The sequence below is a fragment of the Schistocerca piceifrons genome, chromosome 2 (genome assembly GCF_021461385.2).
Source record: "Schistocerca piceifrons isolate TAMUIC-IGC-003096 chromosome 2, iqSchPice1.1, whole genome shotgun sequence".
NCBI classification, from domain to species: Eukaryota; Metazoa; Arthropoda; class Insecta; order Orthoptera; family Acrididae; genus Schistocerca; species Schistocerca piceifrons.
In genome coordinates, this window is record NC_060139.1 from 1,119,734,121 (window position 1) to 1,119,878,299 (window position 144,179).

Here is a 144,179-nt window from a genome sequence, read left to right on the forward strand (position 1 = left end):
AACACAAACATACACACAAAATTCTAGCTTTCGCAACCAATGGTTGCCTCGTCAGGAAAGAGGGAAGGAGAAGGAAAGACAAAAGGATATGGGTTTTAAGGGAGAGGGTAAGGAGTCATTCAAATCCCGGGAGCGGAAAGACTTACCTTAGGGGGAAAAAAGGACAGGTATACACTCGCACACACACACATATCCATCCACACATACACAGTGTCTGTGTATGTGTGGATGGATATGTGTGTGTGTGCGAGTGTATACCTGTCCTTTTTTCCCCCTAAGGTAAGTCTTTCCGCTCCCGGGATTGGAATGACTCCTTACCCTCTCCCTTAAAACCCATATCCTTTTGTCTTTCCTTCTCCTTCCCTCTTTCCTGACGAGGCAACCATTGGTTGCGAAAGCTAGAATTTTGTGTGTATGTTTGTGTTTGTTTGTGTGTCTATCGACCTGCCAGCGCTTTTGTTTGACATGATATATATATATTCTTCCGCGTTTGCTGTTGTCTCACTCTAGTTTCGTAGTTTATTAGGAAGACAGGTTTTAAATGAGATAGCAGGAAACACGTAGGAATACATGGCAAAATGTTTACATTCGTATTATTCTTATGGTGAAGAGAATACTGCATGTGATTCACAATTCATAAAAGTTGCTATTAACAACCATCTCTTGTCACAGGTAGGACAAAAATTCAGAACGTAGACTTGGCCATATTGACAAACATCCCAAACAGTCTTCCAGTTGGATTTTCATAGTACATTGAAAGGCTGCAACATTCAGAGATGAAAAATACGGAATTTGTATTTACTTCGTTGGATAAAGTATGAAAATGCAGTGGTCGAAACTTGGGGCAGAGAAAAAAGCTCGTCTTCCAACCCCACCCCCGTTTTTTTTTAGTTTGCTTACTGACGCATAGGTTTTGGCGCCAGTATTTATCTTTGTGCCTGCAAAGCATGCCTGTGTAGTGCTACATATATTCGACGGCAGAAGTTAGTTGTGGCGGCACCTACCAACATTTTTCAGAACTTCCGCTTACTTTGCACTTGATTCTAAGCCACAGGCGGTGTTTTGGATTACAAAAACCGGAAAAAAGTGCAGCTTAGATTCGAGTAAATACGGTATTACACAATTATGTCTTTTGTGAATCTCGGGAAGCATACTTGCCAACCACTTAGTGGTTTTACAAAGCTTTTGGGAATATATATTACCATCTGTAGATGTACCTGGTATCTTGTGATAGTACACTGTACCAGATGCATAAAAATTGCTACAACAAACAATTTTTGTTTGTTGTCAGATCACTACTATCGTCACTTGTGTAGTTGGAAAAAAAAATTGCCTCATTTTCACAGTGGAAAATAGCAGCTCACAAAAGGGCTCTAGGAGAAATACACTACCACTACAGTTTTTGTCCTAAACCACAAAAATAAAATTACAAAAATAAATAAATAAACAAACTGATCACATGTCCAATATAACATCAAAAAATTTGACTTTGCAAAGGGATTAAAGCGTTAATGCTTAAAGACTGCCCAAGCATTGTTACTTTACAGTAAGAATGTTTGTCAGCATGGAAAGTTACCACACAATTGGCAAACGCTACAGCGACATCATATGAACATTCCAGAGCTTTTGCAGTAACAAAATGTTAAAAATCGGCACTACAGAGATTGCTCAGAGCCAACAACAACTGACGACTGCTAACTTCAAATTATAGCTGACAGGTAGTACCTTGGGAACTTACTGTAACTGCACTGTGACTTTTTTTGCAGATAATGGGGAGAGCTGTGTTGACACACATGGTACACGACCATCTCGACACATTCAGTGGGGTCTCTAGGTGTCCATTATGTACTACAGTACAAACCCCCGGGGAATGTAGTGCACAAAGAATCGTGGTGTACATGGAAACCGGTGGATGGAAAGCGACATTCTTTTTGAGAAGCACTAGTGAGAAAATTTAGAGAAATGGCTGTTGATGCTGACTGCAGAACAATCTACTGCGACTAATGTACATTCCATGTAAGGGCCATGAACACAAGTTTAGAGAGATTAGGGCTCATTCAGAGGCATATAGATAAGTCATTTTGCCCTCACTCTGTTTGTGGTGCAACAGGAAAGGAAATTACTAGTGGTGATACAGGGTGTCCTCCAACGGAACTTGGATCAGTGGTATTGTATTCCTTTCACAATATGTGAAGCATTTCTTTGATACCTAATGATCCTTGTAGAAGGGTGCAGAAATGGCCAGGTACCAATGCATGTCTCAAGTGTGAAGACCCACAGATTCAGCACATAGTTGAGTCAGTCTGGTTTTGGTCTGGTGTCACCTATGGATATCAAATGCCTCTAATAACTAGTAAGTATAATTTGAGAGCTGTGCAGTATCAGAACTGAATCCTCCAGCCTACTGTCTAGCCAACATAATGTCAAAATTTCAGCAGTGGGTCTCTCGACAAATAGTGCACTATGGCATAGGTCCTGTTCTTAGCATGCATTTATTGTAATTTCCTGCTTAATGCAAAGTCCTAAGCAATTGGAAAAAAGCACAGTAATTCCTGTATATAAGAAGAGTAAAACAATGGACCCACAACATTACAAACCAATATCCTTAACATTGGTTTGCTGCAGAATTCTTGAATGTATTTTCACTTTGATTTCCACGAGACAGAAAAGCTTCTGTTCACAAATCAGCACAGATTTAGAAATCATCGTTCGTGTGAAACTCGACTTGCCCCTTTCTCACAATATATCCTGCAAATCACGGATGAAGGGAACAGGCAGATTCCACATTGTTATTTCCAGAAAATGTTTGCCACAGTGCGCCACTGCAGACTGTTGATGAAGGTCTGAAATTACAGATTAGGTTTCAAGATATGTGAATGGCTCAAGATGACTTCTTGTGTAGTAGAAGCCAGAATGTCGTCCTTGATGGTGAGTGTTCATCAGAGGCAGGGGTATTGGGGTTATTCTCAGGAGTGCCCCGGGGAAGTATGATAGGACCACTCTCATTCTCTATACAAGGTGTTACAAAAAGGTACGGCCAAACTTTCAGGAAACATTCCTCACACACAAATAAAGAAAATACGTTATGTGGACATGTGTCCGGAAATGCTTAATTTCCATGTTAGAGCTCATTTTAGTTTCGTCAGTATGTACTGTACTTCCTCGATTCACCACCAGTTGGCCCAATTGAAGGAAGGTAATGTTGACTTCGGTGCTTGTGTTGACATGCGACTCATTCCTCTACAGTAATAGCATCAAGCACATCAATACGTAGCATCAACAGGTTAGTGTTCATCAGGAACGTGGTTTTGCAGCCAGTGCAATGTTTACAAATGCAGAGTTGGCAGATGCCCATTTGATGTATGGATTAGCACGGGGCAATAGCCATGGCGCGGTATGTTTGTATCGAGACAAATTTCCAGAACGAAGGTGTCCCGACAGGAAGACGTTCGAAGAAATTGATCAGCGTCTTAGGGAGCACGGAACATTCCAGCCTATGACTAAGCGACTGAGGAAGACCTAGAATGACGAGGACACCTGCAATGGACGAGGCAATTCTTCGTGCAGTTGACGATAACCCTAATGTCAGCGTCAGAGAAGTTGCTGCTGTACAAGGTAACGTTGACCACATCACTGTATGGAGAGTGCTATGGGAGAACCAGTTGTTTCCGTACCATGTACAGCGTGTGCAGGCACTATCAGCAGCTGATTGGCCTCCACGGGTACACTTCTGCGAATGGTTCTCCAACATTGTGTCAATCCTCATTTCAGTGCAAATGTTCTCTTTACGGATGAGGCTTCATTCCAACGTGATCAAATTGTAAATTTTCACAGTCAACATGAGTGGGCTGACGAGAATCCGCACGCAATTGTGCAATCCCGTCATCAACACATATTTTCTGTGAACGTTTGGGCAGGCATTGTTGGTGATGTCTTGATTGGGCCCCATGTTCTTCCACCTACGCTCTATGGAGCATGTTATCATGATTTCATACCTGTGCTGCTAGAACATGTGCCTTTACAAGTACAACACAACATGTGGTTCATGCACGATGGAGCTCCTGCACATTTCAGTCGAAGTGTTCGTACGCTTCTCAACAACAGATTCGGTGACCGATGGATTGGTAGAGGCAGACCAATTCCACGGCCTCCACACTCTCCCGACCTCAACCCTCTTGACTTTCATTTATGGGGGCATTTGAATGCTCTTGTCTACGCAACCCCGGTACCAAATGTAGAGACTCTTCGTGCTCATATTGTGGACGGCTGTGATACAATACGCCATTCTCCAGGGCTGCATCAGCGCATCAGGGATTCCATGCGACGGAGGGTGGATGCATGTATCCTCGCTAACGGAGGACATTTTGAACATTTCCTGTAACAAAGTGTTTGAAGTCATGCTGGTACATCTGTTGCTGTGTGTTTCCATTCCATGATTAATGTGATTTGAAGAAAAGTAATAAAATAAGCTCTAACATGGAAAGTAAGCGTTTTCGGACACATGTACACATAACATATTTTCTTTCTTTGTGTGTGAGGAATGTTTCCTGAAAGTTTGGCCGTACCTTTTTGTAACATCCTGTATAGACTGGTGGTCCAAAACATTATGACCTGCTTAATAGCTTGTTTGTCCATCTTTGGGACAAAATACATCACTGATTCTGCGTATCAGGGATCAGACAGCTTGTTGTTAGGTTTGAGGAGGTATGAAGCATTAGATGTCTACACACAGGTCTTGTAATTCACGTAAATAACATATCACTGATTTGCATACGTGGTAATGATGCTCGATAGCGATCCAGATGGGTTCTTTAGGTTTACATCAGGCAAATTTGGCCACCAAGACATCAACGTGACGTCACTATAATGCTTTTCAAACCTCTGTAGCATGATTCTGGCTCTGAGACACAGACATTTACGCTGCTGAAAGATGACATCGCTGTCGGGGAAGACATCAAGCATGAAGGGACATAGGTGATTCACAGCTATCGGCATGTCTTCGATTACTACATGCAAGTGCAGGAGAATGTCTCCCAAGCATAATGCTGCTCCCACCAGCCGGCTTCCGTGGTGTGCTGCACATTTGGAGCTGCCATTCACCTCGATGATGGTTTTTGTGGAGACACCTATCAACCTAGTGTAGCAAAAATGGGATTCACCCAAAGAGCCAACATTTCCATTGATTGATGGTTTAATCCGAATGGTCCTGTGCCCACTGCAATCACAACTGATGATGTTGTTGGGTAGACATGTGAACATGTAGGAGTGGTCTGCTGCGGAGCTCAATGTTCCAGAATTTACAATGAACAGTGTGCTATGGAACACTTGTGCGTGCACCAGCATTGTGCTCTTTCAGCAGAGTTGCTACAAATCACCATCTATTCTACATTGCAGCCAGACATGCCTCCAAACCCCAAGTACTGTGAAGAGTCGTGGATGTCTAACCATTTAGCACCTAGTGATAGATAGCACATGAACATTTGACCAGCATTGCCGCTTTTGAGATGTGTGTCACAGGCTCAGCATAATAATAATCTGCCGTTTATCAAAATAACTTATCTCAACTGATTTCCCCATTTGCAGCCCATATTTCCCTAAAGTGAGCCCCCATCTGTGTCTGCTCTATTTACATTATTTTGTTACCGCATCACATGCCCGCAATGCCACCAGGCAGCATCCAACTCGCAGTGGGCAGTGGTCATAATGTTTTGGCTAATAAGTGTACATTAAGGATCTGACAGCCAATGTGGCCAGCACTATGAGGCTGTTTGCTGATGACGCTATTGTGTATTAGCAAATGTCGCCATTGAGTGACTATAGGAGGATATAAGATGACTTAGACAAAATTTGTGATTGGTGAGATGAATGGAAGCTTGCTGTATATATAAAAAAATGTAGGTTAATGGAGATGAGAAGGAAAAAAAAATCCCATGATGTTTGAAAACAGCATCAGTAGTATGCTGCTTGACAGTCATGTCAATTAAATACCTAGGCATAATGTTGCAAAGCAGTAAGACATGAAACAAGCAAAATTGGTTGTAGGGAAGGCAAATGGCCAAATTGGTTTATTGCAAGAATTTTAGGAAAGTGTAGCTTATCTGTAAAGGACACAACACTAGTGTGACCCATTCTTTAGCATCGCTTGAGTGTTTGGGATCTGCATGACATTGGATTAAAGGAAGACATTGAACCAATTCAGAGATTTATCACCAGTAAGTTTGACCAGCACATAAGTATTTTAGAGATGGTTCATGAACTCAAATAGGAACCCCTGGAGGGAAGATGATATTCTTTTCACAAAACACTATTAAACTATTTAGGTACCTCGTACTTGAAGCTGACTGCAGGACGATCCTACAGCCACCAATTTACAATTCATGTAAAGGCCACAAAGACAAGAGAAATTAGGGCTTGTACAGAGGCATAGAGACTATCATTTTTCCTAGCACTATTTGTCAGTGGAACAGGACAAGAAATTACTAAGGTGGCTTGTGGGGTATGTACGTAATTTTAATCAGCATGATAGATACATTTTTGTACATGTTTACTTTCAAGGAACTTTGTTGTGCTGTTCTTTTTTAATAAAAACAAATACGAAGCTCGTGCTTATTCACTCCATTCCTGGCTGATGAAAGTATCTAATGTAATTATCATCTTTCTCATGTTCCCAGTACCTCGGAAACTCTCTGTCAATTGTATTTCTTTTTATTTGGCATTTATGGTGTGGACATCTTGGAATTCACGAGCATCTATTCTGTTATCAGAAACATTACATTCTCTTCAGACCATTCTGCTGCTCAAAGATCTTGAGTTGAAGACAAAAATTCACTGATGAAACACCAGAATTTAGCTCTCTCTCCCCTGCTCTCACCAATGCAGAGACGATGGAGACTTCGTTTGACAGTTCATCGAAAGACTGGTAATGGGCAGAACATGAGTGAACACCTGTGAATGCTAAGCAAATGCAACAGAATGGTGTCTGCTTGTGCTCAGCTACTGTTCAGAGCCACAGAGAATTCTTGTTCATTTGTGTCCGCTCCAGTGAAAAATGAGTTTCAGACTTGCAGTCCAGTCTTTTAAGTTTAGCAGGCAGATGGATCAGTCATGTTTTGGGCCAGTATGGTATACAGATGTCTGACACATCTCATTTCTAATGAGGCTATTTGAGGGCTGTGCAATATGATGATAGGATCCTCGAATCTACTGTCCTGTCATATAGTCGACGTTTGGATGATCATTGGTTGTGTTTCAAGATGACAATGCACAAGTACACCATGGGATACGAATGATGGAGGAAATCAAAGTCAAAATGAGGGCAGCTCAGTCTGTATTATTGTAAAATATTAGGAGAGAGAGAGTCACGGACATGATATGCGAGTTGAGATGGTAATCACAAAAAGAAATACATTTTTGCTGTGGCAAGATCTTTTCACAAAATTCCAGTCTTCAACTTCATCCTCCAAATGCAAAAACATTTTCATTTTCATAGCACTCACCTTCATAGGGAAAAATGATCGTTATAATAAAACACAACAAATCAGAGATCACACAGAGCAATTTAAGTGTTACTTTTCCCCACACACTGCTCAAGAGTGGAACGGTAGAGAAACAGTATGAAAGTGGTTTGATAAATCCTCTGTCAGGCACTGAGCTGTGAAATGCAGAGTAGTCATATAGATGCAGACATTTCATATCCCATAAGCACGGTGGTTGTGGTGGTCTAGTGGGTAGCGCACTAGACTCCAATCAGGAGGTCCTGGGCTCGATTCCCCATAAAACATAAAAGGTGGGGATTTTTCCTTGTTCCAGTGACTGCAGGATGGCCCCAGGTGACGCCAACCTGCTATCAGATGACTCCTGGGGATATTTCCCAGGGGTAAAAGGAAGCTGGGGTGATAGGCCATAACCCTCTCCCTCCTAGTGCCACGGTGAACAAAGGCTGCACCCTACCTGCTGTCAGGACAACAGCCCAGTCACTGCCTGCCATCATAGACCTTACTTTAACTTTTATGTTGTATGCGTCTGAACAATTACTTTAACACAGAACAAATACGGAAATGAACAAGACCAGAATAATTAACATATTCTGTTGGATTTTCTGTTGCGACTATATCATAAATTAAACAACAACAGAAAGACATCTTCAATCAATTTTCTAAAATTCATGACATAAAAGTATTGTATAAATCATTAAAACTCTACTGTACTCTATCGAAATTGTAATACTCCTGGGTAGATGCCAACATTAGCATGCAGCTAGAGCCAGTGTGGACATGGTTTTTAGGCTGCTGTCCACATCCGACTAGATGAATAGCAGACTGGTATGCACACTCCACATCAGTTACATGATCCTCAAACATTTTGAAAACATTCTCACACGTTCACACACGATAATATTAGATACATACAGATACAGGGTACATAACTTTCATCCTGGTGTGGGTTGGAAGGGAGGGAGGGGGGTGGGGAGGTGGCATGGAAAGGGCATCTGGCCACAATTTACCACTAATACTGCCAAATCCACATTAACATGCTGAGACTGTGATAGCAGGGGATAAAGACTAAGAAAAAGAAAAAGTAAAATGTATCAAAGTTGTGAGGTAAAAGTCTGTGCCCACTGCCAGAAGAAAATTCACTCCAGATTTAATGTTGCAACAGTGCATATGGAGTACATGAAATGATCACATTTACAGATCAATACTGCAAATGCTTCTCAGCTAGCATGTATCGACCCGTGCCAAAACACACACATTAGTATGTGGTGTAGCCCTCACTTGTGACAATGCAGGCACTGACTATGGCATTCAGTCGATAGTACAGATGGCAAAAACTGTCCTGAGATAAATTATGTCATGTAAGAGTTGTTGGTTGACAAGTTGCACGAGTCACTTCTCATCCCATGTTCCCACATGTGCTTGGTTGGAGACAAACTCGTAGAACATGCTGGCCCGGGAAGTCACTGCTCGTCTTTCGGAGAACACTGAGTGTCATGGGCAGCGTGTGGGTCAGCACTATACTGTTGGAACAGCACATTACCTTCCAGTTGCAAGAATACAAAAACAACGGGTGTAACATCATTCTGCATGTACCAAGTGCAGAAACACCACAGATGAATGAGAGTTGTAGTTTATCGCACCCCAGACCATAAGGCCTGGGGTGGGGCCACTGTATCTTGGACGAATGCACTCTACAAGAGAGTGCTCACCAGATTTATGTCATTTGCTGATACGACCATCACTTGTGTGCGAGCAGAATCTGCTTTCATCACTTACGACCATGGCGTGCCATGCCATCCTCAAAGAGATTTTCTGATGGCACCACTCGAGCCATGCATGTCAGTGCTGAGGCACGATTGGAAGACGGGATAGATGTGTGCACGTCCGTAACGCAACTGGCAATAACTGCTGCGCAACAGTTTGTGTTGACACATCTGGGGCTCACAAGACCTTTTATCTGTGCTGTGGTAGCCGTACGATCTGCACCTGCTGCCCTTTCAGTACAACAATCCTAGTGAGCATCTGTGCTGTGTGGATGTCCAGAATGTCGACTACGTGTGTGAGAATGTTCACGTGACTACTGATACTAGCAACGTTGCATAACTGACGCAGCATGTCCAACTTGTGTGGCAATTCCCCCGAAAGGACCATCCTGCCACTCGGGAGCCCACAATTTGACCCTTTTTTAAACTCACTCATTGGCTATAAGAATCACGAGTGTGCCTTCCTGGCATGGTTGCCTGCTTGCTTCACATGTCTACATCACACTGGCTGTGAGCATTTCCTATGAAAGGGTAGACACATATAGCACTCTGATAGCTATGCCATTACACTATCTGTTGGTGGATGACACTGAAACCATTGCCAGTACATCTACTATTCCCAGGTGACATGTGTTGTCATCAGAACAAAATTGACATTGTATTTCCAGGTGTACAATATAAGCTGTATCAGCAGAAACATGTGACTAAAAAGATGCTAGCCTTACATTATTCTTGCACATTATCATTATCTTTGATGTTAATATGACAAGAAACATGAAAAATGCAATATCGAAGGTGAAGTTCATGGGAGAGATCTATGAACCGTTCAAAGTAAAGACAGGAGTGAGGCATGAGGATGGCCATCACCTACTCTATTTAACTCAGTTTTGGAGAAAATAATCAGGACATGGGACAAAAGAGACAGATGGGTGAAGACTGAACCGTCGCCCTCCAAGTGCCGTGCCAAACAAAGACTGCACGCTACGTGTAGTCAAATCATGTCACACACTACACCATGGCTTGCGGAATATATATGCACATGTAGATAAAATGTCTGGCCTTTGCTGATGATATAGCCATCATAACAAATAACAGAAAAGAAGACAAAAAAGCTCTACAAACTCTTTATCAAATCTCAGTCAAAATGGGACTACAAATCTCACATGAAAAAAACTTGTACATTGACATAATGTAAAGAGACAGACACCCACTGGTAACAAAGTATGGAAAGATATCACATGAAGAAAGTTTCCAGTGCCTGGAAGAGATTACACAGAAAATGGGACTGAACTCAACATCCAATGAAAAAAGAATCACAAAACTACATAAAGTATTCAGACTTATATGGAACAATTATAACAAGTTTTTCCATCAATGCCAAATTAAGACACTGTAGTACAGTAGTTACCATAGGCCTTGTACACCTCAGAACAACAGCAATGAAGGGAAGAATAAAAATCAAAGAGATGGAAAAACAGAAGGAAAGACCTACAGGCCAGTTCAGAGACAGGGGATCTGGATAAACATATTGACAAAAGAACTGTACAAATACAAACAGAGGATTAAAAACAACACCAGGTAAAGAAGGACAAATTTCTAGAGACACATACAAATTATGCACAAAAACAGACTTACCAAGAATATTTTTAATATAGTTATGACTAATAAAGTGAAAACCAACTGGGTATAGGAAACCATGGAGGACCTCAAGAAACTAAAAATCTCCACAGAAGACATCACAGACAGGAAAAAATACAGAGTAAAAAACTTGGAAACAGAAATTTCAGCAGATATTGAAAGAGAAGGAAACGGGGAAGAACGGTACAGAAGAGAGGAAGAAGAATCACAATGAATATATGAGAAGTTTTTGAAAGACAAATGAAAGAGACAGAAAAAAAGCCTTCAAAATTGATGGTGCTTTACTGCTCTACTTTAGGGGGTATTAGTCAACAATAATTCAATATAATAATAATAATAATAACAATAACAATAACAATAATAATAATGACACTGTCTCTGTCTCAAGAAACTGATCTTCGAAGATCAGCTGAAGTTATCTCCCATGTCTTACTCTGCCTCTGTCCATGTGAATAACAGTAAAATTTAGGCTTATTTGGGAAAACAGCATCAAAGAAATTGTTTATTACAAATGGAACAACAGTATTATAGATTACACATGACAAAGATTTATTGTCACAAATTGATGTTATCACCATTCTTGATAAATCCTGTTAATACAGTACAATAAAAAATAACAACACCCGATAAATCTCTGTACACACGCCACATTACCACAAGTGAAAACTACATGGAGTGGAAACAGAGGGAGATACTACGACGCAAAATTGTTTCCATCTTATGACCTTTTTGTTGTTGCTGTGGTAGTCTGAAGATTGGTTTGCTGCAGCTCTCAATACTAATCTATCCTGTGCAAGCCTCATCACCTCCACCTCTACATATCTATTACAACACCCACCCATTTAAACCTCCTAGTAATTGTGAAGTCTTGATCTATATCTACAGTTTTTATACCCCTTCCCTTCCAACACACACACACACACACACACACACACACACACACACACACACACTAGCCACCAAGGAAGAGCCTACAGCTTTGATTCAACCCCCCCCCCCCCCCCAGTCATACCCTCATACCTCCCTAACTATGCTTTGTTCATTACTCCATCTTCCACAATCGTAACAAATTCCTCCATCATCCATGAGATATATACATCCTAAACACCAATCCTGTAAAACTGTTGTCAACCTTTCTGCCACAACTCTTAGCCCTGCAGAAGTCTTGGTACTTTCTAAAGGCCTCACCTTTAGCCCAAAACCTAAATTCAAGTGTGCTGGACTTGTAAAGGACCTTCTTTCCTTACCTAATCTCTGCAATGGAAATTTCTTCAATGTGCATTAGGGAGGTATGAGGGTATGACTGGAAGGGGGGGGGGGGGGGGTGTTGAATCAAAGCTGTAGGCTCTTCCTTGGTGGCTAGTGTGTGTGTGTTGGAAGGGAAGGGGTATAAAAACTATAGAAATAGATCAAGACTATGCTCCAGACTGAATGCTGAAAGGCATAATCAGTCTTAAATGATGATGATGATGATGCATCCCACTAATAACAGCCAACAAAAACCTCACATAGAACCTTGCTTAAAACAGTTCCAGCCTCCCTCCCACCCTGAACCTCCCATTCCAGCCAGTCATCTCTTGGTTATCTTTCAGGAATTCGTCACTTCTAACCCGGCCTTACTTTCCTTTCCTAAATCCTCCCTAATGAGACCAACATCACTCCTATGTAACACACAGCTACCCATATCCTGAAAATCAATCCGTGCCTTATCATCTTTCCCACAGATAAAAGCTTCATCACAGTGTTAATGAATCATAGTGACTATGTGGCTGAGAGTCTTCACCAACTTTCTAACACCTCTGCATACAAACCTTACAACCATGATCACATCCTAGAATTCCAAGACTCCAGCAGCTCTCCAAGACCTTAAGTCCATCCCATAACCTGACTCCTGGATCAATCTCCCTCCTCACACCACTCCTTCCTTTTTACCTATTCGCCAAACTACACAAACCCAACTACACAGGTCTCTCCACTTGTCCAACTGTGGCTGGGTACAATCCTCCTACTGAACATCACTTGCAAACCATTGTCTGTAACCTCCCATCCTACAATGAAGACAATGCTCACTTCCTTCACCGCCTTTCTGCAGTTCCTATTTTGCTACCACATGACTCCTTGCTGGTTACTATGGATGCAACATCATTTTACAACATCCCCCATGCCCATGGCCTCACTTTCCAAACATCCTCCTGATACCAAACCCACCACCTCTTTCCTAATCCCCTTACCCTATCACGTCCTGAACCACAATTATTTCACTTTTGAAGACCAAGCCATGGGGTGAAATGCCTAAAGCTTGCACCACAAGTATGAAGTGCTATTGATTTGCGGCTTTGACAGAATGGATTGGTAGTCAGGGACTCATTATTGTTACCCAACCAACAGATTCTAAACTCCATACACCCCAACATCAAATTCACTATGGAGACTGAAACGGAGGGTAAATTACCTTTCCTTGACGTCTTGGTCATGAAAAGGGCTGACGGCACCCTAGGTCATGGGGTGTATTGGAAGGCTACGCACACTGATCTGTATTTGCATGCAGACAGCTGCCACCACCCTTCACAGAGGAATGGGGTACTTAAAACTCTAGTACATAGGGCGCGCACTATCTCTGACGCAGAGAGTCTACCCCAGGAATTGGAACATCTGAGAACTGTATTTCGAAAAAATGGGTACTCAGAGTGGCAGATTCAACGTGCTCTCCGCCCAACCACTGCAGCACAACCTGTTGAGATGTATGAAGTCACGAGGGAGGAGGTAGGCACTGCATTTATTCCATACACAGGCGCACTCTCGGGGAAAATCGCCCGCATTCTGAAGAAACACCGGGTCAGAATTGTGTTTTGTCCTCCAAATAAAACTCGTGCACTGGTGGGGAGCGCCAAAGATGACCTCGGTTTGAGGAAGGCCGGCGTGTACCAGATTCCGTGTCAATGTGGCAAGTCGTATATTGGTCAGACGATGCGTACCGTCGAGGATCGATGCCGTGAACACCAGAGGCACACTCGACTGATGTATCCGAGCAAGTCGGCGGTCGCTGAACATTGTTTGTCGGAAAATCACGCCATGGAGTATGACCGCACGAGGATTCTGGTACAGACGTCGAGATACTGGGACAGCGTTGTTATAGAGGCCATCGAAATTCGCACCAATGACGACCTCATAAACCGTGACTGTGGCTATAATCTTAGCAAGGCTTGGGAACCAGCCATCGGGTTAATCAAGAGTAAATCGAGCAGACGTATAGTTGTGACGACCACGGCGGACAGAGCCATCACACCGACGTCATCTCAGACGCCGTCGCAATCTGTTCCACCGCGCGACCGTGGCGCTGGGCGCGGACGGCGGAGGGAGCGCGCCGCGGGCGGAGGGTATTTAAATCGGCCGCCGCCGCGACCGAACTCAGTTCCCTCTGAGCAGCCATAGCGTACGGATCTCCGTGCCGGCACGTTCACAGGAGCTCAGTCCGTCAGTTCACCTGATGATGGCGACGTGTTTGATCGCCGAAATATTGTGCCCGTTGGACACTATAGAACGGCAGCATACCCGTGGATATTTTGATTATCAAATACGCCGGGAGAAACTCAAGAATCACATCATACACCTTTACGGGGAGGAGATGTATCGCAGCATGAAGAAATTTGAAAAGTTGCGCCACCGTAGATGTCGTTTGCTAAGTACTCTTGCCTTTCTAAAGAGATGTCGTTCCGAGAATGTTGTTCCAAATTTTGCTAAGGTTATGCATCACATCGATTCTGCAGCAGCCAGCCTCGCATTGGTACGTGAGAGAGTGCAATTCACCCGCCGGAGCCTTGAGTTTATCTCACAGGAATTACTCAAACTACATTTGCAACTGGCTAGTAAGTTCACTTCTTGTTCCTGGGATTGGATTGATGGTGTCAGGTGATTCCGCCCATAAGAAGGCTACAGGACGTCAAACAGCTAAGTTCTCACGTCTCCTTGACAAACCATCCCTGCAGGTTCCGTGCAAGTCTGTCATCAATTTGAGTGGCATGGTGTTGAGTGATGATGCGGTCTCAGTTTTGCAGAAAGGTCTCAACTTCGCTCCCACCCCCAAGTTCACTCCGGTCGCAGAAATTGTTAGTGCTGTTGAACAGGTTGCAGCTCGACTTCCGCCAGAATCAGCCGAGGAAACACGTCGTGAAACTTGTCGTGCGTTGACGAAATCCAAGCCGATGAAGTCAAATATCAGCAGTAAAGAGAGGGCGGCCATTCGTGATCTGAGGGAGCGCTCTGAAATTGTTGTCTTACCGGCTGACAAAGGCAATCTACAGTTGTTGTCTCCCATAAGGACTACACTGATAAGATGCAGAGCCTGCAAAATGACGACTCCTACCGGAAGATCTGCGTTGACCCTACAAAGAAGGTGGAGAACAAGACGAGGGCGCTTCCCAAGGACGCAGATTTACCGGAGGGTGACGCTAAGAAATTGTTACCCCAAGGTCCGGTACCGCCTAGACTATATGGACTCCCGAAGGTTCACAAAGAGGGGGTACCATTACGTCCCATTGTCAGCAACATCAGGGCACCTACATATTTGTTGGCCAAATACCTGACGGGAATATTAAGTCCTTATGTGGGTAAATGCCCTCATCACATCCGTAATTCCGTGGATTTTGTTAAACGCCTTGATAGCTTCAGGTTGGATGAGTCAGATATCATGGTGAGTTTTGACGTCGTTTCCTTGTTTACGAGGGTACCCCTGCGAGAGTCACTAGAATTGATTAGTCAGAAGTTTGACGAGAAGACCACTGAACTTTTTAGGTATGTCTTGACTTCCATGTATTTTCTTTTTAATGGAGAATACTACAAACAAGCGGAGGGAGTCGCCATGGGTAGCCCACTCTCACCGGTGGTAGCGAATTTGTACATGGAGAACTTCGAGGAGGAAGCCCTGTCGTCATCCGTATGGAAACCTACTTGCTTTTTCCGTTACGTGGACGACACGTTCGTCATCTGGCCACATGGTATGGATAAACTCCTTGACTTCCTTACACATCTAAACTCCATACACCCCAACATCAAATTCACTATGGAGACTGAAACGGAGGGTAAATTACCTTTCCTTGACGTCTTGCTCAAGAAGAGGGCTGATGGCACCCTAGGTCATGGGGTGTATCGGAAGGCTACGCACACTGATCTGTATTTGCATGCAGACAGTTGCCACCACCCTTCACAGAGGAATGGGGTACTTAAAACTCTAGTACATAGGGCGCGCACTATCTCTGACGCAGAGAGTCTACCCCAGGAATTGGAACATCTGAGAACTGTATTTCGAAAAAATGGGTACTCAGAGTGGCAGATTCAACGTGCTCTCCGCCCAACCACTGCAGCACAACCTGTTGAGATGGATGAAGTCACGAGGGAGGAGGTAGGCACTGCACTTATTCCATACACAGGCGCACTCTCGGGGAAAATCGCCCGCATTCTGAAGAAACACCGGGTCGGAACTGTGTTTTGTCCTCCAAATAAAACTCGTGCACTGGTGGGGAGCGCCAAAGATGACCTCGGTTTGAGGAAGGCCGGCGTGTACCAGATTCCGTGTCAATGTGGCAAGTCGTATATTGGTCAGACGATGCGTACCGTCGAGGATCGATGCCGTGAATACCAGAGGCACACTCGACTGATGTATCCGAGCAAGTCGGCGGTCGCTGAACATTGTTTGTCGGAAAATCACGCCATGGAGTATGACCGCACGAGGATTCTGGTACGGACGTCGAGATACTGGGACAGCGTTGTTAGAGAGGCCATCGAAATTCGCACCAATGACGACCTCATAAACCGTGACTGTGGCTATAATCTTAGCAAGGCTTGGGAACCAGCGATCGGGTTAATCAAGAGTAAATCGAGCAGACGTATAGTTGTGACGACCACGGCGGACAGAGCCATCACACCGACGTCATCTCAGACGCCGTCGCAATCTGTTCCACCGCGCGACCGTGGCGCTGGGCGCGGACGGCGGAGGGAGCGCGCCGCGGGCGGAGGGTATTTAAATCGGACGCCGCCGCGACTGAACCCAGTTCCCTCTGAGCAGCCATAGCGTACGGATCTCCGTGCCGGCACGTACACAGGAGTTCAGTCCGTCAGTTCACCTGATGATGGCGACGTGTTTGATCGCCGAAATATTGTGCCCGTTGGACACTATAGAACGGCAGCATACCCGTGGATATTTTGATTATCAAATACGCCGGGAGAAACTCAAGAATCACATCATACACCTTTACGGGGAGGAGATGTATCGCAGCATGAAGAAATTTGAAAAGTTGCGCCACCGTAGATGTCGTTTGCTAAGTACTCTTGCCTTTCTAAAGAGATGTCGTTCCGAGAATGTTGTTCCAAATTTTGCTAAGGTTATGCATCACATCGATTCTGCAGCAGCTAAGAGAATCAAGAAACGAGCCAGCCTCGCATTGGTACGTGAGAGAGTGCAATTCACCCGCCGGAGCCTTGAGTTTATCTCACAGGAATTACTCAAACTACATTTGCAACTGGCTAGTAAGTTCACTTCTTGTTCCTGGGATTGGATTGATGGTGTCAGGTGATTCCGCCCATAAGAAGGCTACAGGACGTCAAACAGCTATGTTCTCACGTCTCCTTGACAAACCATCCCTGCAGGTTCCGTGCAAGTCTGTCATCAATTTGAGTGGCATGGTGTTGAGTGATGATGCGGTCTCAGTTTTGCAGAAAGGTCTCAACTTCGCTCCCACCCCCAAGTTCACTCCGGTCGCAGAAATTGTTAGTGCTGTTGAACAGGTTGCAGCTCGACTTCCGCCAGAATCAGCCGAGGAAACACGTCGTGAAACTTGTCGTGCGTTGACGAAATCCAAGCCGATGAAGTTAAATATCAGCAGTAAAGAGAGGGCGGCCATTCGTGATCTGAGGGAGCGCTCTGAAATTGTTGTCTTACCGGCTGACAAAGGCAATCTACAGTTGTTGTCTCCCATAAGGACTACACTGATAAGATGCAGAGCCTGCAAAATGACGACTCCTACCGGAAGATCTGCGTTGACCCTACAAAGAAGGTGGAGAACAAGACGAGGGCGCTTCTCAAGGACGCAGATTTACCGGAGGGTGACGCTAAGAAATTGTTACCCCAAGGTCCGGTACCGCCTAGACTATATGGACTCCCGAAGGTTCACAAAGAGGGGGTACCATTACGTCCCATTGTCAGCAACATCAGGGCACCTACATATTTGTTGGCCAAATACCAGACGGGAATATTAAGTCCTTATGTGGGTAAATGCCCTCATCACATCCGTAATTCCGTGGATTTTGTTAAACGCCTTGATAGCTTCAGGTTGGATGAGTCAGATATCATAGTGAGTTTTGACGTCGTTTCCTTGTTTACGAGGGTACCCCTGCGAGAGTCACTAGAATTGATTAGTCAGAAGTTTGACGAGAAGACCACTGAACTTTTTAGGCTGTCTTGACTTCCATGTATTTTCTTTTTAATGGAGAATACTACAAACAAGCGGAGGGAGTCGCCATGGGTAGCCCACTCTCACCGGTGGTAGCGAATTTGTACATGGAGAACTTCGAGGAGGAAGCCCTGTCGTCATCCGTATGGAAACCTACTTGCTTTTTCCGTTACGTGGACGACACGTTCGTCATCTGGCCACATGGTATGGATAAACTCCTTGACTTCCTTACACATCTAAACTCCATACACCCCAACATCAAATTCACTATGGAGACTGAAACGGAGGGTAAATTACCTTTCCTTGACGTCTTGCTCAAGAAAAGGGCTGACGGCACCCTAGGTCATGGGGTGTATCGGAAGGTTACGCACACTGATCTGTATTTGCATGCAGACAGCTGCCACCACCCTTCACAGAGGAATGGGGTACTTAAAACTCTAGTACATAGGGCGCGCACTATCTCTGACGCAGAGAGTCTACCCCAGGAATTGGAACATCTGAGAACTGTATTTCGAAAAAATGGGTACTCAGAGTGGCAGATTCAACGTGCTCTCCGCCCAACCACTGCAGCACAACCTGTTGAGATGGATGAAGTCACGAGGGAGGAGGTAGGCACTGCACTTATTCCATACACAGGCGCACTCTCGGGGAAAATCGCCCGCATTCTGAAGAAACACCGGGTCGGAACTGTGTTTTGTCCTCCAAATAAAACTCGTGCACTGGTGGGGAGCGCCAAAGATGACCTCGGTTTGAGGAAGGCCGGCGTGTACCAGATTCCGTGTCAATGTGGCAAGTCGTATATTGGTCAGACGATGCGTACCGTCGAGGATCGATGCCGTGAACACCAGAGGCACACTCGACTGATGTATCCGAGCAAGTCGGCGGTCGCTGAACATTGTTTGTCGGAAAATCACGCCATGGAGTATGACCGCACGAGGATTCTGGTACAGACGTCGAGATACTGGGACAGCGTTGTTAGAGAGGCCATCGAAATTCGCACCAATGACGACCTCATAAACCGTGACTGTGGCTATAATCTTAGCAAGGCTTGGGAACCAGCGATCGGGTTAATCAAGAGTAAATCGAGCAGACGTATAGTTGTGACGACCACGGCGGACAGAGCCATCACACCGACGTCATCTCAGACGCCGTCGCAATCTGTTCCACCGCGCGACCGTGGCGCTGGGCGCGGACGGCGGAGGGAGCGCGCCGCGGGCGGAGGGTATTTAAATCGGCCGCCGCCGCGACCGAACCCAGTTCCCTCTGAGCAGCCATAGCGTACGGATCGCCGTGCCGGCACGTTCACAGGAGCTCAGTCCGTCAGTTCACCTGATGATGGCGACGTGTTTGATCGCCGAAATATTGTGCCCGTTGGACACTATAGACCGGCAGCATACCCGTGAATATTTTGATTACTTATAAAAATATTAAGACTTAGACTATAATCAAATACAGAGAGAGAAAATATTCTAACTAAAGAGATATAGCAGCCATAGGCAGAAACAAATAAAAAAACTGATACTAATCTTAGCTTAGAGCACCAAAAGTTTCTTCATGTGGAAAACGTAAAAAGAGAAATGAGACTGTTCAAGAATTAAGGATGAAAATTCAGGATCTTGAGTCAAGGAAGATGGATGGTTAAATGAATGAAAAAACTAGACTGGACATGATGAAATTCAGTTGCGAAGGAGCAGCAGATGATGTAATTTTAAATGCTGAGAAATAAGATCTCTTCAAGAGGAGCCACCAAAAGGTCAAATAAGTGAAGAACAAGCTGAAAATACCGGTAAATGGGCTAAAATGGCGGCAAATAGATAAAGGAAACAGAAAGAAAGTGCTGAAGAACAGGCAACCTAACAACAACAGCAACAACAACAATAATAATAATAACAGCACATTTTGACACGTTCCATATCCTTGTGATTGACTCCTAACTGGATCTACGGAACAAGAAATAAATAAATAAATTGTAGCAATATATAATAGCAGTCCCACAACATCTGGAGGAAGATTTTCCACTAACAGAGCAATAAATTCATGAAGCCATCAAATCATTCCAAAACTTCAAAGCAACAAATGAAGACTCCACTACAGCAAAATTATTGAAATAGTGAGAACACACAAATGATCTAAAACTGCTGTTTGAGAACATTTGGAAAGCTGAAGAGATTATGGAAAGCATTAATCCACAGCTATGAGAAAATGTCAACAATTGCAGAGATGCCTCACTTCTGCCAGTGGTACACAAAATATTATCAAAAATTCTCTGGACAGAGTTGTAGAAACTTTAGACAAATAACTGGGAGAATCTCAAGGAGCTCTAGAAAGGGAAGCCCCTGCACAGAACAGATGTTTATTAGAAAATCGATAATTCTCCACAGACTGTTAATCACCAAAACTATAATAGTATCATGTATTGGTTTCAAGAAAACATTTGATTTGGTAGGCAGAGAAATTATAGGTAAAATCATCAAAGAATTTTGTGTTAAAGCAAACATAACCCTCAAAACACTAGCAAATAGGATGACTGAAGCTAAATTTATGGGAGAAGTATCTCAACCATTTGAAATAAAAACTGGTGTTAGACAAGGGGACAGTTTATCACCTTTACTGTAACACTGCATTCTAGAAAAAATAGAAAGTATCTGGAATTTGGAGAAAAAAATCACAAAATTGAACCAATAATTTTAGGACGAAAAACAAATGGAATTAAGGTAAACTGCCTGGCTTCTGCAGATGATTCTGATATATTTTCAAAAAATCTGACAGACAGTTATTGAAAGAAATCTTTTGGAAGAAATAGCAAAGAGAGCTGGTCCCAAAATTTCAGCCGAAAAACCAACATTGATGACAATTTCAAGCAATGCATCAACATTCTTAGAAAAACAAAAACGTAAAATAGCATTAGTAAGTAAATTTAAATATGTTGGACAAACTGTGCAACAAAATGGACTAGAAGAATTAACAGTAGATGCAAGAGTCAGCAAACTGGAGAGAGCAAATCGTTTGACAAAGGATATTTACAACAAGAAATGTACAACTAAAAAACAAAACTAAAACACTATCCCACAGTGGTATGACCAGGATGTTTATATGGATGAGGATGCCTAATGATGAACTATAAGCTGGACAGAACAGAGGTTCCTCAAAGGAGCATTATTAGAAAATAATGGTTGCAATACAAGCTACAGATGGCTGGAAAATGAGAAGTAATGAGGAGATCTACAAAAATTTTGAGAAAATATCAGAAGTAATGGCTAAAAGAAGATTAATCTTTTTTTAGAGACCTCTACTGAATGAGTAGTTCTGGAAGAAGGAATCAATGATAGCATGGATTGCAGAAATAAGAAAGAAACAACATCAAACAATCAGAAATAATAGAAAGAAACCTTTTTACAGATAAAATACTGAATTTAAAAGGATCATCACCTCTCCAAGATCAAAATTAATTTCATCCCTCTCAATAAGACCGTGAAAACTGGAAATAAAATTCATAAATATGATATTGCGAAGCTCAAAATCAATCAAAACATATTGGAACAATGCCACCAGTAACTGACAGTTGAATCCCATAAATGGGCAGACATTGCCTCCATGATCCAACAAGCAGCTAATACTACAATCCTGACAGCTAAAAAGAGGAATCATACATGGTGGAATGAGGTTTGTGGTGAGGTGGTGGCCCAAACAGCAAGTGCATGGAAAAAGTGGAACTCTACCAGGAGACCTGATGATTTTGATGTATTCCATGAAGTTCGAAAATATGCAGCCAGAACTCCATGAAGGGCTAAGCAATTGCATGAGAAACAGCAGTTAGAACAGATCGATCAACGTTTCCAGATAAACAATGTCAGAGACTTCTATCAGACGTTCAAATCGAATTTGAAAGGATACCGACCCCCTAGTTTTTGTTTTAGAGGCGAAAATGAAAAGCTCAGTGTTGTGTACATAGTTCCGCGTATTCAGCGCGTACACAAATTTCCCACTAGAGTGCGCCCCGCTAGGCACAACAACGCAGGCGCAGTGCTCGTCCATCTCCGCACGACGAGATGGCGCTGCCATAGAGACGGACCAAATTCTGCTTCCACTAATCCACGTATTAATATGTAACGCAGCCAATGAGATTGCTGCTAACATAGAACACTTTCTCCTCACGCATCACACTTGCGCAGTGATACATGAATGTGCGAGGTATTATAATGAGTGTAAAGACCTTCGATCAGTCAGTCTGCATTTGTCTGCACCAGTTTGCATTAGTCTGTACCAGTCTGCATTAGTCTGTACCAGTCTGTACGAGTTTTACAATTGTCTATACCAGTCCATAGTCAAGATTCAGTCTGCACCTAATAAGATTACCATATTCCTGTACATAGCCATGAAGATAAATGTATAGACACTTTTGTCAAGTATCCGAGATATATGTGAGAATAAGATTAAGGTACCAATACCAAAGGAACTTCAGATTGTCAATTGTAAATAGCATCCAGAACCAAGTTAAGTAATTTTTATATTTGTTATTATTTTAATAAATGTGTGTGAAAATTAATCAAGTTCTGTTTAAAGTTGGTCACTGTCAATCTGCAACTCTAAGCATGCAAGTGGCATTTCTATCGTCTGACCTAATGGCAGAAGATAAACACGCCATGATAAGACCACGAGACATATTGCTGACACTCGCTTACTTCATTATAGCAACAAGTCAAATAATCTGATGGTGTGTGTACCGTAGGTCTTACAGTATGCACACCACACTCGGCCTGACCAACAAAGAAAACTGCAAGATCATGTCTTGTTACTTTGAAAACCTACTTAATTGTGATGAACCGAAAGAAAGATTCCCTGTATGTGCCCCAATCCACAAACTACCCCTCATCTCCATCTAGTGAAGAGGAGACCAAAGAGATCATCAACAACTTTAAGAATAATAAGGCAGCTGGAGAGGATTCAATAGTGGTGGAACTACTGAAGCTGGCAAATAATGAAACTCTAGATATACTAGTCCAACTTTTTGAGGAGATCTGGAGAGCTGGGATGATACCAACTGAATGGCAGTCAGCTTTAATCCATTGTCTACACAAAAAAGGTGATAAATAGAATGTCAATAACTATAGGGGTACCTCATTAGTATCTGTTCCATATAAGATTCTCTCCAAAGTGATACAGAATAGAATAGAAGATTATTGTAACCAACTGATTGGGGACTATCAAGCTGGTTTCCGAAAGGGCAATTCTTGCACAGAACAGATCTTTAACCTGAAGAACATCATCAGGTACAAAAAAAATGGAAGAAATAACTATGTGGTCATGTTTGTTGATTTTCAGAAAGTATATGACTCCATCGACTGACAGGCATTAATGAATATTTTGGAAAAGTTTGGGGTGGATAATACATCAAGAAAGCTGATCAAACAAACTCTTACTAACACAGTGTCAAAAATTAAATTTATGGGTGAGGTATCTGAACCCTTTACAATCAGAACGGACATATGATGAGGAGATGGACTATCCCTCTCCTTTTCAATTGTGTCTTGGAAAAGGTCATTCGAGAGTGGAGAAAGTTATTAGCCCAAGAAGAAACAAATGAAGAGTGGTTCAAACTTGGTCCTAAGAACAAAGGGGTGTGCATTGACTGCTTAGATTTTGCGGCTGACCTGGCCATTTTTGCTAACAACATAGAGTCAGCAGTCAACAAGATAAATAGGCTGTCAGAAATTGCTGAAAAAAGTTAGACTCCAGATCTCTATTCAAAAGACAAAATATATGACGAACATCTGTGACGGACCTGAATGGATGATAACCAACCTGGGAAAAAATCGGATGAGTTAAGAATTTCAGGTATCTCAGTGAAGTCATCCACCAAGAGAATGGATTAAAAGAAGAAGCAACTGTCGGGATGAGGAAGTTAGACCAAGCATACCAACTGACAAAGAATACTTACAACAAAAAGTCTATGAGTATATGGGCCAAGTTACAACATTATAATACAGTTGTAAAACCTGAGGGCATCCAAAACTTTGACCACGAATAGACAAGGTCAAGCTGAGCGGCTGGAAAAGCGTGAGTGTAGGATATTAAGGAAAATCCTAAGGTAATAGATGGGCCGATGGACAATGGCGAATGAGAGCAAATGAGGACTCGTGCAGCAAGACAGAACCTATCACAGCATCAATTACGAAGAAATGATTGTTATTTTATGGTCATCTCATGAAAATGGATGGTGATTGACTAACAAAAAGAATACGGAGTTTCATCCTATCTAAGAAAACGAGGCTGAGATGGTTCAAAGAATGTGAAAAAGATCTTAAGCAGATTGGTATCTCAGAGAGAAATTCCTGAAAGGAACAAATTTAGAAGATTGGTGACCAACTACCAAGGTTTTAACATGGCATCAACATCCGAAAGACAGTGAGGACCATTATCTGAAGAGCATAAAAAGGCACTTCTTGGAGGGGCTCAGAAGATACTGGCAGGAAGTCAAAGCTGGAGCAAGAACAAGACCTGGACACTAGAGTGAAGTCGGCTATTACCACGCAGTCCGTAGAGACTCACTTCGATATAAAAAATAAATAAATAAATAAAAATAAAAGGCTTTCGATGCAGAAGAAATAGGGGATTGAGAACAACACGAATAGAATAAAGGGGGAAAAACATGAGTAGGAGATGGACGAGTACTGGAAAAACAGGAGACGACAAGGGAAGAAGAAGAAGTGAAGTTATTACGTGACGAGAGATGGTTATTGGATTTGATTTGATTCAGTTTTCGTTACATACACCAAAAAAATGAGATGATTCTCGAGGGTGTGGAACATGTCAGAATGTATAACACAAAACATTTTAATATAATGAATACTACCCTGATCATTTGTCACGAGATTGTCAAAATAGGTGAATACAATACAGTAAACTGGAAAAGCTAATATTTACAGAATTAATACGCTGTCAGAATAAAACATTGTTATGCACTATTAATAAATTTATCATACACAAAATACCTAATATTGACTGTTGCAACCAAGTGCTGTCAAAACTTAAATCTAACATATTTTTACTTACGCTGGCCTAACAGTCTCTGTTAGGATATTCATCTATAGAGTAGAAGGCATTGCCTATCAAAAAGTCATTCAAACTCTGTTTAAACTGTGCTTTATCTGAAACCAAGTTTTTAATGGTTGCTGGTAATTTATTGAAAATGTGTGTTCCTGAATATTGGACCCCCTTTTGGACCAACATAAGTGATTTTAGGTCTTTATGTAGATTGTTCTTATTCCTAGTATTGATAATATGTATTGAGCTATTTGTTGGAAATATAGATATATAACTTGCAACAAATTTCATTAAGGAGTAAGTATACTGAGAAGCAATGGTTGGAATTCAAAGTTCCTGGAATAGGTTCTACACGATGTTCTTCAAAGACTGGTCCCAGATACTCCATTGCACCATTCACCGAACCTGATAACCCCGAGCTGTCAGTAACAAAAATTAAGTCTTGCTTAAGAGATTTACAACACTACATGCACTTGTTACCAAAGTCTCATGTACTTTTAGAGCTATCTGTTCCACTTCCTTTTTGGCCCCACTTATCTCTGTCTTCACTATATCCCATACAGTTCTTATTTTGTTGCCCGATACAATTATCTTTTTCTCTTAACAAAGCTACTTCGATTTCTGGATTACTTGCTTCAATATTTTGCAGTATTCTTTGTAATGCATTACAATGCTAATATCAGAAATGTTCCTAGATAGTAGATACAGTCTCCTTTTTGCCCCACATGATATCTTTATTCCTTGTGTAATCCATGGTTTATCTTTTGACTTCTGTGTGATTTGAGTTACCTTTAGAGGAAAACAATTTTCGAATGAGGAGGTAACTTTATTAATAAATGCTTTGTATTTTCCATTTGAGTCAGGTAAACATCTCTCCAGTTCATGTCTTTGAGGAATTTCCTGAATTCCTCAATTTCTGGCTTATTTATTATCCTCCTGTACTCAGATTTAATATTTTTTTGTCCTGACAAGTTTCAACATTTAACACAAGATGCTGCACGTCGTGATCAGATAGTCCATTTACTATTGGTTTTGTGATATGACTTTTTTCCCCTAGATTTGTTCATAAAGATATTATCAATAGCAGTCTCAGAGCATTTACATATCCTAGCTGCAAAGTTCACAGTAAGAACTAAATTGAATGATAGTGTTAAAAACACCAGCAACCACTATTTCCTCTTCTTTTTTTTTTTTTTTTTTTTTTTTTTTTTTTTTTTTTTTTTTTTTTTTTTTTTTACAGAAGCCATTCCTTTCGCTTTGTGAAATGAAGCACTGCCTAGTTCCAAATCACAGGACTACTATGACAAGGTGAAATGTTCTCAGAGTGCTACATGTGTGATAGTAAATGTAATCAGCACTATAGTTGTTTTCTGAGTAGTTATGCTGTGTGTGTTTCATTCAATCAGATGAAATGGAATAAAGTCATCAATTTATTTATTTGGGCTCTTTATCACCAAGATACATTCAATGTTGGTTGAGGTTCATCTTTTGAATTCACTCCAGTGTAGATTGTCAAAATTTTATCAGTTGTCAAAGTACTTGTAACACAGTTTCCGAATTTACTGCCATCCAGGAAAGTCTCGCACTCAAATTATTCTCAGAGACTTAGAGCTGGCTGAAACCCAGAGTAGAAATCTCTGACATATTTAGTGATTAATGGAATATATATCGGAAAGGCAGGTTAGACACTGTAGGAGAGGGAGTGTCCATTGTCTCTATTGAGGTCAAAGCTGATTGTGACAGTGAAGTTATCTGGTTGCGTATAACAAGTCTACGTGAAATCACGTTAATTAATGGACGTTTTAATCAGCCACCCGGTTCTGCTATGACAGTTTTGGAGCCATTCAAAGAAAGTCTACAGACAGTAGCACGTAAATACCTAGATCTTGCAATACTAGTTGGAGGTGAATTTAGCCTACTGAGTATAGATGGTAGCCTATGGCTTCATTGCAGGGGGTGCAGTCAATCTTGTGAAGCACTTTTGAATGTGGTTTTCGAAAATTGTCTTGAGCACCTAGTTTGGCATGCCACATGCAATGGAAATATCTTAGGCCTTGTAGTTACAAACAGGCCAGATATCATCAATGACTTCAGCATAGAGATGGGGATTAATAATCATGATAACATCATAACAACTAAGGTTACAAAAATTAATAAATCAGTCAAGAAGGCTAGGAAAATGTTCATGCCAGAAAGAGCAGATACGCAGATGTTAGCATCTCACTTAGACAGAACTGACATCGCTTAGTTCCATTAAGATGGACGTAGAGAGATTATGGTCAAAGCTTAAACAGATCGTGAATTGCACTCTCAACAAGTCTGTACCTAGTAAACGAATTAAGGATGCAAAAGAGCCACTGTGGTTTAACAATGAAATTCGGAAAATACTGAGGAAGGAAAAGCTACTGCACTCTTGGTTCAAAAGAGAATGCCAAATGGCAACAAGGAAAGGTTACTACCACTGTCATACCTCAGCAAAAGATCTGGCTGAGAAGCAGGGGAAATTATTGTCCTATGTAAAATCACTAAGTGAGTCAAAGGTTTCCATCAAGTCACTTGACCAGTCTGGTGTGGCAGTAGGAGATAAATGTTTTAAATTTTGCATTTAAGAAATCATTCATGCAAGAGAATCATATAAACATACCATCATTTAACAATAGCACAAAGACACCTAACAACAATCACCACAAGAGGCCAGCGCTAGCACAAGTTGTTCACATGATATTCGTTGGACTGTTACCTGTAAACACGTGCCATGTCAGTGCTCTTGGAAGAGAGCTGTGGCAGTGACACGGCTCTGTTGCTGTTCCTGTGTAGTGATCTGCAAAGACGAGGGGGGGAGGGGGGGTCGGGTCAAGATTCAAGCAGTGATTAAGTACTTCATAAAGAAAGGTATGAAAGCGAAGGATATTCATGCCGATTTCCAGAATACACCAGGGGACTCTGCTCCTTTGTCTTCAACTGTTGCCAAGTGGGTAAATGAATTTAAATTTGGTCAGGAGAGCTTAGATGATGATCATCCATGAATAGGTCAGCCAAGATGTGTCACTACTCTAGAAATCATTGCAAAAGTGCGCATAATGATCAAGGACGATCACCAATTTAGAGTGCATGAAATTGCTCTCGCTTGACAGATGTCATCTGAAAGGTATTCACAAGATGGGTGCCGCAACTCTTGACACTGGGTCAAAAACGCATGAGAATGGACATATCACAACAATGTTTGGCCTGTTTTAGGAGAAACAAACAAGATCTTTTGTGCTGGTTTGTGACCACGAGGAAACTTTGGTTTACTACTATACCCCAGAGACAAAGCAACAATCAAAGCAGTGGAAACATGCTGAATCTCTGCCGCCAAACTCCTTCAGCGGGGAAGGACATGGCATCAGTGTTCTGGGATGCACCACCAAATTCCTTCAGCGGGGAAGATCATGGCATCAGTGTTCTGGGATGAGAAGGGGATTCTGTTTGTACATTATCTCCCCACTGGGCAAACAATTAGTGGAGAATACTATGCTAACCTTCTGGACAAATTGCAACAAAAGATATGCAAAAAAGTCCAGGTTTAATAAGGAAGAACGTCATCTAGCATCAAGCCAATGCACGCTCGCACGCATGTGCCAACGCCATGGTAAACTTACACAAACTAAGGTATGAAATGTTGCCACACGTGCCTCTTCCATAAACTGAAAATTTTTCTTTGTGGATGAAGATTCACTTAAATGAAGAATTGATAGCCTGAGTTGACAACTATTTTGTAGGCCTGGAGGAAAATCATTGTCGAGATGGGATCAAGGTATTGGAACACTGTTGGACCAAGTGAATTAATCTACAAGCAGGGTACATTGAAAAACAAAAAAGTTTCAGTGACATAAGTACTTTTTTTCTATTCTGTTTCAAGAACTTTTCAAACCACCCTCGTAAGCATCCCTGACACCTGAAATAATTAAAAACAAATAAGTCGCCAGTTGCAGATGGAATCTCAATTTGGTTTTACAAAGAGTGCTATATGGCACTGGACCCTTACTTAGCTTGTATTTATTGTGAATCTCTCACCCAGCAGCAAGACCTAAGCAACGGGAAAAAAATACAGAGGCGTCTCCTGTATATACGAAGGGCGAAAGAACAGACCCGCGAAATTACAGACCAATACCCGTAACATCAGTTTGCTGCAGAATTCTTGAACATATTCTGGGTTTGAATCTAATCAGTTTCATAGAGACCAATAAGTTTATGTCCACAAATCAGAACAAAGCATCGCTCATGGGCAACTCAGCATGCTCTTTTGTCATACGACGTCTGTTCAAAAAATTCCAGAACTTTGTCCACAAAATTTTCTATGCTTATATTTTAGTTACTATGGATTGTCTCCTTTGAAATACTCTCCTCCACAATTGATACACTGCTCCCAATATCATTTCCACTTCCAGGAGCAGTCTTGACACACCTCTTGCTGGGTCGCATAAAGTGCCGTCTGCGAATTTTCTTTTATCTCATCTACCATTGCAAAACTTCATCCTTTTCAACTTTGGAAATAAAAAGAAGTCTGCAGGGGTCATACTATTCTCGCAAGGAACATCTCATTCTCATTTGTGAGATCCAAAAAGTTTTTTTCGTCTTGACTCATGAGCCGTGGAATGAACTTGGCGGCAACACAATGCATTCCAAGATGCTGTGTCATTTCATAACATGATCCAATTGAAATGTTACATTCTTGTACAATCTCTCGGACAGTGAATCTTCGACTGGCACACACAATTTCGTTGACGTTCCTGACACAAGCGTCATCAGGGGACATCTAATAGCGTCCTGAACAAGGATCATTTTGACTTTTGTAAAGCCATTTTTAAAACGTGTGAATAATACGTAACACCGAGTATGGCTTAAGCACTCATCGCTATAGGCTCCCTGCATCATTTGGTGTGTCTCTGTAAAGGTTTTCTTGAGTTTCACACAAAATTTAATGCAGATGCATTGCTCCTCTAACTTTGCCATCACAAAATTCACAAACCCAGATTCCATATTTCTGGATTTCCGAGAAGCATTTGACATAGTGCCTCACTGCAGACTCTTAACAAAGGTAAAAGCACATGGAATAGGTTCCCAGACATGTGAGTGACTCAAAGACTTCTGAAGTAATAGAACCCACTACATTATCCTGACGGTGAGTGTCCATCAGTGACTAGAGTATCATTAGGATCGTTCCAGAGATGCGTGATAGGAGCGCTATTACTCATATTTTCTATGTGCATAACTGATCTGATGGACGAAGTGGACAGTAATCTGTGGTTGTTTGCTGATGATGTTGTGGTGTATGGAAGGTGTCATCGTTGAGTGATTTAGGAGGATAAAAGATGACTTGGACAAAGTTCCCAGTTGGTGTGATAAATGACAGCTAACCCTAAATGTAGAAAAATATAAGTTACTGCAGATGAGTTGGAAAAACTAATCCATAATGCCAGAATCCAGCATTAGTAGTGTCATGAATGAAGAAGTCACATTGTTTCAATATCGGGACATAATATTGCAATGTGATATGAAATGGAACAAACTTGTGAGGGTCATGGTAGGGAAGGCGAATAATCATCTTTCGTTTGTTGGGTGGATTTTACAACAGTGTGGCTCAGCTGTGATGGACATCACATATAGGGTGCTAGTGTGATCTCTTCTTGAGTACAGTTTGAGTGTCTGGGATCCGCAAGGGGTCGAATTAAAGCAGACTTTGAGGTAATTCAGAGGCAGGATACTAGATTTGTTAACAGTAGGTTGAAACCACAACATACAAGTATTATGGAGATGTTTCTGGAACTCAAATGGGAATCCCTGGAGGGATTTTGAGGAACACTGTGCTGACTGCAGAACAATTCTGCTTGCACCAACATACATTACGCATAAGGACCACGAAGATAAGAGACGACAAATTAGGACTCATAGAGAGGCATATAGACATTCACTTTTTCCTCACTCGATTGGCAGATGGAACGGGAAAGGAACTGACTACAGTCGAATTAAAATTACTTGATAGTTGGCACTTCAAACGCCAATAAGAGTAGTCAGCGTCACACTTGAACTGTCTGCTGTTGCCAAACTCCACCAAAATTGGCCAGTCACTTCCAATTCCTGGTTCAGCATTCTTTCTTGATGTATTTGTATCCCGAATTACAAGCCCGACACTTTTATTATGTATTTCATGATACATGATAACTACACCAAAAACAACACACTTTAACAATGCTAATGAAAGACACACATTTCATTCATAACACTAACCAAACACTACCGAATAACTCAGCACAAGGTGTAATTCAGTATCATACATATAGTTATCATATTCACAGAGATCATCTTACATTAGATAAGCTTTTCACTACACTGCGTGAAACTGAAATTTTTAAGGTTACAATTCATAGTTGCAACTGGGTCACTATATTCACATATATAAATACTTCATGCAGTGCTGTGGCATAGCACAATGGTTGGCAGATTAATCTAATGTGTAGCATGTCATAGGTTTGAATCTCATCAATGTAGCAAAATTTTTATTTCTAATCTAACCAAAAGAGTGTGATTATTATTTTCATTCAATTAATTGGTTTAAATGTATTTTTTTATTTTTAATACTTTGCTGCATCATTTTTCATCATTGTTTAGACTGTTCTATTTTGTCTTATTTGTCTTCCTGTCTTTATTTCTTCATTTGGAATCTGCCTCAGTCATCTATAATCCACGAACAAGTGCCCACACGGGCTGTTCACTGGTTTCTAACATGTCAGCATGTGCAGCTAGTGTAAGGATAGTTACAGGTAACAAATGACATGGAGAAATTTCAATTTGCTTTCAGCCCTGAAATTGAGTTCTTGTTGTCTTGAGTTTACCCTTAAGGGTTAGCTTTAATCGCCATGAACAAAGCGATCATGATATTAGTACTGCTGCAGACTGTTGACCACAATTTTCTCGGCTGGGTTAGGACACAAGTTTACAGTCAGGGATACAAAACGGGTCGTCTGCCCCAGTTCAGTCACTGGTCACTTTAAATCAATAGTCGACAGAGTATCCAACATTTCTGACATACCTTGCACCAGCCACTAGAAAAATTGCTCTGTCTTAAACATTTAACATAAGTTGTGAAGTGAACCGCTTGTTTGTTGTCACCTGTAACCAAACGGTAGCTGGTAGCCAATGTGGCAACATGGTTGCAGCAAGTGATTGATGTCAACTATCAAGTAATTTTATTCAGACTATTGTAGTGAGACAGGGTACCTTCTGCCATGCACCATATGGTGGCTAGTGGAGTATGTATGTAGATGTGGAATCAGTGTTTCCTTCTCATCCCATCTGGAAAGTCTCCCCTGATCTGCGGTTCTGGGTAACTTTCTCAAAATCTACCCTTTTTCCTAGACCTATCCTTCACCCCTCTTCCTTCCACTTCAACCCTTCTGCCTGAAGAATGAGCTACTCGCTCTGAAAGCTTGCTTAATTATAATCTTCTTTTATGTGTGTGTTCTGCTGCCACTTAGCAAGTAGATTGTTTATCTATCCAATTCAATTATCATGTAATCAAAAGCTGCATTTAATACACCAAGTCTCTTTTACCAATAATTTTTAATATGTCCTACAGAATGTACTGTCTATCCTGAACTTTTTTGAGATTACTGTTTTGTTGTACTTTTCTACAGGCATCATCTTACTTATTAGGAGTCAGTTCCTTCATGTTGTTGTTGTTGTGGTCTTCAGTCCTGAGACTGGTTTGATGCAGCTCTCCATGCTACTCTATCCTGTGCAAGCTTCTTCATCTCCCAGTACCTACTGCAACCTACATCCTTCTGAATCTGCTTAGTGTATTCATCTCTTGGTCTCCCTCTACGATTTTTACCCTCCATGCTGCCCTCCAATGGTAAATTTGTGATCCCTTGATGCCTCAAAACATGTCCTAGCAACCGATCTCTTCTTCTAGTCAAGTTGTAGAGCTGCATGTCCTCGGGAAAAATTACGGCTGTGAAACCCTTGCTTTCAGCCGTTCGCAGTACCAGCACAGCAAGGCCATTTTGGTTAATGTTACAAGGCCAGATCAGTCAATCATCCAGACTGTTGCCCCTGCAACTACTGAAAAGGCTGCTGCCCCTCTTCAGGAACCACATGTTTGTCTGGCCTCTCAGCAGATACCCCTCCGTTGTGGTTGCACCTACGGTACGACCATCTGTATCGCTGAGGCACGCAAGCCTCCCCACCAATGGCAAGGTCCATGGTTCATGGGGGGAGTTCCTTCGTAGTCAACAGTTAAGGAATGGGTGGCTGAATTGATATGTGGCATATGTCTCTGTAAGATGACTCATGAACAACTTCCTAGAATTACAATCAAATATGAAAATGCTGAGAAAGAACACAGTGTGATATTGCAAGATCAGTAATTAAAAAGATGTGCAAAACAGTTGATGCCGTGGCCGTACCAGAAAGCGAGTGGCATGTCTGTTGAAGCCTGACTACAACCTAATGTGAAAAACAATTTGGGACAATCTGACACACAATTGATTCTATGCACCAATCTGTTCCCTTGGAAGAGAGACGACCGAAATGAAATAGCAGTCGCACAAAAATAGCCAAGGTGACTTCATCGGAGAGAAAGAGTGGTCATTGTTTTCTAGGATGCAAAAGGGATTTGTATTTTAGATTAGCTTGCAAGACTGAAACAATACCTCACAAATACTATGCAAGTATTCTGACTCAACTGGATGAAAAAATATGGAGCCAAGACCCAGAGGGGAAAAAAAAAGTTTATCGTCAGTGAAATGCATATGGTCATAAAGGCACTTTCACAATAGGAAAACTGGGAGTTTCAAGTGTGAAGTCTTCAAATATCTATTTTATTCTCCAATTTTTTCACATTCTGACTTTAGCTTCTTCTTCTTTTCTTTTTGTATGAATGATTCATTGAAGACTACATGCGTCACAGCTCAAAACCGTTTTGTGAGTCAACAACTGGATATGTTTTCACTGCTCTGTCTCTTGTAACTCCGTTGGACATGGAGGTAGCAAATGAGGATGCAGGATGTCCATGACATACTGCTGTGCTGTCAGAGTGACCTAAAGTCATATCCAATGCTGCCCCACATGCCCTGTCCCTATGTCGTTGTCATACTCACTGACAACTGTCATCGCGGGTCTTGGAGAATGTGACTCACTGCTGATCACATGACAGGTGCAGGTGTGAAAGGGTTACAATGTGCTCGGCGTACATTACAGCAATTCTCCCATGGGCTCGTCAGACACGGTCAACCGGAAGCTTGCTGACAAGCATGCTGCCCTTACGTTCCCAAGCAGTCCAACATGGGGACACTACCACATCTGAATGTCTCACAAATCTGCATATTGCATAATTCAATCAGCCTGGCAAATGGAGACACACAATTAGGCCCCTTCAAATTTTGTTACGCACTGATAATGCTGACTCACAGAAGTACAGGGCATCTGTGTCCTTCACAGGGATCACTCAACATCTTACACTCTTCACATCTCTTATAGCTCCTACCATTCATGGTAACAATCCGAGACACAAACAAAGCTAATGCAATCTGGTGGCCTTTGTATCCATTTCAGAGAGTTGCAACTCTCATAATTTACCACTGGTATGCACACTCGTGAAACTATGTTGCTTTAGGGAGCTTCCCTTTTTTTTCTTCAAGCAGTTTAGTTCTTTGAATCCATTTTTCTTGTAGCTCAGAATAATTATTTTATTGTGTAGCAAACTTACAGACTAGCATTCTGGTCTGAGCTGTCAGAGTTGGCGGTCATGTGTGTGTGAGGTGTGTTTGCTTGTGTGAATGAATGGTGTGTATTTCTATTTCTTTTTCTGATAAAGGTTGTGGCCAAAAGCTTATGTGTAAGTGTCTTAACTGTGCCTGTCTGCATTTTAACGTGCCATCTTTATGGTAATTAGCACTCTATCGTTTCCTACACTACTGATATTCCAACCTGGAGTTTCCATTGTTTGAACTTACGGTCTACTGTTTTATGTTGCAGTGCACTTCTACAAGTGTAATACACAAATGTTGCCTTAGGAAAGAGTCACAACAACATCCATGTCTACCGTTTGCTATTTTTTACGAAATAGCATGTCACACTCGAAATTTAACTTAGCCAATGAAATAAGTGTTCTGCAACATATTAAATTTGAAATGTTGTCTATGATTTTGAAGAGTGTAAGTTAAATTGATATCTGAGAATTTGTTGTTTTTGTGGCATTATCTGGAAAATGGCCTCTCTTGCAGCTCCAAGCATAAATGTCAAGTGAAGAAGAATAATTAGCACAGCACACTGGAACCAAGTAGGGATCCGGTTTACTGCTCGGCCACTAAATTAGCATATCGTGAGTGCACCTGAAGAGACGCTGTACACACTTGCATATACTACACACACAAGTACAAGCATCGATCAAGCTACTGTGAAACTGCACTCTGTGTGACTCATCACTACATCAGAATACTGTAAATGTGGTGATTCCAATTTCTTAAGGTCTCTTCCTGTTTGTTTTCATCAGTTGGATCTTATTTTTCAAGTATGTGGGAATCCAATGAGCTGCCTGTTTGGATACATTCTTTCTGTATGTCCCACAAGTTGGATTCTTTGGAGACACATTGTAACAAGAGTTTTTAGGAATTTGCCTGGAGATTTCACACTGGGTTCTGTGTGATGTATTCCATCTTTTATTCTTGGACCTAAGATTTTTACTACAATTTTACATTCTTCTAATTCAGTTTGCTGTTTTCATGTCTTGTGTTGGACAAAGAGTCTCTCTCATGCATAAAGAAATTCTAATTTGATCACTGTTGTACAATGTTAGATTTTAGAGTTCCAGGAAAAATACTTTTAGTTAACTGAGAGACAGTTTGTATTTTCTGAAGTCTGGATTCTATGGCCTTCTTTTCATTATGATGTTCAGTGGTCTTTTTCACCTAACTATTTAAACTCTTTAAGACCGAATACTATGTCATTTCCTATATAAGTTCACCCAGTGCCATTTTGGTATCAGCCAAGAATTTTTTCTCCAGGTGAAATTAGTAGTCCAATTTTCCTAGCTTGCTCCCTTAATATTTCAAATTGCTTTAGCACATCAGTGATGTTTTTGTCAATTAGTATTATGTCATCGGTATAGGTTACACAATATAATTCTATCTTTAAGTTTACGTTCTAGTCAGTGTAATAGTGCACCTCCTCTTCTCCATTATTTTACAATTTTCTTAGGGGTATAGTTGAATAGCAATGTGATATGCCATCCCATTTTCATATTCTTATGTCTGTCTTAAATTACACTGCTTGAAAAAAAGTGAGACACTCAGAAGGTGGGGAGAAAACAAATTGAAACATAGCGAATTTAGAGGGTATGTGATGTTATTTCAGTGATAACAAAACAGCATAGTGAACGCATTATTGTGGCCAAGATGGATACGAAGCCCACACCTACTACAGTAGTACAAGTTTATATGCCAACTAGCTCTGCAGATGAGGAAGAAATTGAAGAAATGTATGATGAAATAAAAGAAATTATTCAGATTGTGAAGGGAGACGAAAATTTAATAGTCATGGGTGACTGGAATTCGAGTGTAGGAAAAGGGAGAGAAGGAAACACAGTAGGTGAATATGGATTGGGGGACAGAAATGAAAGAGGAAACCGCCTGGTAGAATTTTGCACAGAGCACAACATAATCATAACTAACACTTGGTTTAAGAATCATGAAAGAAGGTTGTATACATGGAAGAACCCTGGAGATACTAAAAGGTATCAGATAGATTATATAATGGTAAGACAGAGATTTAGGAACCAGGTTTTAAATTGTAAGACATTTCCAGGGGCAGATGTGGACTCTGACCACAATCTATTGGTTATGACCTGTAGATTAAAACTGAAGAAACTGCAAAAAGGTGGGAATTTAAGGAGATGGGACCTGGATAAACTAAAAGAACCAGAGGTTGTACAGAGATTCAGGGAGAGCATAAGGGAGCAATTGACAGGAATTGGGGAAATAAATACAGTAGAAGAAGAATGGGTAGCTTTGAGGGATGAAGTAGTGAAGGCAGCAGAGGATCAAGTAGGTAAAAAGACGAGGGCTAGTAGAAATCCTTGGGTAACACAAGAAATATTGAATTTAATTGATGAAAGGAGAAAATATAAAAATGCAGTAAGTGAAACAGGCAAAAAGGAATACAAACGTCTCAAAAATGAGATCGACAGGAAGTGCAAAATGGCTAAGCAGAGATGGCTAGAGGACAAATGTAAGGATGTAGAGGCCTATCTCACTAGGGGTAAGATAGATACCGCCTACAGGAAAATTAAAGAGACCTTTGGAGATAAGAGAACGACTTGTATGAATATCAAGAGCTCAGACGGAAACCCAGTTCTAAGCAAAGAAGGGAAAGCAGAAAGGTGGAAGGAGTATATAGAGGGTCTATACAAGGGCGATGTACTTGAGGACAATATTATGGAAATGGGAGAGGATGTAGATGAAGATGAAATGGGAGATACGATACTGCGTGAAGAGTTTGACAGAGCACTGAAAGACCTGAGTCGAAACAAGGCCCCAGGAGTAGACAATATTCCATTGTAACTACTGACGGCCGTGGGAGAGCCAGTCCTGACAAAACTCTACCATCTGGTGAGCAAGATGTATGAAACAGGCGAAATACCCTCAGACTTCAAGAAGAATATAATAATTCCAATCCCAAAGAAAGCAGGTGTTGACAGATGTGAAAATTACCGAACTATCAGCTTAATAAGTCACAGCTGCAAAATACTAACACGAATTCTTTACAGACGAATGGAAAAACTAGTAGAAGCCAACCTCGGGGAAGATCAGTTTGGATTCCGTAGAAACACTGGAACACGTGAGGCAATACTGACCTTACGACTTATCTTAGAAGAAAGATTAAGGAAAGGCAAACCTACGTTTCTAGCATTTGTAGACTTAGAGAAAGCTTTTGACAATGTTGACTGGAATACTCTCTTTCAAATTCTAAAGGTGGCAGGGGTAAAATACAGGGAGCGAAAGGCTATTTACAATTTGTACAGAAGCCAGATGGCAGTTATAAGAGTCGAGGGACATGAAAGGGAAGCAGTGGTTGGGAAGGGAGTAAGACAGGGTTGTAGCCTCTCCCCGATGTTGTTCAATCTGTATATTGAGCAAGCAGTAAAGGAAACAAAAGAAAAATTCGGAGTAGGTATTAAAATTCATGGAGAAGAAATAAAAACTTTGAGGTTCGCCGATGACATTGTAATTCTGTCAGAGACAGCAAAGGACTTGGAAGAGCAGTTGTATGGAATGGACAGTGTCTTGAAAGGAGGATATAAGATGAACATCAACAAAAGCAAAACAAGGATAATGGAATGTAGTCTAATTAAGTCGGGTGATGCTGAGGGAATTAGATTAGGAAATGAGGCGCTTAAAGTAGTAAAGGAGTTTTGCTATTTGGGGAGCAAAATAACTGATGATGGTCGAAGTAGAGAGGATATAAAATGTAGGCTGGCAATGGCAAGGAAAGCGTTTCTGAAGAAGAGAAATTTGTTAACATCCAGTATTGATTTAAGTGTCAGGAAGTCATTTCTGAAAGTATTCGTATGGAGTGTAGCCATGTATGGAAGTGAAACATGGACGATAAATAGTTTGGACAAGAAGAGAATAGAAGCTTTCGAAATGTGGTGCTACAGAAGAATGCTGAAGATTAGATGGGTAGATCACGTAACTAATGAGGAAGTATTGAATAGGATTGGGGAGAAGAGAAGTTTGTGGCACAACTTGACCAGAAGAAGGGATCGGTTGGTAGGACATGTTCTGAGGCATCAAGGGATCACCAATTTAGTATTGGAGGGCAGCGTGGAGGGTAAAAATCGTAGAGGGAGACCAAGAGATGAATACACTAAGCAGATTCAGAAGGATGTAGGTTGCAGTAGGTACTGGGAGATGAAAAAGCTTGCACAGGATAGAGTAGCATGGAGAGCTGCATCAAACCAGTCTCAGGACTGAAGACCACAACAACAACAACAACAAAACAGAGTCAAATTTACACAGAGCTTATCAGTTTGAGCCCACTTATCAATACAGCAATGCACCCTGTCTGGCCTGGACAGTGCGGGAGGATGTCGTAAAGCTGCTGCATACCCTCCTGAGAAAGGTGATCCACAACTGTTGTAACTGGACATTGCAATCATGGATACAGGCAGTGGGATGGAGTTGACGTCCATGTTGGTCCCATAATGTTCTATCGGGGACAGATATGGGGATTTTGCTGGCCACAGGAGTATATCAACATCACGCAGACAATTTAAAGAGACACATACTACATGTGGACAAGCACTGGCCTGTTGAAAAATAGCACCACAATACTATTACACACTGCTGTACCATCAGAGTTCCCTCGGCCATTACAAGCCGTGACCTGAAGTCATACCCAATGGCTCCCCACACCATGGGACTCCTTTGTGACCCCCCCCCCCCAAAATGTGGAAGAATGGGACCTCTCCCCATCTCCCCGGGTCACTGTCAAACTTCTCCACGATAGTCATTTGGAGCAGTGCAGGACTGGGACTCATTAGTGAACATAATGTGATGCCATTCATTAGCAGTCCGTACTTCTCGATCATGGTACCACTTCACATGCAGTCATTTGCTTGGGTGTTAATGGCAGCCTATGCGCAGGACGGCAATTCCATAGTCTGGCTGCTCCTAGCTGCATGACACAGCATGTTGCAAGGAGTCTGTTACAGTGAACTCCTGTTTATCCGAAATGATTGGGACGGTGGCCGGTTCTGATAACGAAAATTTCAGATAAATCAAAGTCCCCCTGTTTTCATATGTGAACACTCCAAATTGCGTCAATATTGTGAAATACGATCGTAACACGTGCGTAGGGTATGTAAAACGTTACTGATACGGTTGCAATTAACCCTGCACTTTTTTACTGAAAAAATGGTGTTGACGTGTTAAAAAGGCACCAAACTGTGATTGAAAACTCAAAGTTTTTAAATGCTGTATAACAAAGCTCGTTTATTTTGCATTCTTACAGAAAAAGTCTCCCTTATTTGGCAGCAGGAAAAAAACAGGAGTTTTAATTTTATTACCTACTCTTTTTAATAAAAAATAAACTACTGAACAAAATTATGAAACAAATCTAGAGATTACTCAAAGGAACAAAAAGTCTGTCTAGAGGAACTTTCAAGAAAAGTAAAAAAAAAAAACTTTTTAAGTTATGGACATAGAAGTTCTAGGATGCTTCATTAGAGTTTATTTTTTGGTAACGAAGTCACAAATTTTTTTTTTGTTTTTGTTTTTTTGCTTGAGAAACTATTGCTGCAACAATACATCTCCAATGTTGAAATCAAACTATTTCAGGATAAATCGTCTCCTTCTGTTGGCTGATGTACTCCAGGGCAGTTTGGATCACTTTGTAACAGAATGTGTGAGGAATATTTTTCTCTGATTCATCATCAGAAACATAGTCTTCTGACGCTTTATGATCAGTCACAATTTGGACGATTTTATCCTCAGTCACATGAAAAAATGCCATTTTCCATCCACTCTTCAATGTCTCCGAAGTGTGTGTCTTTACAACCAGCTTCTCCAGTAAATTCACCAAAATTATGTCAGCTTGAGTTTCGGTGTTGCCTCCTCCTTCCCACCACTTAGGTTGCCTTACGATCTAAGAGTTTTTTCCAAGACCTAACAAGAGGAAGTGGAGGAATTAGACTCCAAGCTTCAGCAATCAATGAATGACACTTAAAACATCGATTTTTTAAGAGCTTCCACAAAATCATCTGCAGCATCAATCACGTCTATTAAGTATTCCAGCATCTTGCGTCTGTAATGTTTTTCCATCGCCTCAAGAATACCTTGGTCCATCGGTTGACATAGAGATGTGACATTTTGTGGGAGAAATACAACTTTGATATCCCCATCTTGCAGATCACCTGGGTGAGAAGGAGCATTGTCCACAAGAAGTAGCGCTTTTCAAGGAAGTCCATTTCCTGCCATGTAATTTACTACAGCTGGAACAAACTCTGCCTGGAACCACTCTCTGAAGATGGCACTGTTCATACATGCCTTAAGACTGATTCGTGTACCTCAGTGGCAAAGCTGGTTGGTTGGTGTCTAAATGCTCTTGGTGTTTTGGATTTGCCAATTAAAGTAAGACACAGTTTATGATTGCCAGTGGCATTACTGCAAGCAAGGACAGTAAATATATCTTTGATTTTTTTGGATCCGGAAGCCATTTCTTCTTCTTTAGAGGCAAGGGTTTTCGTTAGCAGGATTTTGTAATTCAACCCAGTTTCATCACATTTGTAAAGTTGATTGCCAGTATAACATCCTTTGTCAATGATTGTGTGCAGTTTCTTCTTAAAATCAGCATAGCAGCTTCATCCCCAGATAATGATTTGGCACTGATGGCAATTTCATGGATGCCATGCCGCTTCTTGAAACGATCCTGCCGGCCATTACTTCCGAGGAATTCTTGCTCCTTTCCTTCAATCAGCTCATCAGCTCATTTTGACAAAGTAGAGGACCTGAAACTGACACACCTTTGGCTCTTATTTATTCGTGCCACAAAAATAATGCCTCTTCTAACTGAGGATGTGCACCTTTTCTCATTGTTTTTCAAGATTTCACTGCGCTGCCCAATGTTTGGATGGAACAAAATTTTTCAATTCCTGATCGATTTGTCTTCCGATCAGTAATTGTACTCCTACTCTGCAGCCACTTCTGTGGGTGGCTCACCAGCATCAATTCTCTGCAAAGAGTGAAGCTCATTTTCCAACAAGATCACATTCGTTTTATGTTTCATGCCCATAGTCACGTTCAGTGTTCTTTTTACAGACACTCGACTGAGTCCTTTATGGTTTTTGGCCCCTTTTATCTCTGGACACTTTAAGGCACATAGTGGGAGCACAAAACCTCAAATCAGAAACACACAAATGCACAACTTGACAACACTCGAGATGCACTAGACAAACTTTTGACTTTTGAAACCAGGCTGTGGCAGCCATCAAATGAAAGCATTCAATACATCTATGCCATTTCCTCTGTTCTACCCAAGCCCATGTGGCAACACAACAGGGTGTTGTACGTTCACTGTTAAACACTCAGCTTTGATGTACCGACAACAAGTGGAAAGTGTTAGGCGGCGCACTCTAATTGTCGGTTTCGACAGGGCTATGTTGCGCTGCATAGAACAATACTGTATGTACTGTACTTACAAGGAGTTCCAATAGATGGCAGTGGCATGAAACCATGCAATACGAATAAGAAACACACTAGAGCTTCAACCAACACACGCACGAATTGACGATACTTGGACTTTTGACATGCACCAGTGCACTGATTAGCAGTAGATTGCCAAAAAACACCAGCAAATACTTGGCTCCAGGTGCACGCAAATTAAAACTTGTCAAGTGTCAATCTAACTAGCCAAAAGTGTAGCTGCACGAGAGTTTACTGTACTTGTTCTCAGATGGCAATCACAGACATGAACAGGTTACAATGTACTCAGTACACTACACAGTGATGCTCCCTTGTAGTGGTCTGATGTAGTCAACTGGAACATTGATGATGAGTATGCCCTTACTTTCCAACATCAGGCCACTGTCAGATCCAAATACTCCAAAAATACAGATGTTGCAAGGTTTAACCAGGCGACCAAATGGACATCCACAATGAGGTTTCTTTCAAACTCTCATCAGATAATGCTGTCTCACACCAGTATGCAGCACCTTCATATCCTCCAGAGTGATGATTCAACATCTGACGCTATTCGCATCCCTTATATACCACACAATGCTTGCTAAACAGCAATAAAAACAAAGAACACTAATGCATAATGAAGGAAAAGACAGCCTGTTACTTACCATAAAGAAGATACCTTAGGCTGCAGATGGGCAGAATTAAAAGACACTTACATAAAGCTTTCAGCCACAGCCTTCATCAGTAAGTAGTAATCTGTCTTTTCCAACATTGTTGATATTCCTACTGGAGTTTCCATTGTTTCAAGGACACTGATGCTTTTCTGTGAGTGTTTCCTTTATGATGTTTTCTGCATTTTAGCTTTTTTTTAAAAAAGAAAAAAAAAAGAAAGAAAGAAAGAAAGAAAGAAAAAAAGATTTGTTGCTGGAAAACTTCTGAAGTCCAATAAAGGAGTTACAACAGCCATATATGGTTATCTGGTGGACCTTGCAGAACCAAATTCTAGGGCTGAAATGTACTGTTGACCAATGGGCATTAATCAGAATGAATACTAAATAAAAAATTAAATCCAATTTTACACAAAAAACACAGGTTCTATCACTGTTGTTTTTCATTCTATTTTGCTCTTATGTTTGCTATGACTTGTTAAGCAGAAATTTTCTTTCTATCTATAGAGTTACATTTGCTGTGATGTATCTTACCTGCATGTTGTTTCTTCTTTCTTCTCACTGCTGCCCCAATCATGGCAAGCAAGTCATCCTCACTGCATTTGCTTTGTATTGCATCTCTGAAACAAAAGTTAAAACACCCGTTAAACAGTACCAGGCAATTACCACACAGTGAAATGTTGGTACACTAAAAAGGAAGAAAAACTTTGCAAATATCTTCAACAGTAATCTTGTAGTCTGCAGTAGGCAACAGCAGGATAACAAACCCACTGGACAAAATGGGAAAGTCATGATAGAAGTTACTTTTATTTTTATAAATAAACAGGTATCTTACACAAATGCTCAAGAGTATACATAAGATCTCGGGCTGAAGAGGTGGAGCAGAAAGTGACATTAGTTTTGTTGAAGAGGGAGTAGTGGAACACAGCACAATTTCTTGCAAAATGAAGCCAAATTTATTGATAAACTGTTAATTAATTGCCAAGCTCACTAATGTGACCATTTTACAACAGGTACTTACTGCTTGGAGTATATGTGAATTTTCAGGCTTGCCTGATAGATCTGTTGCAAAAACACTTTGGGTTCCCCACCAGATAACATTATGCAAGTCCCTCCCTCAATATTTCAGTGACACAACGTTTTGGCATCTTCAGGTGGTGGTGATTTCCACCATCACTGCTGCAAGATGCAACTGGCAATTTCCACGTGACAGCTTTGAAATTTATCATGTGGATGACTATGACCATCATATTTAGAATTCGGAGGATTTCATAGAATACCTGAAGATGCTTAAACTAGAACTTTCAGATCTTTTAGTTAGCTCAAATGTTATATCATTACTTACAAAAGTGCCCCTGCAGCCCTCATTAGAGGTTATTAGCAGCAAGTTTGAGAAAGAAATTGTGGTGCTGTTTAAACATGTGCATACCTCATCCTATTTCTTATGTAACACCAACTACTTTGATCAAGTGGACAGTGTTCCCATGGGAGATCCTCTATTTCCCTTAGTAAATATCCAACATTCCTCCTTCTGGCAGAATGCTGAAGAGACATTTGTGGTGTGGCCCACATAATACAGACACTACCTATGTTCCTGCAGCATTTGCACTCGCTCCATCTGAATATTCAGTTCACTGTGGAAGTACAAAAAGATAGCAGCTTACCATTCCTGGATGTCACGGTTAGAAGAAAAGCTGACAGAACACTGGGGCATAGTCTCTACTGAAAACTGATACACGCAGAGTTATATTTGCGGTCCAAAAGTTGCCGTCACCCTGCACAATGTGGTAGTGTCTTACAGTCCCTGGCACATAGAGCACACGTGATCTCAGATACCGACAGTCTGCCTGGTGAACTGTAACACCTAAGAACAGTGTTCCAGCAGAATGTTTATTCTTGTAAACAGATTTGAAATGTGTTCTGAGCAAAGCAAGTTCAGTGTAGGGATGTAAATGAAGATACTTAGACAAGCACTGCAAATGGCTTTTTTGCCATATTTCAGTGGCATGTTTTCAAAAATAGGAAGAATCGCTAAGAGAAACAGAATCAAGTGTGTTTTTCGTCTACCAGCAAAACTAAGGAATTGTTTGTGTTCAGTTAAAGACAATCTTGACCTTAGAAAACACAGATCATATATAAGATCTGATGCCATTATGGGAAATCTTATATAGGGCAGACACCTCACATTGTGCAAGAACACTGCGTTCAACAGCGCTGACAAAAATGCCACCCAGTAAATTAGTGGTAGCAGAGCACTGCCTGAATACAGGGCACCACACGTTTCCCAAGAGGACTGAAATTTTATCCTCAGCATCATCACTCTAGGATTGTGTTTTTAAGAATGAGGCATGTATCCATACGATGGGCAATCTTACCAACAGGAATATGGAATTTTGACTAAGCACTGCCCAGAATCCAGCACTGACTGCCATGAAATTAAAACAGTAGAAACCAGATCCTCCGATGTATGACCTGATGCAGCACCTTGCAGAGAGTTAATTCAGCTTTTAACCACACGAGTGTCCAGAAGTGCAGTCATTGCCCACAACACATAAGCAGAAGGCTACTATGAATGGAATTTCCATCCAACTGGGAGTGCCTGTCCACACATTCGTACTCCTGCTTCTAGCCTGACAAATTTCAATTCTGCTGTGCGAATATCACCAGCCACATCTTGCAGCAGTGATGACAGGACCCACCACTACCTGAAGATGATGAACAGTTGTGTTGGTGAAATATTGTGAGGCTTGCACAAAATTATTCAGTGGCAAATCTGAGAAGATTTGTATACTTTATTTTTCTGTGATGGAGGTAATGTGCAGCAAAATGTGATAACTTTCTGCATTTGCCTTTTTGTACATTTCAAAATACCCCAAAAATTGGTGAGAAACACTGAACGTATGACGTAACCAGATGACATACCCCACAGCATGTGCAGCAGTTGGGGTTGAGTGTAAAGGAATGATTGAGCAGTGCAATACTTTCATTTGAGCAAACAGAGCAAATTTCGAAAACATTTTGTAAATATGATCTGTTGTAAATGTAGATGTTACAAAATTATTGTCCCTGCTGTAATCAAGCAAAAGCAGTTCTGATTTTGTGTTTTTTGCTTCTGTCCCTTCTCTTTTTGTTTACAGACATTAGTTAGTAAAGAAAACATAGGTCATTTAATGGTGATGATGCTATTCTGAAGTTTATACTCATCTACTTGTTATGCAATATGGTAGGTTTTCATTGTACTGTACTTTGCAAGAAATCAAGGAAACTGCAAGACCGGTAAATAAAATAATAAACTTCAATATAAATACATAATTGTTTAACACAATGAAAAAATACTGCCTGCCAGATGCAAGACTCAAATCCTGAACACCATCACTAAAGTCGCACACGTGTGTCCGTAGCCACAATGATATGAATACTTGACTTGGGTTGGGATGATCAAGTGTGACAGACCGAGAGGCTCAACCACTGCAAGCATGGCAAGGTACATCATCTGGTGACATTTGTCATTCGCTTTTGACACATTTCCCAACATTTGTATCGTATCCAACATTTGTGATCCCATGTGTCTTGTATTAAATTACTTGTCTCAGGGTCATCTACAGTGCTTTGGAGGTTTTTAAATGTTAATACGCATCACCCTGTCTGTGTGTGTGTGTGTTTATATATACGAAACAAATACTAACAAAGAGATAGAGGGCCTGACCAGTACTTACCTCAGCTCAGTACAGCCGATAGATACACAAAACAGAACAGAAAATTGACATATCCTAGCTTTCGGAACTTCGTTCCTTCATCAGGGAGGAGAGAGGGGAAAAAAGGGGAAGAAGGGAAAGTGGATTCAGTTATTCACAACCCAGGTTATGAAGCAACAGGGGAAAGGTAAACAGGGAGGGTAGCAAAGATGGAGGCATGGATGTCAGAGGGAAGCCAAAGATATTCTACTGTAATTACTGTGCCAGCTTCAAACCAAGGAGGATGAATACAGAAGTAAAGAGGCACATAGTATAAAGATAAACGCAACTATGTAGGATGAAAAGATGCATGAATGGCTAAAGAGGAAAGGGAAAGAGGAGAAGACTAAAGAGTAAATGGGAGTGAGGTTGGTTAACGTAGGTTCAGTCCAGGGGGATGGCGGGATGAAAGGATGTGTTGGAGTGCAAGTTCCCATCTCCGCAGTTCCGAGGTACTGGTGTTGGGCGGGAGAAGCCAAATGGCACATATGGTGTAGCAGGTTCCTAGGTCCCTAGAATTATGCTGCAGAGCATGCTCCGCTACTGGGTATTGGACATCTCCTAGGCGGACAGTTCGTCTGTGCCCATTCATGCGCTCAGCCAGTTTAGTTGTCGTCATACCAATGAAAAAGGCTGTGCAGTGCAGGCATGTCAGTTGATAAATGTCGTGTTGTCTCACATGTGGCCCTGCCTTGAGTTGTGTATGTTTTACCAGTAGCGGGGCTGGAGTAGTTGGTTGTGGGGGGATGCATGGGGCAGGTTTTGCATCGTGGTCGGTTACAGGGGTAGGAACGGCTGGGTAGAGAAGGTGGTCTGGGAATATTGTAGGGTTTGACAAGGATGTTACGGAGGTTAGGGGGTCGGCAAAAGGCAACTCTGGGTGGTGTGGGGAGAATATTGTCAAGGGATGATCTCATTTCAGGGCTTGACTTGAGAAATTCATATCCGTGGCGGAGTAATTAGTTGATGTATTCGAGGCCAGGATAATATTGGGTGACAAGGGGGATGCTTCTGTGTGGTCTGGGGGTAGTAACATTGTTGTTGGGTGGGGAGGAATGTATTGCTTTGGAGATCTGTTTGTGGACAAGGTCTGCAGGATAGTAGTGGGAGAGGAAAGCACTGATATATAATATAATACAGGGAAACATTCCAAATGGGAAAAATATATCTAAAAACAAAGATGATGTAACTTACCAAACGAAAGCGTTGGTATGTTGATAGATACACAAACAAACACACACACAAAATTCAAGCTTTCGCAACCCACAGTTGCTTCATCAGGAAAGAGGGAAGGAGAGGGAAAGACGAAAGGATGTGGGTTTTAAGGGAGAGGGTAAGGAGTCATTCCAATCCTGGGAGTGGAAAGATTTACCTTAGGGGGGAAAAAGGACAGGTATACACTCGCACACACACACACAGACACATATATCCATCCGCACATATACAGACACAAGCAGGGTATATGTGCGGATGGATATGTGTGTGTGTGTGTGTGTGTGTGTGTGTGTGTGTGTGTGTGTGTGTGTGTGTGGCATACTGATCTGAACTATGCAGCCTTCAAATGGAAGTTTTTTTGATCACTCCTTATTTTGCTCCCTGCCACCTTGGCAATATGTACCGCAAATCATCAGACAGACGACCTTCCTGCATGCTTCGAGCATCCCCTGGTGCTGTTCCGAACCAATGCTAATCTTTGTAAGTGTGACGAGCAGTGTGCAGATTGCATGTTTGTATCCCACAAAGAGGTGACAGTTCCCAGTGGCATGAATGGTTACTGTTTATTGACTGTCACTGAGTTGGTGAGTCATTTGCTACATTGTGGCCCACCTGTTCGCTGCTAAAGCCATGCTAGTCAGTGGTAACCCCTGTCAATGATATCCTGTTGCCCGTAGCAGTTCACTCTGCTGACTGTGGTAGTATTTTCCTTGAATAAATCTGCTTACAGTACACCTTTGACACTGTGGTACAAGAAAGCCCAATGACTACACACCCTTATAGAATAATTGTCTCGAGCCATGGGTACCCACGATATGGCAGTGATAAAATCACCCTGTGATCAACTGTCACACTGCAGCTGTAAGCTGCACCTCCTTTTTCAGAATACTCAGGTTTATTAATTTGAAGTAAATCAGATCTTTTGAAGGAAGATTTAACAAAAAGAGCACATCCAGGAAAGGATGAAAGCATGTCTAATTAACTGGAACACAAAATTAATAATTAGTGGTGACAAAGATCCTCTGCAATAAAAAATAATGTCCACTGACTTCATGTATTAGTCTTCAAGTGACAGAATATATGTAACTGTGTCCTTCTTTAAATATTTACATATTAAACAATGGAAATTCCAGGTAGGAATATCAACAGTGCAGGGAAAGATAGATCACTATTTACCGTAAAGAAAACAAAGTTGCACACAGGCACAACACACAAGCAAGCCTACCGCGCGTGCACGCATGCACGCACACACACACAGAGAAAAAAAAAAGCTGCCAAGTCCAGCAGCTAGGGGCAAGCTGCTGGAGTTGACAGTCATATGTGTGTGACATGTGCTTGCCTGTGTGTATGAATGTGTGTGTTTCTCTGTATCTCTTTTGCTGATGAAGGCTGTGGCTGAAAGCTTTATGTAAGTGCCTCTTTAATTGTGCTTGTCTACAATGTAACATGTCTCCTTTACAGTAAGCAGCAATCTATGTTTTCCTATATTTTTCATTTACACAGATGTAATTAACAAATCAGAGTCTATTTATTCCAGAGAAGTGACAGTTTGTTCATGACAGTTCAGCACAAATCTGATTTTTTATATACAGCAAGACTACCTATAAATTATTCTGTGTGCCAGTGTTCATGCTGACTATAGGGATTCACACTGATCATGTGTAATTTGACATCTGGTCCTGTAAACTTACTTCTGCTCAACGTGAAAAATTCTCCAATCCACGTTTTGTAATTAACCTTAACATATCAAATAATGCACCCTTCGATATAACTGCTTATTGTCCACTTCCCATCACTCTATTCCCACTGTCAACCCAGCTGACCTCTACTTCTAATCCAAAAACCATGGTTGACTCAATGTTTGCTATTGCAAGCTATTGCTATTGCAACACATAAGTGCCAGAGGCACCAGTAATGATATATAATTAAAAATACTAGAAAGTAAGGCTCACCGGTTAGTTCATGCAAAGACAAACACTACAAGTGTCTAAGACACTGCGCTCTCACACAACAAGTACGAGGTCTGAATACATTCCAGTTACGATACACTAAACTATTTCATTCACGTTGGAAATATACATACTCTCTCCCCAATAAACAGAATAGTTATAACTCAATTGTTCACAAGTGTATATTATGACTCTTGCCACAGCTATGCAGTCCGTATGCCACAGGCGTGCCATAGAAAGGGATCAGGTTCAATTCCTTGTAGAGCTGGGAAATTCTGCTCGGTGGACAGACTGGAATAGGGTACACTCTGCTTGTAGTTCCAGCTGAGGAGCTACTCAAGTGAGAAGTAGTGTCTTCAACTTCTGGAAGTTGATAACAGCCTGGAGAGTTGTGTACTGATCCCCTAACTCTCCATAGATATATAGTAGAGGACATCTCTTGAAGAGCATTGCGTGGTCTTCTGGGCCCAATGCAGAGTTCCTTTATCAATGTATATTGTATATCACCACTTGTACACACTCATCAGCACAGTACCATTTTGTCTCTTCACGTGGCAAATTTTTATTCCCTTGTTTCCAGATCAACATTTTTCCTCTTCTTCTTTTTTTTTTCTTACTATCATTTCTTGTACCACACATATTCCACACGGTTTATGCTCACTCCTTCAATGATACTGCCCATCCTTCTCTAGTGTGCGAGTTGTCCCTGCTTTCCTGCGTGTTTGTTGGTTTAAACGCCCTTGTTTCAAAAGAGAGTGACAGCTTAGATACAGTCTTGTCAACATTTTGTATTTTTATTTAGCAATTATTGTTTGAGCCTTATAGGCGAATGTCACAAGATATTGTCAACCACTGCATTCACTAGATCGGAATGGGGTTTATGGTAACTTATCAATTCATTTTTTAAGTTGCTGTTATCTTTTTCATCCTATCTTGGACTAGCTTTTCCATACTCCCACTCTATTTTACGTAGTCAAACAGTTATCTGCCCTTGCAAACTTGCTCCTTTACTACCAAGTTAACTAATACTGGGCAGCCTAACAGAAGTTCCAATATCCAGTCTTTCACCACAATTCACCTACACACACTTTTCACTCACTGATTTTCTTTTTTCAATGTCATAAATATTTTGCTTTCACAGACTGCTGTGCTTTGAACATAAAATTGTAGGAACATCTGCCTCACATGTCAGTTTTTTTTTATTTATTAAAGAATATGTTCCTTGCTTATTCCTATCTGCTTCTGATACATTTCCATTCTCACTTTTATTTTGTTTTGATCCATTTCTTTTTTCTTTGATAGACAAGTCAAACAACAATGGCAATATGTTGCAGCCCCCTGTGTTTCACCCTACTTACTACGAACTTACTTTTCTTAGCTTCCAATTTCATTAGTCATTTGGTTTCTAAGATACTTAAATTAATTGTTTGACCCTGTATTTTTATATCTTATTCTACCTTCGGTTGATAAAGGATTTCTGTTATGCTCACAAAGAGAGAGCTGATTCTTCCCACCCCCTACCCCCCTTACCTTGTCCTGAAACAAACTTATCGCCAAGTATCTTGCAGTTTTTTTCCTATTATTAATCTCTTAGTCTAGTCATCAATTTAAAAGTGTCAGTTGTTGGTCCCATTGTCTAATAATTTGTACATTTATACACATGAAGTTCCAATTTTTATTTGGAACATATAGACTCTGATAATCATGAATCACAGTTCAAATGGCTCTGGGCACTATGGGACTTAACATCTGAGCCAAGGCAGGATTCAAACCTGCGACCGTAGCAGTCGCGCGGTTCTGGACTGAAGTGCCTAGAACCGCTCGGCAACGGTGGCTGGCAAATCATAGTTACCATCACATGGACAGAAATACTGTGTTAACTTTATTAAAACCTAGGGACATAGCTAAAAATGTCTTTACATAATTTCCAGTTCTGATTACTTTCCTTTAATTTAATCTCACAAATAGGTTAGTGTAACATGATGTTGACAGAGGCAAATTATATATACTCACAAATTATTTAGTTAGAGGTATCTGGTTTGGGAGGGAGGAGGGTGCAAGCTGAAAACTTCAAGAAAAGATAACTCATTTCATACCTGCTGGATTTAACTGCAGTTTATCTCTTCCATATACCAACCACATACCTAATGTGCATGGCAAACAGTTTGAAAGTATTATTCTATACTCAGCATTTGGAACTATCAGTTCCTTCATGAGATAGGAAAGAGGGATAAGTTCCTGAAGGTCTGAAAGGTCACTCGGACTCCACGACTAATGTGAGGACAAGAGGAACGAATGTGTCTATAAGAAGTTTTGGAATTTCACCTCCTGAAGGTGAAATACTGATCAGTCTGTCAGTCTTCTAGTAATTTTATGGTTTCCTCGCATGAATTTTCACTTGGACATGATTATTCTATGTTTCATCACTCACCTGAGAGATATCTCTGAATTCCCAAAGAGACACACCTCCAAATTGCCATCAGCTGTTATCCGTAAATGGTTGCATGTGCCACAGAAGTGTTCACTCATTGAGGTAATAAATCCTACGCATCCCTTGTAGCCCGGGACATGGTATGCCTGCAAAAAGAAATTGTAAGAAAATAGCTACTGCTGTTGTGAAAATACTGTAAATGTGTTGCTCACCAAGTGGAGGAAGGAGAAAACGTGCATTAAGGGGAGTTTGAACACCCTATCCTGACAATGTTAAATTTAGTGACTTAACTTCCCCGTATTTCAGGAACAACTGTAGCCATTGACAAGAAACTTTTACAGGACATTAAACTATATGTTCTGAGTCTTACAATAATTGCATTTCAGCCACTGCTTTTGGAAATACAATTTTTTAATTACACAGTTAAAATTTTGTGTACTTTTTTGTATGTTATTCTAAATCATTTTATTTATACATAACATTATGTTCTTCTTTAAGTTCAGAAGACTCAGGATACGTATGTTATTACTCCCTGAAAATTTGAATTCGCTACTCGAAGTAGTTTCTGAGATTTAGGGAAAAATGCAAGAGAAAATGTAAATTTTCAGGAAGAGTTTTTAAAGTTTTAATAGACTGTAACTCAATATATGCTTAACATTTTATTTTTAGTCACTCAGAAGCACCCTGCACCATACTGTATATCATCCTCTTGATCTTTTTTAAGTTTTTTCTTGTTTTCTTCTTTCTGGACTCCGTAGTGGCCAACTGTGCTGCATACTCTGCTTTACCAGTGCAAACCTTGTCCATCCATTCAAATTCTCTGATGCAGTTTGCTCCAGAATTAATTCCCATATGTTGTAGCACTTTCACGCTACCAATGTTGCCATCATTAAAAGCAATAACAGCATGACTGACCCCCACTTTAGTGTCTTCATTACAAGAAAATCATTTTTTGGTCTACATCTACATCTACATCCATACTCCTCAAGCCACCTGACGGTGTAGGGTACCTTGAGTACCTCTATTGGTTCTCCCTTCTATTCCAGTCTCGTATTGTTCATGGAAAGAAGAATTGTCAGTATGCCTCTGTGCGGGCTCTAATCTCTCTCATTTTATCCTCATGGTCTCTTCGCGAGATATACGTAGGAGGGAGCAATATACTGCTTGACTCCTCGGGGAAGGTATGTTCTCGAAACTTCAACAAAAGCCCATACCGAGCTACTGAGCGTCTCTCCCGCAGAGTCTTCCACTGCAGTTTATCTAACATCTCCGTAATGCTTTCATGATTACTAAATGATCCTATAACGAAGCATGCTGCTCTCTGTTGGATCTTCCCTATCTCTTCTATCAACCCTATCTGATACGGACCCCACACTGCTGAGCAGTATTCAAACAGTGGGCGAACAAGTGTACTGTAACCTAATTCCTTTGTTTTCGGATTGCATTTCCTTAGGATTCTTTCAATGAATCTCAGTCTGACATCTGATTTACCGACGATCAACTTTATATGATCATTCCATTTTAAATCACTCCTAATGCATACTCCCAGATAATTTATGGAATTAACTGCTTCCAATTGCTGACCTGCTATATTGTAGCTAAATGATATGGGATCTTTCTTTCTATGTATTCGCAGCACATTACACTTGTCTACATTGAGATTCAATTGCCATTCCCTGCACCATGCATCAATTCGGTGCAGATCATCCTGCATATCAGTACAATTTTCCATTGTTGCAACCTCTCGATATACCACAGCATCATCCGCAAAAAGCCTCACTGAACTTCCGATGTCATTCACAAGGTCATTTATGTATATTGTGAGTAGCAACGGTCCTACGACACTCCCCTGCAGCACACCTGAAATCACTCTTACTTCGGAAGACTTCTCTCCATTGAGAATGACATGCTGCGTTCTGTTAACTAGCAACTCTTCAATCCAATCACATAATTGGTCTGATAGTCCATATGCTCTTACTTTGGTCATTAAACGATTGCGGGGAACTGTATCGAACGCCTTGCGGAAGTCAAGAAACACAGCATCTACGTGGGAACCCGTGTCTATGGCCCTCTGAGTCTCGTGGACGAATAACGCGAGCTGGGTTTCACATGATCGTCTTTTTCGAAACCCATGCTGATTCCTACAGAGTAGATTTCTAGTTTACAGAAAAGTCATAATACTCGAACATAATACATGTTCTAAAATTCTACAACTGATCGAAGTAAGAGATATAGGTCTATAGTTCTGCACATCTGTTCGACGTCCCTTCTTGAAAACAGGGATGACCTGTGCCCTTTTCCAATTCTTTGGAACGCTACGCTCTTGTAGAGACCTACGGTACACTGCTGCAAGAATGGGGGCAAGTTCCTTCACATAGTCTGTGTAAAATTGAACTGGTATCCCATCAGGTCCAGCGGCCTTTCCTCTTTTGAGTGATTTTAATTGTTTATCTATCCCTCGGTCATCTATTTCAATATCTACCATTTTTTCATCTGTGCGACAATCTAGAGAAGGAACTACAGTGCAGTCTTCCTCTGTGAAACAGCTTTGGAAAAAGACATTTAGTATTTCGGCCTTTAGTCCATCATCCTCTGTTTCAGTACCTTTTTGGTCACAGAGTGTCTGGACATTTTGTTTTGATCCACCTACCGCTTTGACATAAGAGCAAAATTTCTTAGGATTTTCTGCCAAGTCAGTACATAGAACTTTACTTTCGAATTCATTTAACGCCTCTCGCATGGCCCTCCTCACATTACATTTCGCTTCGCGTAATTTTTGTTTGTCTGCAAGGTGTTGGCTATGTTTATGTTTGCTGTGAAGTTCCCTTTGCTTCCGCAGCAGTTTTCTAACTCGGTTGTTGTACCACGCTGGCTTCTTTCCATCTCTTACGATCTTGCTTGGCACATACTCATCTAACGCATATTGTACGATGGTTTTGAACTTTGTCCACTGATCCTCTACACCATCTGTACTTAAAACAAAACTTTTGTGTTGAGCCATCAGGTACTCTGAAATCTGATTTTTGTCACTTTTGCTAACCAGAAAAATCTTCGTACCTTTTTTAATATTTCTATTTACGGCTGAAATCATCGATGCAGTAACCGCTTTATGATCACTGATTCCCTGTTCTGCGTTAACTGTTTCAAATAGTTCGGGTCTGTTTGTCACTAGAAGGTCTAATATGTTATCGCCATGAGTCGGTTCTCTGTTTAACTGCTCAAGGTAGTTTTCAGATAAAGCTCTTAAAAAATTTCACTGGATTCTTTGTCCCTGCCACCCGTTATGAAAGTTTGAGTCTCCCAGTCTATATCCGGCAAATTAAAATTTCCACCCAGAACTATAACATGTTGGGAAAATCTACTCGAAATATTTTCCAAATTATCCTTCAGGTGCTCAGCCACAACAGCTGCTGAGCCAGGGGCCCTATAGAGACATCCAATTACCATGTCTGAGCCTGCTTTAACCGTGACCTTCACCCAAATTATTTCACATTTTGGATCTCCGTCAATTTCCTTCGATACTATTGCACTTCTTATCACTTTAAACATGCCTCCTCCTTCACTGTCCAGCCTGTCTCTCCGGTATACATTCCAATCTGAGTTCGGAATTTCATACTGTTTACATCTGGTTTCAGCCAACTTTCTGTCCCTGTGGGCATTGTGACCGCTTATTAATGAGAGCAGTTCTGGGACCTTTCTATAGACGCTCCTGCAGTTTACTATTAGCACATTAGTATTGTTATTCCCTGTTGCATTTTGTCTACTCCTACCTTGCCGCATCTCAGGAGGTGTCTTGTCGGGCCTAGGGAGGAAATTCTCTAACCTAAAAACCCACATGTGCACTCCACATATACTCTGCTACCCTTGTAGCCGCTTCCTGCATGTAGTGCACGCGTGACCTATTCAGGGGGACCCTACATTTCGCCACCCGATAGCGGAGGTCGAGAAATTTGCACCCCAGATCTCCGCAGAATCGTCTGAGTCCCTGGTTCAAGCCTTCCACTCGGCTCCAAATCAGAGGACCACCACTATCGGTTCTGGGAATGATACTACAAATAGCTAGCTCAGATTCCACCCCGCGAGGCTTTCCGCCTTCAACAACTCCGCTAACCGCCTGTACGAACTGAGGATGACCTCTGAACCCAGACGGCAGGAGTCATTGGTGCCGACATGAGCAACAATTTGCAGTCGGGTGCACCCAGTGCTCTCTATCACTGCCGGCACGGCCTCCTCCACATCTCAGATGAGACCCCCGGCAAGCAGACAGAGTGAACACTGTCCTTCTTCCCCGACCTTTTCACTATTTCCCTAAGGGGCTCCATCACCCGCCTAACGTTGGAGCTCCCAATAACTAATAAACCCCTCCCCCCATGTGCCTGCTCGGACCTTGCTGAAGGAGTGGCCACATGTCCACTCACAGGCAGAACGGGCGATGCCACACGGCCAGCCTCCACACTGACCCTCCGCCTCGTGCGCCGCGAACGCCGCTGAACCCGCCACTCCCCTTGGGAAGAGGGTGGCCCAATCGCGCCTGGTACCCGCAAAGATGTGTCGACAGCAGGGTCAGTGGGTGAAGCATGTAACACCTGGGGTGTACCATGCAATGCACCAGACTCACCACTGCTTGAAGACGGCTAACCGCGGCCATCAACACGTTCAGCTGTTCGCGAACAGTGGCCAGCTCCTCCTGTGTCCGTACACAGCAGTCTCACAGCCTATCCATCCTAAGAAATCAATTTACTGTAGAGAGTTAATCAACTTATAACTAGTCTGCTAATTCACTAAAGGCGGCTGATAGTTGACTAAACTGTGGTTACTAGACACTTCCTGTAGAAAACAATGAAAATAGCACTACCTGTCTCTGGACTGTATTCAAAACAAACACTAGCACTACTGGCACTATGGCTGACTAAACGGACTCTCTCTGACTGTATTCAAAACAAACACAAAATCTATGGAACACTATTACTAGCACTCGACAATTAAAGCTTCCTAAAAGCAAAAACACACGGAAGAAGAAGTGACAAGTAAGAAAAATAGAGTTAATTCTTAAATTAGCGTAGCTCGCTGCACAGCAGATGTGACGCAGACGGCAGTTACGATGACACTGACGCTATAAGATTATAGAACGACTCATTGGGATTTTGAGTCTGACAATGCAGACACTTCTTCAATAATTCAGGATTGGCAGGTCTCTGTAAACAGGTTTTATGATATCCACAACTGCTGCTGGGATAGAATGTTTATGGCTGTATGACCTGTTTGAGTACTGGGCATTGCGGTAATTGCACCATGAACCAGATCCAGGAGGGCAAAGATGGTGTACTGGTTTATCATCAGCTGACAGTCTCTGGAAGAAGGTAGCCCATACTGCCTGCTTCATTTTCAACAAATCCTCAGTATTATTTCTAATGGCAATCTCGTAATACTGTTGTAGTTCATCAATCATGTTGTCTGTCAGCCTGCTTCATATGGTCTTACCACCTGAAAGTGTCTTGTCTCTCAAACTTTGTTTCAACTTCCTCAATCTGGTACCCATCCTCTTCTGGGCATGACCAACACATTCCATTTCTGTGACAAGCTTCTCACCATAAGGCTGAGTGGCTACTACACTGTTATATGCATTTGAGTCTGCATAACTTAAGAACTTAGTGTAACACACTCCCCTTTAGTTTACAGATCGATTATAAATTTCAACAGCTGCACGGGCCTCCGTACGACTAGTTGTCCTTCATAATTTCTGTCACAGATATGCCCTTCTTCATTCCCTGGTTTATACTTATAACAATGTTTGGTTAAAATCTGGAAATCTATTAGCTTTCCAGTATCCACACTGGTCACTGTAGCAACAGAATTCTTAGAACTGCAGCTGCGCTTCTACCAAGTGCCCCAAAAGCTACTGATATGTCAATCATACCATCGTTTATTTCAGCAGCTTCATTTGCAGCACCCTTAATTGACTCACATGCAGCAGATCTCACAGCAGCTCCAATAAATCCTGCATACTTGTCCATTTTACAAAGTGGGCGTGGCATATACATCACGACACACATTGTTTCTGCTGCAGTGTGTCCTTTGCCAATAGCTCTCAATCCATAAAACCACCTAATATTTATTTTAAAATAATTATCTTTACACTTATCAGAACTCCAAAATGAATGAGTATATTTACAACTGGCAGAATTAATGATAAGTTTCCTGGCTAGTCCATTTGATACCTCAATGTCTTCATGTAAACTAACTGGCCCTCCACATACATACAGCACACACATTCACATAACACCCCTGTTAGGATGTGTAAATTTAGCAGAATATAACCTAACCTACCGTTTACATGAGTTTTGTTTTGAGATAACTGTGTTATCACTATGTTTCATTTTAATCTTCGAAGCACTAATGGGTGTTTCTCTAGATACTCATGAGTTTGCCAGTATTTCATTGTCTGTAACTTCACACACCACGTGCTGAACACAATGTTTCTCTTTATTCAAAAATTTATTACCATGAAACCCACATTTCTTAAAAACACTTCATTTTGGAGTCATACTTTTTGAGAGATTTACCAGTCTATTCGTCACTTTTCCTCGGAAAAACGTTAGCACTTCGATATACAAAGCATGTTTATACTATGAAAAGATACGATACTATTTTTGACAGTGCTACCAATACAAACACATAATTTAACTTTTATAACACAGCAATCTACAGCTTTCTACAGGGTGGTCCATTGATAGTGACCGGGCCAAATATCTCACGAAATAAGCATCAAATGAAAAAACTACAAAGAACGAAATTCGTCTAGCTTGAAGGGAGAAACCAGATAGCGCTATGGTTGGCCCGCTAGATAGCGCTGCCATAGGTCAAACTCATATCAACTGCATTTTTTAAAAATAGGAACCCCCATTTTTTATTAGATATTCATGTAGTACGTAAAGAAATATGAATGTTTTAGCTGGACCACTTTTTTCGTTTTGTGATAGATGGGGCTGTAATAGTCAAAAATGGTTCAAATGGCTCTGAGCACTATGGGACTTAACTTCTGAGGTCATCAGTCCCTTGAACTTAGAACTACTTAAACCTAACTAACCTAAGGACATCACACACATCCATGCCCGAGGCAGGATTCGAACCCGCGACCGTAGCGGTCGCGCGTTTCCAGACTGTAGTGCCTAGCACCGCTCGGCCACTCCGGCCAGCTGCTGTAATAGTCACAAACATACAAGTATGTGGTATCACATAACATTCCGCCAGTGCGGACGGTATTTGCTTCGTGATACATTACCCGTGTTAAAATGTACCGTTTACCAATTGCGGAAAAGGTTGATATTGTGTTGATGTATGGCTATTGTGATCAAAATGCCCAAGGGGCGTGTGCTATGTATGCTGCTCGGTATCCTGGACGACATCATCGAAGTGTCCGGACCATTTGCTGGATAGTTACATTATTTAAGGAAACAGGAAGTGTCCAGCCACATGTGAAACATCAACCACGACCTGCAACAAATGATGATGCCCTAGTAGGTGTTTTAGCTGCTGGGGCAGCTTATCCACACATCAGTAGCAGACAAATTGCGCGAGAATTGGGAATCTCAAAAACGTCGGTGTTGAGAATGCTACATCAACATCGATTGCACCCGTACCATATTTCTATGCACCAGGAATTGCATGGCGATGACTTTGGATGTCATGTACAGTTCTGCCACTGGGCATAAGAGAAATTACGGGACGATGAAAGATTTTTTGCATGCGTTCTATTTAGCAATGAAGCATCATTCACCAACAGCAGTAACCTAAACCGCCATAATATTCACTATTGGGGAACGGAAAATCTACGATGGCAGTGACAAGTGGAACAGCAGCGACCTTGGCAGGTTAATGTATGGTGTGGCATTAAGGGAGGAAGGATAATTGGCCCCCATTTTATCGATGGAAATTTAAATGGTGCAATGTATGCTGATTTCCTGCGTAATGTTCTACCAATGTTACTACTAGATGTTTCACTGCATGACAGAATGGCGATGTACCTCCAAAATGATGGATGTCCAGCACATAGTTTGTGTGCGGTTGAAGCAGTATTGAATAGCATATTTCATGACAGGTGGATTGGTCGTCAAAGCACCATACCATGGCCCGCACGTTCACCGGATCTGACGTCCCCGGATTTCTTTCTGTGCGGAAAGTTGAAGGATATTTGCTATCGTGATCCACCGACAATGCCTGTCAACATGCGTCAGTGCATTGTCAATGCATGTGCGAACATTACGGAAGGCGAACTACTCACTGTTGAGAGGAATGTTGTTACACGTATTGCCAAAGGCATTGAGGTTGACAGACATCATTTTGAGCATTTATTGCATTAATGTGGTATTCACAGGTAATCACACCGTAACAACATGCACTCTCAGAAATGATAAGTTCACAAAGGTACATGTATCACATTGGAACAACCGAAATAAAATGTTCAAATGTACCTACGTTCTGTATTTTAATTTAAAAAACCTACCTGTTACCAACTGTTCGTCTAAAATTATGAGACATATGTTTGTGACTATTACAGCGCCATCTATCACAAAGCGAAAAAAGTGGTCCAACTAAAACATTCATATTTCTTTACGTTGTTGTTGTTGTGGTCTTCAGTCCTGAGACTGGTTTGATGCAGCTCTCCATGCTACTCTATCCTGTGCAAGCTTTTTCATCTCCCAGTACCTACTGCAACCTACATCCTTCTGAATCTGCTTAGTGTATTCATCTCTTGGTCTCCCTCTATGATTTTTACCCTCCACACTGCCCTCCAATACTAAATTGGTGATCCCTTGATGCCTCAGAACATGTCCTACCAACCGATCCCTTCTTCTGGTCAAGTTGTGCCACAAACTTCTTTTCTCCCCAATCCTATTCAATACTTCCTCATTAGTTATGTGATCTACCCATCTAATCTTCTGCATTCTTCTGTAGCACCACATTTCGAAAGCTTCTATTCTCTTCTTGTCCAAACTATTTATCGTCCATGTTTCACTTCCATACATGGCTACACTCCATACGAATACTTTCAGAAATGACTTCCTGACACTTAAATCAATACTGGATGTTAACAAATTTCTCTTCTTCAGAAACGCTTTCCTTGCCATTGCCAGCCTACATTTTATATCCTCTCTACTTCGACCATCATCAGTTATTTTGCTCCCAAATAGCAAAACTCCTTTACTACTTTAAGTGCCTCATTTCCTAATTTAATTCCCTCAGCATCACCCGACTTAATTAGACTACATTCCATTATCCTTGTTTTGCTTTTGTTGATGTTCATCTTATATCCTCCTTTCAAGACACTGTCCATTCCATTCAACTGCTCTTCCAAGTCCTTTGCTGTCTCTGACAGAATTACAATGTCATCGGCGAACCTCAAAGTTTTTATTTCTTCTCCATGAATTTTAATACCTACTCTGAATTTTTCTTTTGTTTCCTTTACTGCTTGCTCAATATACAGATTGAACAACATCGGGGAGAGGCTACAACCCTGTCTTACTCCCTTCCCAACCACTGCTTCCCTTTCATGTCCCTCGACTCTTATAACTGCTATCTGGTTTCTGTACAAATTGTAAATAGCCTTTCGCTCCCTGTATTTTACCCCTGCCACCTTTAGAATTTGAAAGAAAGTATTCCAGTCAACATTGTCAAAAGCTTTCTCTAAGTCTACAAATGCTAGAAACGTAGGTTTGCCTTTTCTTACTCTTTCTTCTAAGATATTACGTATTACACGAATTCGTAATAAAAAATGGGGTTCCTATTTTAAAAAACACAGTTGATATCAGTTTGAGCTATGGCAGTGCCTTATAGCAGGCCAACCATTGTGCCAGCTGGTTTCCCCCTTCGAGCTAGACAAATTTCGTTCTTTGTAGTTTTTTCGTTTGACACTTATTTCGTGAGAAATTTGGCCTGGTCACGATCAATGATCTACCCTGTATATAAAAAATTACCGATTTTATTAGGTCTTGAAGTAATGCATGTAAAAATTTTAACATTTTCAACTGGTGTAGATTATATTTTAGAAAATAAAATAAAATACTTCCCACGCAAGTTTATAATTAATATACATATCATTTTATTTGGAAAATTGCAAATTTTATAATCAGATAAAAACCCAAAAAAGTGAAAAAGAATGTTTTCCCCTTCTAACTCCCCTTAAAGTTATGGAAATGTGCAAGCTTTCGGAGCCAGTGGCTTCTTCTTGTGGCAGAAACAATGAAGGGGAAGGAAAAGGGAAGAAAGAAAAGGCTTGTCAAGGTTTAGGAAATGGGGAGAGTTGCAGAAAAGCTGCAGAGAAACCCAGGCCAGGACAGACTTACTGAATGGGATGAGAAATATGTAACTAAACCAGTCCATCTCTTATACCACCAGCAGATGTGAAGTATTCTTGTGATTGGTAGTAAGTCATAAACGTTAAATTATTTTCAATGTATGTTCATATGTAATACTGCATGTACCTTTGAGGTATCATTGGGCCCATTGGGAAGAGGATCAAAATTAGGCCACTGCTTTCTAATTATTTGGAGCATTTCATTAAATGAGACCATCTTCCCATCATTCCATTTGTTGCCGCTGAAAGGCATGTACTCAATAAATCTTACATCAACATTTTTCTCTTTTGTTAACTCCACAAAACTGCACACTTCATCTTCATTAAAACCTCGCATTACAACACAATTTATCTGTGGAAGAAAGACACCATTAAAAACTTGGTATCAGATAAAGCATGGTTTAAACAGAGTTTGAAAGACTTTTTGATAGGCAACTCATCCTACTCTATAGATGAATATCTTAACAGTGGCTGTTAGGCCAGCTTAAATAAGAATGTCTGTTAGATTTCAGTTCTGAGAGCACTTTGTCATAACAGTCAAAATTATGTACTTTTTGTTTGATAAATTTATTAACAGTGTATAACAATATTTCAGTCTGACAGCGTATCAATTCTGAAAAAAAAAAAAAGCTGTTCCAGTTTGTATTGTATTCACCTAGTTTGACAATCTCCTGACAAATGATCAGGGTATTCAAATGTTTTATATTTTTTATGTTATACTTTCTGGCATGTTACTCACCCATGAGAATCATCTCATGTTTTGGGTCTTGGAACAAAAGCTGAATCTAATCTAATCTAACCTACAAAATAATGGTTCTACAAGTCTGTTGTTATATTTGTATACCTCACTGATTCTGTTAAATTAATCTTTTTCTCTCCTATTGGAGAATGTCTGAATTTATCTTAGCATGCCAAGCTGTTAACCTTCTTAACAATTTACAAAAATTAAACTACATACATCTCCAATCTTTTTCCCCACTCCAACGCACACATCTTTTGCTAAAGGTATTATTTTAACTATTACATTAAATTAAGAAGCTTTCTTGAAACTGTGCTGCCATTTGTGAAACAAAGTTAAAAGTGTTCTCAAGATAAAAGGTCTTCACAAAAGGAGCATTTAGTATCTGTGCAGGTGGTAATACTGACAGCCTTCATATAAACAAACCCAAATGGTAGAACATCCTGCTTTACACATACATGCAATGGCAGAAAAAAGGAAAAGAGCACACCTTTCATTCAAGCATTGAATATATAAACTGATGAGACAAAACACTATGACCTCCTGTTTGATAATGTGTTTGTCCACTGTTGGAACACAATACAGCAGTGATTTTGTGTGGGACAAGTTCAACAAATTTCAGGTATGTTCCCAGCATTATGTGAGGTACGTTCCCAGCATTATGCAGCACCGCATGTCTAAGCACAGGTCATGTAATTCCCATAAATTGGAGATCAGTGGTTTCTGGGTGCAGAACTGGTATCTGATAGCATCACAGATGTATTCCATCAGATTCAGAAGGGGTGAATTTGATTCTGGCCTCGTGACACTGAAAGTCATATTGTTGAAACATGTCACCTTCATTAGAGACAGGGTGTGGACAGTGCACAATAATGTTCACACAGAACAAAGCTGTTATGGAGCCTTCAGTTACTACCACAGGACTCACAGAAGACCAGGTGAATGTCCTCCATAGCATAATATTGCTCCCACTGGCCTAAGTCTGTAGCAAAGTGCACCTTTCAAGCACCAATTCACTCTGTTGACGGTGTATGTGCACAAAACCGTCAAGCAGGTGTAATGCGAAACACGAATGATTCAACCAGATGACACATTTCTATTGATTCACTGCCCAATCTCAATGCTCCTGAGCCACAGAAATTGTAATTCAGCAGTGTTGTCAACATGGGAACATACGGGGGTTGTCAGCAGCAGAGCCCTATGTTTAACAATGTGCAATGAATGGTGTGCTCTGAAATACTCGTGCTTCCACCAGCACTGTGTCATCAGACGTGCCACAGAAATTAGCTTCCTCAGCCGAATGTCATCTTTTTCAAAGGAACCATCCCAGCATTTGTCTTAAATCCTTTAGGGAAATCAAGGAAAACCCAAATTTTGATGGCCCGATGGGACTCGGGTCCGTTGTCCTCTCGAAGGCAAGTCCACTGTCTGACCACTGTGGTGGCATGACCTAGTCTTAATTAAGCCAGAAAATCCTGGGAAATGCTGACATACTTATTGATTTAAGATATAACAATTTAAAACAATTCTTTCATGAATTTCACTACAATTTTCTGCTCTTTTGAAAAAAAAATTCTTTTGACTGTTTTGATGTTGTTTATTATGTTTAAATAATGATGGCAGTCTCTATAAAAGGGCAGTTTGACTTTTAAGTTTAGTTATACTGTTTTAAACTACATCCTTCATCTATTTGTCCACCCAGAAGTGCTATAGGATATTACTTGAAGACTATGGTGAGGTGGTGGGGGACAGTCATGTGTTGAGAAGGAGGTGCTGCCAGAAATTAAGTGTGTGAGGTGACGTTATTGACACTGCATACAGGGAAAATAAAAATACTCTATTCCATATTCATTTACAATCTACGTCTGGCCCCCATATGGTTTTACTTTTCTCCAATAAGAAAAAAGAAATTGTCAGTAACTGTCTTTATAAGGTCTTGAAAGGAAACAAACAATAGAAAATCTAGGCTGGAATAATGACCATATTATAAAAAAGATACATTGCTATTCACTGTATACAGGAGATGTTAGGTCACAGACAAGCACAACAAAAAAGACTACTAAACACATAAGCTTTCGATCAGAAAGTCTTCTTCCAAAGTGGACAAAACACACACACACACACACACACACACACACACACACACACACACACGACCGTTGTTTCTCCCATGATGCGCAGTTGCTCCCAGTCTGGCCCTAGCAGCCAGAGACAGTGGTCATGTATGTGTGATCTGCATTTGCGCGCGCGCGCGTGTGTGTGTGTGTGTGTGTGTGTGTGGGAAGGGGGGGGGGTTGCACCAAAAGCTTACGTGTTTAATAGGTGGTGTATTTTTTTTTTTTTTTTCCCCTGCCTGCAACACAACATCTACACTATACAGTGAGTGCCAATCTATCATTTGATAATACTGTCGTTACCACCTTGCCAAGAGGCATATTGTGGAGTAATCTGAAGGGCTCTACTAATTTGTACAAGAGGGAGGAGAGCACAATCTCAATGTAAGTTTTTAGAAAACTGGTATGTGCATTAATTCTGCAAACCTTTCAGAAAGGACATGGTATGCATTTCATTCAGCAAGATGAGTAATAAACAATATTAGCAATACTGCATCAAACTTGTTCATTTTCATCTTTGGATTAAACATTCAATTTCAGAGAGTACAGAATTTGGCAGAATCAAATTTTGGGGATATGTGGAACTGGGACAATGGCACATTTTTTACCCATTCAACAAACTAAGCACTGCTGATTGCTACTTTTATTGTGTCTGCTGCTGCAATGCATATATGAAACTGTAAGTGCAGCATCTATGATGGAATAAAATGTTATACAAATGAAACAAACAGGCACAGTGAAATAGAGTAGTATGGCTCATCATTTCGGTCTCACAGATTAGCAGGTGTTGACTTGAAAGATAATACTTAACAAGTTGAATCCAAAGGAGAGGATGTACCGTATTTATTCAAATCTAAGCCGCACTTTTTTTCTGGTTTTTGTAATCCAAAAAACCACCTGCGGCTTAGATTCGAGTGCAAAGCAAGTGGAAGTTCTGAAAAATGTCGGTAGGTGCTGCCACAACTAACTTCTGCCGTCGAATATATGTAGCGCTACACAGGCATGCTTCGTAGGCACAAAGATAAATACTGGCGCCAAAACCTGTGCGTCAGTAAATAAATTAAAAAAAAAGGTGGAAGACAATTTTCATACATTATCCAACGAAGTAAATACAAATTCCATATTGTTCATCTTCGAATGTAGCAGAACTTCAATGTATTACGAAAATCCGACTGGCAAGACTGTTTGGGATGTTTGTCAATATGGCCAACTCTACGTTCTGAATTTTTTCCTACCTGTGAGAAGAGATGGTTGCTAATAGGAACCTGATGAAATGTGAATCACATGCAGTATTCTCTTCATCATAAGAGTAATACGAATATAAACATTTTGCCACGTATTCTTTTGTGTTTGCTGCTATCTTATTTAAATCCTGTCTGCCTAATAAACTACGAAACTAGAGTGAGACAACAGCAAACGCGGAAGAATATACGTATCGTGTCATGTTTATATTCGTATTATTCTTATGCCTAATAGTGATACAGTCAGAAATGAAGCACGGCAACTGACTAGATTTTTAAATCTAAGATGATTCTAATTTCTGTGCAGAATTTGATGTACTAAAGAAGCGGCCGCAAAGATTTTCAAATGGAGAAAAATTTTCGCCTAACTCTCGTTCAGAACATGTTCTATCATACACAGTCTATTATTTGGTTCTTGTTGATCATTATCAAAGAAAGCAGCAGTGTAAGTAACAAGAAATAGTAGTCTCTTGCCATTGTTCCGCTAATGAGATGATTTCTCTCTCTCTCTCTCTCTCTCTCTCTCTCTCTCTCTCTCTCTCTTTTTTTTTTTTTTTTTTTTTTTTTTTTTTTTTTTTTTTTTTTTTTTTTTTTTTTTTTTTTTAAAAATTGTAGGCGGCGGTAGCGTGCACAAAGGCAAGCCATGCCGCGAGCGACGACAGTCCGCAAACACGCACTATCAGAATGCGACAAACAATGCATGACACAGTACAGTAATGCATTTTCAGCTTAGAGTGACATAAACGCCTATAACAAGGAAAACGGCACTTATCAGATCAAAGCAAAATAAGCAATCGATTCAAACCAGACGATGCATGTGAAAAAGGAAGGGTACCAGTATAAATACGGACGGAGCGCCCGACGCATAGCAAAGGCTACCTGGTAAAGCTTAACTGCTAAGCTTACGACTCGAACCAAACTACTGTAGCTGTATCGTCAATCATTCGACCTAAGTTGTGTCCAATATTACAATGGACCGACTTTGTTTCGATTTGGAGGTGCGGCCTAAAACTTTTCTCTCCCCTTGAACTTCGAGTCTCAAATTTCAGGTGCAGCTTAGATTCAGGAATTTTTTTTTTCCTTCCTTTATTTCGAGTCTCATTTTTCAGGTTTGAGTGCGGCTTAGATTTGAGTAAATACGGTAGGTGGTATTTCAACTAATTCTAACTATGAAATAAAACAAAGTACAGCAGGGAGCTCTGACGAATCAAAGAGCAGCAATGAAGATTCTGATGAATAGTAAAGTATGAGTTAAGAAATAAGATGCTACTGAGATCGTAAATTTTTGTTGTGTTGATGAATCTGTTAACAAACATATTCAAAAATGCACTGAAACATTGGCACATGTAGTGTTGGGAGGTGATAAACTGTCATTACTGTTAGAGGAGCTCCGTATTTCTTGCTGTTCTACTCCTACATGACACTGTATCTGAAGGTATAGAATGAATCTTCACTGGCTAGAGAAATGGGTAACACAATTTTACAAGTCTCTGCTGTCATGTAATCTCTTCAGGGAAATCATGACTGTACTAAGATTCGGTTTGTGGTTGACAAGGTCAGAGTCATTAAGAAATGCAAGGCAGCTACCATGCCAGTCCTAGAAGAGAGAGACATAGCAAACTGTCAAAGGATGTACATTCCCGGTGCATATGTTTGTGGTGATGTACTAACCAAGTAATACTGTGTGTCAGGCAGCGCATTACTCAAGAACCATCATGGAAGAATGTGGAGTGGTAATTTATGTAAAAAACAACATATCTTACAATGCATTAGATTTAAAGAGCCATTGTATAGAGCAACAAATTGAAGTATGTGGTGTTGAGATTACTGTAAATGACTTCACGGCTGTAGTGTTAGCACTGTATAGATCTCCCTCAGGGAATTTGAATGTATTTCTTAAGCACTTAGATTCTTCATTATCCATACTGTACTCAAAGTCCAAGAACTTGATAATTTCTGGTGACTTTAATGTTGATTTCCTAAATGAGAGCAATAGTAAAGCTGATTTAGTACATTTAATGGAGTCTTATAATCTGATGGCAATAGTAGATTTCCCAACTCGGGTTACTGTTAACAGTAAAAGTCTGATAGATAATATATTTATAGATAAGTCTACATGGAATGAGATCACTGTACATCCAATCCTTGGCCTTTCTGATCATGGTGGTCAATTGCTTAGGCTCAATTACATCAGTGTGTGCAACAGTTCCGAGCATTCTTGGAAATCTTTTAGGATAATAAATGAACAGGGCCTTAAAAAATTCAATGATAGCCTAAAATAGATAGACTGGAGCCGAGTTTATAGGGAAACAGATATAAACAAAAAGTACAATTCATTTTTAAATGAATTCATGTCTGTATTTGAGTCCATCTTTCCCAAAAAAGTAGTTAGAAATAGTCATATAGGCAATGCCAAGAAGTCTTGGATCACTACAGGGATAACAACATCTTGTAGAACAAAGAGGATGTTATAAAGTTCTCTCAGGACTTGTAATGATCCAAAGAAACGACAACACTACAAACTTTACTGTAGCATTCTCAAGAAGGTTATAAATAAATCTAAAAATATGTGCATAAAATCAGAAATTGAAAGCTCAGAAAATAAAATTAAAACTATATGGAATGTAATAAAGAGGGAAACTGGCAGGACAACAGGGAACATGTCTCAGGTAGAGATTAAAACAGGGGACAGTATCATTAAGAAACCTGAGTTGGTTGCAGAAATATTTAATAACCACTTTTTGAGAGCAGCAGAGAAGACAGGCTGTAATGGTTCCATGGAAGAATCATTGTCCCTCCTACAGAAAGCTATTAGCAACAGAATCCCACAGTAATCCTTATCTCCAGTTACTGTAAGCGAAGTCATAAGAGTAATTAGATCATTAAAAAATAAAAATTCTGCTGGTGTGGACAATATTTCTAGTAAAATACTGAAACACTGTTATAAATTTGTTAGTCCCGTCTTATGCAACATATACAATGCATCCCTACAAGATGGGATTGTCCCTGACAGACTTAAGTTGGCTGTAGTGATTCCTCTCTTTAAAAATAGGGATAAAAGCATTGTTACAAACTATCGCCCAATATCCCTATTAACTACCTTCTCGAAAATTCTAGAAAAACTCATGCACAGGAGGATTGTAGACCATCTCAACTACCATAGTATCTTAAGCAAAAATCAGTTTGGTTTTTGTGCCGGTCTTTGTACTGAACAGGCAATATTCTCTTTCAGCAACCAAGTTCTGGAAGCCATTAACAAAAAAATGTCTCCAGTGGGTATTTTTTGCGATCTTATGAAAGCCTTTGACTGTGTAAACCACCAAATTCTTTGGAAAAAGGCAGAATACTATGGTTTAGGTGGTACTGTTGGCTTGTGGCTACAATCATATCTACAGGATTGGAAGCAGACTGTAATGATAAATGGCTCTTCTGGAGAACCTGCCTCGTCTGAATGGGGCACGATAACGTGTGGTGTGCCTCAAGGCTCCGTTTTGGGCCCACTGCTTTTCCTCATCTTTATTAATGATCTTCCTCTTTGTTCTGAGACAAACAGCAAATTTACCCTGTTTGCCGATGATACCACAATTCTAATTGACGATTTGATTGATGATGATCTTGAAAAAACTACAAATACTGTTTTTAATGACATCTTAAATTGGTTCTCCTCAAATGGTCTCTCACTCAATGCAGATAAAACTCATTATATGAGGTTCCATACATCACAAAGTAATCCCGATGAAATTGACATAAAATGTAGAGATCAACCAATACAGAAAGTTGAAGACACAAAATTCCTGGGTGCTTACATAGACAGTAAATGTAATTGGTCAGTTCACATTCTTCATCTATGTAAAAAACTTAGCTCGGCAACATTTTCATTACGGGTAATTTCTTCAGTGGCTGAAGTTGACTCTATTAAGGTTGCCTACTTTGGCAACTTCCACTCATTGATGTCATATGCTATCATATTCTGGGGGAACCAACCACTTGCAAAAAAAGTTTTCACCATCCAAAAAAAAAGCAATCAGAATAATGTGTGGGGTCCATCAAAGACACTCTTGCAGGCACTTGTTTCAGAAGATAGGTATCCTAACAACTGCCTCACAGTTTATTTTTTCCTTGCTGACCTTTGTGTGCAAAAATTATTCCATCTACCAAGACAACAGTAAATTCCATGGTTATAACACCAGAAACAAAAACAATCTACATTTAGAAATGAAACGTCTCACTCTGGTACAAAAAGGAGTTTACTACTCCAGCATTAAGTTGTTCAATGCTCTACCACTACATATCAAATGTGTTCATACAGAACTGCCAAAATTTAAACTAGTTCTCAAAGATTACCTGACAGAGAAATCTTATTATACTGTGGATGAATACCTGAAATAAAATGTATACCATCACTAAACTTATTGTGTCTAGAAGTAGTTCAATTGATTTTATTGTGCATTTGGGCATTAGCACACTTTTTGCAACAACAGATTGGCTGTACATGTATTTACTCTTGTAGGCCTAATATCTGATTTAACTTTGTGCTCTTATCTTTAACCTTTATTTGAAACTCCTTTTTCTGTCAAACGGTTGTTATGTTGTCTAGGTGACAGTGTATCTGTTACTGTATTTATAGTATGTCTTACTTAAACTATGTACAATTTGCCATTGAATTGCCCTTGTATTTATTGTAAGTTTAAATTGAAACCTGTACAATTTGACACGTTCTATATCCTTGTGATTGACTCACTAACTGGATCTATGGAACAAGAAATAAATAAATAATTAAATAAATAAATAAATACTGAAGTGTGATCCAAGTCGCACAAATATGGCTTTAATAATAACCTCCAAACAATATGCCTCTAAGGACTCAACAAGACACAGAACACTGATGTGCACATTACAAACTAGAATCACACAGAGAGTCAGTCAGCACTGTTCCACACTTATATATGTGTGAGTCATCAGCAGATGGCACGGCAGGGACCGCGCCGCACGCTTGGCTCCCAGAGACGGAATCCAGCAGCCAGCCTGCAATGATCAGTCGGTGACCAATTTAAAGACGCATGTACGGCAACACCACTCTCGGTGCACTCACGCTGACACGTACTAGTAGCACGATACAGCAGTGATGAGTAGTAGTACCCCTCCTGTCTTGCGTGCCTTTTATCTGGCTCTACAATTTACTTTCCTAGACCCACACAAATGCCTGATCCTCCTAATTCAATTTGCTCTGCAGACTATTCAAAATTCATAAAGAAAAAGAAGCCACAATTGCACTTTGTGTGCCAGTTACTTTCCAATACATTGGCACCAGCTGATCTTATTTAAGAATACTCAACTTTCGTAGCCATACTTACAGCACATCCTTTGCTTCCTGGCCTAAATCCAAGTTAACTCCCAGCCCCCCTGCCCCCCCCCCCCCCCCCACACACACACACGCCGCTCCCCCCCCCTCTCGCCCCCACCCAAATCAGCTAGTTGTGTGCTGTTATCTCACGTCACACCCTAGTCTATGAGTGCCCAGCTGTCTGTCGCCTGACCCCTCTACCTGCACCCCTAGCTAGCCCACAGATGGCTCCCCACTCTCCCACGAGCCACCAAATGCTTCCCTCCAAACCCCTCCCATCTCTCTCCATCTCTCACATTGCCTCAACCCACCCCATCCTACCCTACTCTAAAGCCCCACCTCACTCCAGAACACTCACCGTGGGCCAGTAAAGAGCTGGCAGTTGAGCGACCACAGCATAAGGAGACATGCGCATGTGAGTGTGTGTGTGTGTGTGTGTGTGTGTGTGTGTGTGTGTGTGTGTGTGTGTGTGTGCGTGTGCGCGCGCGCATGTTTTCCCTACAGCTAGAAAAAGAAAGTGCATTCTGGAAGCTCGCCAAGCAACGTACCTTTTAGTTTGGAAGGTAGAAGGCGAGGTACTGGTGGAAGTAAAGCTGTGAGGACAGGTCGTGAGTCGTGCATGGATAGCTCAGATGGTAGAGCACTTGCCCACAAAAGCAAAGGTCCCAAGTTTGACTCTTGGTCCGGCACACAGTTTTAATCTGCCAGGAAGTTTCATATCAGTGCACACTCCACTGCACGGTGAAAATCTCATTCTACATACCTTTTGTTCTTGTGCCTATCGATGAGACAGTGCTTCTGCCTTTTGGTGAGCCATCTCCTTTATTCCTAAATAATTCGTAATTTTCAACAGAAACTTTCCGTGCGTTATTATTGCATCCTACATTACAATATGCAATTTCCACAATATGTGGTCATCTGTGAATATAATGGGGGTAACAACTGTAGGAGACCAAAAACTGACTGCAGTAAGCAAGTTCAAGTTATTGTACACTGCAGTAGTTACGCAGAGGTGAAGAGGTTCACACAGGATAAGCTAGCATGGGCAACTCCATGAAACCAATCTTCAGATGGAAGATCACAACAATAAAAACATTTGATTCAGCATACACCAGACTCCAAACAGCGTACACAACCTGTATGCTCAGAAACACAGAAAATCATATTGGTTCCATCAGCAGCAAACTTCAGCCCGTAATTGTTATGGAACACTGCGGCGATCTTGTTCATTAATATAACCCAAAACTGGGGAGTAATAAGAGAGTATTGTTGTAACTTCTTATCAACCTGGTTACCGAAATACATATTAAGAAGACTGGTAAAGTGTTATTTTAAAGGGGTCACTCCAAAGCGCCACGAAAGTATTTGAGCAATGTATAAAATTAGAGAATCAGTGCACAATATTGAAAGCCTATATACACTATCTATATCTGCATGACTAGTCTGTAATTCACAATTAAATGCTGGCAGAGGGTTCAGAGAACCACCCTCAACCTATTTATCTACCATTCCACCCCCCTACAGCATTTGAGGAAAACCAAACACTTCAATATTTCCGTACAAGCTCTGATTCCTCTTATTTTATTACAATGATCATTTCTCCCTATGTAAGAGGGCTCTAACAAAATATTTTCACATTCGGAGGAGAAAGTTGATGATTGAAATTTTAAGAACCTGCTCCAGCAAAATGCTTTTGCTTTAATGACTGCCACCCCAATTCACATGCGATATCTGTGGCATGCACTTTCCTGTTTCCCAATAAAACAAAATGAGCTGCCCTTCTTTGAACTTTTAAATGATGTCCTCTGTCAATCCTATCTGGTAAGGATCCCACACCATGCAGAATACTCCAAAAGAGGACAGACAAGTATAGTTGTAGATAGTCTCTTTAGTAATCCTAATCTTCTAAATGTTTTACTATTAAATCACAGTCTTTTGTTTGCTTTCCCACCGCATTATCTATGTGAGCATTCCAATTTAAGTTATTTGTAAATGTAATTCCTAAGTATTCAGTAGACTTCACAGCCTTTAGATCTGCGTGAATTATCATGTAACCAAAATTTAGTAGATGCCTTTTACTACTCAAGCGGATGACATAACAATTTTTATTATTTAAGGTCAGTTACCACTTTTTGCATCATATGGATAGGTAGCCTAAATCATTTTGCAGTTCATTTTGATCATCTGATCACTTTACAAGACAGTAAATGATTTGCAAGACTGTAAATGATAGCATCATCTAAGAGGACTGCTCAGATTCTCTCTTAAATTGTTAATGTAGATCGGCAACAGCAGGTGGTCTGTAACACTTCCTTGAGGAATGTCAGATATCACTTCTGTTTTACTTGACGATTTTCCATCAATTTTTCTGACAGGAAACCACACATCCAGTTGCACAACTGAGACAATACTCCCTAGGCACACAATATGATTAGAAAATGCTTGTGAGGAACTGTTTCAAAAAGTCTTCTGGAAATCTACAAATATGGAATCAATTTGAGATCCTCAGTCGACAGCACTTATTACTTTGTGTGACTAAAGAGCTAGCTGTGTTTTAAAAGGTCGATATTTCTGAATCTATCTTGGCTATTTATCAATGAATCATTATCTTTGAGATAATTCATAATATTCAAACACAATATATGTTCCAAAATCCTAATGCAAATCAACATTAGTGATATGAGTCTGTTATTTAGTAGATTACTCCTCTTTTCTTTCTTGAGCATTGGTGTGACCTGAGCAACTTTTCAGTCTCTAGGTATGGATCTTTATCAAATGAGTGGCTATATATGATTTCTAATGGAGCTATTGTATCAGCATTCTCTGAAAGAAACATAACTGCTTTATGACACTGAGGAGAGCTACTACTAAGTTACTCACAGTTGCAGTTGTTCTTGATTTGAATACTGCAATATTTACTTTGTTGTCTTTGGTGAAGAAATTTCAGAAATCCGTGTTTAGTAACCCTGCTTTAGTAGCACTGTCATCAGTAACATTACCACAGCTATTGCGCAGTGAAGGTATTGGTTGTGTCTTGCCATTGGTGTACTACACATGCAACCAGAACCTCTTTGGATTTTCTTCCAGATTTCAAAACGAAGTTTCACTATGGGAACTATTAAACATATCTTGCACTGAAACCCACCCTAAGTTTCGAGCTTCAGTAAAACATCGCTAATCTTGGAGATTTTGCATTCTTTTAAACTTTGACATGCTTTTTTTCATTTCTTCTGCAGCTGAGTTTTGACATATTTTGTGCACCACCCTTTTAATTTATTTGGTATCCTTCCAATTTATTTGGTATATATCTCTTAATTGATGTCGATACTATTTCTCTGAATTTAAACCATGTCTGGTCTACACTTACATAGTCAGACTTGAAGGAGTAGAGACTTAGTAGAGACCGTCTCCTTGGAAGGCATCAAGTTAATTTTTATCTGCTTTCTCATTAAATGCCCTATTGTGTAGGGCTGAAAATTAATAGAGATAAGGCAAACAGAATGTGCAAAGTAAGTGGTAATTACTCGTCTCTTCCCCGATTACAGTGCAATAGAAGATACTACAAGATGTTGACAGATTTCCATATCTCGGTAGCTTTATATGTAATAATGAGGTCACAGATGCAGAAATCACCAGCAGAACTGGAAAATCAGCCCATATGGCAATTAGGTCTGTAATATGTCAACAAATCTTTGACTGTACTCCTTTATCGTTTATATGTGTGAGACTTGGAAAATGTCAGTAAAATCAGCACACAGTCTCCATATTTTTCACCAACAATGCTAGAGATGAATTCTGAAGATGTTAACCCAACCAAGTTACAAACGATGAAGTGCTGAGAATACGACGTCTAGACAGCCTGCACAAAATTATTGTTGAAAGAAGACTGAAGATTGCAGGTTATGTTCTACACATGTAAGGTGGAAGAATCCCAAAATCAACACTGTTGTGGAAATCAATGGACAGATACAGATGTACAGGAAGACCTTTTAACACTTGGAACTTTTGCAATGAATCGTCAATGCATGGACACAAACTTGGAGGAAGGTGAGAACGTGGCAGCTGATCGAGTGAACTAGTGGAAACCAGTTCCTTGTATGGTACACAGCAAATCTGAGTAAGTTAGTAAGTAAGTAAGTAAAGTAAGTACAACTGGGGATTTTGCAAAACTGTTGGATGATCCATATTATTGTCTATATTTGACACTCTTGGACTTCAACCTTTTCCTTGATGTGTATTCTTCAAATTGTGAGTTTTATGAGAAAGGTGATAGGTACTTACCAATCAGCATTCCCTCACACGAACTGACATTGTCTCTTTGTAAATTCTACTGTGCTAACAATTACCTACTGAGAATCCTCGACTAGGTCTCCGCAGCTCAAATGAGCCAGTTTCTTTTAAATTTCTGTCTTTGGCTATAATTGTCTTCCAAGTATGGTGACACAACGTCCTGTCATGAAACTTTTGCCTTTACACTTGTTTACTTTTCTGGACTCTGCCTTTTTCTGCACTGTGCACTAAATACACTATGTGATTAACGCCCAATCTCCAACAGCCAATCGTGAACTGTAAACAGTTGTAAACTCTACCAGGGCACATAACAAACAATTAACATTTGTGTTTTAGTGTTCTAAGCTGTGAGGTCATCAGCGGACAAATAATTTAGTACCTATTCCTGGACAGCCGGAGTGGCCGTGCGGTTCTAGGCGCTACAGTCTGGAACCGAATGACCGCTACGTTCACAGGTTCGAATCCTGCCTCGGGCATGGATGTGTGTGATGTCCTTTGGTTAGTTAGGTTTAATTACTTCTAAGTTCTAGGCGACTGATGACCTCAGATGTTAAGTCGCATAGTGCTCAGAGCCATTTGAACCTATTCCTGACGTGCTGTTGTTTGGAACAACAACTGACATGATCCAAAATATTACTTTCTTTTATTATAGCTTCACTTTTATTTTGTCTAATGATTACTAATTTCAGTATCAAATTCCATCATCAAGCCACTATATGATCAGAAAGCATAGTGTATCGTTAAAATATTGTTTAATAAACAGATTACCATTATATCATCATTCCTTAAAGTAATGTCCAAAGTGGAAGGCCAGATGATTAATTTTGAGTATATACAAAAGTCAGAGTACTGAACCGGATATGAAAGAAGGAAAACCAGAAGGGCAGTGAGAGACGGGTGCCTTCTATCACCTTACTTCCTTAATATGTTCATCAAGGAAGTAATAACAACAACAAAGAAAAGATGACAAGAATCAAAAGGTAATTTCTGGAATACTCCAAGGAAATGCGATAGGACCATTACATTTACAATGTATATAAATGATCCAGTAAAAAGTGTCAGGGGCTCCTTAATATTGTTCACAGGTACTACACTTGTCCATCAGAAAGTAGCAACAACAGAAGACAGTATCAATTTGCACAATGACCTGCAGAGGATTGGTGAATGATGCAGGCTCTGGCAGTTGACCCTGCACATAAATAAATGTAACATATCACACACACACACACACACACACACACACACACACACACAGGAAAAGAAATCCAATACTGTCAATACTGTACAACTACACCATTAATGACAAATTGCTGGAAACAGAATCTACCATAAAATATCTAGAAGTAACTATCCAGAGCAACCTTAAAGAGGAATGACCACATAAAACAGCAATAGAAAAGCAGATGCCAGACTAAGATTCACAGGAAGAATCTTAAGTGAATGTAAATTACCTCTGTGTCCTTACCCAGTAGGACTGACAGAAGAGAGAAAGAAGATCCAATGAAGTGCGGAGCGTTTTGTCACAGGATCATTTATTCGCTGTGACATCATTACAGATATGCTCAGCAACTCCAGTGGTAGATGCCATAAGAGAGCAGTTGTGCATCACGGAAAGATTTACTACCCAAATTTCGAGAGAGTAGTTTCCGAGAAGAGTCTGACAACATAATAGAGTCTCTCATATACAATTCACGAAATGATCACGAGAAGAAAATTTGAGAAGTTAAGAGATAATACAGAAGCGTACTGACAGTCATTCTTCCCAAGCACTGTTCACAAGTGGAACAAGGCAGAGGGGATCAGTTGGTGGCATGAGACGTACCCCCTGCCACACACAGTTAAGTGGTTTTTGGAGTATGATGTCGATATGGGAACTTAATTGCATGCATATACACTGCAGATTGACGACATCACAATAGTAAATCAGAGTAGGAACTAAATAAAATGTTTCAGGCCTTAAATCAAGAAGTGGTAAAACTAAAGGTAAAAATGAATACAAAGAAGACAAAAGTTATGGCTACAGACAAGAAAGGAGGTGGAGGTAGGACTGACACAAGAACAGGCAATGAGCAACTCAAGAAAGGAACTGAAATTCACTATCTCAGTAGCATTTTGCAAGAAAACAATCAATATTTCAAGGCATTCAAGAAAAGAAAAGCACAGGTGAAGAGTTCCTTCCAAAATAAGAAGAAGCTGCAACTGAATAAACATATCAGCTTTCACATTAAGAAAATATTTGTAAAGACCTTTGTGTGGAGTGTTCTGACACACAGATGCAAAATCTGTACATTAGAAAAGCCAAAGGAAGCTCACCTCAAACCTGCTGAAATGTGGTTCTGGAGGAGAAGTACAAGAACTAGCCGCATTGACAGAAAAATTAAAGGAAATAGGAGAGAAGAAAGAACCACTGAAAGTTATAGGCCAGGGCAAAGCAAAATACACTGGACACTTAACTGGAGACGATAATCTTTTAAAAAACATTTCTGAAGGCAAGATCGTAGGTAAGAAAACAAGGGGATGACTGAGAACATCCTACTTAAACAATATGATCAATGAATGGGATTTTATTCACACATGGAGATGAAGACAACTGCTGAAGAGAGGAAGCTGTGGCTGCAGAGACAAGGTTTAACCTTTTGGAAGAGTAAGGACAAACTAATACAAAATATGAGTCTGCATGGTAGCTACATATGGAATAAATGACAACTTCTTGTGTGCAGTCATCAAGTCACTTACCCCAGTAGGTGTCTTATCTACTAAAAGTAAAGGTCACTGTTGTGCTTTCAATAGATGTGAACTACACCCTGAAAATGGTATGTCTAGTTTGCAGTTGTACAGAAGCTTTTTATTTTGCAAAATGGTTCAAATGGCTCTAAGCAGTATGGGACTTAACGTCTGAGGTCATCAGTCCCCCAGACTTAGAACTACTTAAACCTAACTAACCTAAGGTCATCCCTGCCTGAGACAGGATTCGAACCCGCGACCGTAGCAGCAGCACGGTTCCGGACTGAAGTGCCTAGAACCGCTTGGCCACAGTGGTCAGCTTTTATTCTGCAAAGAAATTTTTGATAATAAGATGAACTGATGCTGGTACTTGCTACTGAAACCAGTAGTACTTAGACACAACAAAAGTGTGACTACAGAATTAAGAATAATTTTTCCAAACAATCGAGTATTTTTTCAAAACAACACCACAATAGAGGAAATTTATTTTAAACTAAAGACACAAAAGAAAAAAAGAGAAACTGTAAAGATCTTGAGTCTCATAAGACTCTCTTGGGAGGAAAATATAAGATATTTAATTGGTAAACTTGCAAGGCATACTTTTTTATGTTGTATAAACTATGAAACTGTTAGCATCGTCAGCTAAAATTTACTTCTTCTGGCTTAATATACCTTCCTTCACTTACAGCTGCAGTGTGGAGACAGGGGTGAGGGTGGGAGCGGTGATGGGGGCGAGGGTGAGGGCGTACTGCTTTAAAATGGTGATTCTTGTATTGATATTCTTAACAACAGATTTATATCTTTTGCTTATGAAAGTCTGCATGCGATGACAGCTGCACTAGTAATACCTTCTCAGGGTCGTATTCAAGTTGCAAGGCTAGATCTATGCCAGCCATGACACGCTCCCAGCCTTTCCTCCTCGTGATCTGGTTGTAGCGTTGGGACTGCAGGGTGTCTAAGCTGATGTTCAGACCGTCAAGCCCTGCCCTCTGCAAGGCAACCAGCTGTCTTGTCAACATGAGGCCATCGGTTGTCATTAAGACACTTTCGAGATCTTTTATTTTCTTCAAGGCACCTGTGAAACAGCAAATTATTCTAAAGAAACTGATACAAATAATTTGTAACATTGCTGCTGCATATGAAACAAACCTCCAGTTGATAAATTGAAAATACAAATTCCTTAAAAGTTAACTGTACATTTGCCCTAATACAAAGAGATAAGAAGGGTTAATAAACTGAATTGAAGAATGCAAGTTAAGATAGCAATGAAAAAATAATTAGAGGCATGAGATCACCTACTGCAACAGGGAAATGGGAATCAATATGAACCATTACCCAGCTACTGTCAACTGATTCCATGTCTCCATGCACACTGTATAAACCACTGTGGGTTGTACGACAAAGTACATTGTTGTACCACACATTATGGTTTTTCCCCATTCAATGCTCATGTGGAGTGTGGGAAGAATGATTCTTTAAATGGTTCTGTGCATGCTGTAATTAATCTTGCCTTCATGGTCCCTATAGGAGTGATACATATGCGGTTATTGTATAATCCCTAAATACCTCACTTAATACAGGTTCCTGAAATTTCATAAGTTGGGTTTTGTCATATATTTGGCGTCTATCTTCACTTGTCTGGCGTTTCCAATTTTTAGTAGCTTCTTGATGCTCTCCCATGCATCAAATAAATCTATGATCAATCATGCTACACTATTTTGTATACATTCAATGTCTGCCATTAGCCTTATTTGTTATGGGTCATACTTAAGCAATATTCTAGAATGGGCCACACAAGTATTTTGTAAGCAATGTCCTCTATAGACTGATTACATTTTCCAGTATCTTACCAATGAATTGAAGTCTGCATTCTGCTTTGCCTACAAGTGAGTCTATGTCACCATTTCATTTCATCCAGATATTTGTATGAGTTGACCAATTAAAACTGTGATTATTTGATAATGTAGTCATACAATACTGTCTTTTATTTGTTTTGTGATGTGCTCCAATTTACATTTCTGAAAACTTAAACTCAGTTGCCTATCTTTGGACCAATTTGAAATGTTATGATCTGACTCAAATTTGTGCAGATTTTTTTCAGGCAATAATTCATTATAGACAACTCTATCATCCAGGAAAAGTATGAGGCTCCTTATAATATCGTCTTCCAGAACATTAAGGTACAACATTAATATAATGGTATAAATTACTATAACTGTATAATTAATTTTATAAGTGTGTAAAATACATTGAACTACTTGTTACAACAAAACATTGTACTGGTATACTCAGCAAGATGTTAAATCAGCAGATAGCTACATTTTATGTTCAACATTTTGTGTACAGCATATATGCAGGAAAGGATTTATACCCAAATTAAATAAATCTGAAGAAATGGTAGGGTGTTTCTGGGAAAAAAATCCATAAAAACTCATACAGTCCAATTTGCTATTATGTCACTGTTACTGAAATATAATACAAAGTAACTGAATTCGATGAACATTCTCAGAGTGCAATATGCCTCAGAGTGAAATGCACAGTAATGTCAACATTATTTTTCAAGGCTATGTTTGTGAAAATGGATGAAAGCAAACCACACATTTTGTTCTCAATCTGCGGAAGCATTATGCACTGTGAAACACTGTACTGCTGTTCTACATAAAAGCTGTCTCATTGCCAACATCTTTCCCCTGCTGGCTGTTCTACACTTCTCATCACTGATTCAACATGTTGTAAGATATTTTATGCTGTATGACACCACAGTCCAATCTGGTTAGGATAGCATAAAAATAATATATGAATTTTAGTATTGAAACTGGAACAACAGAACAGCTCTCATCACACTGGATATCAAATCGAGGTTGGATTACAGCCATGGGTACATCATTTCATGCTACTCAACTGTATGTCATATGTCAGAGTTCATCAACTGTAGTGGCTGGCGACTGGTGGCATAGCCATCTCTTGGCATCCAGTGAACAGACGTTCTCCACAGGTGACAGATTTGAAGAAAATGCTGGTTACGGCAACAGTGGAACACTCTCTGTATCGAGGTAGCTCAGTACAGCTCAGGTGATGTCATCCAAATGGAAATCCATCTTCTTCTTCTTCTTCTTCTTCTTCTTCTTCTTCTTCTGTTATGTGGATAACACACTTGTCATCTGGCCTCATGGAAGAGACAAACTTCTTGACTTCTTTGTACATCTGAACTCCACACGCCACAAAATCAAATTCACTATGGAGACCAAAGAAGAAGGAAGACTACCATTCCTGCACATCATAGTCAGGAGAATAATGGACAGCACCCTGTGCCACAGCGTGTATCTGACTCTATAAAACACATAAACTCAGTTCTCCCTATGGCACTGTGAATAATTTCAATAACAAAAAGTGAGATGAATGTTGCAGCGTACATTTAATTTCCACTTTGGCTTTGCATTCAAGATCAGTCTTACCTGAGAGTGCAACATTACATCTTTGGTTAATTTAATTATATGTTCATTAGATTTTGGTTATAAGGCACGTTTTGCTGCCTAATGTTTCATCTCCAAATACTGGAAACAATCCATGGAGGAAGAGGAGTATGTAAGACATTGGTGGACCAGGTTGGAAGAATCTGTGAATTTCAATACTCTGTAGAAGACCTCAATCATTTGAAAATAACTTTCAGACCTTGTGGCTATTCTAACAGATATACATAAGGCACTACATTCTAAAATATTTGCATCTTTCACTGAAAAACAAGCAACTAGAGGAAAAGTTCTCTTGCCATTTGTAAAAACAGTCGCAGATCGCGACCTCCGAGTGCTATGAAGAGAAGGTATTGACGCAGTGCTTAAACCAAACTGAAGACCACAACAGCAGCCATACTCAAGTAAATTGCTATGCAGTAGTTTCAGTGAATTTGACAATGATGTGGCTGCTTTCATGGTGGCCCAATCATATTGTGGGGTAGGGAATGCCAGTGACAGGGCTGGAATTGTAGGTGACAGATGGATTTTTGGCAAAGCCTTGTATCAATACCTCCTTAATTATTGAGCTGAAAAACTGTAAAAAACATTCATACAGCAAAATCACACAAAGAAATTTCCTATTTCTGCAGGTATTGTGCCTTCTGTTTCTTTTTCATTACAAAAACATATTGATTCAAGTTTATAAAGTCACAACTATGTCACTGTGATTTGTGTAACACACATTCTGGAACATGTTCCAGGAATGTCATGAAACAGACAGCTTTAAATACTTACTCTAGCTCATCTTTCAAGACTTGCATGCCAACAACAACACCATCTATCCAATCTGTTTTTATTTCACTTTCATGTAAAGATTTCTCCACAAAGGATATCATCTGCCATGTAGGCAGTGCAAGAGGAAATTCCACACTCACATTTGGGTAATCAAGTGGATTCTGTGTCTTGTCAGAACCAAGTACAATCAACCCAATTTCATCTTTACCACTGGTAAATATCTGGAAACATATTAAATGGTAAAAATAAGTTTTGTTTATAACAAGTTGTATACCAATAATAGCATCACACACAGATACTCTTTATAAAATTATTTAATTGGATAGATAAAAAATCTACTCACCAAGCAGTGGCAGAACACACACATAAAAGACTGTTGTGATAGGCAAGCATTTGGAGCCAGTGACTCCTTCTTCAGGCTGAAGGGTTGCAGGGGAAGCAAGAAGGGTGAAGGAAAAGGGCTGGAGAGGTCTAAGAAAAGGGGTAGATTTTGAGAAAGTTACCCACAACCGTGGGTCATGGGTGACTTACCGTACAGGATGAGAAGGAAAGACTAATTGTTGGGGACTGCATCGGGCAAGATTCGGAAACCTGAGAGCTTAAAGGTGGAAGACAGGGTAATATGCAAGACAGAGATTACTACTAAAACTGTACATGAGTTAATAAGAGTGAGAAGCTAAGTGTATTGTATGCAACAGCTGTGGGAGGGGGCAGTGAAAATAGATGGAAAAGACAATGAAAGATGTAGAAAGCTAAAACAGAGTGAAGCAAAGAGTAATTACAGTGAAGAAAAGCTGAGACAGGAGAAATTAACGTAAATTAAGGTGAGGTGGGTGGTGAGAACCATGGACACGTTGTAGTGCTAGTTCCCACCTGCGGAGTTCTGAGAAACTGGTGTCTGGCGGAAGAATCCAGGTGGCATGTGTGGTGAGACAAGTGCCGAGGTCACGTATGCCATGTTGTAGAGCATGCTCTGCAACAGGATATTGCGAGTTTCCAGTATATACACTATGCCTGTGCCCATTTATCCTAACTGATAATTTGGCGGTAGTCATGCAGATGTAGAAAGCTGAACAGTGTTTACATAATAGCTGGTATATGACATGTGTCGTTTCTATTTTTCACCTGATCCACAGTTCTGGGTGACTTTCCCAAAATCTACACCTTTTCCTGGAACTCTCCAGGCCTTTTCCTTTACCCTTCTTCCTTCCCCTTCAACGCTTCTGTCTGGAGGAGCCACAGGCTCTGAAAGCTTGCCAATCACAACAGTCTTTTATGTGTATGTTCTGCTGCCGCTTGGTGAGTAGATTTTTTATCTATTCAATTAAATAATTTTATCAATAATTTATTGTTTATGTTGTTATAGTTACTCTTTATAACCTACTTAAAATACATCATGTACCCTCCTCTCCACAATTCTTCGAACACATAGTTTTGCCTTTTGTAAAAAATCACTGCGTTTCTGTATAACATACTTGGAGTCAAAGTGTCCAACATGTATTACAATTATAAACAGAAGAAAGAAAGTCATTGTATTTATTGGCAGTATTATGCAATCAAATATTTTGAAAGAGTTCCAGTGGTATAAATTTACAATATCTTACAAATAAATATATACGTTTATTCTTTAAATCAGTTCTTAGCAATAACATAATAGTATAAATTGCAGAATCAATATAGCGAATTTTAATGTAATGACTGCAATACAAATACAAAATAACAGCGGTAAGTTATAACAAATGAGAGAGAGAGAGAGAGAGAGAGAGAGAGAGAGGCATTTAGACAATGTTTCATTACAGTGTGAAACTTATTAGAATTAAAATGAAGCCATAGTGAATTATTACATTCCAAAAATAATAATTGTTGTGTTCTTTCACCCCAAAATAATACTTTCATTAGGTAATATATACTTTTAATTTCAGAAATTTTTACAACAGCTCTGAACTTCACTGCTTCGACGAGTTTATTACATGTGTCAATGAATGAGGGTTGATAACACTGCTTCAGTCATTCAATTGTTCGTCATGTGATATTCGCAATGTTCTTAACAACTTCTTATGTAAAGTTCTATCATCAAAAAGATAATCTACGTAAGTTTTAAAACTCACAAATCTTTAAACAACAACTTGAAAATGGGTATATCAGTATTTTGTAGATTCTAGCATTGCTAGATTTACTTTTAAATTTTAAAGTATATGAGCAGATTGAGCGACTTTCCATCCAGAAAATTTGCTGTTGGCAAGACCTCACTACGAAGAAAAATGGTCTTTCCGGAGTCAAATGCTAAAAAATACATAAATACCAGCATTGTAAGTGATACAAACAGGTATTAAGCAACGGGCATAAATATCATTCTGCTTGACGAGAAGAAAACTAGGTACAGGAAAGAGTAAATTGGGTGTTCACTTTTCAGTTGAGATCATGTCCCCCATATGTGAAGAAAATAGCCAGTATGTAAAGAGAATTACAGATAAAAAGTTTTCTAGAATGAGATTTTCACTCTGCAGCGTAGTGTGCACTGATATGAAACTTCCTGGCAGATTAAAACTGTGTGCTGGACCAAGACTCAAACTTGGTGATCGTAACCCCAGACCTGTGTTGCCGTTTTGGGAGGTAGATCTCGTATCTGGAAAGAGGAGATGACAGTTAGGGTACTATGGGCGAGCAGCTGCCATCAATTTTTGATGGTGCAGAACCCACAATAGTGGAACTGCTGCCTAGTCCAAAGGCACCTGTTACCAGTCTTACCCCACAATAGTGTATCGAATCCAGACGTAATGTCGAAGCTGATAAAAAGTCATATGAGAGATTCCTGTAATCTAGGTGTGACTGCACCAATGCTGCATACAGCCATATCAAAGTAGAGTGGACCACACCGCGGTCGGTGTCGCTGAGGCATAGAAGAGCATTCAGGTGCGACCTACATGTCTGCTTTAGTTGACAAAGACGGGGAAGCCATGTCAACTAGGCATCAAAGACCGGTCCTAAAAAACACAATGACAGAAATGCATAATGTAGGTCATGGCAGCCAAAAAATGGATGCTATGAGTGAAAGCCCAGGATTGTGCTTGGTGTATTGCTCCCTGCATTCTGCCTCCAGCAATAGCCGTCGCGGACGAACAAAAAAGATGGGGACACCATATGTCATGCAGCTGCCGCCAGATCACTGATAGCCACAAAAAGGAGAGCGACACTCAAAACAGAACCTTGTGCAAGCCCCTTCTCCTGCAGGGGGGGATGCTACAGGAGGCACCAAACTGTACCCAAAAAGTGTGACATGGAAGAAAGTTCTGGATAAAAATCAGGAGTGGGCCATGGAGGCCCCACTCCTTTAAGGTGGCAAGGACGTTATGGCACCATGTGGTATCATAAGATATATACGCAGATCAATGAAAACTGCAACAAGGAACTGATGTTGAGCAAAAGCTGTTCAGATAGCACACTTCAAGTGGACTAAATTATCTTCAGTAGAGCGCCCTTGGCGAAAAGCACCCTGGATCGAAGCCAAAGATCCGGGGATTCAAGGACACAATACAGCCTTCGACTAACCATATGTTCAAGTAACTTGCAGGACACTGAGTAAACAATCTGGACGACAGCTGTCCGTTTGAAGAGGCAATTTATCTGATTTCAAAATTGGAATAACGGCATTTTCTCGCTACTGGGAAGAGAATTCTGCATTGCACCAGGGATGGTTAAAGAAAGGCCAGGTACATTGACAGAAAAATTTGCAACACCAAAAAATAATTAATGTAGAGTAATGAAATACCAGGAATATATTTGTTGAGACAACGTATGTAAAGTGATAAATGTTGCAAGATCAGAGATCAATGTGAGTGTGAGATAAGCCACTGCAAATGTAAATGTAAATGCTGGTACGCTGTTGTACACGTGTCATGTGTCAGTTTGTGGGATGGAGTTCCATGCCTGTTGCACTTGGTTGGCCAATATAAGGACAGTTAATGATGTTTGTGGATGGGTTGAAGCTGTCATCAGATGATGTCCAATATGTGCTCGATTGGAGGTAGAGCTGGTTATCGAGCAAGCCAAGGCAATATGTTGACACACTATAGCATGTTGGCTTACAACAGCAGTATGTGAGCAAGTGTTATCCTGTAGGAAAACACCTCCTGGAATGCTGTTTGTGAATGGCAGCACAACAGGTCAAATAACCAGACGGACATACAAATTTGCAGTCAGCGTTCGTGGGATTCAGACAGACAGTTTTGTCAGTGGAAAAGCGAAAGCCATTGTCGATGCTCCAGGAGTAAGACAATCAAGACATTGCTGAAGATGCCACTAAGTGAGACAGGTTCATAGAGAACTGCAATAGAAGGCAAAATCGTCAAAAAAAGGGAGCCGGAGATGCCCAGTGGGAGACTGGCCATTATAGGGTTAATGGCGATAGCAAAGAGAATGACACTCAGAATGGAACCCTGAGACACACCATTTTCCTGGATAAAGGTGTCCGACAAGGCAGACCCTTCATGCACCTCGAAAACTCGGTCTTTTAAAAATGTCTGAAGGAAACAGGGTAGGTGGCCACGGAAGCCCCACATGTGAAGAGTATGGAGGGTACTAGCTCTCTAGCAGGTGTCATAGGCCTTCTCCAAATCGAAAAACACGGTGACAGTCTGGGATTTCTGCAGAAAACCAGTCTTGACATGGGTGGGCAAAATAATGAGACGGTCAACTGCAGAATGCCGTGTTGAAAGCCACACTGTGCATCCATCAAAAATTGTGAGACTCGAGCCACCATATCATCTGGGCATGAATCATATGTCCCATCACCTTACGAACACACTGGTAAGAGAGATGGAGTGGTAGCTAGAAGGAAGAGTGTGTGTGTGTGGTTGTGTGCGTGTGTGTGTGTGTTTTTGTGTGTGTGTGTGTGTATGTGTGGGTGTCAGAGAGAGAGAGAGAGAGAGAGAGAGAGAGAGAGAGAGAGACAGAGCTAATTTCGGCAAGAGCTGGATTTCTCAGAATCGTGAGTGTTACTGTGCTGCCTTCACTATGAGGAAGCTAGGTCACGCTCTCACTTCATCTCAATCCTCTGCCCTGGACCAGACACTGTTAACTTTCAAATGTTGCAGCACATTTCTCTTGTGGGCAAGCACTTTTTGCTTAATACGTACAACCGGACCTGGGCAGAGGGCATGTTTTCCTGCCACTGTCGTGAAGCCACTGTCATACCCACACCTAAGCCCGGTAAGGACAAACAACTTCCTTCTGGCTATCACCCACTTTGTTTACCCATGTCATGAATGGTTTTCTGTGGAAATCCCAGACTGGCTGTGTTTTTCAATTTGGAGAAAGCCTACAACATTTGTTGGAGGACTAGTATCATTTGTACTCTCTACACATGGGGCCAACTGCCCCATCTCCTTGAGGAATTTTTAAAAGACAAGTTTTCGAAGTACGTATGGGGTCTGCCTCCTCGGACACCTTTATCCAGGAAAATGGTGTACCTCAGGGTTCTGTCCTGAGTGTCGTCGTCTTTGCTGTCGCCATTATCCCTACAATGGCCTGTCTCCTGCTGGGCATCTCCAGCTCTCTTTTTGTTGACAATTTTGCTATCTACTGCTGCTCTCCATGAACCTGTCTCATTGAGTGGTGTCTTCAGCAATGTCTCGATCGTCTTTACTCACGGAGCATCGACAGTGGCTTTCGTTTTTCTACTGACAAAAACATTTGTATGAATTTCTGGCAGCACAGCTGGTTTCTCCCACCATTTTTACATCTTGGGCCTGTTGCTCTTCCATTCATTGACACTACAAAATTCCTGAGGCTCCTGCTTTATACAAAACTATCTTGGTCCTCCCACTTCATGCTCCCTGCAGCTTTTTCGATGGGTGTGAACCCTTCACAATCTTGGCTTTGTGCGGCAGCCCATCTTCACCTTGACCTTCATTCACTTTCTAAAGGCACTGCACCAGGCTCGGTCTATTGCCTTCAGTTTCATGACCTATGCATGGAATTTTGCAATAGTATCTTTGTGTACACTGGTGCTCTTGGACTGACCATGGGTGTCGGGTGTGCCTTCAACGTCAACCAACATTTTTTGGACTGACTTCCAGCACATTGCTCAGTATTTACAGCAGAGCTCTTCACCCTGTATCAGATCATGGAGTACATCTGGTGACATACTCTTTTCAACTGTGTCACTGCTCAGACTCTCTTGGCACCCTTCAAAGCCTCTGTGCACTGTAGACTGTCCATCCCTTAGTGCACCGGTTCCAGGAAAGCTTCCACTTGCTCACTTTTTATGGAGCCACTGTGATGTTTATGTGGGTTCCAGGTCATATCGGTCCAAGAGGTTGCTGATACTGCTGCCAAAGCTGCATTTCTCGTACTTCAGCCCAATAATTCTTGCATTCCCTCTGATGATCTCTTGTTGCTTTCTGTCAGGAGGTGATGTCACTTTGGCATCGCCACTGGTCCTCCATTCATAGGAATAAGCTCTGGGTTATTAAGCCTCTCCCAGTGGCTTGGACAACCACCTCTCAGTCCTCCTGTGGCGAGGAGGTCATTTTAACTAGGTTGCATATTGGGCACTGCCTTTTTAGTCATCACCATTTGTTAAGTGGTGCTCCCCTACTACTTTGTGCACATTGCACCCAACTTTTAACTGTCTGCCGTTTCCTGAGGGGATGCCCTTTTTTTTTTTACCGGTTTACATTCCCGTTTGGGTTTGCCATCTGAGTTATTGGCCGTTTTAGTGAACAATGCGTGGGCTGTCGACCGTGTTTTACTTTTTATCAGTTGTAGCAATATGGTGAAGGCCATTTAATTTTTAGTTCTGGGCCTCCATTTCCCTATTGCGTACTTCATAGACCTTTCTCCACGTCCCTGTTTGTAGCTGTCCTCTCTTCTGTCATTAAACGTTGACATGTAATCATTTTTAACTCCTCTCTTCATCTTTGTGTTTCACAGTTTTGGCATGGACACATATGACCCTAGGTGTTTTTGCGCCCTAAAACAAAATGGGGGAGAAATACAAAGCCCTTACATTCTTTTGTCGACTTATGTCTTTACCTCCCCTTGAGACCTCAAAATTTGTCGGGGAAAAATTCTAAAACGTGTCTGTGGAATCAGAGAAATATCAGGGAATTTCACTTGGAGAAACTTGTGGCAACCCTGATTTTAGGTTTTTATATATGGAAATTATTTTTGCTTCTAGTATTGCAGTTCTGAATTGCTGAGTTTATCTTAAACTAACTCTTGTTATTAATCACAAATACCATTAGGGAATATAACTTCTATAGGCATGTAAGTGTGAGAATCCATGGGTCCCTGAAGAAGCTTTTTCAACATGTAGAATAAATATTTTTTTCCACTTAGCTGAAGTACCTCAGAAGATTATGCCATATGAGTAAACTGAGTGAAAGTGTGTTAGCAATCCTTTGTCCAGTTTGATACAGTAAGAGATTTCTAAGCACAAAATGGGCGGAACTGAGCTTCTCGGTTAGCTGACTCACATGCTGGTCTCACACGTGAGTGGTATCTGCATACCCAGGAACTTAGAACACGGGAGCTTAACTGCCCATTTATCCCTACTTTTGATATTCGTATCTGTAAGTCACTTTTATTTCTTTAGAACTGCACAATACAAGTTTTTAGGCATTAAGCTGGTACCTGTGGATCAGTACAAGCCTGTTCTGTTATTCTCCTGGATGTTTCTGGTATGGATGAGTTTAGATCTTGCATCAATAAGTTTGTGACACTGCAAAACATTAGAGTTTTTCCAAAGCCCTCCAGTGCCCCAAGTAAATCATTTTTGTGGACTTGGCAGCAAACACTGTGTGCCACACCATATTTTATGTTCTCCCTTTTTGAGTTTAATCTTATTCCTGTCTTATCATTTGTTAATGTGACCTTCCATTTTCTATAGTTAAAGTACAACTCAATCCATGCAAGGGGAAGACTTTTAATGCCATACTATTTTAGCTCCCCCTCACAGAATTTTTTAATCTAAACAGTCAAAGGCTTTGGCAAGACGACAGAGGGGATAATTTCCACTATTTAATTCTACTGGAATTGAATTTGTGAGAAATTATGTTGGATTCTCAGTATAGAAGCCTTTACAGAAGTCAAACTGTGTTGTTAAAAAGTTATTCTCTGAATGGTGGTTCACCATTCTAAGTGGATTTAGGTTGAAATACTATGCAGAGATGAAGAGGCTTACAAAGGCTGGAATAGGCTGGTGAGATGCACCAAAGGAGTAGTTGGATGAAGACCACAACAGCAGACTTCAACTCAGTTTATTGATGGAAATCCAGCTCTTGCCGAAATTAGCTCTCTCTCTCTCTCTCTGTCTCTCTCTCTCTCTCTCTCTCTGACACCCACCCACCCACCCACACACACACAAAAACACACACACACACACACACACACACACACACACACACACACACACACACACACGCACTCTTCCTTCTAGCTACCACTCCATCTCTCTTACCAGTGTGTTCGCAAGGTGATGGGACATATGATTCATGCCCGGATGATATGGTGGCTCGAGTCTCACAATTTTTGATGGATGCACAGTGTGGCTTTCAACACGGCATTCTGCAGTTGACCGTCTCATTATTTTGCCCACCCATGTCAAGAATGGTTTTCTGCAGAAATCCCAGACTGTTGCCGTGTTTTTCGATTTGGAGAAGGCCTATGCCACCTGCTAGAGAGCTAGTACCCTCCATACTCTTCACATGTGGGGCTTCCGTGGCCACCTACCCTGTTTCCTTCAGACATTTTTAAAAGACCGAGTTTTCGAGGTGCATGGAGGGTCTGCCTTGTCGGACACCTTTATCCAGGAAAATGGTGTGTCTCAGGGTTCCATTCTGAGTGTCATTCTCTTTGCTATCGCCATTAACCCTATAATGGCCTGTCTCCCACTGGGCATCTCCGGCTGCCTTTTTTTGACGATTTTGCCTTCTATTGCAGTTCTCTATGAACCTGTCTCACTTAGTGGCATCTTCAGCAATGTCTTGATTGTCTTACTCCTGGAGCATCGACAATGGCTTTCGCTTTTCCACTGACAAAACTGTCTGTCTGAATCCCACGAACGCTGACTGCAAATTTGTATGTCCGTCTGGTTATTTGACCTGTTGTGCTGCCATTCACAAACAGCATTCCAGGAGGTGTTTTCCTACAGGATAACACTTGCTCACATACTGCTGTTGTAAGCCAACATGCTATAGTGTGTCAACATATTGCCTTGGCTTGCTCGATAACCAGCTCTACCTCCAATCGAGCACATATTGGACATCATCTGATGACAGCTTCAACCCATCCACAAACATCATTAACTGTCCTTATATTGGCCAACCAAGTGCAACAGGCATGGAACTCCATCCCACAAACTGACACATGACACGTGTACAACAGCGTACCAGCATTTACATTTACATTTGCAGTGGCTTATCTCACACTCACATTGATCTCTGATCTTGCAACATTTATCACTTTACATACGTTGTCTCAACAAATATATTCCTGGTATTTCATTACTCTACATTAATTATTTTTTGGTGTTGCAAATTTTTCTGTCAATGTACCTGGCCTTTCTTTAACCATCCCTGGTGCAATGCAGAATTCTCTTCCCAGTAGCGAGAAAATGCCGTTATTCCAATTTTGAAATCAGATAAATTGCCTCTTCAAACGGACAGCTGTCGTCCAGATTGTTTACTCAGTGTCCTGCAAGTTACTTGAACATATGGTTAGTCGAAGGCTGTATTGTGTCCTTGAATCCCCGGATCTTTGGCTTCGATCCAGGGTGCTTTTCGCCAAGGGCGCTCTACTGAAGATAATTTAGTCCACTTGAAGTGTGCTATCTGAACAGCTTTTGCTCAACATCAGTTCCTTGTTGCAGTTTTCATTGATCTGCGTATATATCTTATGATACCACATGGTGCCATAACGTCCTTGCCACCTTAAAGGAGTGGGGCCTCCATGGCCCACTCCTGATTTTTATCCAGAACTTTCTTCCATGTCACACTTTTTGGGTACAGGTTGGTGCCTCCTGTAGCATCCCCCCCTGCAGGAGAAGGGGCTTGCACAAGGTTCTGTTTTGAGTGTCGCTCTCCTGCATGACATATGGTGTCCCCATCTTTTTTGTTCGTCCGCGACGGCTATTGCTGGAGGCAGAATGCAGGGAGCAATGCACCAAGCACAATCCTGGGCTTCCACTCATAGCATCCATTTTTTGGCTGCCATGACCTACGTTATGCATTTCTGTCATTGTGTTTTTTAGGACCGGTCTTTGATGCCTAGTTGACATGGCTTCCCCATTTTTGTCAACCAAAGCAGACATGTAGGTCGCACCTGAATGCTCTTCTATGCCTCAGCGACACCGACCGCGGTGTGGTCCACTCTACTTTGATATGGCTGCATGCAGCATTGGTGCAGTCACATCTAGATTACAGGAATCTCTCATATGACTTTTTATCAGCTTCGACATTACGTCTGGATTCGATACACTATTGTGGGGTAAGACTGGTAACAGGTGCCTTTGGACTAGGCAGCAGTTCCACTATTGTGGGTTCTGCACCATCAAAAATTGATGGCAGCTGCTCGCCCATAGTACCCTAACTGTCATCTCCTCTTTCCAGATACGAGATCTACCTCCCAAAACGGCAACACAGGTCTGGGGTTACGATCACCAAGTTTGAGTCTTGGTCCAGCACACAGTTTTAATCTGCCAGGAAGTTTCATATCAGTGCACACTATGCTGCAGAGTGAAAATCTCATTCTAGAAAACTCTTTATCTGTAATTCTCTTTACATATTGGCTATTTTCTTCACATATGCGGGACATGGTCTCATCTGAAAAGTGAAAGCAAGCCTGTAAAAGAAAGGGGGGGGGGGCAGTTCTCAATTCTTGAGCAGTGACCCTCTTGTTTCTTTTTTTTTTGTTTTTTTTTTTAAACCTTTGCAATTTGGGTGAGTTTATGTTCAATCCTTGCACCCAATTTACTCTTTCATCTACCTACTTTTTTTTCTCGTCAAGCAGAACGATATTTATGCCCGTTGCTTAATACCTGTTTGTATCACTTACAATGCTGGTATTTATGAATTTTTTTTGCATTTGACTCCGGAAAGACCATTTATCTTTGTAGTGAGGCCTTGCCAACAGCAAATTTTCTGGATGGAAAGTCGCTCAATCTGCCCATATACTTTAAAATTTAAAAGTAAATCTAGCAATGCTAGAAAGTATACAAAATACTGATATACCCATTTTCAAGTTGTTGTTTAAAGATTCGCAACTTTTAAAACTTACGTAGATTATCTTTTTGATGATGGAACTTTACATAAGAAGTTATTAAGAACATTGCGAATAACACATGACGAACAATTGAATGACTAAAGCAGTGTTATCAACCCTCATTCATTGACACATGTAATAAATTCATCGAGGCAGTGAAGTCCAGAGCTGTTGTAAAAATTTCTGAAATTAAAAGTATATATTACCTAATGAAAGTATTATTTTGGGGTGAAAGAACACAATAATTATTATTTTTGGAATGTAATAACTCACTACGGCTTCATTTTAATTCTAATAAGTTTCACACTGTAATGAAACATTGTCTAAATGCCTCTCTCTCTCTCTCTCTCTCTCTCTCTCTCTCTCATTTGTTATAACTTACCGCTGTTATTTTGTATTTGTATTGCAGTCATTACATTAAAATTCGCTATATTGATTCTGCAATTTATACTATTATGTTATTGCTAAGAATTGATTTAAAGAATAAACGTATATATTTATTTGTAAGATATTGTAAATTTATACCACTGGAACTCTTTCAAAATATTTGATTGCGTAATACTGCCAATAAATACAATGACTTTCTTTCTTCTGTTTATAATTGTAATAGATGTTGGACACTTTGACTCCAAGTATGTTATACAGAAACGCAGTGATTTTTTACAAAAGGCAAAACTATGTGTTCGAAGAATTGTGGAGAGGAGGGTACGTGATGTATTTTAAGTAGGTTATAAAGAGTAACTATAACAACAAAAACAATAAATTATTGATAAAATTATTTAATTGAATAGATAAAAAATCTACTCACCAAGTGGCAGCAGAATATACACATAAAAGACTGTTGTGATTGGCAAGCTTTCGGAGCCTGTGGCTCCTCCAGACAGAAGCGTTGAAGGGGAAGGAAGAAGGGTAAAGGAAAAGGCCTGGAGAGTTCCAGGAAAAGGTGTAGATTTTGGGAAAGTCACCCAGAACTGCGGATCAGGTGAAAAATAGAAACGACACATGTCATATACCAGCTATTATGTAAACACTGTTCAGCTTTCTACATCTGCATGACTACCACCAAATTATCAGTTAGGATAAATGGGCATAGGCATAGTGTATATACTGGAAACTCGCAATATCCTGTTGCAGAGCATGCTCTACAACATGGCATACGTGACCTCGGCACTTGTTTCACCACACATGCCACCTGGATTCTTCCGCCAGACACCAGTTTCTCAGAACTCCGCAGGTGGGAACTAGCACTACAACGTGTCCTTGGTTCTCACCACCCACCTTGCCTTAATTTACGTTAATTTCTCCTGTCTCAGCTTTTCTTCACTGTAATTACTCTTTGCTTCACTCCGTTTTAGCTTTCTACATCTTTCATTGTCTTTCCCGTCTATTTTCACTGCCCCCTCCCACAGCTGTTGCATACAATACACTTAGCTTCTCACTCTTATTAACTCATGTACAGTTTTAGTAGTAATCTCTGTCTTGCATATTACCCTGTCTTCCACCTTTAAGCTCTCAGGTTTCCGAATCTTGCCCGATGCAGTCCCCAACAATTAGTCTTTCCTTCTCATCCTGTACGGTAAGTCACCCATGACCCACGGTTGTGGGTAACTTTCTCAAAATCTACCCCTTTTCTTAGACCTCCCCAGTCCTTTTCCTTCACCCTTCTTGCTTCCCCTGCAACCCTTCAGCCTGAAGAAGGAGTCACTGGCTCCAAACGCTTGCCTATCACAACAGTCTTTTATGTGTGTGTTCTGCCACTGCTTGGTGAGTAGATTTTTTATCTATCCAATTAAATAATTTTATAAAGAGTATCTGTGTGTGATATTTTTATTGGTATACAACTTGTTATAAACAAAACTTATTTTTACCATTTAATATGTTTCCAGATATTTACCAGTGGTAAAGATGAAATTGGGTTGATTGTACTTGGTTCTGACAAGACACAGAATCCACTTGATTACCCAAATGTGAGTGTGGAATTTCCTCTTGCACTGCCTACATGGCAGATGATATCCTTTGTGGAGAAATCTTTACATGAAAGTGAAATAAAAACAGATTGGATAGATGGTGTTGTTGTTGGCATGCAAGTCTTGAAAGATGAGCTAGAGTAAGTATTTAAAGCTGTCTGTTTCATGACATTCCTGGAACATGTTCCAGAATGTGTGTTACACAAATCACAGTGACATAGTTGTGACTTTATAAACTTGAATCAATATGTTTTTGTAATGAAAAAGAAACAGAAGGCACAATACCTGCAGAAATAGGAAATTTCTTTGTGTGATTTTGCTGTATGAATGTTTTTTACAGTTTTTCAGCTCAATAATTAAGGAGGTATTGATACAAGGCTTTGCCAAAAATCCATCTGTCACCTACAATTCCAGCCCTGTCACTGGCATTCCCTACCCCACAATATGACTGGGCCACCATGAAAGCAGCCACATCATTGTCAAATTCACTGAAACTACTGCATAGCAATTTACTTGAGTATGGCTGCTGTTGTGGTCTTCAGTTTGGTTTAAGCACTGCGTCAATACCTTCTCTTCATAGCACTCGGAGGTCGCGATCTGCGACTGTTTTTACAAATGGCAAGAGAACTTTTCCTCTAGTTGCTTGTTTTTCAGTGAAAGATGCAAATATTTTAGAATGTAGTGCCTTATGTATATCTGTTAGAATAGCCACAAGGTCTGAAAGTTATTTTCAAATGATTGAGGTCTTCTACAGAGTATTGAAATTCACAGATTCTTCCAACCTGGTCCACCAATGTCTTACATACTCCTCTTCCTCCATGGATTGTTTCCAGTATTTGGAGATGAAACATTAGGCAGCAAAACGTGCCTTATAACCAAAATCTAATGAACATATAATTAAATTAACCAAAGATGTAATGTTGCACTCTCAGGTAAGACTGATCTTGAATGCAAAGCCAAAGTGGAAATTAAATGTACGCTGCAACATTCATCTCACTTTTTGTTATTGAAATTATTCACAGTGCCATAGGGAGAACTGAGTTTATGTGTTTTATAGAGTCAGATACACGCTGTGGCACAGGGTGCTGTCCATTATTCTCCTGACTATGATGTGCAGGAATGGTAGTCTTCCTTCTTCTTTGGTCTCCATAGTGAATTTGATTTTGTGGCGTGTGGAGTTCAGATGTACAAAGAAGTCAAGAAGTTTGTCTCTTCCATGAGGCCAGATGACAAGTGTGTTATCCACATAACAGAAGAAGAAGAAGAAGAAGAAGAAGAAGAAGAAGAAGATGGATTTCCATTTGGATGACATCAGGGCCTCTTCCTCGAAGTGCACCGTAAACATATTCACAATCTCTGGTCAGAGTGGGCTGCCTATTGTGACTCCATCTGTTTGCAGGAGGGGGGTGTGCCACGAGTCAGTGAAGTGGGAAAGTTGACCAAGTAATATGCGTGACGTGTGATACCTCGACCGATATTGAGAACAGAATAAAAAATTCAGAGGCATTACTTTTCAGCACTCCCATGCATATTCTGTATGCAAGAAAAGCTTATGGAGCAGGTTTCTCATTCAGAAATTCTATTTCAGTGTTGGTTGTTTACACGAAGACCGTGTTAAGCATAATGGAAGAAGGAGAAATGTTTATAACCATTCCAGATTTGGCAGTGGCAGGCTCATGGTCTGCTGAGACTCTGGTTTATTGTTTCACTATATTGCTGCTTGCATTGCTCAGAATCTCATTTTGTGCGAACATAAAATTGGTAGGTTCAGGAGGGCCATGCTAAATGCCTTGCAGGGCCTCAGTAGTGCCACCCAACTAGCACCTGAGAGGGCAGACAAGTGTTCGCTCATGCATACGTGATCCTGCAGTGAAGTTGTGTACATTTAGTCAGGAAGTGGGCTTGTATACAGTGAGACAAGTATCCACACAGACAATGTGATGGCATCTGGAGCAGCACAGACTGTCTAGCCCTTAATGCAGCTCTAGAGAGAGGTGAACTGACAGCAGTGCAACTGACAACAATGCCAGACACAGGAATGGCACTGTGTCATCGTATCAGATGAGTCTCGGTTCTGCAACATCGTCACAATTGATGCCAACAGACCTGGCCAGATTGTACCTGTCATTCACAGGCGGGTCCAGCATGTGATGTTATGGTATGGGGTGCAACTGGATACATGTCACAACCTCTGGTTCACATAGCCAGTAATTTGGACAGCAGCCATTGCATTTGTGTTTTGTTAAGGCCTATCGCTGTGCCCTATTCTCAAGGGCTCCGTGATGTTATCTTTTAACAAGATAATGCAAGACTACACATCACCTGAGCTGTACTGAGCTACCTCGATACAGAGAGTGTTCCACTGTTGCCGTATCCAGCATTTTCTTCAAATCTGTCACCTGTGTAGAACGTCTGTTCACTGGATGCCAAGAGATGGCTATGCCACCAGTCGCCAGCCACCAGTCGCCAGCCACTACAGTTGATGAACTCTGACATATGACATACAGTTGAGTAGCATGAAATGATGTACCCATGGCTGTAATCCAACCTCGATTTGATATCCAGTGTGATGAGAGCTGTTCTGCTGTTCCAGTTTCAATACTGAAATTCATATATTATTTTTATGCTATCCTAACCAGATTGGACTGTGGTGTCATACAGCATAAAATATCTTACAACATGTTGAATCAGTGATGAGAAGTGTAGAACAGCCAGCAGGGGAAAGATGTTGGCAATGAGACAGCTTTTATGTAGAACAGCAGTACAGTGTTTCACAGTGCATAATGCTTCCGCAGATTGAGAACAAAATGTGTGGTTTGCTTTCATCCATTTTCACAAACATAGCCTTGAAAAATAATGTTGACATTACTGTGCATTCACTCTGAGGCATATTGCACTCTGAGAATGTTCATCGAATTCAGTTACTTTGTATTATATTTCAGTAACAGTGACATAATAGCAAATTGGACTGTATGAGTTTTTATGGATTTTTTTTCCAGAGACACCGTACCATTTCTTCAGATTTATTTAATTTGGGTATAAATCCTTTCCAGCATATATGCTGTACACAAAATGTTGAACATAAAATGTAGCTATCTGCTGATTTAACATCTTGCTGAGTATACCAGTACAATGTTTTGTTGTAACAAATAGTTCAATGTATTTTACACACTTATAAACTTATTTATACATTTATAGTAATTTATACCATTACATTAATGTTGTACCTTAATGTTCTGGAAGACGATATTATAAGGAGCCTCATACTTTTCCTGGATGATAGAGTTGTCTATAATGAATTATTGCCTGAAAAAAATCTGCACAAATTTGAGTCAGATCATAACATTTCAAATTGGTCCAAAGATAGGCAACTGAGTTTAAGTTTTCAGAAATGTAAATTGGAGCACATCACAAAACAAATAAAAGACAGTATTGTATGACTACATTATCAAATAATCACAGTTTTAATTGGTCAACTCATACAAATATCTGGATGAAATGAAATGGTGACATAGACTCACTTGTAGGCAAAGCAGAATGCAGACTTCAATTCATTGGTAAGATACTGGAAAATGTAATCAGTCTATAGAGGACATTGCTTACAAAATACTTGTGTGGCCCATTCTAGAATATTGCTTAAGTATGACCCATAACAAATAAGGCTAATGGCAGACATTGAATGTATACAAAATAGTGTAGCATGATTGATCATAGATTTATTTGATGCATGGGAGAGCATCAAGAAGCTACTACAAATTGGAAATGCCAGACAAGTGAAGATAGACGCCAAATATATGACAAAACCCAACTTATGAAATTTCAGGAACCTGTATTAAGTGAGGCATTTAGGGATTATACAATAACCGCATATGTATCACTCCTATAGGGACCATGAAGGCAAGATTAATTACAGCATGCACAGAACCATTTAAAGAATCATTCTTCCCACACTCCACATGAGCATTGAATGGGGAAAAACCATAATGTGTGGTACAACAATGTACTTTGTCGTACAACCCACAGTGGTTTATACAGTGTGCATGGAGACATGGAATCAGTTGACAGTAGCTGGGTAATGGTTCATATTGATTCCCATTTCCCTGTTGCAGTAGGTGATCTCATGCCTCTAATTATTTTTTCATTGCTATCTTAATTTGCATTCTTCAATTCAGTTTATTAACCCTTCTTACCTCTTTGTATTGGTTTAAGAATCATGAAAGAAGGTTGTATACATGGAAGAACCCTGGAGATACTAAAAGGTATCAGATAGATTATATAATGGTAAGACAGAGATTTAGGAACCAGGTTTTAAATTGTAAGACATTTCTAGGGTCAGGAGATGGGACCTGGATAAACTAAAAGAACCAGAGGTTGTACAGAGATTCAGGGAGAGCATAAGGGAGCAATTGACAGGAATGGGGGAAATAAATACAGTAGAAGAAGAATGGGTAGCTTTGAGGGATGAAGTAGTGAAGGCAGCAGAGGATCAAGTAGGTAAAAAGACGAGGGCTAGTAGAAATCCTTGGGTAACACAAGAAATATTGAATTTAATTGATGAAAGGAGAAAATATAAAAATGCAGTAAGTGAAACAGGCAAAAAGGAATACAAACGTCTCAAAAATGAGATCGACAGGAAGTGCAAAATGGCTAAGCAGGGATGGCTAGAGGACAAATGTAAGGATGTAGAGGCCTATCTCACTAGGGGTAAGATAGATACCGCCTACAGGAAAATTAAAGAGACTTTTGGAGATAAGAGAACGACTTGTATGAATATCAAGAGCTCAGATGGAAACCCAGTTCTAAGCAAAGAAGGGAAAGCAAAAAGGTGGAAGGAGTATATAGAGGGTCTATACAAGGGCGATGTACTTGAGGACAATATTATGGAAATGGAAGAGGATGTAGATGAAGATGAAATGGGAGATATGATACTGCGTGAAGAGTTTGACAGAGCACTGAAAGACCTGAGTCGAAACAAGGCCCCCGGAGTAGACAATATTCCATTGGAACTACTGACGGCCGTGGGAGAGCCAGTCCTGACAAAACTCTACCATTTGGTGAGCAAGATGTATGAAACAGGCGAAATACCCTCAGACTTCAAGAAGAATATAATAATTCCAATCCCAAAGAAAGCAGGTGTTGACAGATGTGAAAATTACCGAACTATCAGCTTAATAAGTCACAGCTGCAAAATACTAACACGAATTCTTTACAGACGAATGGAAAAACTAGTAGAAGCCAACCTCGGGGAAGATCAGTTTGGATTCCGTAGAAACACCGGAACACGTGAGGCAATACTGACCTTACGACTTATCTTAGAAGAAAGATTAAGGAAAGGCAAACCTACGTTTCTAGCATTTGTAGACTTAGAGAAAGCTTTTGACAACGTTGACTGGAATACTCTCTTTCAAATTCTAAAGGTGGCAGGGGTAAAATACAGGGAGCGAAAGGCTATTTACAATTTGTACAGAAAGCAGATGGCAGTTATAAGAGTCGAGGGACATGAAAGGGAAGCAGTGGTTGGGAAGGGAGTAAGACAGGGTTGTAGCCTCTCCCCGATGTTGTTCAATCTGTATATTGAGCAAGCAGTAAAGGAAACAAAAGAAAAATTCGGAGTAGGTATTAAAATTCATGGAGAAGAAATAAAAACTGTGAGGTTCGCCGATGACATTGTAATTCTGTCAGAGACAGCAAAGGACTTGGAAGAGCAGTTGAATGGAATGGACAGTGTCTTGAAAGGAGGATATAAGATGAACATCAACAAAAGCAAAACAAGGATAATGGAATGTAGTCTAATTAAGTCGGGTGATGCTGAGGGAATTAGATTAGGAAATGAGGCACTTAAAGTAGTAAAGGAGTTTTGCTATTTGGGGAGCAAAATAACTGATGATGGTCGAAGTAGAGAGGACATAAAATGTAGGCTGGCAATGGCAAGGAAAGCGTTTCTGAAGAAGAGAAATTTGTTAACATCCAGTATTGATTTAAGTGTCAGGAAGTCATTTCTGAAAGTATTCGTATGGAGTGTAGGCATGTATGGAAGTGAAACATGGACGATAAATAGTTTGGACAAGAAGAGAATAGAAGCTTTCGAAATGTGGTGCTACAGAAGAATGCTGAAGATTAGATGGGTAGATCACATAACTAATGAGGAAGTATTGAATAGGATTGGGGAGAAGAGAAGTTTGTGGCACAACTTGACCAGAAGAAGGGATCGGTTGGTAGGACATGTTCTGAGGCATCAAGGGATCGCCAATTTAGTATTGGAGGGCAGCGTGGAGGGTAAAAATCGTAGAGGGAGACCAAGAGATGAATACACTAAGCAGATTCAGAAGGATGTAGGTTGCAGTAGGTACTGGGAGATGAAAAAGCTTGCACAGGATAGAGTAGCATGGAGAGCTGCATCAAACCAGTCTCAGGACTGAAGACCACAACAACAACAACCCTTCTTACCTCTTTGTATTAGGGCAAATGTACAGTTAACTTTTAAGGAATTTGTATTTTCAATTTATCAACTGGAGTTTTGTTTTATATGCAACAGCAATGTTACAAATTATTTGTTTCAGTTTCTTTAGAATAAATTGCTGTTTCACAGGTGCCTTGAAGAAAATAAAAGATCTCGAAAGTGTCTTAATGACAACCGATGGCCTCATGTTGACAAGACAGCTGGTTGCCTTGCAGAGGGCAGGGCTTGACGGTCTGAACATCAGCTTAGACACCCTGCAGTCCCAACGCTACAACCAGATCACGAGGAGGAAAGGCTGGGAGCGTGTCATGGCTGGCATAGAACTAGCCTTGCAACTTGAATACGACCCTGAGAAGGTATTACTAGTGCAGCTGTCATCGCATGCAGACTTTCATAAGCAAAAGATATAAATCTGTTGTTAAGAATATCAATACAAGAATCACCATTTTAAAGCAGTACGCCCTCACCCTCGCCCCCATCACCGCTCCCACCCTCACCCCTGTCTCCACACTGCAGCTGTAAGTGAAGGAAGGTATATTAAGCCAGAAGAAGTAAATTTTAGCTGACGATGCTAACAGTTTCATAGTTTATACAACATAAAAAAGTATGCCTTGCAAGTTTACCAATTAAATATCTTATATTTTCCTCCCAAGAGAGTCTTATGAGACTCAAGATCTTTACAGTTTCTCTTTTTTTCTTTTGTGTCTTTAGTTTAAAATAAGTTTCCTCTATTGTGGTGTTGTTTTGAAAAAATACTCGATTGTTTGGAAAAATTATTCTTAATTCTGTAGTCACACTTTTGTTGTGTCTAAGTACTACTGGTTTCAGTAGCAAGTACCAGCATCAGTTCATCTTATTATCAAAAATTTCTTTGCAAAATAAAAGCTGACCACTGTGGCCAAGCGGTTCTAGGTACTTCAGTCTGGAACCGTGCTGCTGCTACGGTCGCGGGTTCGAATCCTGCCTTAGGCAGGGATGTCCTTAGGTTAGTTAGGTTTAAGTAGTTCTAAGTCTGGGGGACTGATGACCTCAGACGTTAAGTCCCATACTGCTTAGAGCCATTTGAACCATTTTGCAAAATAAAAAGCTTCTGTACAACTGCAAACTAGACATACCATTTTCAGGGTGCAGTTCACATCTATTGAAAGCACAACAGTGACCTTTACTTTTAGTAGATAAGACACCTACTGGGGTAAGTGGCTTGATGACTGCACACAAGAAGTTGTCATTTATTCCATATGTAGCTACCATGCAGACTCATATTTTGTATTAGTTTGTCCTTACTCTTCCAAAAGGTTAAACCTTGTCTCTGCAGCCACAGCTTCCTCTCTTCAGCAGTTGTCTTCATCTCCATGTGTGAAGAAAATCCCATTCATTGATCATATTGTTTAAGTAGGATGTTCTCAGTCATCCCCTTGTTTTCTTACCTACGATCTTGCCTTCAGAAATGTTTTTTAAAAGATTATCATCTCCAGTTAAGTGTCCAGTGTATTTTGCTTTGCCCTGGCCTATAACTTTCAGTGGTTCTTTCTTCTCTCCTATTTCCTTTAGTTTTTCTGTCAATGCAGCTAGTTCTTGTACTTCTCCTCCAGAACCACATTTCAGCAGGTTTGAGGTGAGCTTCCTTTGGCTTTTCTAATGTACAGATTTTGCATCTGTGTGTCAGAACACTCCACACAAAGGTCTTTACAAATATTTTCTTAATGTGGAAGCTGATATGTTTATTCAGTTGCAGCTTCTTCTTATTTTGGAAGGAACTCTTCACCTGTGCTTTTCTTTTCTTGAATGCCTTGAAATATTGATAGTTTTCTTGCAAAATGCTACTGAGATAGTGAATTTCAGTTCCTTTCTTGAGTTGCTCATTGCCTGTTCTTGTGTCAGTCCTACCTCCACCTCCTTTCTTGTCTGTAGCCATAACTTTTGTCTTCTTTGTATTCATTTTTAGCTTTAGTTTTACCACTTCTTGATTTAAGGCCTGAAACATTTTATTTAGTTCCTACTCTGATTTACTATTGCGATGTCGTCAATCTGCAGTGTATATGCATGCAATTAAGTTTCCATATCGACATCATGCTCCAAAAACCACTTAACTGTGTGTGGCAGGGGGTACGTCTCATGCCACCAACTGATCCCCTCTGCCTTGTTCCACTTGTGAACAGTGCTTGGGAAGAGTGACTGTCAGTACGCTTCTGTATTATCTCTAACTTCTCAAATTTTCTTCTCATGATCATTTCGTGAATTGTATATGAGAGAAACTATTATGTTGTCAGACTCTTCTCGGAAACTACTCTCTCGAAATTTGGGTAGTAAATCTTTCCGTGATGCACAACTGCTCTCTTATTGCATCTACCACTGGAGTTGCTGAGCATATCTGTAATGATGTCACAGCGACTAAATGATCCTGTGACAAAACACTCCGCACTTCATTGGATCTTCTTTCTCTCTTCTGTCAGTCCTACTGGGTAAGGACACAGGTAATTTACATTCACTTAAGATTCTTCCTGTGAATCTTAGTCTGGCATCTGCTTTTCTATTGCTGTTTTATGTGGTCATTCCACTTTAAGGTTGCTCTGGATAGTTACTTCTAGATATTTTATAGTAGATTCTGTTTCCAGCAATTTGTCATTAATAGTGTAGTTGTACAGTATTGGCAGTATTGGATTTCTTTTCCTGTGTGTGTGTGTGTGTGTGTGTGTGTGTGTGATATGTTACATTTATTTATGTGCAGGGTCAACTGCCAGAGCCTGCATCATTCACCAATCCTCTGCAGGTCATTGTGCAAATTGATACTGTCTTCTGTTGTTGCTACTTTCTGATGGACAAGTGTAGTACCTGTGAACAATATTAAGAAGCCTCTGACACTTTCTACTGGATCATTTATATGCATTGTAAATGTAATGGTCCTATCGCATTTCCTTGGAGTATTCCAGAAATTACCTTTTGATTCTTGTCATCTTTTCTTTGTTGTTGTTATTACTTCCTTGATGAACATATTAAGGAAGTAAGGTGATAGAAGGCACCCGTCTCTCACTGCCCTTCTGGTTTTCCTTCTTTCATATCCAGTTCAGTACTCTGACTTTTGTATATACTCAAAATTAATCATATGTCCTTCCACTTTGGACATTACTTCAAGGAATGATGATATAAAGGTAATCTGTTTATTAAACAATATTTTAAAGATACACTATGCTTTCTGATCATATAGTGGCTTGATGATGGAATTTGATACTGAAATTAGTAATCATTAGACAAAATAAAAGTGAAGCTATAATAAAAGAAAGTAATATTTTGGATCATGTCAGTTGTTGTTCCAAACAACAGCACGTCAGGAATAGGTTCAAATGGCTCTGAGCACTATGCGACTTAACTTCTGAGGTCATCAGTCGCCTAGAACTTAGAACTAATTAAACCTAACTAACCTAAGGACATCACACACATCCATGCCCGAGGCAGGATTCGAACCTGTGAACGTAGCGGTCATTCGGTTCCAGACTGTAGCGCCTAGAACCGCACGGCCACTCCGGCTGTCCAGGAATAGGTACTAAATTATTTGTCCGCTGATGACCTCACAGCTTAGAACACTAAAACACAAATGTTAATTGTTTGTTATGTGCCCTGGTGGAGTTTACAACTGTTTACAGTTCACGATTGGCTGTTGGAGATTGGGCGTTAATCACATAGTGTATTTAGTGCACAGTGCAGAAAAAGGCAGTGTCCAGAAAAGTAAACAAGTGTAAAGGCAAAAGTTTCATGACAGGATGTTGTGTCACCATACTTGGAAGACAATTATAGCCAAAGACAGAAATTTAAAAGAAACTGGCTCATTTGAGCTGCAGAGACCTAGTCGAGGATTCTTAGTAGATAATTGTTAGCACAGTAGAATTTACAAAGAGACAATGTCAGTTCGTGTGAGGGAAGGTTGATTGGTAAGTACCTATCAGCTTTCTCATAAAACTCACAATTTGAAGAATACACATCAAGGAAAAGGTAGAAGTCCAACAGTGTCAAATATAGACAATAATATGGATCATCCAACAATTTTGCAAAATCCCCAGTTGTACTTACTTTACTTAATTACTTACTTACTAACCTACTCAGATTTGCTGTGTACCATACAAGGAACTGGTTTCCACTAGTTCACTCGATCAGCTGCCACATTCTCACCTTCCTCCAAGTTTGTGTCCATGCATTGAAGATTCATTGCAAAAGTTCCAAGTGTTAAAAGGTCTTCCTGTACATCTGTATCTGTCCATTGATTTCCACAACAGTGTTGATTTTGGGATTCTTCCACCTTACATGCATAGAACATAACCTGCAATCTTCAGTCTTCTTTCAACAATAATTTTGTGCAGGCTGTCTAGACGTCGTATTCTCAGCACTTCATCGTTTGTAACTTGGTTGGGTTAACATCTTCAGAATTCATCTCTAGCATTGTTGGTGAAAAATATGGAGACTGTGTGCTGATTTTACTGACATTTTCCAAGTCTCACACATATAAACGATAAAGGAGTACAGTCAAAGCTTTGTTGACATATTACAGACCTAATTGCCATATGGACTGATTTTCCAGTTCTGCTGGTGATTTCTGCATCTGTGACCTCATTATTACATATAAAGCTACCGAGATATGGAAATCTGTCAACATCTTGTAGTATCTTCTATTGCACTGTAATCGGGGAAGAGACGAGTAATTTCCACTTACTTTGCACATTCTGTTTGCCTTATCTCTATTAATTTTCAGCCCTACACAATAGGGCATTTAATGAGAAAGCAGATAAAAATTAACTTGATGCCTTCCAAGGAGACGGTCTCTACTAAGTCTCTACTCCTTCAAGTCTGACTATGTAAGTGTAGACCAGACATGGTTTAAATTCAGACAAATAGTATTGACATCAATTATGAGATATATACCAAATAAATTGAAAGGATACCAAATAAATTAAAAGGGTGGTGCACAAAATATGTCAAAACTCAGCTGCGGAAGCAATGAAAAAAAGCATGTCAAAATTTAAAAGAATGCAAAATCTCCAAGATTAGCGATGTTTTACTGAAGCTCGAAACTTAGGGTGGGTTTCAGTGCAAGATGTGTTTAATAGTTCCCATAGTGAAACTTCGTTTTGAAATCTGGAAGAAAATCCAAAGAGGTTCTGGTTGCATGTGTAGTACACCAATGGCAAGACACAACCAATACCTTCACTGCGCAATAGCTGTGGTAATGTTACTGATGACAGTGCTACTAAAGCAGGGTTACTAAACACGGATTTCTGAAATTTCTTCACCAAAGACAACAAAGTAAATATTGCAGTATTCAAATCAAGAACAACTGCAACTGTGAGTAACTTAGTAGTAGCTCTCCTCAGTGTAATAAAGCAGTTATGTTTCTTTCAGAGAATGCTGATACAATAGCTCCATTAGAAATCATATATAGCCGCTCATTTGATAAAGATCCATACCTAGAGACTGAAAAGTTGCTCAGGTCACACCAATGCTCAAGAAAGAAAAGAGGAGTAATCTACTAAATAACGGACTCATATCACTAATGTTGATTTGCATTAGGATTTTGGAACATATATTGTGTTTGAATATTATGAATTGTCTCAAAGATAATGATTCATTGATAAATAGCCAAGATAGATTCAGAAATATCGACCTTTTAAAACACAGCTAGCTCTTTAGCCACACAAAGTAATAAGTGCTGTCGACTGGGGATCTCAAATTGATTCCATATTTGTAGATTTCCAGAAGACTTTTTGAAACAGTTCCTCACAAGCATTTTCTAATCATATGGCGTATTGTCTCAGTTGTGCAACTGGATGTGTGGTTTCCTGTCAGAAAGGTCACAGTTCATAGTAATTGATGGAAAATCGTCAAGTAAAACAGAAGTGATTTCTGACATTCCTCAAGGAAGTGTTATAGACCACCTGCTGTTGCTGATCTACATTAACAATTTAAGAGAGAATCTGAGCAGTCCTCTTAGATGATGCTATCATTTACAGTCTTGCAAATCATTTACTGTCTTGTAAAGTGATCAGATGATCAAAATTAACTGCAAAATGATTTAGGCTACCTATCCATATGATGCAAAAAGTGGTAACTGACCTTAAATAATAAAAATTGTTATGTCATCCGCATGAGTAGTAAAAGGCATCTACTAAATTTTGGTTACATGATAATTCACGCAGATCTAAAGGCTGTGAAGTCTACTGAATACTTAGGAATTACATTTACTAATAACTTAAATTGGAATGCTCATATAGATAATGCGGTGGGAAAGCAAACAAAAGACTGTGATTTAATAGTAAAACATTTAGAAGATTAGGATTACTAAAGAGACTATCTACAACTATACTTGTCTGTCCTCTTTTGGAGCATTCTGCATGGTGTGGGATCCTTACCAGATAGGACTGACAGAGGACATCATTTAAAAGTTCAAAGAAGGGCAGCTCATTTTGTATTATTGGGAAACAGGAAAGTGCATGCCACAGATATCGCATGTGAATTGGGGTGGCAGTCATTAAAGCAAAAGCATTTTGCTGGAGCAGGTTCTTAAAATTTCAATCATCAACTTTCTCCTCCGAATGTGAAAATATTTTGTTAGAGCCCTCTTATATAGAGAGAAATGATCTTGTAATAAAATAAGAGAAATCAGAGCTTGTACGGAAATATTGAAGTGTTTGGTTTTCCTCAAATGCTGTAGGGGAGTGGAATGGTAGATAAATAGGTTGAGGGTGGTTCTCTGAACCCTCTGCGAGCATTTAATTGTGAATTACAGACTAGTCATGCAGATATAGATAATGTAGATAGGCTTTCAATATTGTGCACTGATTCTCTAATGTTATACATTGCTCAAATACTTTCGTGGTGCTTTGGAGTGACCCCTTTAAAATAACACTTTACCAGTCTTCTTAATATGTATTTTGGTAACCAGGTTGATAAGAAGTTACAACAATACTCTCTTATTACTCCCCAGTTTTGGGTTTTATTAATGAACAAAATCGACACAGTGTTCCATATCAATTACTGGCTGAAGTTTCCTGCTGATGGAACCAATATGATTTTCTGTGTTTCTGAGCATACAGGTTGTGTACGCTGTTTGGAGTCTGGTGTATGCTGAATCAAATGTTTTTATTTGTTGTGATCTTCCATCTGAAGATTGGTTTCATGGAGTTGCCCATGCTAGCCTATCCTGTGTGACCCTCTTCACCTCTGCATAACTACTGCAGCGTACAGTAACTTGAACTTGCTTACTGCAGTCAGTTTTTGGTCTCCTGCAGTTGTTACCCCCATTACATTCAGAGATGACCACATATTGTGGAAATTGCATACTGTAATGTAGGATGCAATAATAACGTATGGAAGGTTTCTGTTGAAAATTACAAATTATTTAGGAATAAAGGAGATGGCTCACCAAAAGGCAGAAGCACTGTCTCATCGATAGCCACACGAACAAAAGGTATGTAGAATGAGATTTTCACTGTGCAGTGGAGTGTGCACTGATATGAAACTTCCTGGCAGATAAACACCGTGTGCCGGACCAAGAGTCGAACTTGGGACCTTTGCCGTTCGTGGGCAAGTGCTCTACCATCTGAGCTATCCATGCACGACTCACGACCCGTCCTCACAGCTTTACTTCCACCAGTACCTCGCCTTCTACCTTCCAAACAAAGGTACGTTGCTTGGCGAGCTTCCAGAATGCACTTTCTTTTTCTAGCTGTAGGGAAAACATGTGCGCGCGCGCGCACGCGTGCGCGCACACTCACACACACACACACACACACACACACACACACACACATTCTCACATGCGCATGCATGTCTCCTTATGCTGTGGTCGCTCAACTGCCAGCTCTTTACTGGCCCACGGTGAGTGTTCTGGAGTGAGGTGGGGCTTTAGAGTGGGGTAGGATGGGGTGGGTTGAGGCAATGTGAGAGATGGAGAGAGATGGGAGGGGTTTGGAGGGAAGCATTTAGTGGCTAGTGGTAGAGTGGGGAGCCATCTGTGGGCTAGCTAGGGGTGCAGGCAGAGGGGTCAGGCGACAGACAGCTGGGCACTCATAGACTAGGGTGTGACGTGAGATAACAGCACACAACTAGCTGATTTGGGGGAGGGAGAGGGGGGGGGGGAGTGGCGTGTGTGTGTGTGGGGGGGGGGGGGGGGGGAAGGCAGGGGGGCTGGGAGTTAACTTGGATTTAGGCCAGGAAGCAAAGGATGTGCTGTATGGCTACGAAAGTTGAGTATTCTTAAATAAGATCAGCTGGTGCCAATGTATTGGAAAGTAACTGGCACACAAAGTGCAATTGTGGCTCCTTTTTCTTTGTGAAAGAAGAAAAGAGAGAGAAATCATCTCATTAGCGAAACAATGGCAAGAGACTACTATTTCTTGTTACTTACACTGCTGCTTTCTTTGATAATGATCAACAAGAACCAAATAATAGACTGTGTATGAGAGAACATGTTCTGAACGAGAGTTTGTTTCATTTGTATAACATTTTATTCCATCATAGATGCTGCACTTACAGTTTCATATATGCATTGCAGCAGCAGACACAATAAAAGTAGCAATCAGCAGTGCTTAGTTTGTTGAAAGGGTGAAAAATATGCCACTGTCCCAGTTCCACATATCCCCAAAATTTGATTCTGCCAAATTCTGTACTCTCTGAAATCGAATGTTTAATCCCAAGATGAAAGTGAACAAGTTTGATGCAGTATTGCTAACATTGTTTATTACTCATCTTGCTGAATGAAATGCATACCGTGTCCTTTCTGAAAGGTTTGCAGAAGTAATGCACACACACACACACACACACACACACATGCGCGCAAATGCAAATCACACATACATGACCACTGTCTCTGGCTGCTAGGGCCAGACTGGTAGCAACTGCGCATCATGGGAGAAACAACGGTCATGTGTGTGTGTGTGTGTGTGTGCGTGTGTGTGTGTGTGTTTTGTCCACTTTGGAAGAAGACTTTCTGATCGAAGGCTTACGTGTTTAGTAGTCTTTTTGTTGTGCTTGTCTGTGACCTAACATCTCCTGTATACTGTGAATAGCAATGTATCTTTTTTATAATATGGTCATTATTCCAGCCTAGATTTTCTATTGTTTGTTTCCTTTTAAGACCTTATAAAGACAGTTACTGACAATCTCTTTTTTCTTATTGGAGAAAAGTAAAACCATATGGGGGCCAGAATTAGATTGTAAATGAATATGGAATAGAGTATTTTTATTCTCCCTGTATGCAGTGTCACACTTCATTTCTGGCAGCACCACCTTCTCAACACATGACTGTCCCCCACCACCTCACCATAGTCTTCAAGTTATATCTTATAGCACTTCTGTGTGGACAAATAGATGAAGGATGTAGTTTAAAACAGTATAACTAAACTTAAAAGTCAAACTGCCCTTTTATAGAGACTGCCATCATTATTTAAACATACTAAACAATATCAAAACAGTCAAAAGAAATTTTTTTTCAAAAGAGCAGAAAATTGTAGTGAAATTCAGGAAAGGATTGTTTTAAATTGTTATATCTTAAATCAATAAGTATGTCAGCATTTCCCAGGATTTTCTGGCTTAATTAAGACTAGGTCATGCCACCACAGTGGTCAGACAGTGGACTTGCCTTCGAGAGGACAACGGACCCGAGTCCCATCGGGCCACCAAAATTTGGCTTTTCCTCGATTTCCCTAAATGGTTTAAGACAAATTCTGGGATGGTTCCTTTAAAAAAGATGACATTTGGCTGAGAAAGCTAATTTCTGTGGCAGGTCTGATGACACAGTGCTGGTGGAAGCACGAGTATTTCAGAGCACACCATTCATTGCACATTGTTAAACATAGGGCTCTGCTGCAGACAACCCCTGTATGTTCCCATGTTGACAACACTGTTGAATTACAATTTCTGTGGCTCAGGAGCATTGAGATTGGGCAGTGAATCAATAGAAATGTGTCATCTGGTTGAATCATTCATGTTTCGCATTACACCTGCTTGGCGGTTTTGTGCACATACACTGTCAACAGAGTGAATTGGTGCTTGAAAGGTGCACTTTGCTACAGACGTAGGCCAGTGGGAGCAATATTATGCTATGGAGGACATTCACCTGGTCTTCTGTGGGTCCTGTGGTAGTAACTGAAGGCTCCATAACAGCTTTGTTCTGTGTGAACATTATTGTGCACTGTCTACACCCTGTCCCTAATGAAGGTGACATGTTTCAACAATATGACTTTCAGTGTCACGAGGCCAGAATCAAATTCACCCCTTCTGAATCTGATGGAATACATCTGCGATGCTATCAGATACCAGTTCTGCACCCAGAAACCACTGATCTCCAATTTATGGGAATTACATGACCTGTGCTTAGACATGCGGTGCTGCATAATGCTGGGAACATACCTCACATAATGCTGGGAACATACCTGAAATTTGTTGAACTTGTCCCACACAAAATCACTGCTGTATTGTGTTCCAACAGTGGACAAACACATTATCAAACAGGAGGTCATAGTGTTTTGTCTCATCAGTTTATATATTCAATGCTTGAATGAAAGGTGTGCTCTTTTCCTTTTTTCTGCCATTGCGTGTGTGTGTAAATAAGGATGTTCTACCATTTGGGCTTGTTTATATGAAGGCTGTCAGTGTTACCACCTGCACAGATACTAAATGCTCCTTCTGTGAAGACCTTTTATCTTGAGAACACTTTTAAATTTGTTTCACAAATGGCAGCACAGTTTCAAGAAAGCTTCATAATTTAATGTAATAGTTAAAATAATACCTTCAGCAAAAGATGTGTGCGTTGGAGTGGGGAAAAAGATTGGAGATGTATGTAGTTTAATTTTCGTAAATTGTTAAGAAGGTTAACAGCTTGGCATGCTAAGATAAATTCCCACATTCTCTTAAAAGAGAGAAAAAGATTAATTTAACAGAATCAGTGAGGTATACAAATATAACAACAGACTTGTAGAACCATTATTTTGTAGGTTAGATTAGATTCAGCTTTTGTTCCAAGACCCAAAACATGAGATGATTCTCATGGGTGAGTAACATGCCAGAAAGTATAACATAAAAAATATAAAACATTTGAATACCCTGATCATTTGTAAGGAGATTGTCAAACTAGGTGAATACAATACAAACTGGAACAGCTAATATTTTCAGAATTGATACGCTGTCAGACTGAAACATTGTTATGCACTATTAATAAATTTATCAAACAAAAAGTACATAATCTTGACTGTTATGACAAAGTGCTCTCAGAACTGAAATCTAACAGACATTCTTATTTAAGCTGGCCTAACAGCCACTGTTAAGATATTCATCTATAGAGTAGGATGAGTTGCCTATCGAAAAGTCTTTCAAACTCTGTTTAAACCAAGCTTTATCTGATACCAAGTTTTTAATGGTGTCTTTCTTCCACAGATGAATTGTGTTGTAATGCGAGATTTTAATGAAGATGAAGTGTGCAGTTTTGTGGAGTTAACAAAAGAGTAAAATGTTGATGTAAGATTTATCGAGTACATGCCTTTCAGCGGCAACAAATGGAATGATGGGAAGATGGTCTCATTTAGTGAAATGCTCCAAATAATTAGAAGCAGTGGCCTGATTTTGATCCTCTTCCCAATGGGCCCAATGATACCTCAAAGGTACGTGAACTATTACATATGAACATACATTGAAAATAATTTAACGTTTATGACTTACTACCAATCACAAGAATACTTCACATCTGCTGGTGGTATGAGAGATGGACTGGTTTAGTTACATATTTCTCATCCCATTCAGTAAGTCTGTCCTGGCCTGGGTTTCTCTGCAGCTTTTCTGCAACTCTCCCCATTTCCTAAACCTTGACAATCCTTTTCTTACTTCCCTTTTCCTTCCCCTTCATTGTTTCTGCCAGAAGAAGAAGCCACTGGCTCCGAAAGCTAGCACATTTCCGTAACTTTAAGGGGAGTTAGAAGGGGAAAACATTCTTGTTCTTTTTTTCGGGTTTTTATCTGATTATAAAATTTGCAATTTTCCAAATAAAATGATATGTATATTACTTATAAACTTGCGTGGGAAGTATTTTATTTTATTTTCTAAAATATAATCTACACCAGTTGAAAATGTTAAAATTTTTACATGCATTACTTCAAGACCTAATAAAATCGGTAATTTTTTATATACAGGGTAGTCCATTGATCGTGACTGGGCCAAATATCAAATGAAAAAACTACAAAGAACGAAATTTGTCTAGCTCGAAAGGGGAAACCAGCTGGCGCAATGGTTGGCCTGCTATAAGGCGCTGCCATAGATCAAACTGATATCAACTGTGTTTTTTTAAATAGGAACCCCATTTTTTATTACATATTCGTGTAATACGTAAAGAAATATGAATGTTTTAGTTGGACCACTTTCTTCGCTTTGTGATAGATGGCGCTGTAATAGTCACAAACATATGTCTCATAATTTTAGATGAACAGTTGGTAACAGGTAGGTTTTTTAAATTAAAATACAGAACGTAGGTACATTTGAACATTTTATTTCGGTTGTTCCAATGTGATACATGTACCTTTGTGAACTTATCATTTCTGAGAATGCATGTTGTTACGGTGTGATTACCTGTGAATACCACATTAATGCAATCAATGCTCAAAATGATGTCTGTCAACCTCAATGCCTTTGGCAATACATGTAATGACATTCCTCTCAACAGTGAGTAGTTCGCCTTCCGTAATGTTCGCACATGCATTGACAATGCACTGACGCATGTTGTCAGGCATTGTCGGTGGATCACAATAGCAAATATCCTTCAACTTTCCCCACAGAAAGAAATCTGGGGACGTCAGATCCGGTGAACGTGCGGGCCATGGTATGGTGCTTTGACGACCAATCCACCTGTCATGAAATATGCTATCAATACTGCTTCAACCGCACGCAATCTATGTGCCGGACATCCATCATGTTGGAAGTACATCGCCATTCTGTCATGCAGTGAAACATCTTGTAGTAACATTGGTAGAACATTACGCAGGCAATCAGCATACATTGCACCATTTAGATTGCCATCGATAAAATGGGGGCCAATTATCCTTCCTCCCTTAATGCCACACCATACATTAACCTGCCAAAGTCGCTGCTGTTCCACTTGTCACTGCCATCGTATATTTTCCGTTGGCCAATAGTGCATATTATGGCAGTTTAGGTTACCGCTGTTGGTGAATGATGCTTCATTGCTAAATAGAACGCATGCAAAAAATCTTTCATCGTCCCGTAATTTCTCTTGTGCCCTGTGGCAGAACTGTACATGACGTTCAAAGTCATCGCCATGCAATTCCTGGTGCATAGAAATATGGTACGGGTGCAATCGATGTTGATGTAGCATTCTCAACACCGACGTTTTTGAGATTCCCAATTCTCGCGCCATTTGTCTGCTACTGATGTGTGGATTAGCTGCCCCAGCAGCTAAAACACCTACTAGGGCGTCATCATTTGTTGCAGGTCGTGGTTGGTGTTTCACATGAGGCTGGACACTTCCTGTTTCCTTAAATAATGTAACTATCGGGCGAATGGTCTGGACACTTCGATGATGTCATCCAGGATACCGAGCAGCATACATAGCACACGCCCCTTGGGCATTTTGATCACAATAGCCATACATCAACACGATATCGACCTTTTCCGCAATTGGTAAACAGTCCATTTTAACACGGGTAATGTATCATGAAGCAAATACCGTCCGCACTGGCGGAATGTTATGTGATACCACATACTTACATGTTTGTGACTAATACAGCAGCTGGCTGGAGTGGCCGAGCGGTGCTAGGCACTACAGTCTGGAAATGCGCGACCTCTACGGTCGCAGGTTCGAATCCTGCTTCGGGCATGGATGTGTGTGATGTCCTTAGGTTAGTTAGGTTTAAGTAGTTCTAAGTTCTAGGGGACTGATGACCTCAGAAGTTAAGTCCCATAGTGCTCAGAGCCATTTGAACCATTTTTGACTATTACAGCCCCATCTATCACAAAGCGAAGAAAGTGGTCCAGCTAAAACATTCATGTTTCTTTACGTACTACATGAATATATAATAAAAAAATGGGGATTCCTATTTTTAAAAAATGCAGTTGATATGAGTTTGACCTATGGCAGTGCCATCTAGCAGGCCAACCATAGCGCCATCTGGTTTCTCCCTTCAAGCTAGACGAATTTCGTTCTTTGTAGTTTTTTCATTTGATGCTTATTTCGTGAGATATTTGGCCCGGTCACTATCAATGGACCACCCTGTAGAAAGCTGTGGATTGCTGTGTTATGAAGGTTAAGTTATGTGTTTGTATTGGTAGCAGTGTCAAAAATAGGATCGTATCTTTTCATAGTATAAACATGCTTTGTATATCGAAGTGCTAACGTTTTTCCGAGGAAAAGTGACGAATAGACTGGTAAATCTCTCAAAAAGTATAACTCCAAAATGAAGTGTTTTTAAGAAATGTGGGTTTCATGGTAATAAATTTTTGAATAAAGAGAAACATTGTGTTCAGCATGTGGTGTGTGAAGTTACAGACAATGAAATACTGGCAAACTCATGAGTATCTAGCGAAACACCCATCAGTGCTTCGAAGATTAAAATGAAACATAGTGATAACACAGTTATCTCAAAACAAACCTCATGTAAACGGTAGGTTAGGTTATATTCTGATACATTTACACATCCTAATAGGGATGTTATGTGAATGTGTGTGCTGTATGTATGTGGAGGGCCAGTTAGTTTACATGAAGACATTGAGGTATCAAATGGACAAGCCAGGAAACTTATCATTAATTCTGCCAGTTGCAAATATACTCATTCATTTTGGAATTCTGATAAGTGTAAAGATAATTATTTTGAAATAAATGTTAGGTGGTATTATGGATTGAGAGCTATTGGCAAAGGACACACTGCAGCAGAAACAATGTGTGTCATGATGTATATGCCACGCCCACTTTGTAAAATGGACAAGTATGTAGGATTTATTGGAGCTGCTGTGAAATCTGCTGCATGTGAGTCAATTAAGGGTGCTGCAAATGAAGCTGCTGAAATAAACGATGGTATGATTGACATATCAGTAGCTTTTGGGGCACTTGGTAGAAGCGCAGCTGCAGTTCTAAGAATTCTGTTGCTACAGTGACCAGTGTGGATACTGGAAAGCTAATAGATTTCCAGATTTTAACCACACATTGTTATAAGTATAAATCAGGGAATGAAGAAGGGCATATCTGTGACAGAAATTATGAAGGACAACTAGTCGTACGGAGGCCTGTGCAGCTGTTGAAATTTATAATCGATCTGTAAACTAAAGGCGAGTGTGTTACACTAAGTTCTTAGGTTAGGCAGACTCAAATGCATATAACAGTGTAGTAGCCACTCATCCTTATGGTGAGAAGCTTATCACAGAAATGGAATGTGTTGGTCATGTCCAGAAGAGGATGGGTACCAGATTGAGGAAGTTGAAACAAAGTTTGAGAGACAAGAAACTTTCAGGTGGTAAGACCATAAGAAGCAGGCTGACAGACAAAATGATTGATGAACTACAACAGTATTATGAGATTGCCATTAGAAATAATACTGAGGATTTGTCGAAAATGAAGTAGGGGCTACCTTCTTCCAGAGACTGTCAGCTGATGATAAACCAGTACACCATCTTTGCCCTCCTGGATCTGGTTCATGGTGCAATTACCGCAATGCCCAGTACTCAAACAGGTCATACAGCCATAAACATTCTATCCCAGCAGCAGTTGTGGATATCATAAAACCTGTTTACAGAGACCTGGCAATCCTGAATTATTGAAGAAGTGTCTGCATTGTCAGACTCAAAATCCCAATGAGTCGTTCAATAATCTTATAGTGTCAGTGTCATCGTAACTGCCGTCTGCGTCACATCTGCTGTGCAGTGAGCTACGCTAGTTTAAGTTTTAACTCTATTTTTCTTACTTGTCACTTCTTCTTCTGTGTGTTTTTGCTTTTAGGAAGCTTTAATTGTCGAGTGCTAGTAATAGTGTTCCATAGATTTTGTGTTTGTTTTGAATACAGTCAGAGAGAGTCCGTTTAGTCAGCCATAGTGCCAGTAGTGCTAGTGTTTGTTTTGAATACAGTCCAGAGACAGGTAGTGCTATTTTCATTGTTTTCTACAGGAAGTGTCTAGTAACCACAGTTTAGTCAACTATCAGCCGCCTTTAGTGAATTAGCAGTCCAGTTATAAGTTGATTAACTCTCTACAGTAAATTGATTTCTTAGTATGGATAGGATGTGTGACTGCTGTGTACGGACACAGGAGGAGCTGGCCACTGTTCGCGAACAGCTGAACGTGTTGATGGTCACGGTTAGCCGTCTTCAGGCTGTTGCCTTGGAGTGTAGCGGCAGTGGGGAGTCTGGTGCGTTGCATGGTACACTCCAGGTGTTACATGCTTCACCCACTGACCCTTCTGTCGACACATCTTTGTGGGTACCGGGTGCGGTTGGGCCACCCTCTTCCCAAGGGGAGTGGTGGGTTCAGCGGCATTCGCGGCACACGAGGCGGAGGGTCAGTGTGGAGGCTGGCCGTGTGGCATCGCCCATTCTGCCTGTGAGTGGACATGTGGCCACTCCTTCAGCAAGGTCCGAGCAGGCACATGGGGGGAGGGGTTTATTAGTTATTGGGAGCTCCAACGTTAGGCGGGTGATGGAGCCCCTTAGGGAAATAGCAGAAAGGTCGGGGAAGAAGGTCAGTGTTCACTCTGTCTGCTTGCCAGGGGTCTCATCCGAGATGTGGAGGAGGCTGTGCCGGCAGTGATAGAGAGCACTGGGTGCACCCGACTGCAAATTGTTGCTCATGTCGGCACCAATGACTCCTGCCGTCTGGGTTCAGAGGTCATCCTCAGTTCGTACAGGCGGTTAGCGGAGTTGGTGAAGGCGGAAAGCCTCGTGGGGTGGAATCTGAGCTAACTATTTGTAGTATCGTTCCCAGAACCGATAGTGGAGCCGAGTGGAAGGCTTAAACCAGGGGCTCAGACGATTCAGCGGAGATTTGGGGTGCAAATTTCTCGACCTCCGCTATCGGGTGGAGAAAAGTAGGGTCCCCCTGAATAGGTCACGCGTGCACTACATGCAGGAAGCGGCTACAAGGGTAGCGGAGTATATGTGGAGTGCACATGTGGGTTTTTTAGGTTAGAGAATTCCCTCCCTAGGCCCGACAAGACACCTCCTGAGATGCGGCAAGGTAGAAGTAGACAAAATGCAACAGGGAATAACAATATTAATGTGCTAATAGTTAACTGCAGGAGCATCTATAGAAAGGTCCCAGAACTGCTCTGATTAATAAACGGTCACAATGCCCACATAGTACTAGGGACAGAAAGTTGTCTGAAACCAGATGTAAACATTAATAAATTCTAAACTCAGATTGGAATGTATACCGCAGAGACAGGCTGGACAGTGAAGGGGGAGGCATGTTTAAAGCGATAAGAAGTGCAATAGTATCAAAAGAAATTGACGGAGATCCGAAATGTGAAATAATTTGGGTGAAGGTCACGGTTAAAGCAGGCTCAGACATGGTAATTGGATGTCTCTATAGGCCCCCTGGCTCAGCAGCTGTTGTGGCTGAGCACCTGAAGGATAATTTGGAAAATATTTCGAGTAGATTTGCCCACCATGTTATAGTTCTGGGTGGAGATTTTAATTTGCCGGATATAGACTGGGAGACTCAAACTTTCATAACGGATGGCAGGGGCAAAGAATCCAGTGAAATTTTTTAAGAGCTTTATCTGAAAACTACCTTGAGCAGTTAAACAGAGAACCGACTCGTGGCGATAACATATTAGACCTTCTAGTGACAAACAGACCTGAACTATTTGAAACAGTTAACGCAGAACAGGGAATCAGCGATCATAAAGTGGTTACTGCATCAATGATTTCAGCCGTAAATAGAAATATTAAAAAAGGTACGAATATTTTTCTGGTTAGCAAAAGTGACAAAAATCAGATTTCAGAGTACCTGACGGCTCAACACAAAAGTTTTGTTTTAAGGACAGATAGTGTTGAGGATCAGTGGACAAAGTTCAAAACCATCGTACAATATGCATTAGATGAGTATGTGCCAAGCAAGATCGTAAGAGATGGAAAAGAGCCAGCGTGGTACAACAACCGAGTTAGGAAACTGCTGCGGAAGCAAAGGGAACTTCACAGCAAACATAAACATAGCCAGCACCTTGCAGACAAACAAAAATTACGTGAAGCGAAATGTAATGTGAGGAGGGCCATGCGAGGGGCGTTAAATGAATTCGAAAGTAAAGTTCTATGTACTGACTTGGCAGAAAATCCTAAGAAATTTTGCTCTTATGTCAAAGCGTTAGGTGGATCAAAACAAAATGTCCAGACACTCTGTGACCAAAAAGGTACTGAAACAGAGGATGATGGACTAAAGGCCGAAATACTAAATGTCTTTTTCCAAAGCTGTTTCACAGAGGAAGACTGCACTGTAGTTCCTTCTCTAGATTGTCACACAGATGACAAAATGGTAGATATTGAAATAGATGACAGAGGGATAAAGAAACAATAAAAATCACTCAAAAGAGGAAAGGCCGCTGGACCTTATGCGATACCAGTTCAGTTTTACACAGAGTATGCGAAGGAACTTGTCCCCCTTCTTGCAGCAGTGTACTGTAGGTCTCTACAAGTGCATAGCGTTCCAAAGAATTGGAAAAGGGCACAGGTCATCCCTGTTTTCAAGAAGGGACGTCGAACAGAAGTGCAGAACTATAGACCTATATCTCTAACGTCGATCAGTTGTAGAATTTTAGAACATGTATTATGTTCGAGTATTATGACTTTTCTGTAAACTAGAAATCTACTCTGTAAGAATCAGCATGGGTTTCGAAAAAGACGATCGTGTGAAACCCAGCTCGCGCTATTCGTCCACGAGACTCAGAGGGCCATAGACACGGGTTCCCAAATAGATGCTGTGTTTCTTGACATCCGCAAGGCGTTCGATACAGTTCCCCGCAATCGTTTAATGAACAAAGTAAGAGCATATGGACTATCAGACCAATTATGTGATTGGATTGAAGAGTTTCTAGATAACAGAACGCAGCATGTCATTCTCAATGGAGAGAAGTCTTCCAAAGTAAGAGTGATTTCAGGTGTGCTGCAGGGGCGTGTCGTAGGACAGTTGCTATTCACAACGTACATAAATGACCTTGTGAATGACATCGGAAGTTCACTGAGGCTTTTTGCGGATGATGCTGTGGTATATCGAGAGGTTGCAACAATGGAAAATTGTACTGAAATGCAGGGTGATCTGCAGCGAATTGATGCATGGTGCAGCGAATGGCAATTGAATCTCAATGTAGACAAGTGTAATGTGCTGCGAATACATAGAAAGAAAGATCCCATATCATATAGCTACAATATAGCAGGTCATCAATTGGAAGCAGTTAATTCCATAAATTATCTGGGAGTATGCATTAGGAGTGATTTAAAATGGAATGATCATATAAAGTTGATCGTCGGTAAATCAGATGCCAGACTGAGATTCGTTGGAAGAATCCTAAGGAAATGCAATCCGAAAACAAAGGAATTAGGTTACAGTACACTTGTTCGCCCACTGTTTGAATACTGCTCAGCAGTGTGGGATCCGTACCAGATAGGGTTGATAGAAGAGATAGAGAAGATCCAACAGAGAGCAGCATGCTTCGTTATAGGATCATTTAGTAATCGCGAAAGCGTTACAGAGATGTTAGATAAACTCCAGTGGAAGACTCTGCAGAAGAGACGCTCAGTGGCTCGGTATGGGCTTTTGTTGAAGTTTCGAGAACATACCTTCACCGAGGAGTCAAGCAGTATATTGCTCCCTCCTACGTATATCCCGCGAAGAGACCATGAGGATAAAATGAGAGAGATTAGAGCCCGCACAGAGGCATTCCGACAATCCTTCTTTCCACAAACAATACGAGACTGGAATAGAAGGGAGAACCAATAGAGGTACTCAAGGTACCCTACACCGTCAGGTGGCTTGAGGAGTATGGATGTAGATGTAGATGTAGACCAAAAAATTATTTTCTCGTAATGAAGACACTAAAGTGGGGGTCAGTTATGCTGTTATTGCTTTTAATGATGGCAACATTGGTAGTGTGAAAGTGCTACAACATATGGGAATTAATTCTGGAGCAAACTGCATCAGAGAATTTGAATGGATGGACAAGGTTTGCATTGGTAAAGCAAAGTATGCAGCACAGTTGGCCACTACGGAGTCCAGAAAGAAGAAAACAAGAAAAAACTTAAAAAAGATCAAGAGGATGATATACAGTATGGTGCAGGGTGCTTCTGAGTGACTAAAAATAAAATGTTAAGCATATATTGAGTTACAGTCTATTAAAACTTTAAAAACTCTTCCTGAAAATTTACATTTTCTCTTGCATTTTTCCCTAAATCTCAGAAACTACTTCGAGTAGCGAATTCAAATTTTCAGGGAGTAATAACATATGTATCCTGAGTCTTCTTAACTAAAAGAAAAACATAATGTTATGTATAAATAAAATTATTTAGAATAACATACAAAAAAGTACACAAAATTTTAACTGTGTAATTAAAAAATTGTATTTCCAAAAGCAGTGGCTGAAATGCAATTATTGTAAGACTCAGAACATATAGTTTAATGTGCTGTAAAAGTTTCTTGTCAATAGCTACAGTTGTTCCTGAAATACGGGGAAGTTAAGTCACTAAATTTAACATTGTCAGGATAGGGCGTTCAAACTCCCCTTAATGCACGTTTTCTCCTTCCTCCACTTGGTGAGCAACACATTTATAGTATTTTCACAACAGCAGTAGCTATTTTCTTACAATTTCTTTTTGCAGGCATACCATGTCCTGGGCTTCAAGGGATGTGTGGGATTTATTACCTCAATGAGTGAACACTTCTGTGGCACGTGTAACCGTTTACGGATAACAGCTGATGGCAATTTGGAGGTGTGTCTCTTTGGGAATTCAGAGATATCTCTCAGGTGAGTGATGAAACATAGAATAATCGTGTCCAAGTGAAATTTCATGTGAGGAAACCATAAAATTACTAGAAGACTGACAGACTGATCAGTATTTTACGTTCAAGAGGTGAAATTCCAAAACTTCTTATAGACACATTCGTTCCTCTTGTCCTCACATTAGTCGTGGAGTCCGAGTGACCTTTCAGACCTTCAGGAACTTATCCCTCTTTCCTATCTCATGAAGGAAGAAGGAACTGATAGTTCCAAATGCTGAGTATAGAATAATACTTTTAAACTGTTTGCCATGCACATTAGGTATGTGGTTGGTATATGGAAGAGATAAACTGCAGTTAAATCCAGCAGGTATGAAATGAGTAATCTTTTCTTGAAGTTTTCAGCTTGCACCCTCCTCCCTCCCAGACATACAAACCAGATACCTCTAGCTAAATAATTTGTGAGTATATGTAATTTGCCTCTGTCAACATCATGTTACACTAACCTATTTGTGAGATTAAATTAAAGGAAAGTAATCAGGACTGGAAATTATGTAAAGACATTTTTAGCTATGTCCCTTGGTTGTAATAAAGTTAACACAGTATTTCTGTCCATGTGATGGTAACTATGATTCGCCAGCCACCGTTGCCGAGCGGTTCTAGACGCTTCAGTCCAGAACCGCGCGACTGCTACGGTCGCAGGTTTGAATCCTGCCTTGGCTCAGATGTTAAGTCCCATAGTGCCCAGAGCCATTTGAACTGTGATTCATGATTATCAGAGTCTATATGTTCCAAATAAAAATTGGAACTTCATGTGTATAAATGTACAAATTATTAGACAATGGGACCAACAACTGACACTTTTAAATTGATGACTAGACTAAGAGATTAATAATAGGAAAAAAACTGCAAGATACTTGGCGATAAGTTTGTTTCAGGACAAGGTAAGGGGGGTAGGGGGTGGGAAGAATCAGCTCTCTCTTTGTGAGCATAACAGAAATCCTTTATCAACCGAAGGTAGAATAAGATATAAAAATACAGGGTCAAACAATTAATTTAAGTATCTTAGAAACCAAATGACTAATGAAATTGGAAGCTAAGAAAAGTAAGTTCGTAGTAAGTAGGGTGAAACACAGGGGGCTGCAACATATTGCCATTGTTGTTTGACTTGTCTATCAAAGAAAAAAGAAATGGATCAAAACAAAATAAAAGTGAGAATGGAAATGTATCAGAAGCAGATAGGAATAAGCAAGGAACATATTCTTTAATAAATAAAAAAAAAAAAAAACTGACATGTGAGGCAGATGTTCCTACAATTTTATGTTCAAAGCACAGCAGTCTGTGAAAGCAAAATATTTATGACATTGAAAAAAGAAAATCAGTGAGTGAAAAGTGTGTGTAGGTGAATTGTGGTGAAAGACTGGATATTGGAACTTCTGTTAGGCTGCCCAGTATTAGTTAACTTGGTAGTAAAGGAGCAAGTTTGCAAGGGCAGATAACTGTTTGACTACGTAAAATAGAGTGGGAATATGGAAAAGCTAGTCCAAGATAGGATGAAAAAGATAACAGCAACTTAAAAAATGAATTGATAAGTTACCATGAACCCCATTCCAATCTAATGAATGCAGTGGTTGACAATATCTTGTGACATTCGCCTATAAGGCTCAAACAATAATTGCTAAATAAAAATACAAAATGTTGACAAGACTGTATCTAAGCTGTCACTCTCTTCTGAAACAAGGGTGTTTAAACCAACAAACACGCAGGAAAGCAGGGACAACTCGCACACTAGAGAAGGATGGGCAGTATCATTGAAGGAGTGAGCAAAAACTGTGTGGAATATGTGTGGTACAAGTAATGATAGTTAAAAAAAAAAAAAAAAAAAAAAAGAAGAAGAAGAGGAAAAATGTTTATCTGGAAATAAGGGAATAAAAATTTGCCACGTGAAGAGACAATATGGTACTGTGCTGATGAGTGTGTACAAGTGGTGATATACAATATACATTGATAAAGGAGCTCTGCATTGGGCCCAGAAGACCACGCAATGCTCTTCGAGAGATGTCCTCTACTATATATCTATGGAGAGTTAGGGGGTCAGTATACAACTCTCCAGGCTGTTATCAACTTCCAGAAGTTGAAGACACTACTTCTCACTTGAGTAGCTCCTCAGCTGTAACTACAAGCAGAGTGTACCCTATTCCAGTCTGTCCACCGAGCAGAATTTCCCGGCTCTACAAGGAATTGAACCTGATCCCTTTCTATGGCACGCCTGTGGCATACGGACTGCATAGCTGTGGCAAGAGTCATAATATACACTTGTGAACAATTGAGTTATAACTATTCTGTTTATTGGGGAGAGAGTATGTATATTGCCACCGTGAATGAAATAGTTTAGTGTATCGTAACGCCTGTGGCATACTGACTGCATAGCTGTGGCAAGAGTCATAATATACACTTGTGAACAATTGAGTTATAACTATTCTGTTTATTGGGGAGAGAGTATGTATATTGCCACCGTGAATGAAATAGTTTAGTGTATCGTAACTGGAATGTATTCAGACCTCGTACTTGTGTGAGAGCGCAGTGTCTTAGACACTTGTAGTGTTTGTCTTAGCATGAACTAACCGGTGAGCCTTACTTTCTAGTATTTTTAATTATATATCATTACTGGTGCCTCTGGCACTTTTGTGTTGCAATAGCAATAGCTTGCAATAGCAAACATTGAGTCAACCATGGTTTTTGGATTAGAAGTAGAGGTCAGCTGGGTTGACAGTGGGAATAGAGTGATGGGAAGTGGACAATAAGCAGTTATATTGAAGGGTGCATTATTTGATATGTTAAGGTTAATTACAAAACGTGGATTGGAGAATTTTTCACGTTGAGCAGAAGTAAGTTTACAGGACCAGATGTCAAATTACACATGATCAGTGTGAATCCCTATAGTCAGCATGAACACTGGCACACAGAATAATTTATAGGTAGCCTTGCTGTATATAAAAAATCAGATTTGTGCTGAACTGTCATGAACAAACTGTCACTTCTCTGGAATAAATAGACTCTGATTTGTTAATTACATCTGTGTAAATGAAAAATATAGGAAAACATAGATTGCTGCTTACTGTAAAGGAGACATGTTACATTGTAGACAGGCACAATTAAAAAGGCACTTACACAAAGCTTTCAGCCACAGCCTTCATCAGCAAAAGAGATACAGAGAAACACACACATTCATACACACAGGCAAGCACATGTCACACACATATGACTGCCAACTCCAGCAGCTTGCCCTTAGCTGCTGGACTTGGCAGTTTTTTTTTCTCTGTGTGTGCGTGCGTGCGTGCGTGCGCACGCAGTGTGCTTGCTTGTGTGTTGTGCCTGTGTGCAACTTTATTTTCTTTACGGTAAATAGTGATCTATCTTTCCCTGCACTGTTGATATTCCTACCTGGAATTTACATTGTTTAATCAGTGTAAATAAGAAGGACACCGTTACATATATTCTGTCACTTGAAGACTAATACATGAAGTAAGTGGACATTATTTTTTATTGCAGAGGATCTTTGTCACCACTAATTATTAATTTTGTGTTCCAGTTAATTAGACATGGTTTCATCCTTTCCTGGATGTGCTCTTTTTGTTAAATCTTCCTTCAAAAGATCTGATTTACTTCAAATTAATAAACCTGAGTATTCTGAAAAAGGAGGTGCAGCTTACAGCTGCAGTGTGACAGTTGATCACAGGGTGATTTTATCACTGCCATATCGTGGGTACCCATGGGTCAAGACACATATTCTATAAGGGTGTGTAGTCATTGGGCTTTCTTGTACCACAGTGTCAAAGGTGTACTGTGAGCAGATTTATTCAAGGAAAATACTACCACAATCAGCAGAGTGAACTGCTATGGGCTACAGGATATCATTGACAGGGGTTACCACTGACTAGCATGGCTTTAGCAGTGAACAGGTGGGCCACAATGTAGCAAATGACTCACCAACTCAGTGACAGTCAATAAACAGTAACCATTCATGCCACTGGGAACTGTCACCTCTTTGTGGGATACAAACATGCAATCTGCACACTGCTCGTCACAGTTACAAAGATTAGCATTGGTTCGGAACAGCACCAGGGGATGCTCGAAGCATGCAGGAAGGTCGTCTGTCTGATGATTTGCGGTACATATTGCCAAGGTGGCAGGGTGCAAAATAAGGAGTGATCAAAAAACTTCCATTTGAAGGCTGCATAGTTCAGATCAGTATGCCACACACACACACACACACACACACACACACACACACACATATCCATCCGCACATATACCCTGCTTGTGTCTGTATATGTGCGGATGAATATATATGTGTGTGTGTGTGTGTGTGTGTGTGTGTGTGTGTGTGTGTGTGTGTGCACGCGTGAGTGTATACCTGTCCTTTTTCCCCCCTAAGGTAAGTCTTTCCACTCCCGGGGTTGGAATGACTCCTTACCCTCTCCCTTAAAAGCCACATCCTTTCGTCTTTCCCTCTCCTTCCCTCTTTCCTGATGAAGCAACTGTGGGTTGCGAAAGCTCGAATTTTGTGTGTGTGTTTGTTTGTGTGTCTATCAACATACCAACGGTTTCATTTGGTAAGTTACATCATCTTTGTTTTTAGATATATTTTTCCCATTTGGAATGTTTCCCTGTATTATATTATATATCAGTGCATTCCTCTCCCACAACTATCCTGCAGACCTTGTCCACAAACAGATCTCCCAAGCAATACATTCCTCCCCACCCAACAACAATGTTACTACCCCCAGACCACACAGAAGCATCCCCCTTTTCACCCAATATTATCCTGGCCTCGAATACGTCAACTAATTACTCTGCCACGGATATGAATTTTTCAAGTCAAGCCCTGAAGTGAGATCATCCCTTGACAATATTCTCCCCACACCACCCAGAGTTGCCTTTTGCTGACCCCCTAACCTCCGTAACATCCTTGTCAAACCCTACAATATTCCCAGACCACCTTCTCTACCCAGCGGTTCCTACCCCTGTAACCGACCCCGATGCAAAACCTGCCCCATGCATCCCCCCCACAACCAAATACTCCTGCCCCGCTACTGGTATAACATACACAACTCAAGGCAGGGCCACATGTGAGACAACACATCATTTATCAGCTGACATGCCTGCACTGCACAGCCGTTTACTTTGGTATGACGACAACTAAACTGGCTGAGCGCGTGAATGGGCACAGACGAACTGTCCGCCTAGGAGATGTCCAATACCCAGTAGCGGAGCATGCCCTCCAGCATAATTCTAGGGACCTAGGAACCTGCTACACCATATGTGCCATTTGGCTTCTCCCACCCAACACCAGTACCTCGGAACTGCGGAGATGGGAACTTGCACTCCAACACATCCTTTCATCCCGCCATCCCCCTGGACTGAACATATGTTAACCAACCTCACTCCCATTTACTCTTTAGTCTTCTCCTCTTTCCCTTTCCTCTTTAGCCATTCACGCATCTTTTCATCCTACACAGTTGCGTTTATCTTTATACTATGTGCCTCTTTACTTCTGTATTCATCCTCCTTGGTTTGAAGCTGGCACAGTAATTACAGCCACCTTGGCTTCCCTCTGACATCCATGCCTCCATCTTTGCTACCCTTCCTGTTTACCTTTCCCCTGTTTCTTCATAACCTGGGTTGTGAATAACTGAATCCACTTTCCCTTCTTCCCCTTTTTTCCCCTCTCTCCTTCCTGATGAAGGAACGAAGTTCCGAAAGCTAGGATACGTCAATTTTCTGTTCTGTTTTGTGTGTCTATTGGCTGTACTGAGCTGAGGTAAGTACTGGCCAGGCCCTCTATCTCTTTGTTAGCATTTGTTTCATATATATAACACACACACACACACACACACACACACACACACACACACACACACACACACACACACACACACACACAGAGATAGGGTGATGCGTATTATCATTTAAAAACCTCCAAAGCACTGTAGATGACCCTGAGACAAGTAATTTAATACAAGACACATGGGATCACAAATGTTGGAAATGATACAAATGTTGGGAAATGTGTCAAAAGCGAATGACAAATGTCACCAGATGATGTACCTTGCCATGCTTGCAGTGGTTGAGCCTCTCGGCCTGTCACACTTGATCATCCCAACCCAAGTCAAGTATTCATATCATTGTGGCTACGGACACATGTGTGCGACTTTAGTGATGGTGTTCAGGATTTGAGTCTTGCATCTGGCAGGCAGTATTTTTTCATTGTGTTAAACAATTATGTATTTATATTGAAGTTTATTATTTTATTTACCGGTCTTGCAGTTTCCTTGATTTCTTGCAAAGTACAGTACAATGAAAACCTACCATATTGCATAACAAGTAGATGAGTATAAACTTCAGAATAGCATCATTGCCATTAAATGACCTATGTTTTCTTTACTAACTAATGTCTGTAAACAAAAAGAGAAGGGACAGAAGCAAAGAACACAAAATCAGAACTGCTTTTGCTTGATTACAGCAGGGACAATAATTTTGTAACATCTACATTTACAACAGATCATATTTACAAAATGTTTTCGAAATTTGCTCTGTTTGCTCAAATGAAAGTATTGCACTGCTCAATCATTCCTTTACACTCAGCCCCAACTGCTGCACATGCTGTGGGGTATGTCATCTGGTTACGTCATATGTTCAGTGTTTATCACCAATTTTTGGGGTATTTTGAAATGTATAAAAAGGGAAATGCAGAAAGTTATCACATTTTGCTGCACATTACCTGCATCACAGAAAAATAATGTATACAAACCTTCTCAGATTTGCCACTGAATAACTTTGTGCAAGCCTCACAAGATTTCACCAACACAACTGTTCGTCATCTTCAGGTAGTGGTGGGTCCTGTCATCACTGCTGCAAGATGTGACTGGTGATATTCGCACAGCAGAATTCAAATTTGTCAGGCTAGAAGCAGGAGTACGAATGTGTGGACAGGCACTCCCAGTTGGATGGAAATGCCATTCATAGTAGCCTTCTGCTTATGTGTTGTGGGCAATGACTGCACTTCTGGACACTCGTGTGGTTAAAAGCTGAATTAACTCTCTGCAAGGTGCTGCATCAGGTCATACATCGGAGGATCTGGTTTCTACTGTTTTAATTTCATGGCAGTCAGTGCTGGATTCTGGGCAGTGCTTAGTCAAAATTCCATATTCCTGTTGGTAAGATTGCCCACCGTATGGATACATGCCTCATTCTTAAAAACACAATCCTAGAGTGATGATGCTGAGGATAAAATTTCAGTCCTCTTGGGAAACGTGTGGTGCCCTGTATTCAGGCAGTGCTCTGCTACCACTAATTTACTGGGTGGCATTTTTGTCAGCGCTGTTGAACACAGTGTTCTTGCACAATGTGAGGTGTCTGCCCTATATAAGATTTCCCATAATGGCATCAGATCTTATATATGATCTGTGTTTTCTAAGGTCAAGATTGTCTTTAACTGAACCCAAACAATTCCTTAGTTTTGCTGGTAGACGAAAAACACACTTGATTCTGTTTCACTTAGCGATTCTTTCTATTTTTGAAAACACGCCACTGAAATATGGCAAGAAAGCCATTTGCAGTGCTTGTCTAAGTATCTTCATTTACATCCCTACACTGAACTTGCTTTGCTCAGAACACATTGCAAATCTGTTTACAAGAATAAACATTCTGCTGGAACACTGTTCTTAGGTGTTACAGTTCACCAGGCAGACTGTCGGTATCTGAGATCACGTGTGCTCTATGTGCCAGGGAGTGTAAGACACTACCACATTGTGCAGGGTGATGGCAACTTTCGGACCGCAAATATAACTCTGCGTGTATCAGTTTGCAGTAGAGACTATGCCCCAGTGTTCTGTCAGCTTTTCTTCTAACCGTGACATCCAGGAATGGTAAGCTGCTATCTTATTGTACTTCCACAGTGAACTGAATATTCAGATGGAGCGAGTGCAAATGCTGCAGGAACATAGGTAGCGTCTGTATTATGTGGGCCACACCACAAATGTCTCTTCAGCATTCTGCCAGAAGGAGGAATGTTGGATATTTACTAAGGGAAATAGAGGGTCTCCCATGGGAACACTGTCCACTTGATCAAAGTAGTTGGTGTTACATAAGAAATAGGATGAGGTATGCACATGTTTAAACAGCACCACAATTTCTTTCTCAAACTTGCTGCTAATAATCTCTAATGAGGGCTGCAGGGGCACTTTTGTAAGTAATGATATAACATTTGAGCTAACTAAAAGATCTGAAAGTTCTAGTTTAAGCATCTTCAGGTATTCTAAATATGATGGTCATAGTCATCCACATGATAAATTTCAAAGCTGTCACGTGGAAATTGCCAGTTGCATCTTGCAGCAGTGATGGTGGAAATCACCACCACCTGAAGATGCCAAAATGTTGTGTCACTGAAATATTGAGGGAGGGACTTGCATAATATTAGCTGGTGGGGAACCCAAAGTGTTTTTGCAACAGATCTATCAGGCAAGCCTGAAAATTCACATATACTCCAAGCAGTAAGTACCTGTTGTAAAATGGTCACATTAGTGAGCTTGGCAATTAATTAACAGTTTATCAATAAATTCGGCTTCATTTTGCAAGAAATTGTGCTGTGTTCCACTACTCCCTCTTCAACAAAACTAATGTCAGTTTCTGCTCCACCTCTTCAGCCCAAGATCCTATGTATACTCTTGAGCATTTGTGTAAGATACCTGTTTATTTATAAAAATAAAAGTAACTTCTATCATGACTTTCCCATTCTTGTCCAGTGGGTTTGTTATCCTGCTGTTGCCTACTACAGACTACAAGATTACTGTTGAAGATTTCTGCAAAGTTTTTCTTCCTTTTTAGTGTACCAACATTTCACTGTGTGGTAATTGCCTGGTACTGTTTAACGGGTGTTTTAACTGTTGCTTGCCATGATTGGGGCAGCAGTGAGAAGAAAGAAGTAACAACATGCAGGTAAGATACATTACAGCAAATGTAACTCTATAGATAGAAAGAAAATTTCTGCTTAACAAGTCATAGCAAACATAAGAGCAAAATAGAACGAAAAACAACAGTGATAGAACCTGTGTTTTTGTGTAAAATTGGATTTAATTTTTTATTTAGTATTCAGTCTGATTAATGCCCATTGGTCAACAATACATTTCAGCCCTAGAATTTGGTTCTGCAAGGTCCACCAGATAACCATATATGGCTGTTGTAACTCCTTTATTGGACTTCAGAAGTTTTCCAGCAACAAATCTTTTTTTTTTTCTTTCTTTCTTTTTTTTTTCTTTTTAAAAGAGAAGCTAAAATGCAGAAAACATCATAAAGGAAACACTCACAGAAAAGCATCAGTGTCCTTGAAACAATGGAAACTCCAGTAGGAATATTAACAATGTTGGAAAAGACAGATTACTACTTACTGGTGAAGGCTGTGGCTGAAAGCTTTATGTAAGTGTCTTTTAATTCTGCCCATCTGCAGCCTAAGGTATCTTCTTTATGGTAAGTAACAGTCTGTCTTTTCCTTCATTATTCATTAGTGTCCTTTGTTTTTATTGCTGTTTAGCAAGCATCATGTGGTATATAAGGGATGCGAATAGCGTCAGATGTTGAATCATCACTCTGGAGGATATGAAGGTGCTGCATATTGGTGTGAGACAGCATTATCTGATGAGAGTTTGAAAGAAACCTCATTGTGGATGTCCATTTGGTCGCCTGGTTAAACCTTGCAACATCTGTATTTTTGGAGTATTTGGATCTGATAGTGGCCTGATGTTGGAAAGTAAGGGCATACTCAAAATCAATGTTCCAGTTGACTACATCAGACCACTACAAGGGAGCATCACTGTGTAGTGTACTGAGTACATTGTAACCTGTTCATGTCTGTGACTGCCATCTGAGAACAAGTACAGTAAACTCTCGTGCAGCTACACTTTTGGCTAGCTAGATTGACACTTGACAAGTTTCAATTTGCATGCACCTGGAGCCAAGCATTTGCTGGTGTTTTTTGGCAATCTAGTGCTAATCAGTGCACTGGTGCGTGTCAAATGTCCAAGTATTGTCAATTCGTGCGTGTGTTGGTTGAAGCACTAGTGTGTTTCTTATTCGTATTGCATGGTTTCATGCCACTGCCATCTATTGGAACTCCTTTTAAGTACAGTACATACAGTATTGTTCTATGCAGCGCAACGTAGTCCTGTCGAAACTGACAATTAGAGTGCGCCGCCTAACACTTTCCACTTGTTGTCAGTACATCAAAGCTGGTGAGCCACCCACAAAAGTTGCTGCAGAGTAGGAGTACAATTACTGATCGGAAGACAAATCGATCAGGAATTGAAAAATTTTGTTCCATCCAAGCATTGGGCAGCGCAGTGAAATCTTGAAAAACAATGAGAAAAGGTGCACATCCTCAGTTAGAAGAGGCATTATTTTTATGGCACGAATAAATAAGAGCCAAAGGTGTGTCAGTTTCAGGTCCTCTACTTTGTCAGAATGAGCTGATGAGCTGATTGAAGGAAAGAAGCAAGAATTCCTCGGAAGTAATGGCCTGCAGGATCGTTTCAAGAAGCGGCATGGCATTCATGAAATTGCCATCAGTGCCAAATCATTATCTTGGGATGAAGCTGCTACGCTGATTTTAAGAAGAAACTGCACACAATCATTGACAAAGGAGGTTATACTGGCAATCAACTTTACAAATGTGATGAAACTGGGTTGAATTACAAAATGCTGCCAACGAAAACCCTTGCCTCTAAAGAAGAAGAAATGGCTTCCGGATACAAAAATATCAAAGAAAGATTTACTGTCCTCGCTTGCAGTAATGCCACTGGCAATCATAAACTGTGTCTTACTTTAATTGGCAAATCCAAAACACCAAGAGCATTTAGACACCAACCAACCAGTTTGCCACTGAGGTACACGAATCAGTCTTAAGGCATGTATGAACAGTGCCATCTTCAGAGAGTGGTTCCAGGCAGAGTTTGTTCCAGCTGTAGTAAATTACATGGAAGGAAATGGACTTCCTCGAAAAGCGCTACTTCTTGTGGACAATGCTCCTTATCACCCAGGTGATCTGCAAGATGGGGATATCAAAGTTGTATTTCTCCCACAAAATGTCACATCTCTATGTCAACCGATGGACCAAGGTATTCTTGAGGCGATGGAAAAACATTACAGACGCAAGATGCTAGGTGATTGATGCTGCAGATGATTTTGTGGAAGCTCTTAAAAAATCGATGTTTTAAGTGTCATTCATTGATTGCTGAAGCTTGGAGTCTAATTCCTCCACTTCCTCTTGTTGGGTCTTGGAAAAAACTCTTAGATCGTAAGGCAACCTAAGTGGTGGGAAGGAGGAGGCAACACCGAAACTCAAGCTGACATAAATTTGGTGAATTTACTGGAGAAGCTGGTTGTAAAGACACACACTTCGAAGACATTGAAGAGTGGATGGAAAATGGCATTTTTTCATGTGCCTGAGGATGAAATCGTCCAAATTGTGACCGATCATAAAGTGTCAGAAGACTATGTTTCTGACGATGAATCAGAGAAAAATATTCCTCACATATTCTGTTACGAAGTGATCCAAACTGCCCTGGAGTACATCAGCCAACAGGAGGAGACGATTTATCCTGAAATAGTTTGATTTCAACGTTGGAGTTGTATTGTTGCAGCAATAGTTTCTCAAGCAAAAAAACAAAAAAAAGACATTTGTGACTTCGTTACCAAAAAATAAACTCTAATGAAGCATCCTAGAACTTCTATGTCCATAACTTAAAAAGTTTTTTTTTTTTTTTTAATTTTTTTGAAAGTTCCTCTAGACAGACTTTTCGTTCCTTTGAGTAATCTCTAGATTTGTTTCATAATTTTGTTCAGTAGTTTATTTTTTATTCAAAAGAGTAGGTAATAAAATTAAAACTCCTGTTTTTTCCTGCTGCCAAATAAGGGAGATTGTTTTCTGTAAGAATGCAAAATAAACGAGCTTTGTTATACAGCATTTAAGAACTTTGAGTTTTCAATCATAGTTTGGTGCCTTTTTAACATGTCAACACAATTTTTTCAGTAAAAAAGTGCAGGGTTATTTGCAACCATATCAGTAACGTTTTACATACCCTACGCACGTTTTACGATCGTATTTCGCAATATTGATGCAATTTGGAGTGTTCACATGTGAAAACAGGGGGACTTTGATTTATCTGAAATTTTCGTTATCAGAACCGGCCACCGTCCCGATCATTTCGGATAAACAGGAGTTCACTGTAATAGACTCCTTGCAACATGCTGTGTCATACAGCTAGGAGCAGCCAGACTGTGGAATTGCCGTCCTGCACATAGGCTGCCATTAACACCCAAGCAAATGACTGCATGTGAAGTGGTGCCATGATCAAGAAGTACGGACTGCTAATGAATGGCGTCACATTATGTTCACTAATGAGTCCCAGTCCTGCACTGCTCCAAATGACTATCGTGGAGAAGTTTGACAGTGACCCGGGGAGATGGGGAGAGGTCCCATTCTTCCACATTTGGGGGGGGGGGGGGGTCACAAAGCAGTTCCATGGTGTGGGGAGCCATTGGGTATGACTTCAGGTCACGGCTTGTAATGGCCGAGGGAACTCTGATGGTACAGCAGTGTGTAATAGTATTGTGGTGCTATTTTTCAACAGGCCAGTGCTTGTCCACATGTAGTATGTGTCTCTTTAAATTGTCTGCGTGATGTTGATATACTCCTGTGGCCAGCAAAATCCCCATATCTGTCCCCCGATAGAACATTATGGGACCAACATGGACGTCAACTCCATCCCACTGCCTGTATCCATGATTGCAATGTCCAGTTACAACAGTTGTGGATCACCTTTCTCAGGAGGGTATGCAGCAGCTTTACGACATCCTCCCGCACTGTCCAGGCGAGACAGGGTGCATTGCTGTATTGATAAGTGGGCTCAAACTGATAAGTTCTGTATAAATTTGACTCTGTTTTGTTATCACTGAAATAACATCACATACGCTCTAAATTCGCTATGTTTCAATTTGTTTTCTCCCCACCTTCTGAGTGTCTCACTTTTTTTCAAGCAGTGTAATTTAAGACAGACATAAGAATATGAAAATGGGATGGCATATCACATTGCTATTCAACTATGCCCCTAAGAAAATTGTAAGATAATGGAGAAGAGCAGGTGCACTATTACACTGACTAGAACTTAAACTTAAAGATAGAATTACATTGTGTAACCTATACCGATGACATAATACTAATTGACAAAAACATCACTGATGTGCTAAAGCAATTTGAAATATTAAGGGAGCAAGCTAGGAAAATTAGACTACTAATTTCACATGGAGAAAAAATTCTTGGATGATACCAAAATGGCACTGGGTGAACTTATATAGGCAATGACAATGACATAGTATTCGGTGTTAAAGAGTTTAAATAGTTAGGTGAAAAAGACCACTGAACATCATAATGAAAAGAAGGCCATAGAATCCAGACTTCAGAAAATACAAACTGTCTCTCAGTTAACTAAAAGTATTTTTCCTGGAACTTTAAAATCTAACATTGTACAACAGTGATCAAATTAGAATTTCTTTATGCATGAGAGAGACTCTTTGTCCAACACAAGACATGAAAACAGCAAACTGAATTAGAATAATGTAAAATTGTAGTAAAAATCTTAGGTCCAAGAATAAAAGATGGAATACATCACACAGAACCCAGTGTGAAATCTCCAGGCAAATTCCTAAAAACTCTTGTTACAATGTGTCTCCAAAGAATCCAACTTGTGGGACGTACAGAAAGAATGTATCCAAACCGGCAGCTCATTGGATTCCCACATACTTGAAAAATAAGATCCAACTGATGAAAACAAACAGGAAGAGACCTTAAGGAATTGGAATCACCACATTTACAGTATTCTGATGTAGTGATGAGTCACACAGAGTGCAGTTTCACAGTAGCTTGATCGATGCTTGTACTTGTGTATGTAGTATATGGAAGTGTGTACAGCGTCTCTTCTGGTGTACTCACGATATGCTAATTTAGTGGCCGAGCAGTAAACCGGATCCCTACTCGGTTCCAGTGTGCTGTGCTAATTATTCTTCTTCACCTGACATTTATGCTTGGAGCTGCAAGAGAGGCCATTTTCCAGATAGTGCCACAAAAACAACAAATTCTCAGATATCAGTTTAACTTACACTCCTCAACATCATAGACAACATTTCACATTAATATGTTGCAGAACACTAGATTAGTGTTAAAATTGCCAGAGTAAACATTGTTCTCCATGTGACAGATTGTCACCCGACGTCCAAAATCGATAAATTTTATATCTCTGCACAGAGAAGCAGCTGGTTGCTCATTGTCATCTGTGGTGCTAATCAATGGGTCGAGCTCGTTGCTGGCACAGCGCCACCACAGAGTAAGTGGCCCCTCATCCCAGCAGGTGGCGATGTTTTAACACCCGTATAGCTCCCCAGACGTACCGCGTCTGTGGATAACTCCGTCTCTGCACAGAACTTCACACATTTCCTACACAGTGGGCCCTCGTGTCTTTTACACACAATAAATCTTCAAACTTATTTCATTGGCTAAGTTAAATTTCGAGTGTGACATGCTATTTCGTAAAAAATAGTAAACGGTACACATGGATGTTATTGTGACTCTTTCCTAAGGCAACATTTGTGTATTACACTTGTAGAAGTGCACTGCAACATAAAACAGTAGACCGTAAGTTCAAACAATGGAAACTCCAGGTTGGAATATCAGCAGTGTAGGAAAAGATAGAGTGCTAATTACCATAAAGATGGCACGTTAAAATGCAGACAGGCACAGTTAAGACACTTACACATAAGCTTTTGGCCACAACCTTCATCAGAAAAAGTAATAGAAATACACACCATTCATTCACACAAGCAAGCACACCTCACTCACACATGACCGCCGACTCCGACAGCTCAGATCAGAATGCTAGTCTGTAAGTTTGCTACACAATAAAATAATTATTCTGAGCTACAAGAAAAATGGATTCAAAGAACTAAACTGCTTGAAGAGAAAAAAGGGAAGGTCCCTGAAGCAACATAGTTTCACGAGTGTGTATACCAGTGGTAAATTATGAGAGTCGCAACTCTCTGAAATGGATACAAAGGCCACCAGATTGCATTAGCTTTGTTTGTGTCTCGGATTGTTACCGTGAATGGTAGGCGCTATAAGAGATGTGAAGAGTGTAAGATGTTGAGTGATCCCTGTGAAGGGCACAGATGCCCTGTACTTCTGTGAGTCAGCATTATCAGCACGTAACAAAATTTGAAGGGGCCTAATTGTGTGTCTCCATTTGCCAGGCTGATTGAATTATGCAATATGCAGATTTGTGAGACATTCAGATGTGGTAGTGGCCCCATGTTGGACTGCTTGGGAACGTAAGGGCAGCGTGCTTGTCAGCAAGCTTCCGGTTGACCGTGTCTGACGAGCCCATGGGAGAATTGCTGTAATGTACGCCAAGCACATTGTAACCCTTTGACACCTGCACCTGTCATGTGATCAGCAGTGAGTCACATTCTGCAAGACCCACGATGACAGTTGTCAGTGAGTATGACACCGACATAGGGAGAGGGCGTGTGGGGCAGCATCGGATATGACTTCAGGTCACTCTGACAGCACAGCAGTATGTCATGGACATCCTACATCCTCATTTGCTACCTCCATGTCCAACGGAGTTACAAGAGACAGAGCAGTGAAAACATATCCAGTTGTTGACTCACAAAACGGTTTTGAGGTGTGACGCATGTAGTCTTAAGTGAATCATTCATACAAAAAGAAAAGAAGAAGAAGCTAAAGTCAGAATGTGAAAAAATTGGAGAATGGAATAGATATTTGAAGACTTCACACTTGAAACTCCCAGTTTTCCTATTGTGAAAGTGCCTTTGTGACCATATGCATTTCACTGACGATAAACTTTTTTTTCCCCCCCTGGGTCTTGGCTCCATATTTTTTCATCCAGTTGAGTCAGAATACTTGCATAGTATTTGTGAGGTATTGTTTCAGTCTTGCAAGCTAATCTAAAATACAAATCCCTTTTGCATCCTAGAAAACAATGACCACTCTTTCTCTCCGATGAAGTCACCTTGGCTATTTTTGTGCAACTGCTGTTTCATTTCAGTCATCTCTCATCCACGGGAACAGATTGGTGCATAGAATCAGTTGTGTGTCAGATTGTCCCAAATTGTTTTTCACATTAGGTTGTAGTCAGGCTTCAACAGACATGCCACTCACTTTCTGGTACGGCCACGGCATCAACTGTTTTGCACATCTTTTTAATTACTGATCTTGCAATATCACACTGTGTTCTTTCTCAGCATTTTCATATTTGATACAAAATTGTAATTCTAGGAAGTTGTTCATGAGTCATCTTACAGAGACATATGCCACATATGAATTCAGCCACCCATTCCTTAACTGTTGACTATGAAGGAACTCCCCCCATGAACCATGGACCTTACCGTTGGTGGGGAGGCTTGCATGCCTCAGCGATACAGATGGCCGTACCGTAGGTGCAACCACAACGGAGGGGTATCTGTTGAGAGGCGAGACAAACATGTGGTTCCTGAAGAGGGGCAGCAGCCTTTTCAGTAGTTGCAGGGGCAAGCTTTCAGAGCCAGTAGCTCATTCTTCAGGCAGAAGGGTTGAAGTGGAAGGAAGAGGGGTGAAGGATAGGTCTAGGAAAAAGGATAGATTTTGAGAAAGTTATCCAGAACTGCAGATCAAGGGTGACTTTCCAAATGGGATGAGAAGGAAAGACTGATTCCACATCTACATACATACTCCACTAGCCACCATATGGTGCATGGCAGAAGGTACCCTGTCTCACTACAATAGTCTGAATAAAATTACTTGATAGTTGACATCAATCACTTGCTGCAACAATGTTGCCACATTGGCTGCCAGCTACCGTTTGGTTACAGGTGACAACAAACAAGCGGCTCACTTCGCAAATTATGTTAAATGTTTAACACAGAGCAATTTTTCTAGTGGCTGGTGCAAGGTATGTCAGAAATGTTGGATACTCTGTCGACTATTGATTTAAAGTGACCAGTGACTGAACTGGGGAAGACGACCCCTTTTGTATCCCTGACTGTAAACTTGTGTCCTAACCCAGCCGAGAAAATTGTGGTCAACAGTCTGCAGCAGTACTAATATCATGATCACTTTGTTCATGGCAATTAAAGCTAACCCTTAAGGGTAAACTCAAGACAACAAAAACTCAATTTCAGGGCTGAAAGCAAATTGAAATTTCTCCATGTCATTTGTTACCTGTAACTATCCTTACACTAGTTGCACATGCTGCCATGTTAGAAACCAGTGAACTGTCCATGTGGGCACTTGGTCGTGGATTATAGATGACTGAGGCAGATTCCAAATGAAGAAATAATGACAGGAAGACAAATAAGACCAAATAGAACAGTCAAAACAATGATGAAAAATGATGCAGCAAATTATTAAAAATAAAAAATATATATATTTAAAGCAATTAATTGAATGAAAATAATAATCACACTGTTTTGGTTAGATTTAGAAATAAAAATTTTGCTACATTGATGAGATTCAAACCTACGACATGCTACACATTAGATTAATCTGCCAACCATTGTGCTATGCCACAGCACTGCATGAAGTATTTATATATGTGAATGTAGTGACCCAGTTGCAACTATGAATTGCAACCTTAAAAATTTCAGTTTCACGCAGTGTAGTGAAAAGCTTATCTAATGTAAGATGATCTCTGTGAATATGATAACTATATGTATGATACTGAATTACACCTTGTGCTGAGTTATTCGGTAGTGTTTGGTTAGTGCTATGAATGAAATGTGTGTCTTTCATTAGCATTGTTAATGTGTGTTGTTTTTGGTGTAGTTATCGCGTGTCATGAAATACATAATAAAAGTGTTGGGCTTGTAATTCGGGATACAAATACATCAAGAAAGAATGCTGAACCAGGAATTGGAAGTGACTGGCCAATTTTGGTGGAGTTTGGCAACAGCAGACAGTTCAAGTGTGACGCTGACTACTCTTATTGGCGTTTGAAGTGCCAACTATCAAGTAATTTTAATTCGACTGTAGTCAGTTCCTTTCCCATTCCATCTGCCAATCGAGTGAGGAAAAAGTGAATGTCTATACGCCTCTCTATGAGTCCTAATTTGTCGTCTCTTATCTTCGTGGTCCTTATGCATAATGTATGTTGGTGCAAGCAGAATTGTTCTGCAGTCAGCACAGTGTTCCTCAAAATCCCTCCAGGGATTCCCATTTGAGTTCCAGAAACATCTCCATAATACTTGTATGTTGTTGTTTCAACCTACTGTTAACAAATCTAGTATCCTGCCTCTGAATTACCTCAATGTCTGCTTTAATTCGACCCCTTGTGGATCCCAGACGCTCAAACTGTACTCAAGAAGAGATCACACTAGCATCCTATATGTGATGTCCATCACAGCTGAGCCACACTGTATTAAAATCCACCCAACAAACGAAAGATGATTATTCACCTTCCCTACCATGACCCTCACAAGTTTGTTCCATTTCATATCACATTGCAATGTTATGTCCAGATATTGAAACAATGTGACTTCTTCATTCATGACACTACTAATGCTGGATTCTGGCATTATGGATTTGTTTTTCCAACTCATCTGCAGTAACTTATATTTTTCTACATTTAGGGTTAGCTGTCATTTATCACACCAACTGGGAACTTTGTCCAAGTCATCTTTTATCCTCCTAAATCACTCAACGATGACACCTTCCATACACCACAACATCATCAGCAAACAACCACAGATTACTGTCCACTTTGTCCATCAGGTCAGTTATGCACATAGAAAATATGAGTAATAGCGCTCCTATCACACATTCCTGGAACGATCCTAATGATACCCTAGTCACTGATGGACACTCACCGTCGGGATAATGTAGTGGGTTCTATTACTTCAGAAGTCTTTGAGCCACTCACATGTCTGGGAACCTATTCCATTTGCTTGTACCTTTGTTAAAAGTCTGCAGTGAGGCACTATGTCAAATGCTTCTCGGAAATCAAGAAATATGGAATCTGGGTTTGTGAATTTTGTGATGGCAAAGTTAGAGGAGCAATGCATCTGCATTAAATTTTGCGTGAAACTCAAGAAAACCTTTACAGAGACACACCAAATGATGCAGGGAGCCTATAGCGATGAGTGCTTAAGCCATACTCGGTGTTACATATTATTCACACGTTTTAAAAATGGCTTTACAAAAGTCAAAACTGATCCTTGTTCAGGACGCTCTTAGATGTCCCCTGATGATGCTTGTGGCAGGAACGTCAACGAAATTGTGTGTGCCAGTCGAAGATTCACTGTCCGAGAGATTGTAGAAGAATGTAACATTTCAATTGGATCATGTTATGAAATGACACAGCATCTTGGAATGCATTGTGTTGCCGCCAAGTTCATTCCACGGCTCATGAATCAAGACCAAAAAAACTTTTTGGATCTCACAAATGAGAATGAGATGTTCCTTGCGAGAATAGTATGACCCCTGCAGACTTCTTTTTATTTCCAAAGTTGAAAAGGATGAAGTTTCCAATGGTAGATGAGATAGAAGAAAATTCGCAGATGGCACTTTATGCGACCCAGCAAGAGGTGTGTCAAGACCGCTCCTGGAAGTGGAAATGATATTGGGAGCAGTGTATCAATTGTGGAGGAGAGTATTTCGAAGGAGACAATCCATAGTAACTAAAAGATAAGCATAGAAAATTTTGTGGACAAAGTTCTGGAATTTTTTGAACAGACGTCGTATGACAAAAGGGCATGCTGAGTTGCCCATGAGCGATGCTTTG

At 40.5% G+C, this 144,179-nt stretch overlaps 1 protein-coding gene across 1 annotated transcript; it reads right to left on the reverse strand.

Moving 5' to 3' along the window:
• Nucleotides 1-29,282: 29,282 nt before the first annotated feature.
• LOC124776178 (molybdenum cofactor biosynthesis protein 1-like) lies at nucleotides 29,283-94,470 on the reverse strand. The gene is made up of 7 exons (XM_047251013.1): nucleotides 94,438-94,470; nucleotides 83,656-83,876; nucleotides 83,432-83,447; nucleotides 63,084-63,308; nucleotides 52,603-52,748; nucleotides 43,808-43,893; nucleotides 29,283-29,323 (listed from the first exon to the last, which is right to left on the reverse strand). The coding sequence occupies exons 1-7, from the start codon at nucleotides 94,468-94,470 to the stop codon at nucleotides 29,283-29,285; spliced, it is 768 nt and encodes a 255-aa protein (XP_047106969.1).
• Nucleotides 94,471-144,179: the final 49,709 nt, after the last annotated feature.

What these genes read in the sequence shown, in the direction of transcription:
- LOC124776178 (XM_047251013.1), bottom strand. Translation starts at nt 94,470, where the DNA reads ATGTCCCGCATATGTGAAGAAAATAGCCAATAT. An exon ending in GGCCCAATGATACCTCAAAG is followed by an intron (nt 52,749 to 63,083) that starts GTACATGCAGTA and finishes TTCTTTTTGCAG; the next exon opens with GCATACCATGTCCCGGGCTA. An exon ending in AATTCAGAGATATCTCTCAG is followed by an intron (nt 43,894 to 52,602) that starts GTGAGTGATGAA and finishes CTTTTGTTTCAG; the next exon opens with AGATGCAATACAAAGCAAAT.